Source organism: Telmatherina bonti (assembly GCF_933228915.1).
Source record: "Telmatherina bonti genome assembly, chromosome: 22".
NCBI classification, from domain to species: domain Eukaryota; kingdom Metazoa; phylum Chordata; class Actinopteri; order Atheriniformes; family Telmatherinidae; genus Telmatherina; species Telmatherina bonti.
Window position 1 is genome coordinate 29,596,848 of NC_136631.1, and position 144,179 is coordinate 29,741,026.

General features: G+C 48.9%; 1 protein-coding gene across 7 annotated transcripts; it reads left to right on the forward strand.

Annotated features, from left to right (window-relative positions):
* Positions 1-7,799: 7,799 nt before the first annotated feature.
* ppp2r5eb (protein phosphatase 2, regulatory subunit B', epsilon isoform b) lies at positions 7,800-66,365 on the forward strand. Of its 7 annotated transcripts, none has more exons than XM_079262247.1 (14): positions 7,800-8,298; positions 15,272-15,435; positions 39,287-39,483; positions 54,703-54,804; positions 55,947-56,039; positions 56,141-56,271; positions 56,687-56,746; positions 59,021-59,129; positions 61,528-61,581; positions 61,689-61,739; positions 61,816-61,935; positions 62,012-62,139; positions 63,958-64,059; positions 64,313-66,365. In XM_079262247.1, the coding sequence occupies exons 1-14, from the start codon at positions 8,270-8,272 to the stop codon at positions 64,410-64,412; spliced, it is 1,440 nt and encodes a 479-aa protein (XP_079118373.1). In that variant the 5' UTR covers positions 7,800-8,269; the 3' UTR covers positions 64,413-66,365. The 7 variants fall into 7 exon arrangements, with proteins under 7 accessions (XP_079118373.1, XP_079118374.1, XP_079118376.1 ...); XM_079262248.1 differs by having other exon boundaries at positions 15,275-15,435; XM_079262250.1 differs by having other exon boundaries at positions 7,800-8,119.
* Positions 66,366-144,179: the final 77,814 nt, after the last annotated feature.

A 144,179-nucleotide genomic window follows, 5' to 3' on the forward strand; every position in this document is an offset into this window, starting at 1 on the left:
AAGCTGTAATTGATGCTCAAGGGCACATGACGAGATATTGAGACGTTCAAATTTTTTGTTGTGGTGTAACGACCATTGTTGTTACCTTTTGTGTTGAATGAATTTTTTTGAGATGAGGAAATCAGTAGTGCATCCTTCTACTTAAATGTTTTACTTTTATGATATTATATCGCTGTAGCATGAACATATTGCATTTTCCATAAATTTCACCTGAAAGCCAAATATCCATAACTTTTTGTGAGTAGTGTATGTATGTGCCCTGTTTTTGTTTTGTAAAAACTAAAAGACATCAGATAGATGAGTGAAACTCCGGTAAAACCGAGACAGAAGTCACAGAAACCATCCTTTGGTCAGGAGAATGATGTTTTGGTAGTTTCACTGTAATTGGAAACGTTAGCTTCTTTTTCTGCAAAGCTTGTGTTAAAACTTTGTTTAAACCTGCAGATGTGCTTTTCTGTGTGTCCTCTGCCATATGCACACCTGCAGCTGCAGGGGCCAGAAAGCGGAGGGATACTTTATTTATTCCTTTTTCCACCTATACAAGTTGTTGTTTTTAACTATGTCTGTATTATCAGACTGTTTTCAATCAAAATGAGCTGTTTAACTATTTAGATGAATCTATTTCTTGTCACCAAGTCTATGATAGGTGAATCTACATGAGGGTTACAGACTCATATACATTATGGTCTGCTTTTAATGGATTTTAAACAAATAAATCAGGTTTTGGCAAGATGCTGGTGTCTTAAACAAAGGACACTAAAAGTGTTGCATTCATTGTTTTAAAAATGTTTCACAGAATGACGTATGACTGCATGTTTGCTCATGTTTTCTGGATTTATCACTTCCCACAGGGCTGTGAATGCAAGTGTTTCACAGAGTTACAAACCAGATTCAGGTATTAAAAAGAAATCATTTCAGTAACCATTCTAGCCTCTAATGATATCACAATAATCCATTTTCTGTCCCACTACAAAATAGTTATAGTTGACTCAAACATAACTGAAAAGCAACAAATCCTGGAAAGTCAGAACTGATTAAATGTCTTTCAGCTGGATGCAACTACCTAAAAATACATCTAATACTAATAAATCATTGTCACAGCTTTAGTTCTAAACAGCCGATAAGACAAAACACATGAAGAAAAGGAACTTCACAGACCTTGGATTGCTTTCCATTCTCCTACAGCACCACAGTATTCCAGAAATCCAATCGTTTGGAGTTTCCAGAGGTACAAGGGGTTAAATGTTGAGAAACATGGCGGCTGTAGACAAGGCCGACACTGAGCTGAAATCAGAATCCAGTTGAACATCCAGACTGGGAAGACATGCTCTCCAGAAACTCTATCGGCTGGGAGAATCAGAAAAACAAATGGAAAGCGCTGGATCATAAACTGACAGCACCTAACGCTACAGTAGGTAATGTTGCTCAGAGACCTGTTCCTCTGGGTGAAGTGGTTCCTCATCCTGATAGTAGTCTATACATTCTGTTATCATGAACAATAAGAAATATAGTTAGACCCCTCAGTTTACTATAAATCTGTAAAAACTCTGACCAATCCAAACGTTCCGACCCAAATGGAGTTGTTCATTTCTTATTTCTTATATTTGTAAGCTTCCTCTCCCGGCTCCCCTCCTCCCCCTCCAGCAGCGCATACCTGATAGCCACACCCTGCATATAAACAGCGTGTTAGGATGAAAATACAAAGTAGTGAAGAAGAAACTCTGAAGGCAAACATGGCTGAGAAAATGCAGGAATGATTTCCCGACCCGGCTCGGTTTATTTGCCTCCTCCTGCTAAACAGCCGAGAAAGAGAAAATCGTTGGTGGAAGAAGCTGCAAACTAGAAGAGCGCAAACCTCCGCCTAGGCTTTAAAAAGTTCCTGGATCCAAACAGTGATCCGGATCACCACCTAAATTAAACCTGGTCTTCCTTTTCACGTTTCCAACAACTCCTGAAAATTTAATGAAAATCTGTCCAGAACTTTTGAGTTATCTTGAACACAAGCAGATAAACGCCGGTAAAAACACAACCTTCTTGGAGGAGGTAAGAAAAAAGCCTTGAATCACACAAGGAGGAAAACCAGAGGAGGAGGAGCCAAGACAGGGGGAGGAGCCAAGACAGGGGGAGGGGCCAAGACAGGGCGCCATTTCACATCTGGCTAGCTCCCTAACATCACCTACCCCAGCTTTAAGTCAGGCTGCAGCAGGGTGGAGGGGTAGCGGCACGGCCTTCTATCTTTAGGATGGTAATAGACCTACAGCGTTAAAGAGAACGGTCTCCATGCTGGACTTCGCTCCATTTCCTGCATCTAGCTGCTCCACGGCAGTCAGACCGAGGTCCAAAGACCACCTCCAACTTGTAGAATTTCTGTGTTCTTCTGAAATGTGAAGGTTAGTTTATCTAAGAAGAAATTTAAAACGTCTGGAAGACGTCTATTAATGAGAAACATGGCGGATTGCAACCACCCATAACCCCCCCGGACAGGGCCCCGACCAAGACCCGGCAGGACCAGGCCCAGAGCAAAACCACTGCAGGCTGGCGCCACAATGATACCAGAGCCGGGAACGCCAAGGACAAGGACACACCCGTAGCCCACCCCCCTCCGCTGCATCCCAACCCCCCCTCCCACCATCCCTCCCTCTCCCTCCCCGACTACTTTTACTATTAGTGACATGAAAACATCATGATACTTGTACTATTAGTATCATGTTTCTGTATACGTCCACGTCACTCCAACACAACTTCTCTGACCAGTTCCCACATGGGGAGAACTGTCCTCTGTGTGCAGAGGAAAGAGATATTTAATGTTTTAAAATGTTATAACCTATAAGGAAGCCAATATGCATACACACTAATACTTAACATACTTTGAAAAGTGGATCAAGTCACGACAAGAACTACAGCAGCTTGTATTGTGACAGGAGAGTGTAGGAAGCCATTCCCAAAACAGAGGACATGAAAAAAATCACTCAGAGAATCTATTAAGGATCAAATAAAATGAAAAATACTTTATGAATCCCCAAAGGTAAATTCTATATTGTAGAAGATAATTAACTAGAAAAGGTCTTGTTGAGGCTGCTGGCTGCTGGCAGGAAGGACTTTTTTTTATTTTTATTTTTATTGTCAGACTTCAAAACACGTTTGGGTCAGATCTGGCAGACCCAAACGTGTTGTGAGGGTCTGCTGGGAACGTCTGGCTAAGTCCCCTGTCAGAGCGAGCTTCAACTCCCACCTTCAGCAGAGCTTCAACCATGTCCCGAGTGAGGCGGGGGACATTGAGTCCGAATGGGCTGTGTTCCATGCCTCTATTGCTGAGGCGGCCGGCTGGAGCTGTGGCCGTAAGGTCGTTGGTGCCTGTCGTGGCGGTAATCCCAGGACTCGTTGGTGGACACCAGCAGTGAGGGATGTCGTCAAGCTGAAGAAGGAGTCCTATCGGGCCTTCTTGGCCTGTGGGACTCTGGAGGCAGCTGATGGGTACCGACAGGCTAAGCGGCATGCGGCTTCGGCTGTCGCCAAGGCAAAAACTCGGGCATAGGAGGAGTTTGGCGAGGCCATGGAGAAAGACTTCCGGACGGCTTCGAGGAGATTCTGGTCCACCATCCGGCGGCTCAGGAGGGGGAAGCAGTGCTCCATCAATACTGTGTACAGTGGAGGTGGGGAGCTGCTGACCTCAACTCGAGACGTAGTGGGCTGGTGGAAGGAATACTTCGAAGACCTCCTCAATCCTACCAACATGTCTTCCGATGAGGAGGCAGACCTGGTGGACTCAGGGGTGGACTCTCCTATCTCTGGGGCTGAAGTCGCTGAGGTGGTCAAAAAGCTCCTTGGCGGCAAGGCCCCGGGGGTGGGTGAGATCCACCCGGAGTTCCTTAAGGCTCTGAATGCTATGAGGCTGTCCTGGCTGACACGCCTCTGCAGCATTGCGTGGACATCGGGGGCAGTACTGCTGGACTGGCAGACTGGGGTGGTGGTCTTCTTAAAAAGGGGGACCAGAGGGTGTGTTCCAATTACAGGGGAATCACACTCCTCAGCCTCCCTGGTAAGGTCTATTCAGGGGTCCTGGAGAGGAGGGTCCGCCGGATAGTCGAATCCCGGATTGAGGAGGAGCAGTGTGGTTTTCGTCCTGGTCGCGGAACAGTGGACCAGCTCTACACCCTCTTTGGGGTCCTGGAAGGGGCATGGGAATTTGCCCAACCAGTCTACATGTGTTTTGTGGACCTGGAGAAGGCATTCGACCGTGTCCACCGGGGGCTCCTGTGGGGGGTACTCCGGGACTTTGGGGTACCGGACCCCCTTGTACGAGCTGTCCGGTCCCTGTACGACAGGTGTCAGAGCTTGGTCCGCATTGCCGGTAGTAAGTCGGATTCATTTCCGGTGAGGGTTGGACTCCGCCAAGGCTGCCCTTTATCACCGATTCTGTTCATAACTTATATGGACAGAATTTCTAGGCGCAGCCGAGGTGTTGAGGGGATCCAGCTTGGTGGCCTCAGGATTGGGTCTCTGCTTTTTGCAGATGACGTGGTCCTGTTGGCTTCATCTGGTCGTGATCGCCAGCTCTCGCTTGAGCGATTCGCGGCCGAGTGTAAAGCGGCTGGGATGAGAATCAGCACCTCCAAATCTGAGGCCATGGTCCTCAGCCGGAATAGGGTGGATTGCCCTCTCTGGGTCGGGAGTGAGGTCCTGCCTCAAGTGGAGGAGTTTAAATATCTCGGGGTCTTGGTCAGGATGCCTCCTGGACCTCCCTGGTGAGGTGTTCCAGGCACGTCCCTCTGGGAGGAGACCCCGGGGAAGACCCAGGACACGCTGGAGGGATTACATCTCTCGGCTGGCCTGGGAACGCCTCGGGATCCCCCCCCGCAGAGTTGGCAAATGTGGCTGGGGAGAGGGAAGTCTGGGCTTCCCTGCTTAGGCTGCTGCCCCCGCGACCCGACCCCGGATAAGCGGCAGAAGATGGATGGATGGATGGACTTCAAAACAATCATATTGTTCAGAAAATTAAAGACACACGTCTCACTGCAAAGACCATCAGAGACGGGACAGCAAGCGTCAAACAGACCGTTCCAGCTTCGGTCAACTCAAAAGCATGACTGAAGAGACACAAACAACACATTAAGATGCAAAAGACCGAAAGCAACGTTATCTGGATCTGTGGAATATTCTGACCTGCACATATAATATGTCCCACATGCACACTGTAAAACATGTACACACCTGTTTTTTTTCAGTGGCATCATCCCAGCCTGGAGTTCTGCTTTGCTGGAATCACATAAATCTTTGTCAACCATAATAAACATGACTTTTTACTGGCAGTGCCCAATAATAAGATTACTTTCTAAAGAAATATTACATGGCTGATTTCCTTTCTGAGATCATCTGAAGTGAAACGAATGAAATGAAAAATCTGATCCAGCAAGAGAAAGAAAACCAATCAAATTGTTAAGTAAAATGTTAGATTTTTTTGTCTGTTGATTTTTCTTTCACCACTGCTGACCTATCAATTAGATCAACCTTAAATAAAACAATTTATTGTTGTGAATTTCACAGGACAGTCAAAAAGAAAACATGAGTCACATTTAACTGATTTTCTATATGTACACTTTACCTTCTTACTTTCAGACAGAACCTAAAATGCTAAGAGGCTGTCCTGTTAAAATGTACTTTATTTAATAAAAGCATATCACAATGTACTGATAAAGAAATAAAACCATTCATAATGTCTAATTAAAAGGGACATGTCTTAATTAGATATGAGTCTTGCAGAAATACCATTCTTAAATTACTTGATCATATATTTACTGCTACTTTCCCAAAAAAAGTAATCAAAAAGTGCTTCAATCTGTTATTTTATCTTACATTCTTGTCATTTCTTCATCCTAACAGTTTCACTTCGTTCCTTCTGTCTTGTGTTTACACTGATTACGTCATGCATGCAGACGTCCCAACAGTTACGTCATAAACTGTCTCGCTCTGAGCAGCTGTGGCTAGCTGTTAGCTCGTCAATAACATTTTTCTTGGAAATGTAGATATTACCAACGACAAATGTTGTAACAAATACATTAGAAATCTTATGGTACATGTAACGGTTCCTTCTGCTAAATATATTTGGACATTTCTCTTGTACATTAGCTGGAAAAAGATGTGGTTGGTGAATGATCTTTTTTTTTCCTTTACAATAAAATTAAAGAGGTTTCTTACTAAATTATAGACAAAGTTTATCCAGCAAAAAACACTTTAAGAAGATTTCATATTGAGACGGATTACTCTTGCACCTTTCGCAGCCTGGAAGTAAAAACTATTGATCATTTATTTTTATCACTGTTTGTTTACTAAATTGTTCTGGATTAATGTGCAGTTTTATTCTGAGGAAAACAGAACATTCCATACATCTGCAAGATAAGGACATTTTTCTTTATTTTTAAGATAAAAAAAGTGGAAAAGGATTTGATTCTTTTCGTACAACTTGTTCATAAAAGGAAATGGGCTGAGTCGAGCTTTGTAATGTTTTTACAGGAACCTTTTCAATCCAGCGCCTTCATTACAGATCTTGAAAATCCAAAAGCCTTAAAATCGACAGGTATTTTGGATAAATTCTTCTTTCACTTATATAGTTCTCACTGATAATTTGTCTATAGTGTGTGTATGGACATACACACAGGTGAAGATACTCAATTTTATATGTATTTTCCATGGCCTTCATGTTCTCTTTGTACATCTTTTCATATAATTCTTGAGCCCCTGACTTATCAGTTTATGTTCTGTAATTTTGGTTCAATTGTGTAATGAAAATGAAAAAAAAAAAAAAAAAAAAATAGCTGTTAGCATGTTAGCATGAACTACCAGCAGGTGTTTTCTGCAGAAACTAACGGTCAAGGAGCAGAGCACCAGTGCAGACTTAGCAAAAATCCCTTTATAAATCACACCAAACATAATCAGAAGTTGCCAAACATTAGTTAGAAAATGGGTTTTATATTCTATTATATCCCATCATCCTATTTTAAAAATAGCTCACGAGGACCGGAGTTAAAGACCCCTGATGCGATTCAGCTTTTATTTATGCTTACACCCCATCCCAACATTTTGGTGAATCGAGATTCTACTTAACATTAAACAAATTCCCAATAATCAGTTTTTGTCTTAAAATAGTTCATAAAGTTAACCTTCACATTGTTTTCTAGATAAATTAAGTTCACTGAGTCAAGGATTGTCAGTGTTAAACACGAAGTAGTTTTATGTTAGTATTTAGAATAAATTTAGGTCAGCAGACATGAAGCAACTGGCAACATTGACGTTATGCAACTATCTTTTTTATCTGACTTCAGAATGAAAAGGTCAACAGAGCAACTGCATGTCTGCAGACGAGTCCCTCCCAATAACAGATTCACAGTAAAAACAATAAGAAAACTGCAAATCTGTGTGGATATGAGCAGAGGAAGCGCAGGGTTGGGCCCATGGCCTCGGACCGGTTTAGCTTCATTCCAGCACACACACATACACACACACACACACACACACACACACACACACACACACACACACACACACACACACACACACGCACACACACTCGCACGCACGCACGCACACACGCTTCCTTTCACTCTCGGTCCCTGGTTGTTCTCTTGTCCCTTCTTCTCCACCTAACCAACGGTTTTACTGCCTCGTTTCCCCCGTCAGTGATCGACAGGCATGTTCGCCAATCACAAACATTTATCTCCTCCCAGCAGCCAATCAGCGCTCTACGTCGGCCTGAGGCCGCCGAGCATGCTAAGGTGCGTCTCTGTTATGTGTGCCATGGTCTCGACCCAGCAGTGTTGACAATAGGCAAGAAACAGTCCCGAATAAAAACACGAACATTGAGGGGATTGTGGAAGACCAACAGTTCAGTCCAACAGGAATGTAAAAGCGTGAACCTGCTAGTTTTATAGAGCCCTGTTTTATGGGAGTGTGAGGGTTATTCCGCTGGGTTTGGCTGCTTCAGGCCGAGCTTTCGCTGCTCCGTCGCCGCTGGGAGAGGCTGTTCGCACCGCGCTGGAGGCGGCCAAACTCTCCGCACAGATAGGTAACCAAACGTAGGACAAGTCCTCGCCACCGTCTCCGTCGCGAACCGCAGAGGATCAAGGTAAAGTACGACGACTGGAGAGCTTCCAGGCAGTCTGCAGCTTGTCGGCCTCAGGTCGGGACTTGGGACGGCGTGTGTCTCCCAGCCCATCGCGCTGTCAGTCTAGCTAACAGTAGCAGCATTAGCACGGTCCCTGTATTTACATCTGGGATGATGGGTGACCGCCCGAGCCCGCCCAGGTAATGTTTTCTCATTAGAACACTTTAAATTTTAGATTTGACCAATCAAATGTTGTAGATCAGCTTTTTGTGTATTGTTTTTGCAGGATGAACCGAAAGCTAGCAGCTATGAAGCTAATGCTATGTGTTTAACTGGAGCTAGCCCGCGGTAGCTAACCTCAGCTAGCTTTCTCATTTACTCATTATAAAAACAGGGCTTCGTGAAGATGCATTATCTCTAGACGTGATATTTATTATTTTGTGTAGTGAGTGCAGTCTACTAACTAACGTCATGTGATTCATTGTAATGATTTATTTGAAAGCTAATGTGCTAGTTGCTAACGCTAGTGATGCTATCGCGGTGGTAAGTTTGCTGCTTCCAGGCCCAACATCGCCGGACTGCCGAGATCTCCACACATCTTGGCTTAAAAGATACTTTGTAGAAAAAATACTTAGTAGATACAACACATGCATATCATTTGTTTTAGCTTATTTAAGCTCGTAAGTTAGAGACTGATGATTTAGTGTTGAGCCGATCTGAAGGAGCTTTCTGTCATTTCCAGGCTCTCAGAAGGTAAATGCTGATGTTTAATCCAAATGAAAGGAAATGTGAAACTTTGAATGACTTTTCAGGTAACATAGTGTCTCCTTGTCTGTTTACTAAACCTTTATGTCATACTGGTCTGGCATCTTGCATAGACCAGCATGGTGGATAGTGTGTATACAAGCAGAGACCACCATCACCCCTGTTGATGGTTTATGAGGATAGACTGTTGGGACAGATTGTAAGAGTTTAGTGGAGGGATTTATCTGGATTGGGCTAAATAAATGTCTAATCTAAGATCAGATGTTTATTGTTTGCATCTGGCCTCCCCTCTATTAGTCCTGTAATATGCTAGAGGTCAAGCATCCATAAGGATCCGTACATAGTGGCATAGTTTGCTCAGCCTGTGTATTTATGTTTTGGGAAGCCATGCTGGTTTCGCTGTGGTTGTGCTTGAGGATGTTGAAGGGTTTGGAGTGCTGCACCATGTTTAAGGCAGCTCCAGCATCAGCAGAGATAATCTAACATCCAAAGTCTGCTGCTTTTATGTTGATGCTGGTGTAGTAACTGCCTCATTATCAGCTCTGCGTATATGAGATTGTATGTTCAAAAGTTGCTGAGTTCATTTGAACCTGACAGTGTGAGGATAATTGTCCTACAGCGTTCAGGCGTCCTGTCAGATCACAGCATTCATCAGTTGCAGCAGGATATTTAATGACATTTCCATCCTGGAATGAATATGTGAGAAACTGTATGCCGATAATTGAAATATTAGAAAATGAGAAGTAATTACACTTCATGTGATCATGAAAGATATATTAGCTTGACTTTGGAAAGTCAAACATTTGTGGATTGTGTAAAGTTATGAGTTAATTTAACTAAGAAGATAGAAGATTGTGTAGTTGTACAGTTTTCTTCACAAAGAGCAAATAGTTTCAACAAACTTTATAGTCAGTGATGCACATTTACAAAGTGCGTGTGCACAAAAGGACTTCTTTACTGATAAGGACTGTTGAATAGAGTCATAAATCACAGCTGGTTTCTGTTGGACAATATTCACATCACAAGCTGCGTTTCCATCAACAGAGCAAAACCTATATATTGCAATAAAAAACGCACACATTTAGACAAACCTCTCAAATATCACTAAAAAGTTTTTATGCTCATTAAAGTGGTTCTTCAGATGTTTCGATATAAAAGTTTATTGCAAAAGTGTAATGAAACACTTTTTTTTTTTTGTCACATGACAACCCGACAAAGGTGTCATGTTTATTTCCAGTAAAGATGGCGCTGAGTGGAGTAAATGACAGTAGAATACAGAGTTTTACAATGGAGTATAAAGAGAAATGAAGGGAAAAGACTTTGAGAAGCTGTAGCAAATGCTCTTTAACAAGCAGAAATCTGGCTACTTTGCATAAGCTGCATTTTGTTGAAATTTCACAAGTTTTGCTTTTATTTAGTGAAAAACTGTTATGGAAATACAGCTAGAGAGTTATTAGCAATGAACAGGAATAAAGGCTGGGAGACGGTTTTGGTGGCAGAAGAAACATCAGTCTGCTGAGGCGAGAAGAGAAGCAGCCAGGCCTCATGATGAACGGGACTCTTCCCACTTTGGCTGATCATGTGACACCTTACAGTCTTCTGCTGGGACCACCTGTGCTTTCATTCCCACAGTGAGAGTGAGAGGATTCATTCCCTGCATGCTTTCAGTTAGTGATTACAGCCCAGAGTTCAGCATCTCTGCTGTCTCTGCCTCCCTTTCCTCATGCTACATCGACATGAGCTACGTTTCAGTATAAAACTTGTTCTGAAAGCTTCTCATAGAGCCGGAAGCCCCTCGTAGAAGTAAAACACATCATGTTGCGCTCATAAGTTTTATTTTCTGCTTTGTTTTTTAATCCATTTCAAGATAAATCTGGAATATAACGTAGAGAAATGTCGTCTTTATCTCCGACATGATCGCAGCAAAACACAATGAGAGAAAAAAAAATGAGACAATTTAAGTTTCACAAACTTTGTTTTGTTGTGACAGATGTCAGCTGTAGTTTCAGGATGGTTATTATTTTGACATCCCCGCTGATGTAAAAGCACATAAATGCAGATATTCTGTAAACACTTAGTTATTCAAACATTTTCATCTAACACAGGAAACCAGAATTTAAAGAGGTAAAATAATAATGAAATGATAAAATATGACGTAACGATGATTAAATGATAACAGCTTGATTAACAAATGCACTGAAATTCCTGAAGTGTTGCGATCAGAACGTAGAACTCAAAGCTTCACTAACATTTATTAAAGCGGTTTTTCTACTGAGGAAAATGAATAAAACTCTTGGTTTGGGTTTGTTGTACCATTACCACCTGGGACCATCAAACGATCTGTCCTTTTCTTACACCTCTCATTCCCGTTCAGGGTGGCGATAAGCTGGAGTCTATCCCAGCAGTAGGGAGGTGAGATACACCTGGACAGGTAACCATTCCAACAGGACCAACACAGACCCCTCCCATCAGTGTTTATACGATCACCTGTTATTTCAAGCATTTGTGGAGAACAAACTAGACTGTGCAGATTTCCATGGTTTCATGTTTGCTCTGATTGGAAGTTAATGTGAAGGAAAGTTGAGCTGGACGGATGAAGAACTGAGATCTTGCTAGAACCTTCGAAGCCTTTTCTGGAACAGATCCAGAATAATCCTTCAGATGAAGACGTGTTAAGTGTTGGAAGCTCTGTGATGGACTTAGTTGGTTTTATGGACTCGGTTTTCTGATGTAAAGTTTGACCTGAGTGGCTCTTGCAGCCCCCACCCCACCTGACCCCTCCGGCCCCCCGCTTCCGATATGTTTTCATACATTTTGTTCTTTTCCTTCTCCCGGCTCGCTTCACTCGGCATCGCTGCCTCCATTTGTTGACTTCCTGTCATAGAGCGGCTCCCTCCCTCCTCTTCCTTCTTTTCTTTTGCCCTTACCTTTGGTGGTTGTGCCCCCCCCCCCCCCCCCCCCCACTCCTTTCTCGTTGTTCTTTAATCCCACCCTCCCTGAGCCTGTTTGGATGTCATCTGGTCTCTTATGTAAGAGGCTGTGATGCGCCTGACCGGCCGGTGCGGTCCCTGCTTTGTGCTGGCTCTGGAGTCTAGTTGCTGTTGGTAGAAAGTGAGGTACTGATGGTGGTTCATGGAGGTTCCAGTGTGTCTTTGCACAGGTAAGGCATGCGTCAGGTTTCTGTCCCGTGTAGCTGAAGCTCAGCAGGCGGGAACTGTCTACGGGATGCTTTAGTCAGACTGAATCCTTGTGGACTTTATCCTGCAGAAGCAGATGTCTGGTTTGTTCCGTTGTATCAGGATGTCGTTCCACAAGTCAGATCATTAGTGCAAAACTGATGATTGTTAGCCTGTTTCATCTGTTTTTCTCTTTTCCTGATTCACGGTGTAAAATAAAGCAGTGAATCCTCATGAGATGATGGTGGAAGCGGACTACTAACCTGCTGAGAAGTGAAGTTGTAGAGCGATGAGGGTGAGCAGGACAGGTCTCTTTCTCCGTTTCATTGAATTGTGGATCATTTTATAAGATTAGTTCTCACAGGAAAGGTGTGAAAGAGTAGGTCAGAACTGTTGCAGTGTTAGCATTAGTCCCAGATAATCCTGGTGTGATTTCCAGCAGGTTTGGTCTGGTCTGCATGGTCCTGTAGCTGAAGGTTAACAGACCACAGTTTGATATTTCTTCTTCTATTTTAGTTTTACTGACTTTTGCAGTAGTTAGTTAGGCTTCAGGTTAGGGCTGGGCGATATGACCTTTTAGTAATATCCCGATATTTTTATGCCATGTCACGATATACGATATATATCTCGATGTTTACCTTAGCCTTGAATTAATGCTTTGGTGCAGACAATCACATCAGTAAGATGATTTTGTGTCTCCATTAAAACATAATTGTTCATACTGCATTAAGATATGCTGATTTTAAACATTCATGCCAAAAGGATGAAATTGTAATGAAGCAAACTGATCAAAACCGTATTTATTGAACAGTTAAAGCAGTGGCAGAAACATGTCATTTTAAAACAAAATAAAGTGCCTTTACATGATGTATTAAATGCAACGTATGAAAATAGGGGCTCTAGGGGGGACTTTTCAAATGATGAACTATTATAAGGTTTTGCTTTATGGATACGTTTTTGAGTTGTCGTGTATTTTTTTAATTGCAGCGTTTAGCGTAGAAATCAGTCTTATAATACAGGCAGAATGTCCTCGTATCGTCTCCAATAAACGGCTTCAGCCAGTTTTTAATTCAGGATTTGATTCCCACTCCTTCTGTACTTTCTAGAGCAGAGGTGTCCAGCTCCGGTCCTCGAGGGCCAGAATCCTGCAGGTTTTCTATGTATCCCTGCTCAGACACACCTGATTCAAATTAATTAGTAGTAGAGCTTAATCAGTTGTGCACGTCATTGGCTGTTTGATCCATTTAGTGGAAGCTAGATGTGTTGGAACAGGAATACATGGGAAACCTGCAGGACAGCGGCCCTCGAGGACCGACTTTGGACACCCCTGTTCTAGAGACATGACGAGCTAGATAAATATGCTTGTGTCACACACACAGTGGATGAGGCGAGTAAGTGACAGAGGCTGTGAATGTAACCAAATATAATTAATTATTTTTGCGTGACGTGAAAAACTTTGTAATTTACGTCCCACTCTGTATTCCAGAGCGGGATCAGTGGCGGATTTGGCTGTTCATTGTGACTGTAGGTGGAGTCGTGCAGGTGTCCTCTCTGCTCCTCTGACTGGCTGCAGCTGCAGCCGGAGCGACCGAGTGCTTTAGGACGGGGAGAGACTCTCGCTCGTAACAATAACTTTACAATATGCGCTTTAAAGTCAGTCGACAAAACACCAGGAAAGTCTCCAATAACTCCAGTAAAAGTTGCTAGATTTGTCGCTAGTCGCGTTTCACAAAAAGTCGCCAAATTTAGCGAGAAAGTGGCTACACGCTGCCTCTCATGACGTAGCACGTAGCTCACGTTATGTACGTAACAAGGTGCGCTTGTTTTAACTCTCTGTGCAAAGCGGTGCAGAGTCGAGGAGAAGGGAGGAAACCCCGCCCACAGCTAAAAACACCTGCGTGACAACAGGATACTCGAATATGATGAATATAGACATTTTCTATATTCGCACAGGGGACTAGCAACGATATATCGAGTATATTCGATATATTGCCCAGCCCTAGTTCAGGTAAGAAAAATGAAACTATGAAGGAGAAAAAGGGCGATGCCTCGATGCATCGCCACACATTGCCGTTAACTGATGTTCAGCTTGCAACGTTGGTTTTGACCCAGAACTTCAGAACCAGCACAGTTAAGAGGTTTATAAGGTTTATTTTTTCTGTCATGACATGCGTCTGGAAGGCTTTGGGTTTGTTAGCAGCTGAACTGGCTGCTGCCAGGATGATACAGTGTTGTCCAGGAAGGAGTTTTCTTGATGCCAACATTCACCCAGGCGGATCACTAACAAATAAAAGCAGACAAGGAATGCAGACAGATGAGTGTCAGAGTCAGTATCTGAAGAAGAAGCCATTCGCTCTTCTAAACACACCTTAATATTATGGACTCAGTTTCAATCGTGTCATATAGACGTCAGGATTATTTCTCATTTTCCTCTTTTATACCAGGAATCGCCGTTTTCAATGTCTTATTTAACCCCTTAAAGCCAGAGACCTAGAAGATCCGGAGCAAATGAAGACTTGCTCTACAATAGTCAGCTTCATCTTCATGTTGCTGGTGTCTGAGGACACGTAGGGACCTCAGACACATGTAGTCTGTTACTGTGCCTGAGTAAGTTACAATAAAATATGATAATATGCTAGCAACGATTTAATAAACACATTTTTCATTGATCACTTTTCAGGAACTAAATTGTCTGTAAACACGGATGTCTGAACATTAGGACTGAAACTAAACTAAGAGCAACTAAACTAGAAACATCAGCTGATTATAAAAACCTTTAATTTGGTTATTTTTAGTAATTGTCTCATTTGTCAGCCTTCATGAGGACTGATGGGGTTTTTAGTATTAAAGTCTGGAGCAGAACTTGACGAATGTCTGATCTTTGCTGACAAAGTCACTGGGGTAAATATACACGTATAAAATACAAGTGTCTGTTTACAGTCTATTTTCTGGAATAAAAAGCCAGATATCTGATCACATGAAGGGAAATGTATGACTTTTTTAGCTTTTACAGATTCTCTTCTTTTTTTTTTTTATCTCACCCGCATATTAAATCCAATCAGTGGACTCGTAGCCTGAGATGGAAATGATAGAAAATGATGAAAAGATGGTTGAATAGTATAACAGCAGCTGACATGTTGGACACCATGTTGGTACCATCAGTATCGTTCATCATCCTGCTGGTAACCAGTGTGTCTGTACTAACCCTCACTCCTCCCCATGTGTCTCCCAGCAGGGCTATGTCCTCAGCACCCACTACGTCTCCATCTGTGGACAAAGTGGACGGATTTTCCCGGAAGTCTGTCAGGAAGGCCAAGCAGAAGCGGTCGCAGAGCTCGTCCCAGTTCCGGTCTCAGGGCAAACCCATTGAGCTCACGCCCTTACCGCTGCTCAAGGGTAAGAAACAACGTGTAGATGATGCAGTGTAGAACATGCGCACGGTGGAGAAGAAGACGCAAAACACATGGATGATGGGAGTACAACATGTGGCATGACGTCTCTACTAAATGTGCTCCTGTCTGTAATTTGCAATCTAAGAGTGCATTGGTCGGATCATGGGAGTTTTTATTACTCAGGCGCCCATGAAGGCAGCATAGTGAGTGGTGAACTATTGCTGCCCGTACACATGTTGTTACTAAATGCATCAGGTTCATGTTGATTTAAGTGATAAGTAAGGTTTGTCAATATCTAAAATAAGTGTGAACAGCAAAATAAATGAACATATTTTTGGAGTGAACAGTTATTATCATGATTGTTATGATGAAAACAAACAAACAAACAAAGAAAAAATAAAACAACTCTTCCCTCACCCACCCTCCCCTCCCCTCTGGGCAGGGAGATTTGCTCGGGTTAGGGCTGCAACGATTACTCAGGTAACTCGAGTAATCCAAGTACAAAAATTGAGTTTACCTCGAGGCTCCGTTTAATTAATATCATGTGGTGATATTTTTTAATTTATGCATCATGGCGGCACTGTGCTGTTCAGAGGGACTACATCACTGTTTCAGTAAACATATAAAATATTTAAACATGTATAAAATACCGTATTTTCACGACCATAAGGCGCACCGCACCAAAAGGCGCAGTCTCAGTTATGTGCTCCTTTTCTGTATTTAACACATACACAAGGCGCACCTGACCATTGGGCGCGGGTTTTATGTACCGGTACAATCCACGCCCACACTCCCCCCTTTAACATTTTCAATGCACACAAGCATACAAGTATGCCTTTTTAAAAATAGAGCGGGAGCAAAACTGAGTTTGGTTGTGCTTTATTTAAGTATTGATTACAAAGTTGTTGTTTTTTTTTACCGGTAATCGTCATTAGTCAAACCCATCAAAGTCCTCATCCTCTGTTTCGGAGTTGAACAGCTGCGCTAAATCTCCAGCAAACATGTGAGGTTCACTTTCTTCAATGTCAGAGTCACTTTCCGTGCCGTGCGGCTCCTCGGAAATGATGCCGGCTTTTGCGAAAGCGCGGACAACAGTACCAGCAGACACGTTAGCCCAAGCATCTACAATCCATTCGCATATTGTGGCGTAACTCGCCCGGCGCTGCCTTCCACTCTTAGTGAAACTGTGATCTCCATCGGTCATCCATCGCTCCCACGCCGCTCGCAGCCTTACTTTGAACGGCCGGTTCACACCGATGTCCAGCGGTTGTAGTTCCTTCGTCAGGCCTCCCGGAATGACAGCAAGCTCAGAGTTAATTTGTTTCACTTGTTTTTTCACATCAGCTGTGAGATGGGCACGCATAGAGTCACAGATCAACAGCGATGGTGATGTGTGAAAAAAACCACCTGGTCTCTTTACATACACCTCCCTCAGCCATTCTTTCATCATTTCCTCATCCATCCAGCCCTTTACATTTGCCTTAATGATGACTCCTGCTGGAAACTTCTCTTTAGGCAAAGTCTTTCTCTTGAAAATCACCATTGGCGGCAGTTTCTGTCCATTAGCATGGCAGCCAAGCACAATAGTAAAAGAAGACTTTTCGTGCCCCGTTGTGCGTATCGCTACCGTGCTGGTCCCCTTCTTCTCCACAGTGTGACCAACCGGGATGTCGAAGGTGAGCGGCACCTCGTCCATGTTAGTGATGTGGTTGGGCTGGATGCGTTTGTCGGCAATGTGTTTGCTACAGTAAGAGCGGAAAATGTCCAGCTTTTCATTATAATCCGCTGGAAGTTGCTGCGCTACTGTAGTCCTTGTCCGGATGGAAAAATTGCACCGTTTCATGAAACGAAAGCACCAAGACGGACCTCCTTGGAAATGTTCAATTTTCATTTCCTCTGCTAGTGTCTGCTTTTAGTCGAATGGTGACCGTCGAAACGCTTCTCCCACTTATTCTTTGATCGATGATCCACTGCTCCAGTCTTTCCTCCAACTCGGGCCACCTCGCCTTATGTCCGCGGAAACTCAGCTGCGTCTTCTTCACCTGTCGGAGCTCATTTTCCATTTTCCTCCACTTGCGAACCATCGATTCATTAATATTAAATTCTCTCTCGGCTGCTCGATTTCCATGTTGCTTGGCGTAGTTGATGGCCTTCAGCTTAAATTGTGCTTCATAAGCGTGTCTTTTAGCCATGTTTAGGGTTGTTAGAAAAAGGTGTTCTGCATAACGCACATACCTGTTCTTTTATATGCGATCAACGCCCACACTTCACCCTTTAACGTTCTCATGGTGTTCTCTACTACGTCCGATTACAACAACAAAAACAACAACAACACGCACACAAAGGGCGCACTGCACGATAGGGCGCGCCGCACATTTTGAAGAAAATCTAAGACTTTTATGTGCGCCTTATGGTCGTGAAAATACGGTATATAAAAACAGAACCTGTGGCCTACAGTGTGTCTGTACAGTGTGACTGTTTCACCCGGACTGATGACGGACGTTTCCAACAGCAGCGGCGAGCGGTTTGCTTTCTGTCTGAAGATCCTCCTTGCTTTGGTCTCTAATGGCAGAGAATGAAGAAGAGGGGAAGAAAAGGCAGAAAAAGTCGCAGTGTGGGACCATTTCACACTGAAAAGGGCAGAAAACATAGTGCAGTGTGTGTGCTGTAAAGCAGGTCTCAGTGTTGCAGCACCTGAAAGGAAACCCCCCCCCACTTCACCGCTCCAGGAGGAGATCCAGCTTTCTGATTTATATCAACAGCAGCAGCGGCTGTTAAATGTACACTGTTATAACCTGTGATATTAGTCAGCAGTGACAAGGCATGGCGAGTTGCCTGTTGCTAACGCACGTTAACCGTCTTGTAATCCGTCCATCATCTGTCTCTTCCTGCAGCAAACTTTTATTCTGAATTAAACAGACACGCTTTTAACAGGTGCGTCGTCCACCAAGACATCGGCTGGTTCTTCGATACTTTGGACATGATTACAAGTCAGTCCTTCTTTCGACGTGAATTATTCTGTTAAATCTTATAAAAGGTAGAAATTCGCGATCGGTTGAGAATTGTTTCTCCACACATGCACAAACGTGCACAAACACGTTGGCACATTTTAAAATATGATACTTTTAAAACATTTTCCTCATGCATTAGGTAGTAACAACACATGCAACAGCTTCACAAAAATACATTTATAGATTTACTTTGGTTGAGTTTCTAGTATTTGTTTTACAAATTATAATAATAATAAAAAATCGTTAGAGTACTCGATTACTCGAAGAAATAATCGAGTACCTGATTCCAAAAGTACTCGATAGTTGCAGCTCTAGCTCAGGTTCTCTACCAGAGTCCTGGAAGCTTGAGGGTCCTACGCAGTATCTTAGCTGTTCCTAGGACTGATCTCTTCTGGGTGGAGATGTCTGATGTTTCTCCAGGTATCTGTTGGAGCCACTTCTGGCTCCAATGGCATTCTGATATCCCTGTTGTAGATCCCGGTGGTGTGGATCTACAATGTCTGAGTCAAGGGCTCGCTCCTTCTTAGTGTACAGCTTGATGACATCCATGTGGAAGAGGTGACTGATGGTGGGCCCATTCCTGAGTCGGTATCCATAGCAAGTCTTGTTGATTAATTGGCTGAGGGATGTCAGGTCTATGCAGAACAGCAGTGGGAAAGGGCATCTCCATGGTATATGTCACATTTAAACTAGGAGCACCAATTCCAACCTGCAGTCCAGTTCTGATCTGCAGTCCAGTTCTAATCTGCAGTCCAGTTCTGATCTGCAGTCCAGTTCTGATCTCCAGTCCAGTTCTAATCTGCAGTCCAGTTCTAACCTGCAGTCCAGTTCTAACTTGCAGTCCAGTTCTAACCTGCAGTCCAGTTCTAACCTGCAGTCCAGTTCTAACCTGCAGTCCAGTTCCGATCTCAAGTCCAGTTCTAATCTGCAGTCCAGTTCTGATCTCCAGTCCAGTTCTAATCTGCAGTCCAGTTCTGATCTCAAGTCCAGTTCCAACCTGCAGTCCAGTTCTGATCTCAAGTCCAGTTCCAACCTGCAGTCCAGTTCCGATCTCAAGTCCAGTTCTAACCTGCAGTCCAGTTCTGATCTCCAGTCCAGCTCTAACCTGCAGTCCAGTTCTAACCTGCAGTCCAGTTCTGATCTCCAGTCCAGTTCTAACCTGCAGTCCAGTTCTGATCTCCAGTCCAGTTCTAACCTGCAGTCCAGTTCTGATCTCCAGTCCAGTTCTAACCTGCAGTCCAGTTCTGATCTCCAGTCCAGTTCCGATCTGCAGTCCAGTTCCGATCTGCAGTCCAGTTCCGATCTGCAGTCCAGTTCCGATCTCCAGTCCAGTTCTAACCTGCAGTCCAGTTCTAACCTGCAGTCCAGTTCCAACCTGTAGTCCAGTTCTGATCTCCAGTCCAGTTCTGATCTCCAGTCCAGTTCTGATCTCCAGTCCAGTTCTGATCTCCAGTCCAGTTCCAACCTGCAGTCCAGTTCCAACCTGCAGTCCAGTTCCAACCTGCAGTCCAGTTCTAACCTGCAGTCCAGTTCCAACCTGCAGTCCAGTTCTAACCTGCAGTCCAGTTCTGATCTCCAGTCCAGCTCTAACCTGCAGTCCAGCTCTAACCTGCAGTCCAGTTCTGATCTCCAGTCCAGTTCTAACCTGCAGTCCAGTTCTGATCTCCAGTCCAGTTCTAACCTGCAGTCCAGTTCTGATCTCCAGTCCAGTTCTGATCTCCAGTCCAGTTCTAACCTGCAGTCCAGTTCTGATCTCCAGCCCAGTTCTAACCTGCAGTCCAGTTCTGATCTCCAGTCCAGTTCTAACCTGCAGTCCAGTTCTGATCTCCAGTCCAGTTCTAACCTGCAGTCCAGTTCTGATCTCCAGTCCAGTTCCAATCTCCAGTCCAGTTCCAACCTGCAGTCCAGTTCTAACCTGCAGTCCAGTTCTAACCTGCAGTCCAGTTCCAACCTGCAGTCCAGTTCCAACCTGCAGTCCAGTTCCGATCTCCAGTCCAGTTCCGATCTCCAGTCCAGTTCCGATCTCCAGTCCAGTTCTGATCTCCAGTCCAGTTCCAACCTGCAGTCCAGTTCCGATCTCCAGTCCAGTTCTGATCTCCAGTCCAGTTCCAACCTGCAGTCCAGTTCCAACCTGCAGTCCAGTTCCAACCTGCAGTCCAGTTCTGATCTGCAGTCCAGTTCTAACCTGCAGTCCAGTTCTGATCTGCAGTCCAGTTCTGATCTGCAGTCCAGTTCTAACCTGCAGTCCAGTTCTGATCTGCAGTCCAGTTCTGATCTGCAGTCCAGTTCTAACCTGCAGTCCAGTTCTGATCTGCAGTCCAGTTCTGATCTGCAGTCCAGTTCTGATCTCCAGTCCAGTTCCAACCTGCAGTCCAGTTCCGATCTCCAGTCCAGTTCTGATCTGCAGTCCAGTTCTGATCTGCAGTCCAGTTCTAACCTGCAGTCCAGTTCTAACCTGCAGTCCAGTTCCAACCTGCAGTCCAGTTCTGATCTCCAGTCCAGTTCTGATCTCCAGTCCAGTTCTGATCTCCAGTCCAGTTCTGATCTCCAGTCCAGTTCTGATCTCCAGTCCAGTTCTAACCTGCAGTCCAGTTCTAACCTGCAGTCCAGTTCCAACCTGCAGTCCAGTTCCAACCTGCAGTCCAGTTCCAACCTGTAGTCCAGTTCTGATCTCCAGTCCAGTTCTGATCTCCAGTCCAGTTCCAACCTGTAGTCCAGTTCTGATCTCCAGTCCAGTTCTAACCTGCAGTCCAGTTCCAACCTGCAGTCCAGTTCCAACCTGCAGTCCAGTTCTGATCTCCAGTCCAGTTCTGATCTCCAGTCCAGTTCTGATCTCCAGTCCAGTTCTGATCTCCAGTCCAGTTCTGATCTCCAGTCCAGTTCCAACCTGCAGTCCAGTTCCAACCTGCAGTCCAGTTCTAACCTGCAGTCCAGTTCCAACCTGCAGTCCAGTTCCAACCTGCAGTCCAGTTCTAACCTGCAGTCCAGTTCCAACCTGCAGTCCAGTTCCAATCTGCAGTCCAGTTCCAACCTGCAGTCCAGTTCTGATCTCCAGTCCAGTTCTAACCTGCAGTCCAGTTCTAACCTGCAGTCCAGTTCTAACCTGCAGTCCAGTTCCAACCTGCAGTCCAGTTCCAACCTGCAGTCCAGTTCTAACCTGCAGTCCAGTTCCAACCTGCAGTCCAGTTCCAACCTGCAGTCCAGTTCCAACCTGTAGTCCAGTTCTGATCTCCAGTCCAGTTCTGATCTCCAGTCCAGTTCCAACCTGTAGTCCAGTTCTGATCTCCAGTCCAGTTCTAACCTGCAGTCCAGTTCCAACCTGCAGTCCAGTTCCAACCTGCAGTCCAGTTCCGATCTCCAGTCCAGTTCCAACCTGCAGTCCAGTTCCAACCTGCAGTCCAGTTCCAACCTGCAGTCCAGTTCCAACCTGCAGTCCAGTTCTAACCTGCAGTCCAGTTCCAACCTGCAGTCCAGTTCCAACCTGCAGTCCAGTTCTGATCTCCAGTCCAGTTCTTCTTCGTCCCATTTCTTCTCTGTAATCCAGCTTCATAGTTCCTTTTATAAATCCTCATCTGTTGTCTGGTCAGTATGACATCCTAAAGTTTGATTTTCTTTTGGACATTGTCCTCGCAGTGGCACAGGATCCTTTAGATCTGCATTATTAGTTTAGTAACACTTCGACATGGCCTTTGGGTTAAAAATAGCAGCATAAAGATGCATTCTAATGGCTCTGAAAGCCCTGCACTTTGAAAAGGGGTTATTTAAACCAAATGCTTTGTATTTTTACATCGCTTCAGATCATGTGAGTTTGTTAGATGAAAAATACTTTACACAGTTTGATATGTCGGGGTCAGATATTTAACCCTGGGGTCTGAGGTTAGTCATCCGTTACTTTTATTGTTGGACAAAAATGACAGAAATCAGACATTATTACAGATGATAGGGACATCTTTGGCCAAACAAGAAGTGACATCCTCTGTAAAATCCTTCCAGTCTGTTTGCCAGAAATGGTTTGAAACATAGAGCAAAATAAAACCTCTATTATTAAGGATTCTATTATAACTGATTCGTTTCTGCAACGCATCACTTTTGTGTTGCATCCTCAAGCTCCTTTTTTACTCCACATTGCAGCTGTGCAAGCGGTCTGATAATTATGAACTCCCTTTTTTATTTATATTTATTTTAAAAATCAATCTCAATATCCTGATAGATCAGAAAAATGTAAACAATTATAACATTTTAAGTTTTTAAGCTTTATTGTTTCACTGTTGGAAAAATTAGGAAACATTGGCCATATTTGAACGGAAGTTTTAATTCCTCTTTAATTCCAAATAAAAGTTAATAATAGTTTAAAGTGTTGAAAAGTGACCATATAAACACCTAATTCCAAATGCAAACGTCAATTCAGATATAAGTTAATTCTGAGGTAAGTAGCTGGTTTATTCGCATTTTAAATCTGAACTGATTAATTCCTTTGTCATGTAACCCTTAATTCCACTCTAAGTTAATTCCGATGGTTCTGCGCATGCTCGTTACTTTGTCCCGTCCCGATTCCGCGCATATTCCACACGCTGTTTTGCCTCCTGTCTTTGGGAGTCTCTCTTCTTTCTCCTTCTCAGTTGCAGAACAAAGTGAAGTAGTATGCGTGCGTTGTGCTGGTACCTGAAAATTATGATCCAAATAACAGCGAAACGGGTACTTGTTATGTAGTTTTCCATGTTACAACCTAAAAGACGGGAAGCAGGAAGCAAATTTGGATTTTTCCGGTAGATGTCAACACATCACATCCGCCCTCTGTCCAATCAGAATCCCCACCGATCTAAAGCAGAATTAAGGACGTATTTCCATGTAAACTCGTTTATTCGGAATAATTCAATTCCAAATGATTATTTCTGAATTAAAAAAACATCATGTAACCATACCCATTGTTACTGTACAGTGATATTTTCTTTTCAGAACGAGCTAAGCGGCACAGATTTATCACCGGAAAGCAGTATGTTTGGTCTCTTCTGTCTTTCTGAAGTCAAATGTTTTTCATATTTTCCTTTATGGCCAGAAAACATTTGTCTGTAAATATGCTAGTTGATTTGTAATATGACACAGACAATATTGTTGAGGTAAACACTTGTTTTAATCCCTTTTTCAAACTGTTTGTGCGTGCTAACTGCTAGCTTCCCCATAGTATTCTCCATAGATGTTAGCCTTGAGCTAACTTATCAACTTTTATACATTTTCATGTCTAATTTCACATAATTCCACTGAGACAATGGATGTATTTCCAGTGAGATACAGATGTATTTTCCTCATGTTTTCTTAGTTTCATACTCTTCATCAGTAAAAGTTTCAGAATGGATTCAGCCTGGGATCTTTCTTGGGGAATGATCTGCTGAGCTGTTGCAGAAACTCGAACATGCAATGCACACACATTCGGTGGCAGAATATGGGAAGCAGTGAGTGCCAAATAAGTCGATGGATTTGTCGCCACTTCTGTTTTGAAAACAAGTCGCTATAAGGGTACAGAAATACTCTCATCTACTGGTATTACTACAATTAAGATGAAATTGCACATCCCAACCACTTTTACACGCAGATACATAAAATGCTTCTTATTAAATGTAAATAAACAAGATTCGGGGAAGGTGTGTGTTGTGTTGTATTAATGTCTCTGCTGCAGGACTTCCAGCGCTACACAGCTCTGCTGTATTTTCCATCATTTGTAGACCTTTAGTTCTACGTTTAGACAGATTATTACATCTTGTCATGTTTTGCAGGTGAGTTTTTAAATGATTTTCCGCATTTCTAAGTGAATGATGGTGGGGACAGTTTTCTTTAACTGCGCAATGGATCTTCTCCTGCAGGGTCTTAAAAAAACTTAAAAGTAGTAGTAAGTAGTAAGATGCTGGTCTCAAGAAATATCTCTTGATGCCACCGAATTTGTGTGCATCAAGAGATATTTTTGCTTTTATTTTCTTTGACGAACTAAACATGTTTTCCCTCAACCAATAAAGCTCCTTTCAATTTGAAGATTAATGGATTATCATGGCAACTTATTAACAAAAATCGAATGGAGAGAAAAGCGTTTTGTCCCAGCCATTATGTTGAAGTTAGGAATAGTTTATCATTGACTTTGCAAGGAGACATTATGGGGAACATTTTACCCGATGCACAACAAGCCTTTATATACACATGAAAGAAAGCTTCCAGACTCTGTCAGCAAAATGCAAAAATGCTTTTTAATGCAGCATGGGTGGAAAAATGTCCTTCTCAGCCTGGTGGAAATGGGTGAAGAACCCGTTCCAGGCCTGGTGCACCTTGTGCAAAAAGAACATCAAACTGGGAACGATGGGAACCAAAGCTTTGGAGTTGCGTGAGCAACTAGTGAAGCATATCGTCGCATTAAAATGCAAACTGTATATGTCTTAACTGTCAGGTACGGATACCAGCAGACAGACAAGTTCTGTCTCGGAGTCTTCCTTCGCGTCTCGAGCTCGCGTGGGAGGACTGCTCTGTCTCTGACCTCCATGGCAGCAAGCTTTAAAAAAGACATGAGCAAAAAATAGAAAGGAGATGTACAATGCTGCCCAGCTCACCCATGGTTTCTCTCTGGACTCTTGTTCGGCCAATGAAGCCCTCCGACGTGCTCCTGTCTTCCCTCCCTCCCCCTTCCAGCCTCCCCTCAGGAGAAACCTGATCTGCTAGGTGTCTCTTTACACGTTAGCAGCCTCATTGCTCTAAAGGAGTCTGAAGAGGAGCTGGGCTTTGTTGAAGCACCGTAATCCTAATGTTTGTCTTAGATCAGCTGATGCGCCGACGTTCACGACTGTTTGTTGCTTCCTAACGGTGGGAGGAAATCTGATTCAGTGAGTTACAGCATGAGTCGTGGACATAACTGCTAGCATTAAAGTTAGCCTTTCAGGGCTCGTCTTCTTCCAGCAGGTCCAGCCTGTCTGCCGGGGCACTGGACTGGAAATGTATTTTTACTGGTGGAGATGGGAATAGAAAGCTCTCGCTCTGACTGAAGCTAGACGGTGGTGCTCGCTTGTCCCGCAGTTTACTCTGTCATGGTTTTACTGATGGGAGTTGTCTCCTGATCTTTAACATGCAGAATAAAAAAACCAAACTGATTTCATTTTTATTGGAATCAATCATTAACCTTTAACATGTAGAAGGGTATTTTCTTTCTTTTTTTTTTTTTTTTTTTTTTTTTTTTTTACTAGAATCACAGTAGTTTTATTATATCCCAGTAGCTTCAGCCTGTTGGACCATTCAGTAGACCACCAGCTGGTTTTATTTGGAACCTGGAACAAGTGGGAACTCTTTTTCATGTTTAAAGACAGAAACCGCCATCAGGGAACAGATCGCATACATGGTTTTCATGTGACAGATGGCATCCAGGTTTTTAGCAACAACTTGGTTCAGCATACAAGCACAGATGTGTTCAGTGACCCAACACACACACACACACACACACACACACACAAGGCTGCTGCAGAGGCAGGTGTGGTTTAAGTGATGGACACATAGCTTCTGTGGAATTCCTGCAGCATTAGTCTCAGACTGGACCAGTCCATTACCACACTTTTTTTTGTCAGCTTGTCCTGTCCAGCATCACATCAGTAGAACGGTGGTCTGGCTGCTGGGTTGTGCCAAACAAATCTGCTTTCCCAACAGCAGCTTTATGGATACAAGCCCCTCTTGTTACTTCGTATTACTCTTTCTTCTTTCCTTATATAAAATAAAGGAGAAAAAAAGAGAAAGTGAGGAAAAGGGGGAGAGAGAGAGAGAGATACACCAGATAGACATCAACCGTTTGAGCTGGGCATTGTAAAGAGAGAGAGAGAGACAGAGAGATGCTACACCTGTAAGGTAACGGACCACCACCTGCAGCCCCTCCAAGAAAACAAAACCAACAATTATCACAACAACTTACAGGACAGACAAGCTGAGGGAAAAGAAAGTTCATCCTGACGACAAACATAAAGAACAAACAACATAAAGATAACTGGAGTTGATGATTAAACCCACTGGACGTTACAGCGGCTGGAGCAGCATGCTGGGTAGTAAATGTGATTAGTGACCCCTCCCCCAGAGATCAGAGGTTGACCAGGGGATCTACGGGGCCCTGGAGTCCAGTCATCACCTGAGGGCATGAATCCCAGCCAACCCACCACAGGGGCGACCACGCATCCCCCCCAGAGAGAGACCACAGCCAGGGCACTCCCCAGCCATGAGCTGTAGGAGGCTGGCGAGGCGGGGTAGAAGAACCTCCTGGACTAGGACGGCACACGGCTCCTAGTGGGAGTAAATTCTCTGGTCTGCAGTGCAGGATGCAGGATCAGTGGACAAGACGAGAGCAGAAAGGAATCGTGTTGTGAAACGGTGTGACAGTGATGTGCAGGTTTTTGTCCCGTCAACAGCGGCGTGAAACGGCCTGCTGCCGTGTGCGTGTTGCTGGACACCGTTGCAGAGAGCAAAGTTTACCAGGAGCGCGGCATGTGTTAATGATTGACAGCAGCCTGGCGCCGTGCAGCAGCGCCTGGACGAGACCTGAGAACATGCAGGGTGGAACATGTATAGGCTCATAATATGTATTTATATGGTTTAGGTTTTTTCCATCCCACGCTACCTGCTCCCAGTTTGTGCAGCCAGAAGGCAGCAGACAACAAGCATCAGTTTGACTGCAGTTTCAGCCTGGAGAGCATCAGGATGTGTCTGCACATGCTGGGTGTCACCGAGTTTTAAAGTTCTGCCTCCGCTGAAAGAAAAATGTCCTCTTGTCCAGTGAACATGGCGGCGTTTCATATTGATCAGTTTTGCAGCTGCAGCCAGACTCTGGCTAACGGTGGCAAAGGTGACAGAGATATTTCTGTTTTGGTTTGTGAAACCAACCTTGTGTGTGTGTTTGGTGAACGTTACTCAGCTTTAGCTTGACATGTAACGTGTAGCGACTCCTCTCCCATAACGTCAGAGGTGAAAACACGCTGATGGATCACATGCCCATGTCATGCAGTAAGATTTACCATTTCATGACATTTTCTTTCTTTTGTTTTATTGGAATTATTTTAATCATTGAACCAGATCCTTTTATGATGTGTGTTTTTAAAGGTGCGCCCCTCGGTCTGCCTGACCCGTTTGTTTTGGTCTAATCTTAGACGGCTGATAAAGGAATGGAATTTCTCCACTGTGAGATTAATAAAGTTTTCTGACCAAATCAGATGTTTTAAACAGATAAATAATCTGTTTGTTGCATCATCAACCTATTTATTCAGAAAATATTTTCAAAAAATTATAATAATTCAGAAGTTCATATTTATTATTTTAATTTATTTTTAATTGTTTTAGTAAAAAAGATCTTGTTTATTTTTTTTTTTATTCTGCTTTTTTGATCAATTATTGTGGAATTAAAAAACAAAAAACTGACACATTTAGTGAATTTGTCTAATTCAGAAGGGTGGCAGCGGCTCAGGTGGTAGAGCCCGCTCGTCTTGTGACCTGATGGTCGGCGGTTTGAGTCCTGCTCCCCTATGGACCGGTTCTAAGCCCAGGTAAATGCAGTGGGTTTCGTCAGGAAGGACATCTGGCGTAAAACGTGTCAGTTTACTGGTGCGATGATTAGCGGTAGCGAGCCCTTCAGAGAGACGAACCGAAAGGGACACGTTAGCATTTAGCTAATTCTGTGTAAATCAGGATTTATTAATCTGGCTAGATGTATTCTGAAAGTTTCTTGCTGTAGAGGACGATCAGTTCGACCGTCTTACAGGTGAAGTAGACATGCTGATAATAGAAAGTATGGTGTTTACATGCGAGTACGATGGTGGTAGTAGTGATAACAGGTGATGGCAGCCATGCTGCTGGTTGTGTGGTGAGCAGAGGGAGCAGATGTTCCCGCCACCGGTGTTTAGCCTGTTCAGTAATCCTTTATGTAACTTGTTACTTTGACTGCAGGAGGTGGAGTACAGTCCGTTTCAGTCAAGCTTACATGTGCACCAGTGTTTAGCTGCTCACAGTCATCAGACAGTCAGCGTAGCATCCAGTATGACCAGTATGAGTTTATGTCTGATGTTTCTCCACTGTGAACGACCCTCTTCCAGCAGCGGTCTCACCTGCATCAGTACGGTTCTGTTTCTAGCTGCGTGACGATGGCGTACATACAGAACATAATATCTCCATTCCCTCTGCTCCAATCACCTGCTGCGTCCATCTGTCCGAGCCACTCGCTCTCACGCTGTAACTCAAGCTCGCTTGCCCTTCACACATCTTCACCACTTTTAGAGATGTGGGGCTTTCCCTTTCACACACGCTGTGTGTGTCTGTGTGTGTGCGTGCGTGCGTGTGCGTGCGTGCGCACTACTCAGCTTACACCTTCCCAGACTTGTGTTTCCACTAAAGTCTGCTGTATCATCTGAGAACAGTGAAGCACAGTGCGCTGGTTTCCATCAAACCGTTTTCATTTCCAGTCTGGTTCCAGTTTGGTCCGCTGGCAGACTGGTCGCTTATCCTGAATAATGTCACACATTTAGGGACGAGACTTTAGTTCATCGCAATTAGTCACAGAAAAACAATCATAATTTAATCTTATGATTGCTGCGTTTACATGGGAGTTTTAATTTCTGTTTAACTCAGAATAAAAGTTAATTCTGCTGTAAACTGATGAAAAACGACCATGTAAACACTTAATTCCTGATGCAGATTTTTATTCAGAATTAAACTTAATTCCGATGTAAGTGTCTGGATTATTCGTATTTTAATTCTGAACTACATAATTCCTCCGCCATGTAAACCTTCATTCTGCTCTAAGTTAACGCCGGTCGTTCTGAGCATGCTCGTTACCTTGTCCTGTCCCGATGACGCGCGTTGTTTTACCTCCCGTGTTCGGTGGTCTATCTTTCTTCTCCTTCTCAGTTGCTGCAGAAAGTGAAGTAGTATGCTGGTGTTGAGCTGCTACTTCACATTTATAATAAAAATAGCGGCGAAACTGGTTCTTATTATGTAGTTTTTATAAGTTACGACTGAAAAGACGAGAAGCAGGGAGCCAGCTTTGTTTATTTCCGGTATACGTCATACGTCACGTTCACCCTCTGTCCAATCAGAACCCTTCCCAACCCGCCGCTCTAAAGAGGAATTAAGTGTTTCATGTAAACCTCCATTCAGAATGATTATTTTCATGGAAACTCGTAGGAGAATATGTTAAGTCCGAATGATTTAATTCTGAATTATTAATTCCGAATTAAAAAACATCATGTAACCGCAGCCAATGTTTGACAGTTTCATGGTACAGCGATTAAAGAAATGCATATGTAAGATCTCCTCTAAATTTTATGCATATTTGTCTCTATATTGGGATTTTTTAGAATATTTGAGGATAAAGCAACTCTTAACAACACGTATAGCAACTTTTTCTTGTAATTTTGGAGTAGGGTTATTAAGATACTAAACAGTTTAAACTCAGTACGGATACGAGGGATGGTGCTCAATTCTTGATTGATATTTTACACAAAATAATGCAACGAGTTTTACTATGTTGGAAAGATCTTAATTATTCTGACCTGACCAGCGTCAGAACTAGGCACAGTTAACTTTTGCCAACATCTGAAATTCTATATTCTGTTTGAAGAGAAATTTGCTCACGTTCTGATACTCTGCGTCTAATCCAGAATGAGAGTTTGGTCCACTTTTCACTGGCTCTAAACAACAATCTTACATTTCAGTCTTTCTACCAGCACAAGCTGCTTTTGGCCACAATTTGGATTTAATTGTTTTAAACCCAAATTGTTTAAAATAAATGTAATGAATTTTTGTAGACATTACAGCTGAGTTTACAATGTTAATGTCTGACTATTATTTAATTTAGTAACTCACTAAAATCCATTAAAAAAAATAAAATGTTGCTTTTGGTGGAAAGTATTTTTATATGCATATAATGCAATTTAATAAAGATTAATTATTTACAAAGCTTGAAATTACAACATTTTAAATCAACATGAAGATTTTCTATCCTGACTGACGGACAGGGTCGTGATGTGCAGATTGATCCGTAACCCGTCGATCTATTTAATCGCGGTGGGTAAATAATGCAACGAGTGTATCCTCTGTTCTTGTGTCGAATAGGTGACAAGCAAAGTTTGGCAAGATTATTTTACATAGGTCATGACTTGTGAGTTGAGAAACACCCAGTGGGGCTCTGGGAAGTACCGTGTGATTGGTTGGACTTATGAGTTGGGCGTGGTTATTGAAGTGGCGAGAAAGGACCAACATTTTTACAACATGTGGCATTAAAACACACGGACCCAGCCGCATGTGCATGACCCGCCCAGCCGCGTGTGCACGACCCGCCCAGCCGCGTGTGCACGACCCGCCCTGCCGCGTGTGCACGACCCGCCCTGCCGCGTGTGCACGACCCGCCCTGCCGCGTGTGCACGACCCGCCCAGCCGCGTGTGCACGACCCGCCCTGCCGCGGACGAAGTTTCCCGTTAAGTATGAAACAACCATGTTGACTGCACACAAAGCAGACATGGCAGCACGCAGTGATTCCTCCCCGCTGCAGACGAAGCTTCTCGTGGAGAATTAATGGATCAGACGAAAAAGAATTTTTCTCTTGTTGCGACGTTGAACAATGTTCCTGCTTCTTGTGGAGGATGTAACAAGCTCTAGACTAGATCCAGACTGGAGGAACTGAAGCTTTCAGGTCGTGTAGAACTGTGAGCGTCATCACACAGCAGATAACGGAGGAGCAAGTGTCTCCCTGTACGATCTCTGGACAAGCTGTTGAGACATTAGCATCCTGGTTTGGGTGCTAATGACGGTAGACTGAGATGTTTACTGTAAAGTTTAACTTCCATCAGCAGTTCTGCATGAAACATAGATTATCCTTCTGCCAATGAAATGATCTGAGCACGTGATGGAAGTGGGCTCATCTCCCGCCAGTGTGTTGATTCAGACTGCTGTTTTCATCCGCATGCAGAGCGCTGCTCTGAACCAGGCCATCGTAGGCCTGATGTAGACCTAAACCTTCTATGTTTGATGACTGACAGTCTGAGGCGGCTGCCGTGGGACTAACAGGGATTGAAGAGCAGGTCTTCTAGTAGATCTAATCTATTCTTATACATGGACTTGTACACATGAAGGCTGGTTGTGTAATCAGCCTGACTTCTGGGGCCTCATTTATAAAGCTGTTGCACGCATAAAATCCGCCATACGCCAATTATAGCTAACTGTTGGGGTTTATAAAAACATGACTTGGCGGTAAAATGGCCCTACCTTCACGTCAACTCTTTCCTGCCGTACGGACAGCATCTGGATGAGCGGGAAACACCAACTGCAGAAAGTAACCAAAGTTTGTGAAATTTAAGACAAAATGAACATTCACACAAAATGCTGTAAATAAAAATTATTTCCAAAATGAAAAAAATGCATATTTAATGTTGACTCACTGCAAAAATAAATCTGGATTTACAACAGAAATGTTAATAAAAACGTCAACCTCTAATATTTGTTCTGAAACGAAGTAGTTCCACATGTTATGAAAGCCAGATCACACAGTGAGTCGTACAGTAGCTGCTATACTAATAAAGTTTTTAATGAATAATTAAAGCTAAAACGACATGGTTGCTGTGCAGAATTGACCATAATTAATCAGAACTGATGGTTGGATGTAAAATGCACCCCAATACATAAAGATGCACGGTGGCTTATCGGTCCCGGCTGGAGGACATGGCGCTTTATAGGCTCCAGGCCAGCTTCTTATCTGTGAGAGTGGGCAGCCGCCCTCCGTTCACTTTCTCCTCCATTTTAATGTCTGACCACTTTATTTTTACTTTCTGGATAAGTCCGGTGGTCTGATGAGGCGTTGGCAGCGTCTGTCCCCTGCTGACGCTCCTCAGCAGGGGCGATGTCCATCCCGTGTCCACCAAATAAAATATTTTTACATTTTATAACCTTATCTATTAAAATTTCTTCCTCAAATTCCAGAAATTTTTTTTCCCCCTGTTAAGCCTCATGGAAATGAGATTGATTGTTTATCAGGTTGTTCACCTGACCGTTTATAGCCAACATGTGACAAGATGTTTCCTCACATGTGCCAAATGTAATGTTGAATCTGATTTATAGAAAGAAACAGGCGTGGGACGTGCGTGCCGCATCTCCTGTAGCCACCTGTAGTCATCTTTGCTACGCGTAGTTTTATAAATCTCCTGGACCAGACATCCAACTGCTTTCTCTCTCTGTCTGTCTCTCTCTCTCTCTCGCTCTCTCGCTCTGTGTCTGGTTTGGCTTTTTTCCATTATTAATTAAGCTGCAGCGACTTGTCTTTGTTGCTCTGCCAAGCGGCCCAGATGAGTTTCTGCAGAACCAGAACAGGCGGACAGCGAGGAGAAAATAAAGCTGAAGCGTCAGTGTTTCCACCAGCCTGCTCATAAAGTATCTCAGAATAACCAGGATGCTGTAGAACTCATTGGCTTAAGAATCTGTGATGTTTCTGTAGAAAAGAGTTCCATGACTTTTGAAAGTTTTTGTTTAGTCAGCTGATGAGTGTGTGTCCTTCTGGCTTTCACTCCACATCTGCTTCAGCGAGGGTTCAGATGGACTCACCTCCGCTCTGTTACAGATGTCATCTCAGTCCTACATTTCTCCAGCTGGATGACTTCCAGCAGCTTTTTCAGCCGCTCCATGTGAAAGCTAATCCCCCGCATCATGAGTGGGTTTTTACAGACTGCTGGATTAAGAAAAGATGACATTATTACCAGCTAAATGCACCGGGGGGATGAAGATAAATGCCCTCACTGATGTGGATCCTGAGGTCCATGTAAGTCTCATGACAAACCGGACTCTGCATGGACATGATGTTCCAGGTAGCCGAGACAGTGAGAGGTTCTGGTCTTCTGGTTATTATGAAGAGGAAGAAATATTGATCTACATGTGGCAAATGATAGTGAAATGTTTACCTGTGATCAGATCTACTTTTTACTGCCGTAACCAGATGTCAGCTTCAGAAAGAAGGCGTGAACCTGTTTCTGATCGTTTTGGAGTGAAGTAACTCAGTGACTGGAGAGCGATGTGAGGGTTACTACATCCAGAGGATTGTAACAGTTTGCTTTGGACTGGATGACGGATTTGTGTTGATCATTTACAGAAGTTCTGCTTCTGTCTTGGTGTTGCTTTGCAGCTGAGAAGTGATTTTATTCATTCATGCCCTCCCTCACCCTGCTGCAGCCCGTTAGCTGTCTCTGCAGAGAGATTACTGCGTCCTGTGTGATTATCTGTCTAATAATAGCTTCCTTAAAGGCTGTTCACATGCTCTGATGGCGGCAGGATCCTGAAGCTCTACAACCCCAGTCAGCCCTGAACTGCAGAGACGGCATACTGTCCACTTCTTCTGACTGAAACGCCAATACAGCCACTACTGATACAAGGTTGTTGATGAAGCATCCACATGTACACTAAAACTGGCAGGGCAAGGGGTCCTGAGGACTAAGACTGAGAAACCCTGGCCTTTACGATACGACCAGATACTCTGCTCTCTACTAGAGGGTGGATTTTCACTCCTGTCTCATTCCACTCCCACAGAAACAACTTGTCCTGTGCCAATGCAAAATAAAAAGACCTGTTCCGACCCAATCCAGATAAAAATTCTTCCCAATCACATCCCACTCCCACTAGAATGATTCCTACTCCTGTTTTTTTTTATTTATTTAGTCTTACCTAATCAGCATTACATGTAACGTTGCAATGTGCATCATTTTTTGCCATATTGATTTCTCCGCAGGTGTTTTCTAAGTCTTATTTAGAGTTATTTTAATTCAGAGGGAGAAGCAGTGTTGGCTTCTGGGTAGTGTAGTTCTTTTTTTTTTTTTTTTAAACTTGGTTACAGTGTAGGATGATTCAGTGACAACTACGACGTGGCAACGCTCGTGGTTTTTTCTTTTCTTTTGCTGGTTGTTAATCGCTTGGTTCCCGTTCCGGTCTGCTCCCCTTACCTGTTTATCCTATACCGTCCCAATTACGTGATTACTTGTAAAATGGACTCTCTTCCTGTGGGAATCCCGCAGGAATCCCATGATCCATCTCAACGCTAGGAATCCCATGATCCATCTCAACGCTAGGAATCCCATGATCCACCTCAACGCTAGGAATCCCATGATCCACCTCAACGCTAGGAATCCCATGATCCACCTCAACGCTAGAAATCCCATGATCCATCTCAACGCTAGAAATCCCATGATCCATCTCAACGCTAGGAATCCCATGATCCATCTCAACGCTAGGAATCCCATGATCCACCTCAATGCTAGGAATCCCATGATCCACCTCAACGCTAGGAATCCCATGATCCACCTCAACGCTAGAAATCCCATGATCCACCTCAACGCTAGGAATCCCATGATCCACCTCAACGCTAGGAATCCCATGATCCACCTCAACGCTAGGAATCCCATGATCCACCTCAACGCTAGGAATCCCATGATCCACCTCAACGCTAGGAATCCCATGATCCACCTCAACGCTAGGAATCCCATGATCCACCTCAACGCTAGGAATCCCATGATCCACCTCAATGCTAGGAATCCCATGATCCACCTCAACGCTAGGAATCCCATGATTCACCTCAACGCTAGGAATCCCATGATCCACCTCAATGCTAGGAATCCCATGATCCACCTCAACGCTAGGAATCCCATGATCCACCTCAACGCTAGGAATCCCATGATCCATCTCAACGCTAGGAATCCCATGATCCATCTCAACGCTAGGAATCCCATGATCCATCTCAACGCTAGGAATCCCATGATCCACCTCAACGCTAGGAATCCCATGATCCACCTCAACGCTAGGAATCCCATGATCCACCTCAATGCTAGGAATCCCATGATCCACCTCAACGCTAGAAATCCCATGATCCATCTCAACGCTAGGAATCCCATGATCCATCTCAACGCTAGGAATCCCATGATCCACCTCAATGCTAGGAATCCCATGATCCACCTCAATGCTAGGAATCCCATGATCCACCTCAACGCTAGGAATCCCATGATCCACCTCAACGCTAGGAATCCCATGATCCACCTCAACGCTAGGAATCCCATGATCCACCTCAACGCTAGGAATCCCATGATCCACCTCAACGCTAGGAATCCCATGATCCACCTCAACGCTAGGAATCCCATGATCCACCTCAACGCTAGGAATCCCATGATCCACCTCAACGCTAGGAATCCCATGATCCACCTCAATGCTAGGAATCCCATGATCCACCTCAACGCTAGGAATCCCATGATCCACCTCAACGCTAGGAATCCCATGATTCACCTCAACGCTAGGAATCCCATGGATCATGGGATTCCTGAAAAATGTCAGCCTCCGTCCAGTCAAACGCCTGTCCATCCACATGTTCTGTAGGGACAAAGAGAAGACGTTTCCTCAGGTCGATGTCCTACCACAACTCTGTATTTGTGCTGGTTATTATGTGAATTCACTGTCACATGGAATTTCTGTTTCTATAATTAGATCATCTGGATTTCTTAACTGAAGGAAATCACTAATGTCCAGTTTAAGACCTTCAGTCTGTCCCCAGTGGATCCTGTGGGACTTATGGTTGGGTTGTGGTCTATTCAGACATCAGTCTTCCTGTAGATGCATAGATTAATGCAAGTCTGCATCTTGTCATCTGTCGTGCTCCTCTGGGGACAGTTGTGTCAGTAAAATGGTGTCATGTCTGGGTAGGCAGCTGGAATTGGAGAGGCATGGACGTGGTGTACAGCAGTGTTTAGGTGGAGGCTCACAGTAACGGCAATATGTATTTCAGGATAGAAGCTTGTAAAGAAACAATGGCTGTCAGTGAGTGATGCAAACTTTCAGGGCTTCTGTTACTGGAACACAGTGCTGGTTGCATGCTGGAACTCTGTTGTCTTTTTAATGTTTTTAGGGGGTTAGGGTTAACCCAAGCCTGCCGAGCAGCACAGAGCCCAAAGTCATTATGTTTTAGTGTTTAATGTGACACAAAATCAGTTATGTTACATTTCCAGATTCTCTGGATGATGCCTCACCTTTCTCTGAAACATTTTTCTGTGTCTAAGTAGCAAAATCCGAAACTTATTTCCATTAACTTGTCCAAGGTCGTGGACTTGGGTCAGTGTGAAGTTTTGGCTCAACAAACTACAGTCTGACACTTTGCAGTTTTTACGCGATTACAAACACATGTATTGTGTAAAAAGTTGCAAAATTTTAAATTTTAACTTCAGAAAGACAAAAGAAAATGACATATTTATGAATCGAATGCATATCACAAAGCTAGACACCTCTGCACACTATAAAATTTTTTTAAATCTGGCGGCTCCATTATGAGTCTACAGAGAAGTCATGCACTCCACTTTATCAGAAGTATGCAAATAAGCTCAACTTGGCCATCTTTTTTTTTTTTTTTTTTTTTTTTACCAGATCACTCAATTGTCACCAAACTTTTCTAAAGTGTAACAAGTTTGGCCATGATAGGCTGAGGTTTCAGACAACAGTTCTTTTTTTTTTTTTTTTTTTTTTTTTTTTAACAAAAATGTATCCAAAACAACCCAGTAACCAGACCATTATTCTGCTGCTATAGTGCTGAAGAAAAGTGAAAAGATCAATAAAAACAATAAAATGACAATATTTTTTATAATGGATTATATGTGTCTGTAAAATTGTGAAGCAAAAATCCCGATATTTGATTTTTTCGATTCGATTTCCCACCCTGAACACTTAATAGTTTTAAAGATTTTTAAATAGCTCCATATCTATCTAAGGAGAACAAAAAAAAAATCCCAGCGCTCTATGAACAGTCCCTAATAGCTGTTAATATGTAAATTAATTTTGGACAAAGCTAGCATTTTTTTATGAATATTTAAAAATTTCAACTTTTAACTCAAAAATCAAAAAATATTTTTAATTTCTTAAATGTCAGTCAGAGGAAGTCAAACATACTACCTAACATGCCGGAGTGTGCCGTGGTCATCCCAGATTTTTCCAGATTTTTCGAAGTGACCGCTCAGGAGTTCAGTTCAGATTTTATTTTTATTTTTGAAGAATTCACACACAGTGGAAGACATAAACATGGGCCTGCCGCAATAAGTCATTTAATCGCATGATATGAAAAAATACGCACACTGAGTTTGCTGGATGGAATAATTTTAATTTGCGTTTTTCTCTCTCTCACTCACTGTCTCACCCAAAGTGCCTCATTTGTTTTCAGACAATTTTAATTAAACACAGAAATACAACAAGCTTCCATCTGCACTTAAAACACAATATTCAAGTGCAGTTTTCCCACCTGGGAAAAAGAGACCTTAACAAACAGGCTAGCTCCATCTTCCTGACAGTCCACGATCACTGGGGACTTTCACCTGGAAATTATGTTAAAGATACTTCCTGTTGGTCATTGGATCAGTGCGGTGTCTGCAGTAATGCGGACTCTGCGCCGGTCTGTTGTGGTGAAGAAGGAGCTGAGCCAGAAGGCGAAGCTCTCGATTTACCAGTCCATCTACGTTCCTACCCTCACCTATGGTCATGAGCTGTGGGTCGTGACCAAAAGAACCAGATCTCGTATACAGGCGGCTGAAATGAGTTTCCTCCACAGGGTGGCCGGGCTCTCCCTATAGGAGGAGCTCGGTCATTCAAGAGGGCATCAGAGGTAGAGCCTCTGCTTCTCCGCATGAAGAGGAACCAGTTGAGGTGGCTCGGGCATCTGGTCAGGATGCCTCCTGGACCTCCCTGGTGAGGTGTTCCAGGCACGTCCCTCTGGGAGGAGACCCCGGGGAAGACCCAGGACACGCTGGAGGGATTATATCTCTCGGCTGGCCTGGGAACGCCTCGGGATCCCCCCCGCAGAGTTGGGAAATGTGGCTGGGGAGAGGGAAGTCTGGGCTTCCCTGCTTCGGCTGCTGCCCCCGTGACCTGACCGGAAAAAAGGATGGATGATGTGGACGAACTACCTGTCAACATCCAACATCTTATCTTTATCTTTATCCTTATCTGTCTCTAGTTTATTATTGCCACTCAGTTATTCATGTTTGCACAAAATATGTACTTTTTGTCCATTTTGTTAAAATCATCAATATCTGTGTTGTCCATTGCTCTTGTCTTTCTTCATACACCACGTTTTAAGGTTCAGAGGTCAGAGAAATTGTTAAATGCAGTATTATTCGATTAACCAACAGCTTGTATCTTCAGTAACAATTTTTCTTTTACATTTATTTCTTAATTTTTCTCAGTAATGTTTACAGAATACATGTTGGCATTGTACTCCACAGAAATACCAGAGTAGGGATTGCTGTAAATGTTCAGACTTTCTTTTTGTTTTTCCATTTCCCGTAAGTGAAGTTGTGTGTATAGGTATATAAGTGTATGCATGCTGGGTGTTTTTGTGTCATTGGTATAATTAATTTCCTTTTTATTCTCTGATTTAATTGTTGGATATTTGGTAATGTGCAACATGTATATCTGGATCTTTTCCAAATGAAAATGTTCCAAACAAAAATGATCCATTTGTGGAAGTACAGGTCCAGGTCTGGGTTGTATTGATGTGGGAGAATTGTTGCAGGATCAGGATGAAAACATCCACTGACTGATGGCTGGTTCCTTACGTCACCTTTATCCGTTCTATGAAGCAGTTGTTTCCAGACAGGAAGAATAAAAGATGAGCCAATGAAAAGCAGGAGGCTGACTCCTCCACCTGAGGCTTGTAGCGAGAGCTAGTTACATCCTAACCTCATGGACATATCTGGAGAAATAAGCTGTGATTCAGTGTGCAGCTGTGTTCTTCTCCAGATAATCTGATGTGCTGCATCTTTCTCTCCCCTCTGTTTGTTTCGTCCATCCAGACGTGCCGGCACCGGAGCAGCCGGAGCTGTTCCTGAAGAAGCTGCAGCAGTGCTGTACTGTCTTCGACTTCATGGACACGCTGTCAGACCTCAAGATGAAGGAGTACAAGCGCTCCACGCTTAATGAGCTGGTGGACTATGTGACTGTCAGCCGGGGTTACCTGACGGAACAAGCCTACCCCGAGGTCGTCAAAATGGTAAGGAAGGGTCACAGGTCTAACACAATCCAGTTGTTACGGATTTCAAAATTGTTTTCCCAGTCAGGAAACGCAGCACCTCCATGAACCACGTCACAGTTCCACATCTGGACTCTTTCATCCATTCATTCGAGTGCAACATGAGACCATTCTCTCTCTCATCCAGTCGTCATGATAAACAAGCTTGTTTCCTTTCATCCATTCATCCCTGTGTAACATGAGCCCATTAACCCTTTCATCCATTCATCACTGTGACATGAGCCCATTAACCCATTCATCCATTCATCACTGTGACATGAGCCCATTAACCCATTCATCCATTCATCACTGTGACATCAGCCCATTAACCCATTCATCCATTCATCACTGTGACATCAGCCCATTAACCCATTCATCCCTGTGACATGAGCCTATTAAACCTTTCATTCATTCATCCCTGTGACATGAGCCCATTAACCCTTTCATCCATTCATCACTGTGACATGAGCCCATTAACCCATTCATCCCTGTGTGACATGAGCCCATTAACCCATTCATCCCTGTGACATGAGCCTATTAAACCTTTCATTCATTCATCCCTGTGACATGAGCCCATTAACCCTTTCATCCATTCATCCCTGTGACATGAGCCCATTAACCCTTTCATCCATTCATCACTGTGACATGAGCCCATTAACCCATTCATCCCTGTGTGACATGAGCCCATTAACCCATTCATCCCTGTGACATGAGCCCATTAAACCTTTCATCCATTCATCCCAGTGACATGAGCCCATTAACCCTTTCATCCATTCATCACTGTGACATGAGCCCATTAAACCATGAACAGTGCTTTGTCCGCTGGTTCTGGGAACATATTTCAGCAAACACGTTGGGTCAGTTATGCCTGCAGCAGACAGATGTTGGGTTTGTCAGATCTGCAGCAGACAGACGTTGGGTCAGTTACGCTTGCAGCAGACAGATGTTGGGTCAGTTACGCTTGCAGCAGACAGACGTTGAGTCAGTTACGCTTGCAGCACACAGACGTTGGGTCAGTTACGCTTGCAGCAGACAGACGTTGGGTCAGTTACGCCTGCAGCAGACAGATGTTGGGTTTGTCAGATCTGCAGCAGACAGACGTTGGGTCAGTTATGCCTGCAGCAGACAGACGTTGGGTCAGTTACGCCTGCAGCAGACAGACGTTGGGTCAGTTACGCCTGCAGCAGACAGACGTTGGGTCAGTTACGCCTGCAGCAGACAGACGTTGGGTCAGTTACGCCTGCAGCCGACAGACGTTGGGTCAGGTACGCCTGCAGCAGACAGATGTTGGGTTTGTCAGATCTGCAGCAGACAGACGTTGGGTCAGTTACGCTTGCAGCAGACAGACGTTGGGTCAGTTACGCTTGCAGCAGACAGACGTTGGGTCAGTTACGCTTGCAGCACACAGACGTTGGGTCAGTTACGCTTGCAGCAGACAGACGTTGGGTCAGTTACGCTTGCAGCAGACAGACGTTGAGTCAGTTACGCCTGCAGCAGACAGATGTTGGGTTTGTCAGATCTGCAGCAGACAGACGTTGGGTCAGTTACGCCTGCAGCAGACAGACGTTGGGTCAGTTACGCTTGCAGTCGACAGACGTTGGGTCAGTTACGCCTGCAGCAGACAGATGTTGGGTTTCTCAGATCTGCAGCAGACAGACGTTGGGTCAGTTGCGCCTGCAGCAGACAGACGTTGGGTCAGGTACGCCTGCAGCAGACAGATGTTGGGTTTGTCAGATCTGCAGCAGACAGACGTTGGGTCAGTTACGCCTGCAGCAGACACACGTTGGGTCAGTTACGCCTGCAGCAGACAGATGTTGGGTTTGTCAGATCTGCAGCAGACAGACGTTGGGTCAGTTACGCTTGCAGCAGACAGATGTTGGGTTTGTCAGATCTGCAGCAGACAGACGTTGGGTCAGTTACGCTTGCAGCACACAGACGTTGGGTCAGTTACGCTTGCAGCACACAGACGTTGGGTCAGTTACGCTTGCAGCAGACAGACGTTGGGTCAGTTACGCTTGCAGTCGACAGACGTTGGGTCAGTTACGCCTGCAGCAGACAGATGTTGGGTTTGTCACATCTGCAGCAGACAGACGTTGGGTCAGTTATGCCTGCAGCAGACAGACGTTGGGTCAGTTATGCCTGCAGCAGACAGACGTTGGGTCAGTTATGCCTGCAGCAGACAGACGTTGGGTCAGTTATGCCTGCAGCAGACAGACGTTGGGTCAGTTACGCTTGCAGTCGACAGACGTTGGGTCAGTTACGCCTGCAGCAGACAGATGTTGGGTTTGTCAGATCTGCAGCAGACAGACGTTGGGTCAGTTACGCTTGCAGCAGACAGACGTTGGGTCAGTTACGCTTGCAGCAGACAGACGTTGGGTCAGTTACGCCTGCAGCAGACAGATGTTGGGTCAGTTACGCTTGCAGCCGACAGACGTTGGGTCAGGTACGCTTGCAGCAGACAGATGTTGGGTCAGTTACGCTTGCAGCAGACAGATGTTGGGTTTGTCAGATCTGCAGCAGACAGACGTTGGGTCAGTTACGCTTGCAGCACACAGACGTTGGGTCAGTTACGCTTGCAGCACACAGACGTTGGGTCAGTTACGCTTGCAGCAGACAGACGTTGGGTCAGTTACGCTTGCAGTCGACAGACGTTGGGTCAGTTACGCCTGCAGCAGACAGATGTTGGGTTTGTCACATCTGCAGCAGACAGACGTTGGGTCAGTTATGCCTGCAGCAGACAGACGTTGGGTCAGTTATGCCTGCAGCAGACAGACGTTGGGTCAGTTATGCCTGCAGCAGACAGACGTTGGGTCAGTTATGCCTGCAGCAGACAGACGTTGGGTCAGTTACGCTTGCAGTCGACAGACGTTGGGTCAGTTACGCCTGCAGCAGACAGATGTTGGGTTTGTCAGATCTGCAGCAGACAGACGTTGGGTCAGTTACGCTTGCAGCAGACAGACGTTGGGTCAGTTACGCTTGCAGCAGACAGACGTTGGGTCAGTTACGCTTGCAGCAGACAGACGTTGGGTCAGTTACGCCTGCAGCAGACAGATGTTGGGTCAGTTACGCTTGCAGCCGACAGACGTTGGGTCAGGTACGCTTGCAGCAGACAGATGTTGGGTTTGTCAGATCTGCAGCAGACAGACGTTGGGTCAGGTACGCCTGCAGCCGACAGACGTTGGGTCAGTTATGCCTGCAGCAGACAGACGTTGGGTCAGTTACGCTTGCAGCAGACAGATGTTGGGTCAGTTACGCTTGCAGCAGACAGACGTTGGGTCAGGTACGCCTGCAGTAGACAGATGTTGGGTTTGTCAGATCTGCAGCAGACAGACGTTGGGTCAGTTACGCTTGCAGCAGACAGACGTTGGGTCAGTTGCGCCTGCAGCAGACAGACGTTGGGTCAGTTGCGCCTGCAGCAGACAGACGTTGGGTCAGTTACGCTTGCAGCAGACAGACGTTCGGTCAGTTACGCCTGCAGCAGACAGACGTTGGGTCAGTTACGCCTGCAGCAGACAGATGTTGGGTTTGTCAGATCTGCAGCAGACAGACGTTGGGTCAGTTACGCCTGCAGCAGACAGATGTTGGGTTTGTCAGATCTGCAGCAGACAGACGTTGGGTCAGTTACGCCTGCAGCAGACAGATGTTGGGTTTGTCAGATCTGCAGCAGACAGACGTTGGGTCAGTTACGCCTGCAGCAGACAGATGTTGGGTTTGTCAGATCTGCAGCAGACAGACGTTGGGTCAGTTACGCTTGCAGCAGACAGATGTTGGGTCAGTTACGCTTGCAGCAGACAGACGTTGGGTCAGGTGCGCCTGCAGCAGACAGATGTTGGGTCAGGTACGCCTGCAGCAGACAGATGTTGGGTTTGTCAGATCTGCAGCAGACAGACGTTGGGTCAGGTACGCCTGCAGCCGACAGACGTTGGGTCAGTTACGCCTGCAGCAGACAGATGTTGGGTCAGGTACGCCTGCAGCCGACAGACGTTGGGTCAGGTACGCCTGCAGCAGACAGATGTTGGGTTTGTCAGATCTGCAGCAGACAGACGTTGGGTCAGTTACGCTTGCAGCAGAAAGATGTTGGGTCAGTTACGCTTGCAGCAGACAGACGTTGGGTCAGGTACGCCTGCAGCAGACAGATGTTGGGTTTGTCAGATCTGCAGCAGACAGACGTTGGGTCAGTTACGCTTGCAGCAGACAGACGTTGGGTCAGTTACGCTTGCAGCAGACAGACGTTGGGTCAGTTACGCTTGCAGCAGACAGACGTTGGGTCAGTTGCGCCTGCAGCAGACAGACGTTGGGTCAGTTGCGCCTGCAGCAGACAGACGTTGGGTCAGTTACGCCTGCAGCAGACAGACGTTGGGTCAGTTACGCTTGCAGCAGACAGACGTTGGGTTTGTCAGATCTGCAGCAGACAGACGTTGGGTCAGTTACGCTTGCAGCAGACAGATGTTGGGTCAGTTACGCTTGCAGCAGACAGACGTTGGGTCAGGTACGCCTGCACCAGACAGATGTTGGGTCAGGTACGCCTGCAGCAGACAGATGTTGGGTTTGTCAGATCTGCAGCAGACAGACGTTGGGTCAGGTACGCCTGCAGCCGACAGACGTTGGGTCAGGTACGCCTGCAGCCGACAGACGTTGGGTCAGGTACGCCTGCAGCAGACAGATGTTGGGTTTGTCAGATCTGCAGCAGACAGACGTTGGGTCAGTTACGCTTGCAGCAGACAGATGTTGGGTCAGTTACGCTTGCAGCAGACAGACGTTGGGTCAGGTACGCCTGCAGCAGACAGATGTTGGGTTTGTCAGATCTGCAGCAGACAGACGTTGGGTCAGGTCCGCCTGCAGCAGACAGACGTTGGGTCAGGTACGCCTGCAGCAGACAGACGTTGGGTCAGGTACGCCTGCAGCAGACAGACGTTGGGTCAGTTACGCTTGCAGCAGACAGACGTTGGGTCAGTTATGCCTGCAGCAGACAGACGTTGGGTCAGGTACGCCTGCAGCAGACAGACGTTGGGTCAGTTATGCCTGCAGCAGACAGACGTTGGGTCAGGTACGCCTGCAGCAGACAGACGTTGGGTCAGTTATGCCTGCAGCAGACAGACGTTGGGTCAGGTACGCCTGCAGCAGACAGACGTTGGGTCAGTTACGCCTGCAGCAGACAGACGTTGGGTCAGTCACGCCTGCAGCAGACAGATGTTGGGTTTGTCAGATCTGCAGCAGACAGACGTTGGGTCAGTTACGCTTGCAGCAGACAGACGTTGGGTCAGTTATGCCTGCAGCAGACAGACGTTGGGTCAGTTATGCCTGCAGCAGACAGACGTTGGGTCAGTTATGCCTGCAGCAGACAGACGTTGGGTCAGTTATGCCTGCAGCAGACAGACGTTGGGTCAGTTACGCTTGCAGCAGACAGATGTTGGGTCAGTTACGCTTGCAGCAGACAGACGTTGGGTCAGGTACGCCTGCAGCAGACAGATGTTGGGTTTATCAGATCTGCAGCAGACAGACGTTGGGTCAGTTACGCTTGCAGCACACAGATGTTGGGTCAGTTACGCTTGCAGCCGACAGACGTTGGGTCAGGTACGCCTGCAGCAGACAGATGTTGGGTTTGTCAGATCTGCAGCAGACAGACGTTGGGTCAGTTACGCTTCCAGCAGACAGATGTTGGGTCAGTTACGCTTGCAGCAGACAGACGTTGGGTCAGGTACGCCTGCAGCAGACAGATGTTGGGTTTGTCAGATCTGCAGCAGACAGACGTTGGGTCAGTTACGCTTGCAGCAGACAGACGTTGGGTCAGTTACGCTTGCAGCACACAGACGTTGGGTCAGTTACGCTTGCAGCAGACAGACGTTGGGTCAGTTGCGCTTGCAGCAGACAGATGTTGGGTTTGTCAGATCTGCAGCAGACAGACGTTGGGTCAGTTATGCCTGCAGCGACAGACGTTGGGTCAGTTATGCCTGCAGCAGACAGACGTTGGGTCAGTTACGCCTGCAGCCGACAGACGTTGGGTCAGGTACGCCTGCAGCCGACAGACGTTGGGTCAGGTACGCCTGCAGCCGACAGACGTTGGGTCAGTTACGCTTGCAGCAGACAGATGTTGGGTCAGTTACGCTTGCAGCAGACAGACGTTGGGTCAGGTACGCCTGCAGCAGACAGATGTTGGGTTTGTCAGATCTGCAGCAGACAGACGTTGGGTCAGTTACGCTTGCAGCAGACAGACGTTGGGTCAGTTACGCTTGCAGCACACAGACGTTGGGTCAGTTACGCTTGCAGCAGACAGACGTTGGGTCAGTTGCGCCTGCAGCAGACAGACGTTGGGTCAGTTGCGCCTGCAGCAGACAGATGTTGGGTCAGTTACGCTTGCAGCAGACAGACATTGGGTCAGTTACATCTTGCAGCAGACAGACGTTGGGTCAGGTACGCCTGCAGCAGACAGACGTTGGGTCAGGTACGCCTGCAGCAGACAGACGTTGGGTCAGGTACGCCTGCAGCAGACAGACGTTGGGTCAGTTACGCTTGCAGCAGACAGATGTTGGGTCAGTTACCCCTTCAGCAGACAAATGTTGGGTCAGGTACGCTTGCAGCCGACAGACATTGGGTCAGGTACGCCTGCAGCAGACAGACAGGTGTTGGGTTTGTCAGATCTGCAGCAGACAGACGTTGGGTCAGTTATGCCTGCAGCAGACAGACGTTGGGTCAGGTACGCCTGCAGCAGACAGACGTTGGGTCAGTTACGCTTGCAGCAGACAGACGTTGGGTCAGTTACGCCTGCAGCAGACGGACGTTGGGTCAGTTACGCCTGCAGCAGACAGATGTTGGGTTTGTCAGATCTGCAGCAGACAGACGTTGGGTCAGTTATGCCTGCAGCAGACAGACGTTGGGTCAGTTATGCCTGCAGCAGACAGACGTTGGGTCAGTTATGCCTGCAGCAGACAGACGTTGGGTCAGTTACGCTTGCAGTCGACAGACGTTGGGTCAGTTACGCCTGCAGCAGACAGACGTTGGGTCAGTTACGCCTGCAGCAGACAGACGTTGGGTCAGTTACGCCTGCAGCAGACAGATGTTGGGTTTGTCAGATCTGCAGCAGACAGACGTTGGGTCAGTTACGCTTGCAGCAGACAGATGTTGGGTCAGTTACGCTTGCAGCAGACAGACGTTGGGTCAGGTACGCCTGCAGCAGACAGATGTTGGGTTTGTCAGATCTGCAGCAGACAGACGTTGGGTCAGTTACGCTTGCAGCAGACAGACGTTGGGTCAGTTACGCTTGCAGCACACAGACGTTTGGTCAGTTACGCTTGCAGCAGACAGACGTTGGGTCAGTTGCGCCTGCAGCAGACAGACGTTGGGTCAGTTGCGCCTGCAGCAGACAGACGTTGGGTCAGTTACGCCTGCAGCAGACAGACGTTGGGTCAGTTACGCTTGCAGCAGACAGACGTTGGGTTTGTCAGATCTGCAGCAGACAGACGTTGGGTCAGTTACGCTTGCAGCAGACAGATGTTGGGTCAGTTACGCTTGCAGCAGACAGACGTTGGGTCAGGTACGCCTGCACCAGACAGATGTTGGGTCAGGTACGCCTGCAGCAGACAGATGTTGGGTTTGTCAGATCTGCAGCAGACAGACGTTGGGTCAGGTACGCCTGCAGCCGACAGACGTTGGGTCAGGTACGCCTGCAGCCGACAGACGTTGGGTCAGGTACGCCTGCAGCAGACAGATGTTGGGTTTGTCAGATCTGCAGCAGACAGACGTTGGGTCAGTTACGCTTGCAGCAGACAGATGTTGGGTCAGTTACGCTTGCAGCAGACAGACGTTGGGTCAGGTACGCCTGCAGCAGACAGATGTTGGGTTTGTCAGATCTGCAGCAGACAGACGTTGGGTCAGTTACGCTTGCAGCACACAGACGTTGGGTCAGTTACGCTTGCAGCAGACAGACGTTGGGTCAGTTACGCTTGCAGCACACAGACGTTGGGTCAGTTACGCTTGCAGCAGACAGACGTTGGGTCAGTTGCGCTTGCAGCAGACAGACGTTGGGTCAGTTGCGCCTGCAGCAGACAGATGTTGGGTCAGTTGCGCCTGCAGCCGACAGACGTTGGGTCAGGTACGCCTGCAGCAGACAGATGTTGGGTCAGTTACGCTTGCAGCAGACAGACATTGGGTCAGTTACGCTTGCAGCAGACAGACGTTGGGTCAGGTCCGCCTGCAGCAGACAGACGTTGGGTCAGGTACGCCTGCAGCAGACAGACGTTGGGTCAGGTACGCCTGCAGCAGACAGACGTTGGGTCAGTTACGCTTGCAGCAGACAGACGTTGGGTCAGTTATGCCTGCAGCAGACAGACGTTGGGTCAGGTACGCCTGCAGCAGACAGACGTTGGGTCAGTTATGCCTGCAGCAGACAGACGTTGGGTCAGGTACGCCTGCAGCAGACAGACGTTGGGTCAGTTATGCCTGCAGCAGACAGACGTTGGGTCAGGTACGCCTGCAGCAGACAGACGTTGGGTCAGTTACGCCTGCAGCAGACAGACGTTGGGTCAGTCACGCCTGCAGCAGACAGATGTTGGGTTTGTCAGATCTGCAGCAGACAGACGTTGGGTCAGTTACGCTTGCAGCAGACAGACGTTGGGTCAGTTATGCCTGCAGCAGACAGACGTTGGGTCAGTTATGCCTGCAGCAGACAGACGTTGGGTCAGTTATGCCTGCAGCAGACAGACGTTGGGTCAGTTACGCTTGCAGCAGACAGATGTTGGGTCAGTTACGCTTGCAGCAGACAGACGTTGGGTCAGGTACGCCTGCAGCAGACAGATGTTGGGTTTATCAGATCTGCAGCAGACAGACGTTGGGTCAGTTACGCTTGCAGCACACAGATGTTGGGTCAGTTACGCTTGCAGCCGACAGACGTTGGGTCAGGTACGCCTGCAGCAGACAGATGTTGGGTTTGTCAGATCTGCAGCAGACAGACGTTGGGTCAGTTACGCTTGCAGCAGACAGATGTTGGGTCAGTTACGCTTGCAGCAGACAGACGTTGGGTCAGGTACGCCTGCAGCAGACAGATGTTGGGTTTGTCAGATCTGCAGCAGACAGACGTTGGGTCAGTTACGCTTGCAGCAGACAGACGTTGGGTCAGTTACGCTTGCAGCACACAGACGTTGGGTCAGTTGCGCTTGCAGCAGACAGATGTTGGGTTTGTCAGATCTGCAGCAGACAGACGTTGGGTCAGTTATGCCTGCAGCGACAGACGTTGGGTCAGTTATGCCTGCAGCAGACAGACGTTGGGTCAGTTACGCCTGCAGCCGACAGACGTTGGGTCAGGTACGCCTGCAGCCGACAGACGTTGGGTCAGGTACGCCTGCAGCCGACAGACGTTGGGTCAGGTACGCTTGCAGCAGACAGATGTTGGGTTTGTCAGATCTGCAGCAGACAGACGTTGGGTCAGTTACGCTTGCAGCAGACAGATGTTGGGTCAGTTACGCTTGCAGCAGACAGACGTTGGGTCAGGTACGCCTGCAGCAGACAGATGTTGGGTTTGTCAGATCTGCAGCAGACAGACGTTGGGTCAGTTACGCTTGCAGCAGACAGACGTTGGGTCAGTTACGCTTGCAGCACACAGACGTTGGGTCAGTTACGCTTGCAGCAGACAGACGTTGGGTCAGTTGCGCCTGCAGCAGACAGACGTTGGGTCAGTTGCGCCTGCAGCAGACAGATGTTGGGTCAGTTACGCTTGCAGCAGACAGACATTGGGTCAGTTACATCTTGCAGCAGACAGACGTTGGGTCAGGTACGCCTGCAGCAGACAGACGTTGGGTCAGGTACGCCTGCAGCAGACAGACGTTGGGTCAGGTACGACTGCAGCAGACAGACGTTGGGTCAGTTACGCTTGCAGCAGACAGATGTTGGGTCAGTTACCCCTTCAGCAGACAAATGTTGGGTCAGGTACGCTTGCAGCCGACAGACATTGGGTCAGGTACGCCTGCAGCAGACAGACAGGTGTTGGGTTTGTCAGATCTGCAGCAGACAGACGTTGGGTCAGTTATGCCTGCAGCAGACAGACGTTGGGTCAGGTACGCCTGCAGCAGACAGACGTTGGGTCAGTTACGCTTGCAGCAGACAGACGTTGGGTCAGTTACGCCTGCAGCAGACAGACGTTGGGTCAGTTACGCCTGCAGCAGACAGATGTTGGGTTTGTCAGATCTGCAGCAGACAGACGTTGGGTCAGTTATGCCTGCAGCAGACAGACGTTGGGTCAGTTATGCCTGCAGCAGACAGACGTTGGGTCAGTTATGCCTGCAGCAGACAGACGTTGGGTCAGTTACGCTTGCAGTCGACAGACGTTGGGTCAGTTACGCCTGCAGCAGACAGACGTTGGGTCAGTTACGCCTGCAGCAGACAGACGTTGGGTCAGTTACGCCTGCAGCAGACAGATGTTGGGTTTGTCAGATCTGCAGCAGACAGACGTTGGGTCAGTTACGCTTGCAGCAGACAGATGTTGGGTCAGTTACGCTTGCAGCAGACAGACGTTGGGTCAGGTACGCCTGCAGCAGACAGATGTTGGGTTTATCAGATCTGCAGCAGACAGACGTTGGGTCAGTTATGCCTGCAGCAGACAGACGTTGAGTCAGTTACGCTTGCAGTCGACAGACGTTGGGTCAGTTACGCCTGCAGCAGACAGATGTTGGGTTTGTCAGATCTGCAGCAGACAGACGTTGGGTCAGTTACGCTTGCAGTCGACAGACGTTGGGTCAGTTACGCCTGCAGCAGACAGATGTTGGGTTTGTCAGATCTGCAGCAGACAGACATTGGGTCAGTTACGCTTGCAGCAGACAGATGTTGGGTCAGTTACGCTTGCAGCAGACAGACGTTGGGTCAGTTAGCCTGCAGCAGACAGATGTTGGGTCAGTTACGCTTGCAGCCGACAGACGTTGGGTCAGGTACGCCTGCAGCAGACAGATGTTGGGTTTGTCAGATCTGCAGCAGACAGACGTTGGGTCAGGTACGCCTGCAGCAGACAGACGTTGGGTCAGTTACCCTTGCAGCAGACAGACGTTGGGTCAGGTACGCCTGCAGCAGACAGACGTTGGGTCAGTTGCGCCTGCAGCAGACAGACGTTGGGTCAGTTACGCTTGCAGCAGACAGACGTTGGGTCAGTTACGCTTGCAGCAGACAGATGTTGGGTCAGGTACGCCTGCAGCAGACAGACGTTGGGTCAGGTATGCCTGCAGCAGACAGACGTTGGGTCAGTTACGCTTGCAGCAGACAGACGTTGGGTCAGTTACGCTTGCAGCAGACAGATGTTGGGTCAGTTACGCTTGCAGTCGACAGACGTTGGGTCAGTTACGCCTGCAGCAGACAGATGTTGGGTTTGTCAGATCTGCAGCAGACAGACGTTGGGTCAGTTATGCCTGCAGCAGACAGACGTTGGGTCAGGTATGCCTGCAGCAGACAGATGTTGGGTCAGTTACGCCTGCAGCAGACAGACGTTGGGTCAGTTAGCCTGCAGCAGACAGATGTTGGGTCAGTTACGCTTGCAGCCGACAGACGTTGGGTCAGGTACGCCTGCAGCAGACAGATGTTGGGTTTGTCAGATCTGCAGCAGACAGACGTTGGGTCAGGTACGCCTGCAGCAGACAGACGTTGGGTCAGTTACCCTTGCAGCAGACAGACGTTGGGTCAGGTACGCCTGCAGCAGACAGACGTTGGGTCAGTTGCGCCTGCAGCAGACAGACGTTGGGTCAGTTACGCTTGCAGCAGACAGACGTTGGGTCAGTTACGCTTGCAGCAGACAGATGTTGGGTCAGGTACGCCTGCAGCAGACAGACGTTGGGTCAGGTATGCCTGCAGCAGACAGACGTTGGGTCAGTTACGCTTGCAGCAGACAGACGTTGGGTCAGTTACGCTTGCAGCAGACAGATGTTGGGTCAGTTACGCTTGCAGTCGACAGACGTTGGGTCAGTTACGCCTGCAGCAGACAGATGTTGGGTTTGTCAGATCTGCAGCAGACAGACGTTGGGTCAGTTATGCCTGCAGCAGACAGACGTTGGGTCAGGTATGCCTGCAGCAGACAGATGTTGGGTCAGGTACGCCTGCAGCAGACAGATGTTGGGTCAGGTGCGCCTGCAGCAGACAGACGTTGGGTCAGTTACACCTGCAGCAGACAGACGTTGGGTCAGTTATGCCTGCAGCAGACAGACGTTGGGTCAGTTATGCCTGCAGCAGACAGACGTTGGGTCAGTTATGCCTGCAGCGACAGACGTTGGGTCAGTTATGCTTGCAGCAGACAGACGTTGGGTCAGTTACGCTTGCAGTCGACAGACGTTGGGTCAGTTACGCCTGCAGCAGACAGATGTTGGGTTTGTCAGATCTGCAGCAGACAGACGTTGGGTCAGTTACGCTTGCAGCAGACAGATGTTGGGTCAGTTACGCCTGCAGCAGACAGATGTTGGGTTTGTCAGATCTGCAGCAGACAGACGTTGGGTCAGTTACGCTTGCAGCAGACAGATGTTGGGTCAGTTACGCCTGCAGCAGACAGATGTTGGGTCAGGTACGCCTGCAGCAGACAGATGTTGGGTTTGTCAGATCTGCAGCCGACAGACGTTGGGTCAGGTACGCCTGCAGCAGACAGACGTTGGGTCAGGTACGCCTGCAGCCGACAGACGTTGGGTCAGGTACGCCTGCAGCCGACAGACGGGTCAGGTACGCCTGCAGCCGACAGATGTTGGGTCAGTTATGCCTGCAGCAGACAGACGTTGGGTCAGTTACGCTTGCAGCAGACAGATGTTGGGTCAGTTACGCTTGCAGCAGACAGAAATTGGGTCAGTTACGCTTGCAGCAGACAGACGTTGGGTCAGTTACGCTTGCAGCAGACAGGCGTTGGGTCAGTTACGCTTGCAGCAGACAGACGTTGGGTCAGTTACGCTTGCAGCAGACAGATGTTGGGTCAGTTACGCTTGCAGCAGACAGACGTTGGGTCAGTTACGCTTGCAGCAGACAGATGTTGGGTCAGTAACGCCTGCAGCAGACAGACGTTGGGTCAGTTACGCTTGCAGCAGACAGGCGTTGGGTCAGTTACGCTTGCAGCAGACAGAATTTGGGTCAGTTACGCTTGCAGCAGACAGACGTTGGGTCAGGTACGCCTGCAGCAGACAGACGTTGGGTCAGTTACGCTTGCAGCAGACAGGCGTTGGGTCAGTTACGCTTGCAGCAGACAGATGTTGGGTCAGTTACGCTTGCAGCAGACAGATGTTGGGTCAGTTACGCTTGCAGCAGACAGATGTTGGGTCAGTTAAGCTTGCAGCAGACAGACGTTGGGTCAGTTACGCCTGCAGCAGACAGACGTTGGGTCAGTTACGCCTGCAGCAGACAGACATTGGGTCAGGTACGCTTGCAGCAGACAGACATTGGGTCAGGTACGCCTGCAGCAGACAGACGTTGGGTCAGTTACGCCTGCAGCAGACAGACGTTGGGTCAGTTACGCTTGCAGCAGACAGATGTTGGGTCAGTTACGCCTGCAGCAGACAGACGTTGGGTCAGTTACGCTTGCAGCAGACAGACGTTGGGTCAGTTACGCTTGCAGCAGACAGATGTTGGGTCAGTTACGCTTGCAGCAGACAGACGTTGGGTCAGGTACGCCTGCAGCAGACAGACGTTGGGTCAGTTACGCTTGCAGCAGACAGACGTTGGGTCAGTTACGCTTGCAGCAGACAGACGTTGGGTCAGTTACGCTTGCAGCAGACAGATGTTGGGTCAGTTACGCCTGCAGCCGACAGACATTGGGTCAGGTACGCCTGCAGCAGACAGACAGGTGTTGGGTTTGTCAGATCTGCAGCAGACAGACGTTGGGTCAGGTACGCCTGCAACAGACAGATGTTGGGTCAGGTATGCCTGCAGCAGACAGATGTTGGGTCAGGTATGCCTGCAGCAGACAGATTTTGGGTCAGGTGCGCCTGCAGCAGACAGACGTTGGGTCAGTTACGCCTGCAGCAGACAGACGTTGGGTCAGTTGCGCCTGCAGCAGACAAACGTTGGGTCAGTTACGCTTACAGCAGACAGACGTTGGGTCAGTTACGCTTGCAGCAGACAGATGTTGGGTCAGTTACGCCTGCAGCAGACAAATGTTGGGTCAGGTACGCTTGCAGCCGACAGACATTGGGTCAGGTACGCCTGCAGCAGACAGACAGGTGTTGGGTTTGTCAGATCTGCAGCAGACAGACGTTGGGTCAGGTACGCCTGCAACAGACAGATGTTGGGTCAGGTATGCCTGCAGCAGACAGATTTTGGGTCAGGTGCGCCTGCAGCAGACAGACGTTGGGTCAGTTACGCCTGCAGCAGACAGACGTTGGGTCAGTTGCGCCTGCAGCAGACAAACGTTGGGTCAGTTACGCTTACAGCACACAGACGTTGGGTCAGTTACGCCTGCAGCAGACAGACGTTGGATCAGTTACGCTTGCAGCAGACAGATGTTGGGTCAGTTACGCTTGCAGCAGACAGACGTTGGGTCAGTTACGCCTGCAGCAGACAGACGTTGGGTCAGTTGCGCCTGCAGCAGACAGACGTTGGGTCAGTTTCGCCTGCAGCAGACAGACGTTGGGTCAGTTACGCCTGCAGCAGACAGATGTTGGGTCAGTTACGCCTGCAGCAGACAGACGTTGGGTCAGTTACGCTTGCAGCCGACAGACGTTGGGTCAGTTACGCCTGCAGCAGACAGACGTTGGGTCAGTTGCGCCTGCAGCAGACAGACGTTGGGTCAGTTTCGCCTGCAGCAGACAGATGTTGGGTCAGTTACGCCTGCAGCAGACAGATGTTGGGTCAGTTACGCCTGCAGCAGACAGATGTTGGGTCAGTTACGCCTGCAGCAGACAGACGTTGGGTCAGTTACGCCTGCAGCAGACAGACGTTGGGTCAGTTACACTTGCAGCAGACAGACGTTGGGTCAGTTACGCCTGCAGCAGACAGACGTTGGGTCAGTTGCGCCTGCAGCAGACAGACGTTGGGTCAGTTACGCTTGCAGCAGACAGACGTTGGGTCAGTTTCGCCTGCAGCAGACAGATGTTGGGTCAGTTACGCCTGCAGCAGACAGATGTTGGGTCAGTTACGCCTGCAGCAGACAGACGTTGGGTCAGTTACGCCTGCAGCAGACAGATGTTGGGTCAGTTACGGCTGCAGCCGCAGATGTTTTTCCAACCCACAGCGGTAACTTTAAGCGTCATCTTTCTTTTCCAGGTGTCTCACAACATTTTCCGGACCCTTCCGCCCAGCGACAGCAACGAGTTTGACCCTGAAGAGGATGAGCCGACACTCGAAGCCTCCTGGCCACACCTACAGGTGGGTTGTGTGTTTCTCTCTTAGTTACGTATGATCCACACCGTGTGGGGTGAACAGATCCGTGGGTTTCCATTCAGTCTCTGGTTGCTCTCAGCTCTCTCATGATAATAAATCATCTGTTGGTCTTGATCGTCTGTGAAAGAGGCTGTGTATCCCTGCATGGTCACCTGCTGACCAAGCCGTACGAAGCTTCCAATATTATTAACTTGTTAATTCAACCGGGGTTGATAATACCAAACCCCCCAGATGGGGATGTGTCCGCTGCCGGTGCCGTGGTTATTTACCTTCATGAAGCCACAAGGGGAAAGATCTTTGAATCTGTTGTTGAATGCTTAAAACTGAAATGACTCCTGAAGTTCAGTAGCTTTAATAGTTACTGACTTGCACTGACTTTTAACTTTTGTTAAAAGCAGCTTCTCTTTGGCTTTGTTGTCATGCTTTCGCTGCACACACAGCCAGAAACATCCAGGGTTTTCTGTCTCTTTGTTTTCTTTTTTAATATGCAGCAGCCTCTCATATTAGCAGATTAGTCAACCTCCTCTTTGCTTTTTACTGATCCACCTCAGGACACCTTCAGCTGCAGATCAAACGGAGTATCAGCCAGTATATTCTTCATCTGATGCTGATGCAGCTCATTCAGGAGCTACAAATGTTGGATGTTTTCTTCTTTTTCTTTTCTTTATAACCAAGCAGAACTCCTGTGCAGGTGGTGTTGCATAGACAGGAAGCAGCAGCAACTCATCCAGCTTTTCTGCTTCATGTTGCGTAGACATGGTGAAAAACTCTTAAATGAATGAAGATTCTAGAAAACATTTACATATGATCAAATTCCACCATATTGCACATTTTACTGCTAATTCCAGTGTCTGGCATTCTCGCCTGTGTCGTTCTGCACTGAACTGCAGGTCTAAGGTTTGCCGTTTCCAAACCACAAACTGATACAGCGCACAGCAGATCGGACAGCCCACCCTTCTCTGGACTTATTAGCACGCTGTCAGCTCCGTAAAGAGGAAACTCACAATAATAGATGCAGATTGGCATTCAGAGAGAGAAGTCCTTCACTCTGGGCTGGGAATTGTCAGGCACACCAGTTCCACACTTTAAGCTTATATGCTCCTTTTCTTTTTCCCTCCTCTCTCCAGTTGGTATACGAGTTCTTCATCCGGTTCTTGGAGAGTCAGGAATTCCAGCCAAGCATTGCCAAAAAGTACATAGACCAGAAGTTTGTCCTACAGGTGAGTAGTCCTCTGATCCTCTGTAAGGTCCCAGTCCCTCCGTCTCTCCCCTTCTGTGTAAAAATTCCCTCTTTCTTCCATCTCTGTCTCGCTGTGTGCAGCTCTTAGAGTTGTTCGACAGCGAGGATCCTCGGGAGAGAGACTATCTGAAGACAGTCTTGCATAGAATCTACGGCAAATTCCTGGGACTGAGGGCTTTTATACGAAAACAGATCAATAATATTTTTCTACGGTGAGTAAAACATGGAAACAGTTAGTTTATCAGACCTGCCTCCGTCAGACGAGCAGGTTTCAGCAAGTTAAACGGTCAGGAGACGCAATCGTGGCGCTCTGCGGCCTTCAACACAGCTGGATGACAACAGACTGGACTCCTGTTTGTTATCCACTGCTGTGAATACATGTTTAAAACATCAGTTCCTCCAGTGCTGCCCCAACAACCTGATGAACACAAAAACACAGTTTTACATTTTTCCTGTCATAATATTTAATCATGTTTTATGTATATTTTGAGTGAGTCTTGTGAATGTGTGACTTCAGTTACGCTGCTAGCTGTTTCTGACAGACACACCCGATCGAGTAGTCTTTTGATTTATTGTCTTCTGCTTCTGTTTTCTGGTCTTCCCTGTCCTCCTCTGTCGGCTCTGCAGTTTTGTTTATGAGACGGAGCATTTCAATGGGGTGGCGGAGTTGCTGGAGATCTTGGGGAGGTATGTGAAAGCCTAAAAGGCCTCAGACCTTCTGCACAATCACAGCTGGACAGTCCAGAGAGTATGGAAGTGATTCTGTAGCATAACAGAAAGGCTTTTTTCCATTTTTAGAACATACCTGCTTTTTTCTTTACTAAAAAAAAAAAAAAAAACGATGAATAAATAATCTAAACTGCAGTTTCTTTTTCTTTGAGACTGCTCGTAGCTTCATTAAAATGATGAAAAAAGGACATTTAAGATTAAATTTTCAAAGCATTCCCAGCAAACGTGCCAAAATTCAATTTGAAATGTAAAACATGGTGATGCCGAGATCCTCCGCTGCTGCTAACGCTTTAGGATAACAAAGGTTTCTGCTGCATTGAAAATGATTAATACACGTCGCTGCATCTCTCAGAGTGATTATAATACATGCGACCAGGTTCAGCATGTTGGTGGCCACATTGAAGTAGGAGGATTCAAGTCGCGGTCTCTGTCGGGCCGGTCTCTGACGGGCACATGGCACAGTGGTTAGTACTGTGGCCTCACAGCAAGAAGGTCGCTGGTTCGATCCTTGGCTGGTGGCCAGTCAGTGGCCTTTCTGTGTGGAGTTTGCATGTTCTCCCCGTGTATGCGTGGGTTCTCTCCGGGTTCTCCGGCTTCCTCCCACCATCCAAAGACATGCATGATAGGTTAATTGGTCACTCTAAATTGCCCCTAGGAATGAGTGTGAGCGTGAGTAGTTGTGTGTCTCTCTCTGTGTGGCCCTGTGATGGACTGGCGAGCTGTCCAGGGTGTACGCTGCCTGTCGCCCAAAGCCAGCCGGGATAGGCTCCAGCTTCCCCGCGACCCTGAATTGGATTAAGCAGTTCAGAAATGAAGGAATGTTCTACAGATGCTACAATGCTAAAACCATTCTGTTTTAGTTTGTAGCGTTTGTTTATTTGAGTCAAATAATGCAGCTTTCACAATGAAATGAAAAAAGCATTTCTGCTAATGGATATTTATTTTCACTTTGACCTTTTTAATTGAATTTTTGTGCATGTTTTGAAATATGAATATTAAAATTACTGTCTTTATTATTTCAATTAAATTACAAAATGAGCAGTCATGAAGAAAAAAAGAAAATGCGCTTTGGATTCTTTACTATTGATTTTATTTATGAGTAAAGAAAATGCAGCTATATTTTGAAAATTAAAAGCATTTCTGTTCATCCATTTTAATGTGAATTATGGTACAGAATCGCTTCAATAAGAGAACTCAACTAAATGCTCACTTTCAGGCTTTTTGCCATTTTAGACTCTTATAGACAGTAAACAAAAAACACTGATACTTGTTCACAGAACAGCCTTACTTCTGTCTTCTTACATAATGAGGAAACTGAAATATTAACAGTTTTCTTCTCATTGCAACTTGAAACATCAGCAACTGAGGCAACAAAACACCTGAGAGGACAAAGCAGTCAAAAAGAGTCAAAGTACTTCAGATAAAACTTTACAACAATTGCAGCTGTACAGCGTGGTGCAGAGGAAGCATTACCATGGAAACACTTCATGATACAACAAATCTTATAAAACAAAAGAAGTCCATCTGGGTAAAATAGCTACGTTCTGCAGATTACGTTTGGGATAAATAAAGTAGTTTACATTTCATTAATTCAGTCTGGTCCTCTAGAGTTCACCATAAATCTGTTTTACCTCTCATTTATTCTGCTCCACGTCCAAATGATGTGAACACATTTACTTTTATAGCAGGTAACTTCCCAGATAGCAGAAAACGTCTCGTATAGCACTGCTCTAAATGGTGGAACAGATCATCTGTTTATTCACAGCCTTAGTCCTCACTTCAGATCAAAGACACCTTATCTTGTAAACAACAACAATAATCAGTCTATAGCAGAAAAGTTGAATATTCCAAACAGCCCCTTGGCTAACAAGAGGAAGGTCAGCATCCTAGCTTCTTAGCAGAGTTCAAGACAGAAGTTAGGAAACAAATGTTGAACAAGCCCAACAAACATACAGCAGGTGCCAACGTATCTTTATTTACTGCAGGATTGATCTGACTCATAAAAGTCATCGAGTAAATCATAAAGAATGAGACGGAGATAGTTTTATCTGTACATGTGCAGCCTGGAAGCTCCATCTTGTTTCTTTGCTTCATGTCGCCTCAAGGCTGCATCAGCCAATGAATAGTCTCCTTTTTGTCACTGATCTTCCACGTCTTTGATGTACGCTCACAGCGAAGCTCTTTCATGTTCTGTCGTTTTAATTTATTATTTTGTCTCTTCTTTCTTCTCAGTATAATCAATGGTTTTGCTCTGCCTCTGAAAGCAGAGCATAAACAGTTTCTGGTCAAAGTATTGATTCCCCTCCATACTGTCAGGAGTCTGTCCCTCTTCCATGCACAGGTATGCCGACCGTCTCATTACACCATTTTATCTCATGTCTCTTCATATTAAAGTTTAGAGCTGAAATAACGAGTTATTTACACGTGCTTTGTCGTATTTTATACACCTGTGTTCAAAAATATTTCTGTGTTTTGATGTTTTTGCAGAGAAAGTAACAAAAACAAACAGCTGTAGAGTTTTAGTATTTGCCCAAACCAGGAAATTTAACCTCTTCATTCGGGAAGCACACAAACCACACATACAAAGTGTCAGTCTCATCAGAGTGGAAACCTCCGGAGGTTAAAAGTGAAGGCTATGCAAAAGTACATAAAGCTGCAGTTCCGCCTTCATCCACTAGGGGCTCCATAACAGAGCAAATCCCCATAGACTCCCATGTTAAAAAGACCAACTTCACAGCAGGAATAAACATGTTTACAGCAGGAATAAACATGTTTACAGCAGGAATAAACATGTTTACAGCAGGAATAAACATGTTTACAGCCGGAATAAACATGTTTACAGCCGGAATAAACATGTTTACAGCAGAAATAAATATGTTTACAGCAGGAATAAACATGTTTACAGCAGAAATAAACACGTTTACAGCCTGGTTCAAAAATCAATTTTAGGTTTAATAGGTCAGGTTTACGTTCATGACAACTGTGGGGGGAGTTAATTTTTTTTAAAATTTTGCCTGTTTAAACAGGTTTGACAGGTACCCGATCTCCCCCTTTTACCGTGGTTTTTAGCCGGTTAAAACCGTGACTTAGCTTTAGCCCGCTTACCTCCATTAGCTGGTTAGCTCCTGTTATCTCCAGGTTAGCTTTTAGCTACAGGCAGCTCGGAGTTCGCTCGATGTCAATCATCCACCATGACGCTCACAGCCCCCCTCTCAGCTCCACCTCTTTGCCCATATTTGTATTTTCCGGGCGAGATGACACGCATGTCCCTGCCAAGATGGTGACGGTAGGAACCGCCCACCGAGCTTCAATTCAGCTCTTCAGAAACCTACGGGTGACGTCACGGAGGCTCCGCCCATCTTTACTATATACAGACTATGGGTGACTCCCACTGGAGGGGAAAAACGACAAGTTGCGTTGCGGACAGACAGACTGGGTCACAGAAAAAAAACCCCTGTAATTTCTGTGCTTTAAAGCAGCTGCTTTTGCCACCCGACATAAGTAGGCTGTTTAATATTCAGCGGCGGATTCGGCGAATCCTAAGCAGGCCATCGACGTGCCTGCTGCACGCTCCTTTAATGTGTGGCTTCCTTTCAGGTGCGTTCAACATCCCCGAAGTTACGGTGGAGACGTCGGCTGCAGAAAAGCCTGCATGCCAACGAGATATGCGTCTGAATGCGGTTTGGGAATATTTTAGGTTCAAACGGAAAAATAAAGTTGAGTTGCAGCGATGCAAATGGAAGCAACGTGTGAAACTTCTCCTAACATTTAAAGGACAAACACGCGGATTGTTCTGTGACTTCAGGACCGACAGGTGATCCTGTAGTTCACCTGTTCACTGCGCTGTAATGTGGAAGGAAACGGCACATAGCCTTCACCTGCCTAGTAGTAAACCTACAGTAACCTGCACACACACAGACATAAAACATGGTCGATAAATGCATTTTAAAAAGATAAAATACGTTGTTAGAATATTTTAATAATTAAATGGCCTTCAGAAATTAACTGTTTTATTAAAGTCACACAAGCATGATTTTATACAGAGGCATCACGCCACTACTCATTTAATCTAAAAACATTGGAAAAGGAAATGAAACCATTCTATCATCCTACAATATTTTAATTTATTTAGACAGATGAGATCCAGTTTCTTTTTCTAGCTATGGACATACAATGTTTCATGTATAGTTTCCAAACACAAACCTGTTCAACAACGAGACTGAGTCAAATAAATCAACATTCAAAATAAAATAACCTTGTTAAATAAAATACTGAACCTTCTGGACTCTTGTTTTCTAGCTGAGGAAGCTACAAAGGTAAAACGGTGATACAACCAGCCAGCCGAGTTTCAGCAGCTAGTTTTATTTAACATGGTGCTTTTAATTTGAAAGTCATTGCTTTGTTTTACTGTTCTAAAAGACAGAAAGTTTCAGTCCCATGCCAGTTATTTATTTAGATTATTTATGTTATTATTCCCAAAGACTGTTTTAAAATGAAGGAAATATTGACATTAGTGTGTTTTTACTATAATACAAAAGGTACCAAAAGATATTGAAATGAAAAATAGTCACGGTATCTAAACAGAAACTTGGTATTGTGACAACTGTAGTAGAAATCCATCATATTACCATCAGAGTTATACCCAACTTTTTTTGTTTTGTTGAACAAATCTAATCTTTCAAAGTGAATGAAATGGTTGAAACACGACATTTTTAACTGTCTCTGTCGTCTTCCTGCAGCTGGCTTATTGCATCGTACAGTTCTTAGAGAAAGACCCAACATTAACAGAACCAGTGAGTATGACTTCATGACCAGTTTCTCCCCATGTTTACGTTCACAACAACCTTTAAAGTGTTTTCAGCAACGATGTAAATAAAGCGACGCGTCTCCTCATCCTCAGGTTATCAGAGGCTTACTGAAGTTCTGGCCGAAAACCTGCAGTCAGAAAGAGGTGATGCTCGCTGCTTGTTCCCCTTCCAGCTGTGTGTCGCATCTTCCCTAACCTCTGCCCTTATGCCCGGCTTCAGGTGATGTTCCTAGGAGAGCTAGAGGAGATCCTGGACGTCATCGAACCCACGCAGTTCGTCAAGATCCAGGAGCCACTTTTCAAACAGATTTCCAGATGTGTGTCCAGCCCACATTTCCAGGTCAGTGGCGGTATGATTGGCGTGGAGGTGTGTCAGTTTTACCGTTTGGTGTTAACGTCTGACTGTCTGGTCTTAGGTTGCAGAACGAGCTCTGTACTACTGGAACAACGAATACATCATGAGTCTGATTGAAGAGAACTCGAGCGTCATCCTGCCCATCATGTTCGCCAGCCTCTACAGGATCTCTAAAGAGCACTGGAACCCGTAAGTAGACCTGGACGCCAAGTCTGCAGCGTCTTTCAAACACGCCACACTCAGCTGCCATCGCAGGAAAACAGGAACATTATTTAACTTTCACTCCTTAAAACTGCCTGAGAAGAAGAAAAGGAGAAGAAGAGTCAACATGAGACTGTCTGTGGTTGTCTGGAGACATCTGGCAGGACAGCGAGGATGTAGATCTACGGCGAGGATGTAGATCTACGGCGAGGATGTAGATCTACAGCGAGGATTAGGATCTACGGCCAGGATGTAGATCTACGGCCAGGATGTAGATCTACGGCCAGGATGTAGATCTACGGCCAGGATGTAGATCTACAGCGAGGATTAGGATCTACAGCGAGGATTAGGATCTACAGCGAGGATTAGGATCTACAGCGAGGATTAGGATCTACGGCCAGGATGTAGATCTACGGCGAGGATTAGGATCTACGGCCAGGATTAGGATCTACGGCCAGGATGTAGATCTACACCGAGGATTAGGATCTACGGCCAGGATGTAGATCTACGGCGAGGATTAGGATCTACGGCGAGGATTAGGATCTACGGCCAGGATGTAGATCTACGGCCAGGATGTAGATCTACGGCCAGGATGTAGATCTACAGCGAGGATTAGGATCTACGGCCAGGATGTAGATCTACAGCGAGGATTAGGATCTACGGCCAGGATGTAGATCTACAGCGAGGATTAGGATCTATGGCCAGGATGTAGATCTACAGCGAGGATTAGGATCTACGGCCAGGATGTAGATCTACAGCGAGGATTAGGATCTACGGCCAGGATGTAGATCTACAGCGAGGATTAGGATCTACGGCCAGGATGTAGATCTACAGCGAGGATTAGGCTCTACGGCCAGGATGTAGATCTACAGCGAGGATTAGGATCTATGGCCAGGATGTAGATCTACAGCGAGGATTAGGATCTACGGCCAGGATGTAGATCTACAGCGAGGATTAGGATCTACGGCCAGGATGTAGATCTACAGCGAGGATTAGGATCTACGGCCAGGATGTAGATCTACAGCGAGGATTAGGATCTACGGCCAGGATGTAGATCTACAGCGAGGATTAGGATCTACGGCCAGGATGTAGATCTACAGCGAGGATTAGGATCTATGGCCAGGATGTAGATCTACAGCGAGGATTAGGATCTACGGCCAGGATGTAGATCTACAGCGAGGATTAGGATCTACGGCCAGGATGTAGATCTACGGCGAGGATTAGGATCTACAGCGAGGATTAGGATCTACGGCCAGGATGTAGATCTACAGCGAGGATTAGGATCTACGGCCAGGATGTAGATCTACAGCGAGGATTAGGATCTATGGCCAGGATGTAGATCTACAGCGAGGATTAGGATCTATGGCCAGGATGTAGATCTACAGCGAGGATTAGGATCTACGGCCAGGATGTAGATCTACAGCGAGGATTAGGATCTACGGCCAGGATGTAGATCTACAGCGAGGATTAGGATCTACGGCCAGGATGTAGATCTACAGCGAGGATTAGGATCTACGGCCAGGATGTAGATCTACAGCGAGGATTAGGATCTACGGCCAGGATGTAAATCTACGGGGAGGATTAGGATCTACAGCGAGGATGAAGATCTAGGGCCAGGATGTAGATCTACAAGCAGGGCGGACTCCTAGAGGTGGGATGTCGGACTAGTCCCCGTTCTAGACCAGGATCTGGAGGAAGTGTGCAGCAGCTGATCGTCTCGTCCTGTTCCGGACATTTGAGTCGTTTCCAGCGGACAGGATGGGTTTGGGTTGTACGTCTGACCTGGTTCTGTCCTCCTCCTCTCAGGGCCATCGTGGCGCTGGTCTACAATGTCCTGAAGGCCTTCATGGAGATGAACAGTACCTTATTCGATGAACTCACAGCCACCTACAAGTCGGACCGCCAACGGTAAGAAACCTCTTTCTGGATGTTTGTCAGCAGGAGTTTCCTTCACCCAGTCCAGAAACCCTGCAGGTGATTAGAAACACCAGACAGGGTTAAGAGCTAACGCTGGGTGGGAGCGTGTTGGAACAGATGTGTGTGTGTGTGTGTGTGTGTGTGTGTGTGTGTGTGTGTGTGTGTATATGTGTGTGTGTGTGTGTGTGTGTGTGTGTATATGTGTGTGTGTGTTTTCATTCACACCTTCATCTGGTTGTTTCAGTGAAAAGAAGAAGGAGAAGGAGCGAGAGGAGCTGTGGAAGAAGCTGGAGGACCTGGAGCTGAAGCGGGGCCTTAGGAGCGACGGGATCATCCCGACTTAACGAAGACAGCACTGCGCTCCCCCTCCCTCCTCTCCACCCGACTCCCCCCCCCCCCCCCTCCTCCACATCAGAGCTCCAGACTCAGGCCGTGGTCTCTGGATGGACACGGAGCGCCGCCGGTTCTTCTTCATTGTTTTTGTTTCTTATTGTTTCTCCTGTGTTTGTGCGACTTACTTTACAGTAGATTCATCACGTCCGTTTTCATTATTTCAACAGCACTGTAAATAATTATTTTTCTTTTTTTTTTTTCCCTTAAGCTGATATTATTGCAGACAGAAAAACAAAACAATAATAATAATAATAATAAAAAAATAAAAAAAAATAGAAAAAAATAGAAAATGAGAAAATGACTTGTATGGGAGGGGGATGTACCAACAAAAAAAGTCAAAACTTTTTGGACTGTGTGACATGAACTCCTGAAAAAGAAGAAAAACCAGACAAAGAGAAGATGGGTTGAATTTGAGCTTCATCCTCCTCCTCCTCTTCACTACAGTCCCACGTTGCTTTTCTTTTCCTGGTTTTCCTCTGTGTGTTCTTCTTGTTGCCTTCATCTTTCCGTTCTCCTGCCCTCCTGTTTGTCACATCTGCCTAGACCGAGACCGACTAGATGTAACGCAGAGGACGCCTCTCCTCTCCACATCCTTTTCTAAACAGGCAATAAACCAAACATACAGGGACTTCTTCAGTATTCACAAACATCCACTCAGTATTTACAAGTTCTGCTCCATCCCCGCAGAAGATGCTGAAACGTGTTTGTTATGTAAATTAGCCACGTCTGACAGAGTGCAAGTTGTACATGATTCAACGTTTAGGTCTTAATGGGTGGAGTCCAGGTTTTAGGGGAGAGGAAGACCCTCAGGAGTCCGGGCTTTAGGGGAGAGGAAGACCCTCGGGAGTCCAGGTTTTAGGGGAGAGGAAGACCCTCAGGAGTCCGGGCTTTAGGGGAGAGGAAGACCCTTGTTCACACATTATTCATCCAGTCTGATGACGATGATGATGATGATGATGTTAGTTGGAGCTCAGCAGGCAAACAGCCGTGATCTGGTCAGATGTCTCATCCATGCTGCTCCAACGGCAGCAGAACCGAACAAGTCTAAATCCTGCTTCATAAAAACCTGAAACTATGATGATGACCCCCCCGACGCCCCCCCACCACCTTACCATCCTTGCTGGATGTTTTAATCCTCCTGACGACCCAAACAAACCAGAAAAACCCGACTTTAAACCCAAATGCATGTAAACACACTCCGTTCATCTTGGCCCACCCCGTCCCCTCTCCATCTCTCCTTGTCTGACCTTTGACCCCCCCCCCCTTCCCCAAACCTACCAGATATGGTTGGTGACAGTCTGGAACTGGTACCATCCTGCGATCACTGAGACTTCCAGCGTTTCTCAGAGGAGCACCATCCTGTCCCCCGCCCCCCCATCCAGAGGGAGGGGGGGAGATTGATGTTCCAGTATTACAGCGGTGAGGAAGGACGAGTGTGTACATTGTAACTGAATGCAGTACTCTACTGTTTATCGTAGTATTTTAGCCTTGTTTTGCTTGGAGACGGTGGAGAGGAGTATCCAGTATATAAGAGGTATTATGGAACAAGACTACCTGCTATTTATGATAGTGTCTCCCCCCCCCCCTTTTAAGTCTGTTTTCTCTCTGTCTCACTTCCCCCGCTTGCTTTTTATCTTATTTTGGATATTTTGATGAAATTTCTTTTGACCATTGGAAATAGTTTTTTTAGTTGGGGAGGGAATGGGGTAGTAAAGGCAGGGGAATGTGGAGGGAAGGCATGGAGCAGACCACTTTGTCCTGTTTGGGACTACCTTTGACAGTGACCCCCCCTCGCCAGAATTACTGTGTGCTTTAGAACGGCCCAAATATAACATGATTTAAAGCTGAAAAAGGGTTGGAGAAATACAGATGTTTAATTATTTTAAAAAAATAAAGAGATATTAAATTAAACCTGTTTTGTGATAAAGTCCAGATGCTGATTTTCTTTATTTCCAGGCTGAGGAGCGTGAACACTCATTTCCTCTGGTTGCTAAATCTAAAGAAACAAGTAAAAAATCAGATTCTGACTGACGTCCAGATGGTGGCGAGCATTGTTGGGGTCAAAATGGAGGATGACCACATCTAAAAACAGTATATAAACCTCATCAGGTCATATTTAATCCCAGTAGAAGATAAAACCAGATGATGAAACACATTTTATCCACTGATGGAAAATCTACGTCGATTGTGAATCTGATGGTAGAAACACGTCTGTTAAAAGTTCCAGGTGGTGATTAACACTTTGTCCCAGGCATAGAGATTTCTTCTACAATGTAGATGAAGGATCTGAGGAGAATTTTCTGAATGTTTGGATCCAGTTTGTCTCAGGTTAAAAAGGTTTAGTCCGTCTTTCCATGTGAGGGGGTCTGAAATGCTCCTTTTACACCCAATCACCCTTACCCTGTTCCAGTTAAACCAGTCTGTTACTGGCCTGTCCCCGGTTAAACCAGTCACGTTAACTGGCCTGTCCCCAGTTAAACCAGTCATGTTACTGGCCTGTCCCCGGTTAAACCAGTCATGTTACTGGCCTGTCCCCAGTTAAACCAGTCATGTTACTGGCCTGTCCCCGGTTAAACCAGTCAGGTTACTGGCCTGTACCCGGTTAAACCAGTCATGTTACTGGCCTGTCCCCGGTTAAACCAGTCGCGTTACTGGCCTGTACCGGTTAAACCAGTCAGGTTACTGGCCTGTACCCGGTTAAACCAGTAGCGTTACTGGCCTGTCCCCGGGTAAACCAGTCTGTTACTCTCCTGTACCCAGCTAAACCAGTCATGTTACTGGCCTTTACCCGGTTAAACCAGTCATGTTACTGGCCTGTCCCCGGTTAAACCAGTCTGTTACTGGCATGTCCCCGGTTAAACCAGTCTGTTACTGGCATGTCCCCGGTAAAACCAGTCACGTTACTGGCATGTCCCCGGTTAAACCAGTCACGTTACTGGCCTGTCCCCGGTTAAACCAGTCACGTTACTGGCCTGTACCCGGTTAAACCAGTCACGTTAACTGGCCTGTCCCCAGTTAAACCAGTCACGTTATTGGCCTGTCCCCGGTTAAACCAGTCATGTTACTGGCCTGTCCCCAGTTAAACCAGTCATGTTACTGGCCTGTCCCCGGTTAAACCAGTCGCGTTACTGGCCTGTACCCAGTTGAACCAGTCTGTTACTATCCTGTCCCCGGTTAAACCAGTCATGTTACTGGCCTGTACCCGGTTAAACCAGTCTGTTACTGGCCTGTCCCCGGTTAAACCAGTCTGTTACTGGCATGTCCCCGGTTAAACCAGTCTGTTACTGGCCTGTCTCCGGTTAAACCAGTCACGTTCCTGGCCTGTACCCGGTTAAACCAGTCACGTTACTGGCCTGTACCCGGTTAAACCAGTCACTGGCATGTCCCTGGTTAAACCAGTCACGTTACTGTCCTGTACCCGGTTAAACCAGTCACGTTAACTGGCCTGTACCCGGTCAAACCAGTCGCATTACTGGCCTTTTCCCGTTAAACGAGTCATGTCACTGACCTTTCCACGGTTAAACCAGTCTGTTACTGGCCTGTACCGGTTAAACCAGTCAGGTTACTGGCCTGTACCCGGTTAAACCAGTCTGTTACGGGCCTGTCTCCGGTTAAACCAGTCAGGTTACTGGCCTGTACCCGGTTAAACCAGTCACGTTAACTGGCCTGTACCCGGTTAAACCAGTCACGTTAACTGGCCTGTCCCCGGTTAAACCAGTCGCATTACTGGCCTTTTCCCGTTAAACCAGTCATGTCACTGACCTTTCCACGGTTAAACCAGTCTGTTACTGGCCTGTACCCAGTTGAACCAGTCATGTTACTGGCCTGTACCGGTTAAACCAGTCACGTTAACTGGCCTGTACCCGGTTAAACCAGTAACGCTAACTGGCCTGTCCCCGGTTAAACCAGTCATGTTACTGGCCTGTCCCCGGTTAAACCAGTCGCGTTACTGGCCTGTACCGGTTAAACCAGTCAGGTTACTGGCCTGTACCCGGTTAAACCAGTAGCGTTACTGGCCTGTCCCCGGGTAAACCAGTCTGTTACTCTCCTGTACCCAGCTAAACCAGTCATGTTACTGGCCTTTACCCGGTTAAACCAGTCATGTTACTGGCCTGTCCCCGGTTAAACCAGTCTGTTACTGGCATGTCCCCGGTTAAACCAGTCTGTTACTGGCATGTCCCCGGTTAAACCAGTCACGTTACTGGCATGTCCCCGGTTAAACCAGTCACGTTACTGGCCTGTCCCCGGTTAAACCAGTCACGTTACTGGCCTGTACCCGGTTAAACCAGTCACGTTAACTGGCCTGTCCCCAGTTAAACCAGTCACGTTATTGGCCTGTCCCCGGTTAAACCAGTCATGTTACTGGCCTGTCCCCAGTTAAACCAGTCATGTTACTGGCCTGTCCCCGGTTAAACCAGTCGCGTTACTGGCCTGTACCCAGTTGAACCAGTCTGTTACTATCCTGTCCCCGGTTAAACCAGTCATGTTACTGGCCTGTACCCGGTTAAACCAGTCAGGTTACTGGCCTGTACCCGGTTAAACCAGTCGCATTACTGGCCTGTCCCCGGGTAAACCAGTCTGTTACTCTCCTGTACCCAGCTAAACCAGTCATGTTACTGGCCTGTCCCCGGTTAAACCAGTCATGTTACTGGCCTGTCCCCGGTTAAACCAGTCATGTTACTGGCCTGTCTCCGGTTAAACCAGTCATGTCACTGACCTGTACCTGATTAAACCAGTCACGTTATTGGCCTGTACCCGGTTAAACCAGTCTGTTACTGGCCTGTCCCCGGTTAAACCAGTCTGTTACTGGCATGTCCCCGGTTAAACCAGTCTGTTACTGGCCTGTCTCCGGTTAAACCAGTCACGTTCCTGGCCTGTACCCGGTTAAACCAGTCACGTTACTGGCCTGTACCCGGTTAAACCAGTCACTGGCATGTCCCTGGTTAAACCAGTCACGTTACTGTCCTGTACCCGGTTAAACCAGTCACGTTAACTGGCCTGTACCCGGTCAAACCAGTCGCATTACTGGCCTTTTCCCGTTAAACGAGTCATGTCACTGACCTTTCCACGGTTAAACCAGTCTGTTACTGGCCTGTACCGGTTAAACCAGTCAGGTTACTGGCCTGTACCGGTTAAACCAGTCAGGTTACTGGCCTGTACCCGGTTAAACCAGTCTGTTACGGGCCTGTCTCCGGTTAAACCAGTCAGGTTACTGGCCTGTACCCGGTTAAACCAGTCACGTTAACTGGCCTGTACCCGGTTAAACCAGTCACGTTAACTGGCCTGTCCCCGGTTAAACCAGTCGCATTACTGGCCTTTTCCCGTTAAACCAGTCATGTCACTGACCTTTCCACGGTTAAACCAGTCTGTTACTGGCCTGTACCCAGTTGAACCAGTCATGTTACTGGCCTGTACCGGTTAAACCAGTCACGTTAACTGGCCTGTACCCGGTTAAACCAGTAACGCTAACTGGCCTGTCCCCGGTTAAACCAGTCATGTTACTGGCCTGTCCCCGGTTAAACCAGTCATGTTACTGGCCTGTACCGGTTAAACCAGTCATGTTACTGGCCTGTACCGGTTAAACCAGTCTGTTACTGGCCTGTCTCCGATTAAACCAGTCAGGTTACTGGCCTGTACCCAGTTAAACCAGTCATGTCACTGGCCTGTCCCCGGTTAAACCAGTCGCGTTACTGGCCTGTACCCAGTTGAACCAGTCTGTTACTATCCTGTCCCCGGTTAAACCAGTGTGTTACTGACCTGTACCTGATTAAACCAGTCACGTTATTGGCCTGTACCCGGTTAAACCAGTGTGTTACTGGCCTGTACCGGTTAAACCAGTCACGTTACTGGCCTGTACCCGGTTAAACCAGTCATGTTAACTGGCCTGTACCCGGTTAAACCAGTCATGTTACTGGCCTGTACCCAGTTAAACCAGTCAGGTTACTGGCCTGTACCCGGTTAAACCAGTCAGGTTACTGGCCTGTACCCGGTTAAACCAGTCGCGTTACTGGCCTGTACCCAGTTGAACCAGTCTGTTACTATCCTGTCCCCGGTTAAACCAGTGTGTTACTGGCCTGTACCTGTTAAACCAGTCACATTACTGGCCTGTACCCGGTTAAACCAGTCACGTTAACTGGCCTGTACCCGGTTAAACCAGTCACGTTAACTGGCCTGTACCCGGCTAAACCAGTCACGTTAACTGGCCTGTCCCCAGTTAAACCAGTCATGTTACTGGCCTGTACCCGGTTAAACCAGTCAGGTTACTGGCCTGTACCCGGTTAAACCAGTGTGTTACTGGCCTGTACCGGTTAAACCAGTCACATTACTGGCCTGTACCCGGTTAAACCAGTCACGTTAATTGGCCTGTACCCGGTTAAACCAGTCACGTTAACTGGCCTGTCCCCAGTTTAACCAGTCAGGTTACTGGCCTGTACCCGGTTAAACCAGTCACGTTACTGGCCTGTACCCGGTTAAACCAGTCTGTTACTGGCATGTCCCTGGTTAAACCAGTCGCGTTACTGGACTGTCTCCGGTTAAACCAGTCACGTTACTGTCCTGTACCCGGTTAAACCAGTCACGTAAACTGGCCTATACCCGGTCAAACCAGTCGCATTACTGGCCTTTTCCCGTTAAACGAGTCATGTCACTGACCTTTCCACGGTTAAACCAGTCTGTTACTGGCCTGTACCGGTTAAACCAGTCAGGTTACTGGCCTGTACCCGGTTAAACCAGTCTGTTACGGGCCTGTCTCCGGTTAAACCAGTCATGTTACTGGCCTGTACCGGTTAAACCAGTCTGTTACTGGCCTGTCTCCGGTTAAACCAGTCAGGTTACTGGCCTGTACCCGGTTAAACCAGTCATGTCACTGGCCTGTCCCCGGTTAAACCAGTTGCGTTACTGGCCTGTACCCAGTTCAACCAGTCTGTTACTATCCTGTCCCCGGTTAAACCAGTCACGTTAACTGGCCTGTACCCGGTTAAACCAGTCACGTTAACTGGCCTGTCCCCAGTTAAACCAGTCATGTTACTGGCCTGTACCCGGTTAAACCAGTCAGGTTACTGGCCTGTACCCGATTAAACCAGTCGCTTTACTGGCCTGTCCCCGGTTAAACCAGTCGCGTTACTGGCCTGTACCCAGTTGAACCAGTCACGTTAACTGGCCTGTACCCGGTTAAACCAGTCGCGTTACTGGCCTGTACCCAGTTGAACCAGTCTGTTACTATCCTGTCCCCGGTTAAACCAGTGTGTTACTGGCCTGTACCGGTTAAACCAGTCATGTTACTGGCCTGTACCCAGTTAAACCAGTCACGTTAACTGGCCTGTCCCCAGTTAAACCAGTCATGTTACTGGCCTGTACCCGGTTAAACCAGTCAGGTTACTGGCCTGTACCCGGTTAAACCAGTCGCTTTACTGGCCTGTCCCCGGTTAAACCAGTTGCGTTACTGGCCTGTACCCAGTTCAACCAGTCTGTTACTATCCTGTCCCCGGTTAAACCAGTCACGTTAACTGGCCTGTACCCGGTTAAACCAGTCACGTTAACTGGCCTGTCCCCAGTTAAACCAGTCATGTTACTGGCCTGTACCCGGTTAAACCAGTCAGGTTACTGGCCTGTACCCGGTTAAACCAGTCGCTTTACTGGCCTGTCCCCGGTTAAACCAGTCGCGTTACTGGCCTTTACCCAGTTGAACCAGTCACGTTAACTGGCCTGTACCCGGTTAAACCAGTCGCGTTACTGGCCTGTACCCAGTTGAACCAGTCTGTTACTATCCTTTCCCCGGTTAAACCAGTGTGTTACTGGCCTGTACCGGTTAAACCAGTCATGTTACTGGCCTGTACCCGGTTAAACCAGTCGCGTTAACTGGCCTGTACCCAGTTGAACCAGTCTGTTACTATCCTGTCCCCGGTTAAACCAGTGTGTTACTGGCCTGTACCGGTTAAACCAGTCATGTTACTGGCCTGTACCCAGTTAAACCAGTCACGTTAACTGGCCTGTCCCCAGTTAAACCAGTCATGTTACTGGCCTGTACCCGGTTAAACCAGTCATGTTACTGGCCTGTACCCGGTTAAACCAGTCAGGTTACTGGCCTGTACCCGGTTAAACCAGTCGCTTTACTGGCCTGTACCCGGTTAAACCAGTCGCGTTTCTGGCCTGTCCCCAGTTAAACCAGTCTGTTACTGGCCTGTCTCCGGTTAAGCCAGTCAGGTTACTGGCCTGTACCCGGTTAAACCAGTCATGTCACTGGCCTGTCCCCGGTTAAACCAGTCGCGTTACTGGCCTGTACCCAGTTGAACCAGTCTGTTACTATCCTGTCCCCGGTTAAACCAGTCTGTTACTGGCCTGTCCCCGGTTAAACCAGTCAGGTTACTGGCCTGTACCCAGTTAAACCAGTAGCGTTACTGGCCTGTCCCGTGGTCAACCAGTCTGTTACTCTCCTGTACCCAGCTAAACCAGTCATGTTACTGGCCTTTACCCGGTTAAACCAGTCATGTTACTGGCCTGTACCCAGTTGAACCAGTCTGTTACTATCCTGTCCCCGGTTAAACCAGTGTGTTACTGGCCTGTACCTGTTAAACCAGTCACATTACTGGCCTGTACCCGGTTAAACCAGTCACGTTAACTGGCCTGTACCCGGCTAAACCAGTCACGTTAACTGGCCTGTCCCCAGTTAAACCAGTCATGTTACTGGCCTGTACCCGGTTAAACCAGTCAGGTTACTGGCCTGTACCCGGTTAAACCAGTGTGTTACTGGCCTGTACCGGTTAAACCAGTCACATTACTGGCCTGTACCCGGTTAAACCAGTCACGTTAATTGGCCTGTACCCGGTTAAACCAGTCACGTTAACTGGCCTGTCCCCAGTTTAACCAGTCAGGTTACTGGCCTGTACCCGGTTAAACCAGTCACGTTACTGGCCTGTACCCGGTTAAACCAGTCTGTTACTGGCATGTCCCTGGTTAAACCAGTCGCGTTACTGGACTGTCTCCGGTTAAACCAGTCACGTTACTGTCCTGTACCCGGTTAAACCAGTCACGTTACTGTCCTGTACCCGGTTAAACCAGTCACGTAAACTGGCCTATACCCGGTCAAACCAGTCGCATTACTGGCCTTTTCCCGTTAAACGAGTCATGTCACTGACCTTTCCACGGTTAAACCAGTCTGTTACTGGCCTGTACCGGTTAAACCAGTCAGGTTACTGGCCTGTACCCGGTTAAACCAGTCTGTTACGGGCCTGTCTCCGGTTAAACCAGTCAGGTTACTGGCCTGTACCCGGTTAAACCAGTCACGTTAACTGGCCTGTCCCCGGTTAAACCAGTCGCATTACTGGCCTTTTCCCGTTAAACCAGTCATATCACTGACCTTTCCACGGTTAAACCAGTCTGTTACTGGCCTGTACCCAGTTGAACCAGTCTGTTACTGGCCTGTACCGGTTAAACCAGTCACGTTAACTGGCCTGTACCCGGTTAAACCAGTAACGCTAACTGGCCTGTCCCCGGTTAAACCAGTCATGTTACTGGCCTGTCCCCGGTTAAACCAGTCATGTTACTGGCCTGTACCGGTTAAACCAGTCTGTTACTGGCCTGTCCCCGGTTAAACCAGTCATGTTACTGGCCTGTACCGGTTAAACCAGTCTGTTACTGGCCTGTCTCCGGTTAAACCAGTCAGGTTACTGGCCTGTACCCGGTTTAACCAGTCATGTCACTGGCCTGTCCCCGGTTAAACCAGTTGCGTTACTGGCCTGTACCCAGTTCAACCAGTCTGTTACTATCCTGTCCCCGGTTAAACCAGTCACGTTAACTGGCCTGTACCCGGTTAAACCAGTCACGTTAACTGGCCTGTCCCCAGTTAAACCAGTCATGTTACTGGCCTGTACCCGGTTAAACCAGTCAGGTTACTGGCCTGTACCCGGTTAAACCAGTCGCTTTACTGGCCTGTCCCCGGTTAAACCAGTCGCGTTACTGGCCTGTACCCAGTTGAACCAGTCACGTTAACTGGCCTGTACCCGGTTAAACCAGTCGCGTTACTGGCCTGTACCCAGTTGAACCAGTCGCGTTACTATCCTGTCCCCGGTTAAACCAGTGTGTTACTGGCCTGTACCGGTTAAACCAGTCATGTTACTGGCCTGTACCCAGTTAAACCAGTCACGTTAACTGGCCTGTCCCCAGTTAAACCAGTCATGTTACTGGCCTGTACCCGGTTAAACCAGTCAGGTTACTGGCCTGTACCCGGTTAAACCAGTCGCTTTACTGGCCTGTACCCGGTTAAACCAGTCGCGTTTCTGGCCTGTCCCCGGTTAAACCAGTCATGTTACTGGCCTGTCCCCGGTTAAACCAGTCATGTTACTGGCCTGTACCGGTTAAACCAGTCATGTTACTGGCCTGTACCGGTTAAACCAGTCTGTTACTGGCCTGTCTCCGGTTAAGCCAGTCAGGTTACTGGCCTGTACCCGGTTAAACCAGTCATGTCACTGGCCTGTCCCCGGTTAAACCAGTCGCGTTACTGGCCTGTACCCAGTTGAACCAGTCTGTTACTATCCTGTCCCCGGTTAAACCAGTCTGTTACTGGCCTGTCCCCGGTTAAACCAGTCAGGTTACTGGCCTGTACCCAGTTAAACCAGTAGCGTTACTGGCCTGTCCCGTGGTAAACCAGTCTGTTACTCTCCTGTACCCAGCTAAACCAGTCATGTTACTGGCCTTTACCCGGTTAAACCAGTCATGTTACTGGCCTGTACCCAGTTGAACCAGTCTGTTACTATCCTGTCCCCGGTTAAACCAGTGTGTTACTGGCCTGTACCGGTTAAACCAGTCACGTTACTGGCCTGTACCCCGTTAAACCAGTCACGTTAACTGGCCTGTCCCCAGTTAAACCAGTCACGTTATTGGCCTGTCCCCGGTTAAACCAGTCATGTTACTGGCCTGTCCCCAGTTAAACCAGTCATGTTACTGGCCTGTCCCCGGTTAAACCAGTCGCATTACTGGCCTGTACCCAGTTGAACCAGTCTGTTACTATCCTGTCCCCGGTTAAACCAGTCATGTTACTGGCCTGTACCCGGTTAAACCAGTCAGGTTACTGGCCTGTACCCGGTTAAACCAGTCGCATTACTGGCCTGTCCCCGGGTAAACCAGTCTGTTACTCTCCTGTACCCAGCTAAACCAGTCATGTTACTGGCCTGTCCCCGGTTAAACCAGTCATGTTACTGGCCTGTCTCCGGTTAAACCAGTCTGTTACTGGCCTGTCTCCGGTTAAACCAGTCACGTTCCTGGCCTGTACCCGGTTAAACCAGTCACGTTACTGGCCTGTACCCGGTTAAACCAGTCACTGGCATGTCCCTGGTTAAACCAGTCGCGTTACTGGCCTGTCTCCGGTTAAACCAGTCACGTTACTGTCCTGTACCCGGTTAAACCAGTCACGTTAACTGGCCTGTACCCGGTCAAACCAGTCGCATTACTGGCCTTTTCCCGTTAAACGAGTCATGTCACTGACCTTTCCACGGTTAAACCAGTCTGTTACTGGCCTGTACCGGTTAAACCAGTCAGGTTACTGGCCTGTACCCGGTTAAACCAGTCTGTTACGGGCCTGTCTCCGGTTAAACCAGTCAGGTTACTGGCCTGTACCCGGTTAAACCAGTCACGTTAACTGGCCTGTACCCGGTTAAACCAGTCACGTTAACTGGCCTGTCCCCGGTTAAACCAGTCGCATTACTGGCCTTTTCCCGTTAAACCAGTCATGTCACTGACCTTTCCACGGTTAAACCAGTCTGTTACTGGCCTGTACCCAGTTGAACCAGTCAAGTTACTGGCCTGTACCGGTTGAACCAGTCACGTTAACTGGCCTGTACCCGGTTAAACCAGTAACGCTAACTGGCCTGTCCCCGGTTAAACCAGTCATGTTACTGGCCTGTCCCCGGTTAAACCAGTCATGTTACTGGCCTGTACCGGTTAAACCAGTCATGTTACTGGCCTGTACCGGTTAAACCAGTCATGTTACTGGCCTGTCTCCGGTTAAACCAGTCAGGTTACTGGCCTGTACCCAGTTAAACCAGTCATGTCACTGGCCTGTCCCCGATTAAACCAGTCGCGTTACTGGCCTGTACCCAGTTGAACCAGTCTGTTACTATCCTGTCCCCGGTTGAACCAGTGTGTTACTGACCTGTACCTGATTAAACCAGTCACGTTATTGGCCTGTACCCGGTTAAACCAGTCACGTTAACTGGCCTGTCCCCAGTTAAACCAGTCATGTTACTGGCCTGTCCCCGGTTAAACCAGTCATGTTACTGGCCTGTCCCCGGTTAAACCAGTCGCGTTACTGGCCTGTACCCAGTTGAACCAGTCTGTTACTCTCCTGTCCCCGGTTAAACCAGTGTGTTACTGGCCTGTACCGGTTAAACCAGTCACGTTAACTGGCCTGTACCCGGTTAAACCAGTCACGTTAACTGGCCTGTCCCCAGTTAAACCAGTCATGTTACTGGCCTGTACCCGGTTAAACCAGTCAGGTTACTGGCCTGTACCCGGTTAAACCAGTCATGTTACTGGCCTGTCCCCGGTTAAACCAGTCGCGTTACTGGCCTTTACCCAGTTGAACCAGTCTGTTACTATCCTGTCCCCGGTTAAACCAGTGTGTTACTGGCCTGTACCTGTTAAACCAGTCACATTACTGGCCTGTACCCGGTTAAACCAGTCACGTTAACTGGCCTGTACCCGGCTAAACCAGTCACGTTAACTGGCCTGTCCCCAGTTAAACCAGTCATGTTACTGGCCTGTACCCGGTTAAACCAGTCAGGTTACTGGCCTGTACCCGGTTAAACCAGTCATGTTACTGGCCTGTCCCCGGTTAAACCAGTCGCGTTACTGGCCTGTACCCAGTTGAACCAGTCTGTTACTATCCTGTCCCCGGTTAAACCAGTGTGTTACTGGCCTGTACCGGTTAAACCAGTCACATTACTGGCCTGTACCCGGTTAAACCAGTCACGTTAACTGGCCTGTACCCGGTTAAACCAGTCACGTTAACTGGCCTTTCCCCAGTTAAACCAGTCACGTTCCTGGCCTGTACCCGGTTAAACCAGTCACGTTACTGGCCTGTACCCGGTTAAACCAGTCTGTTACTGGCATGTCCCTGGTTAAACCAGTCGCGTTACTGGCCTGTCTCCGGTTAAACCAGTCACGTTACTGTCCTGTACCCGGTTAAACCAGTCACGTTAACTGGCCTGTACCCGGTCAAACCAGTCGCATTACTGGCCTTTTCCCGTTAAACGAGTCACGTCACTGACCTTTCCACGTTTAAACCAGTCTGTTACTGGCCTGTACCGGTTAAACCAGTCAGGTTACTGGCCTGTACCCGGTTAAACCAGTCTGTTACGGGCCTGTCTCCGGTTAAACCAGGCAGGTTACTGGCCTGTACCCGGTTAAACCAGTCACGTTAACTGGCCTGTCCCCGGTTAAACCAGTCGCATTACTGGCCTTTTCCCGCTAAACCAGTCATATCACTGGCCTTTCCCCGGTTAAACCAGTCATGTTACTGGCCTGTCCCCGGTTAAACCAGTCATGTCACTGACCTGTCCCCGGTTAAACCAGTCTGTTACTGGCCTGTCCCCGGTTAAACCAGTCACGTTACTGGCCTGTCCCCAGTTAAACCAGTCACGTTACTGGCCTGTCCCCGGTTAAACCAGTCGCGTTACTGGCCTGTACCCAGTTGAACCAGTCTGTTACTGGCCTGTCCCCGGTTAAACCAGTCACGTTACTGGCCTGTACCCGGTTAAACCAGTCTCGTTAGCTGGCCTGTACCGGGTTAAACCAGTCACGTTAACTGGCCTGTCCCCAGTTAAACCAGTCACGTTATTGGCCTGTCCCCGGTTAAACCAGTCATGTTACTGGCCTGTCCCCAGTTAAACCAGTCATGTTACTGGCCTGTCCCCGGTTAAACCAGTCGCGTTACTGGCCTGTACCCAGTTGAACCAGTCTGTTACTATCCTGTCCCCGGTTAAACCAGTCATGTTACTGGCCTGTACCCGGTTAAACCAGTCAGGTTACTGGCCTGTACCCGGTTAAACCAGTCGCATTACTGGCCTGTCCCCGGGTAAACCCGTCTGTTACTCTCCTGTACCCGGTTAAACCAGTCACGTTAACTGGCCTGTCCCCAGTTAAACCAGTCAGGTTACTGGCCTGTACCCGGTTAAACCAGTCACGTTACTGGCCTGTACCCGGTTAAACCAGTCTGTTACTGGCATGTCCCTGGTTAAACCAGTCGCGTTACTGGAATGTCTCCGGTTAAACCAGTCACGTTACTGTCCTGTACCCGGTTAAACCAGTCACGTAAACTGGCCTATACCCGGTCAAACCAGTCGCATTACTGGCCTTTTCCCGTTAAACGAGTCATGTCACTGACCTTTCCACAGTTAAACCAGTCTGTTACTGGCATGTACCGGTTAAACCAGTCTGTTACTGGCCTGTACCCAGTTGAACCAGTCTGTTACTGGCCTGTACTGGTTAAACCAGTCACGTTAACTGGCCTGTACCCGGTTAAACCAGTAACGCTAACTGGCCTGTCCCCGGTTAAACCAGTCATGTTACTGGCCTGTCCCCGGTTAAACCAGTCATGTTACTGGCCTGTACCGGTTAAACCAGTCATGTTACTGGCCTGTACCGGTTAAACCAGTCTGTTACTGGCCTGTACCCGGTTAAACCAGTCTGTTACGGGCCTGTCTCCGGTTAAACCAGTCAGGTTACTGGCCTGTACCCGGTTAAACCAGTCAGGTTACTGGCCTGTACCCGGTTAAACCAGTCGCTTTACTGGCCTGTACCCGGTTAAACCAGTCGCGTTTCTGGCCTGTCCCCGGTTAAACCAGTCATGTTACTGGCCTGTCCCCGGTTAAACCAGTCATGTTACTGGCCTGTACCGGTTAAACCAGTCATGTTACTGGCCTGTACCGGTTAAACCAGTCTGTTACTGGCCTGTCTCCGGTTAAGCCAGTCAGGTTACTGGCCTGTACCCGGTTAAACCAGTCATGTCACTGGCCTGTCCCCGGTTAAACCAGTCGCGTTACTGGCCTGTACCCAGTTGAACCAGTCTGTTACTATCCTGTCCCCGGTTAAACCAGTCTGTTACTGGCCTGTCCCCGGTTAAACCAGTCAGGTTACTGGCCTGTACCCAGTTAAACCAGTAGCGTTACTGGCCTGTCCCGTGGTAAACCAGTCTGTTACTCTCCTGTACCCAGCTAAACCAGTCATGTTACTGGCCTTTACCCGGTTAAACCAGTCATGTTACTGGCCTGTACCCAGTTGAACCAGTCTGTTACTATCCTGTCCCCGGTTAAACCAGTGTGTTACTGGCCTGTACCGGTTAAACCAGTCACGTTACTGGCCTGTACCCCGTTAAACCAGTCACGTTAACTGGCCTGTCCCCAGTTAAACCAGTCACGTTATTGGCCTGTCCCCGGTTAAACCAGTCATGTTACTGGCCTGTCCCCAGTTAAACCAGTCATGTTACTGGCCTGTCCCCGGTTAAACCAGTCGCATTACTGGCCTGTACCCAGTTGAACCAGTCTGTTACTATCCTGTCCCCGGTTAAACCAGTCATGTTACTGGCCTGTACCCGGTTAAACCAGTCAGGTTACTGGCCTGTACCCGGTTAAACCAGTCGCATTACTGGCCTGTCCCCGGGTAAACCAGTCTGTTACTCTCCTGTACCCAGCTAAACCAGTCATGTTACTGGCCTGTCCCCGGTTAAACCAGTCATGTTACTGGCCTGTCTCCGGTTAAACCAGTCTGTTACTGGCCTGTCTCCGGTTAAACCAGTCACGTTCCTGGCCTGTACCCGGTTAAACCAGTCACGTTACTGGCCTGTACCCGGTTAAACCAGTCACTGGCATGTCCCTGGTTAAACCAGTCGCGTTACTGGCCTGTCTCCGGTTAAACCAGTCACGTTACTGTCCTGTACCCGGTTAAACCAGTCACGTTAACTGGCCTGTACCCGGTCAAACCAGTCGCATTACTGGCCTTTTCCCGTTAAACGAGTCATGTCACTGACCTTTCCACGGTTAAACCAGTCTGTTACTGGCCTGTACCGGTTAAACCAGTCAGGTTACTGGCCTGTACCCGGTTAAACCAGTCTGTTACGGGCCTGTCTCCGGTTAAACCAGTCAGGTTACTGGCCTGTACCCGGTTAAACCAGTCACGTTAACTGGCCTGTACCCGGTTAAACCAGTCGCATTACTGGCCTTTTCCCGTTAAACCAGTCATGTCACTGACCTTTCCACGGTTAAACCAGTCTGTTACTGGCCTGTACCCAGTTGAACCAGTCAAGTTACTGGCCTGTACCGGTTGAACCAGTCACGTTAACTGGCCTGTACCCGGTTAAACCAGTAACGCTAACTGGCCTGTCCCCGGTTAAACCAGTCATGTTACTGGCCTGTCCCCGGTTAAACCAGTCATGTTACTGGCCTGTACCGGTTAAACCAGTCATGTTACTGGCCTGTACCGGTTAAACCAGTCATGTTACTGGCCTGTCTCCGGTTAAACCAGTCAGGTTACTGGCCTGTACCCAGTTAAACCAGTCATGTCACTGGCCTGTCCCCGATTAAACCAGTCGCGTTACTGGCCTGTACCCAGTTGAACCAGTCTGTTACTATCCTGTCCCCGGTTGAACCAGTGTGTTACTGACCTGTACCTGATTAAACCAGTCACGTTATTGGCCTGTACCCGGTTAAACCAGTCACGTTAACTGGCCTGTCCCCAGTTAAACCAGTCATGTTACTGGCCTGTCCCCGGTTAAACCAGTCATGTTACTGGCCTGTCCCCGGTTAAACCAGTCGCGTTACTGGCCTGTACCCAGTTGAACCAGTCTGTTACTCTCCTGTCCCCGGTTAAACCAGTGTGTTACTGGCCTGTACCGGTTAAACCAGTCACGTTACTGGCCTGTACCCGGTTAAACCAGTCACGTTAACTGGCCTGTACCCGGTTAAACCAGTCACGTTAACTGGCCTGTCCCCAGTTAAACCAGTCATGTTACTGGCCTGTACCCGGTTAAACCAGTCAGGTTACTGGCCTGTACCCGGTTAAACCAGTCATGTTACTGGCCTGTCCCCGGTTAAACCAGTCGCGTTACTGGCCTTTACCCAGTTGAACCAGTCTGTTACTATCCTGTCCCCGGTTAAACCAGTGTGTTACTGGCCTGTACCTGTTAAACCAGTCACATTACTGGCCTGTACCCGGTTAAACCAGTCACGTTAACTGGCCTGTACCCGGCTAAACCAGTCACGTTAACTGGCCTGTCCCCAGTTAAACCAGTCATGTTACTGGCCTGTACCCGGTTAAACCAGTCAGGTTACTGGCCTGTACCCGGTTAAACCAGTCATGTTACTGGCCTGTCCCCGGTTAAACCAGTCGCGTTACTGGCCTGTACCCAGTTGAACCAGTCTGTTACTATCCTGTCCCCGGTTAAACCAGTGTGTTACTGGCCTGTACCGGTTAAACCAGTCACATTACTGGCCTGTACCCGGTTAAACCAGTCACGTTAACTGGCCTGTACCCGGTTAAACCAGTCACGTTAACTGGCCTTTCCCCAGTTAAACCAGTCACGTTCCTGGCCTGTACCCGGTTAAACCAGTCACGTTACTGGCCTGTACCCGGTTAAACCAGTCTGTTACTGGCATGTCCCTGGTTAAACCAGTCGCGTTACTGGCCTGTCTCCGGTTAAACCAGTCACGTTACTGTCCTGTACCCGGTTAAACCAGTCACGTTAACTGGCCTGTACCCGGTCAAACCAGTCGCATTACTGGCCTTTTCCCGTTAAACGAGTCACGTCACTGACCTTTCCACGTTTAAACCAGTCTGTTACTGGCCTGTACCGGTTAAACCAGTCAGGTTACTGGCCTGTACCCGGTTAAACCAGTCTGTTACGGGCCTGTCTCCGGTTAAACCAGGCAGGTTACTGGCCTGTACCCGGTTAAACCAGTCACGTTAACTGGCCTGTCCCCGGTTAAACCAGTCGCATTACTGGCCTTTTCCCGCTAAACCAGTCATATCACTGGCCTTTCCCCGGTTAAACCAGTCATGTTACTGGCCTGTCCCCGGTTAAACCAGTCATGTCACTGACCTGTCCCCGGTTAAACCAGTCTGTTACTGGCCTGTCCCCGGTTAAACCAGTCACGTTACTGGCCTGTCCCCAGTTAAACCAGTCATGTTACTGGCCTGTCCCCGGTTAAACCAGTCGCGTTACTGGCCTGTACCCAGTTGAACCAGTCTGTTACTGGCCTGTCCCCGGTTAAACCAGTCACGTTACTGGCCTGTACCCGGTTAAACCAGTCTCGTTAGCTGGCCTGTACCGGGTTAAACCAGTCACGTTAACTGGCCTGTCCCCAGTTAAACCAGTCACGTTATTGGCCTGTCCCCGGTTAAACCAGTCATGTTACTGGCCTGTCCCCAGTTAAACCAGTCATGTTACTGGCCTGTCCCCGGTTAAACCAGTCGCGTTACTGGCCTGTACCCAGTTGAACCAGTCTGTTACTATCCTGTCCCCGGTTAAACCAGTCATGTTACTGGCCTGTACCCGGTTAAACCAGTCGCGTTACTGGCCTGTACCCGGTTAAACCAGTCGCATTACTGGCCTGTCCCCGGGTAAACCCGTCTGTTACTCTCCTGTACCCGGTTAAACCAGTCACGTTAACTGGCCTGTCCCCAGTTAAACCAGTCAGGTTACTGGCCTGTACCCGGTTAAACCAGTCACGTTACTGGCCTGTACCCGGTTAAACCAGTCTGTTACTGGCATGTCCCTGGTTAAACCAGTCGCGTTACTGGAATGTCTCCGGTTAAACCAGTCACGTTACTGTCCTGTACCCGGTTAAACCAGTCACGTAAACTGGCCTATACCCGGTCAAACCAGTCGCATTACTGGCCTTTTCCCGTTAAACGAGTCATGTCACTGACCTTTCCACAGTTAAACCAGTCTGTTACTGGCATGTACCGGTTAAACCAGTCTGTTACTGGCCTGTACCCAGTTGAACCAGTCTGTTACTGGCCTGTACTGGTTAAACCAGTCACGTTAACTGGCCTGTACCCGGTTAAACCAGTAACGCTAACTGGCCTGTCCCCGGTTAAACCAGTCATGTTACTGGCCTGTCCCCGGTTAAACCAGTCATGTTACTGGCCTGTACCGGTTAAACCAGTCATGTTACTGGCCTGTACCGGTTAAACCAGTCTGTTACTGGCCTGTACCCGGTTAAACCAGTCTGTTACGGGCCTGTCTCCGGTTAAACCAGTCAGGTTACTGGCCTGTACCCGGTTAAACCAGTCACGTTAACTGGCCTGTCCCCGGTTAAACCAGTCGCATTACTGGCCTTTTCCCGTTAAACCAGTCATATCACTGACCTTTCCACGGTTAAACCAGTCTGTTACTGGCCTGTACCCAGTTGAACCAGTCTGTTACTGGCCTGTACCGGTTAAACCAGTCACGTTAACTGGCCTGTACCCGGTTAAACCAGTAACGCTAACTGGCCTGTCCCCGGTTAAACCAGTCATGTTACTGGCCTGTCCCCGGTTAAACCAGTCATGTTACTGGCCTGTACCGGTTAAACCAGTCATGTTACTGGCCTGTACCGGTTAAACCAGTCTGTTACTGGCCTGTCTCCGGTTAAACCAGTCAGGTTACTGGCCTGTACCCGGTTAAACCAGTCATGTCACTGGCCTGTCCCCGGTTAAACCAGTTGCGTTACTGGCCTGTACCCAGTTGAACCAGTCTGTTACTATCCTGTCCCCGGTTAAACCAGTCACGTTAACTGGCCTGTCCCCAGTTAAACCAGTCATGTTACTGGCCTGTACCCGGTTAAACCAGTCACGTTAACTGGCCTGTACCCGGTTAAACCAGTCAGGTTACTGGCCTGTACCCGGTTAAACCAGTCGCTTTACTGGCCTGTCCCCGGTTAAACCAGTCGCGTTACTGGCCTGTACCCAGTTGAACCAGTCACGTTAACTGGCCTGTACCCGGTTAAACCAGTCGCGTTACTGGCCTGTACCCAGTTGAACCAGTCTGTTACTATCCTGTCCCCGGTTAAACCAGTGTGTTACTGGCCTGTACCGGTTAAACCAGTCATGTTACTGGCCTGTACCCAGTTAAACCAGTCACGTTAACTGGCCTGTCCCCAGTTAAACCAGTCATGTTACTGGCCTGTACCCGGTTAAACCAGTCAGGTTACTGGCCTGTACCCGGTTAAACCAGTCGCTTTACTGGCCTGTACCCGGTTAAACCAGTCGCTTTACTGGCCTGTACCCGGTTAAACCAGTCGCGTTTCTGGCCTGTCCCCGGTTAAACCAGTCATGTTACTGGCCTGTCCCCGGTTAAACCAGTCATGTTACTGGCCTGTACCGGTTAAACCAGTCATGTTTCTGGCCTGTACCGGTTAAACCAGTCTGTTACTGGCCTGTCTCCGGTTAAGCCAGTCAGGTTACTGGCCTGTACCCGGTTAAACCAGTCATGTCACTGGCCTGTACCCGGTTAAACCAGTCGCGTTACTGGCCTGTACCCGGTTAAACCAGTCGCGTTACTGGCCTGTACCCAGTTGAACCAGTCTGTTACTATCCTGTCCCCGGTTAAACCAGTCTGTTACTGGCCTGTCCCCGGTTAAACCAGTCAGGTTACTGGCCTGTACCCAGTTAAACCAGTAGCGTTACTGGCCTGTCCCCGGGTAAACCAGTCATGTTACTGGCCTCTACCCAGTTGAACCAGTCTGTTACTATCCTGTCCCCGGTTAAACCAGTGTGTTACTGGCCTGTACCGGTTAAACCAGTCACGTTACTGGCCTGTACCCGGTTAAACCAGTCACGTTAACTGGCCTGTCCCCAGTTAAACCAGTCACGTTTTTGGCCTGTCCCCGGTTAAACCAGTCATGTTACTGGCCTGTCCCCAGTTAAACCAGTCATGTTACTGGCCTGTCCCCGGTTAAACCAGTCGCGTTACTGGCCTGTACCCAGTTGAACCAGTCTGTTACTATCCTGTCCCCGGTTAAACCAGTCATGTTACTGGCCTGTACCCGGTTAAACCAGTCACGTTAACTGGCCTGTCCCCAGTTAAACCAGTCATGTTACTGGCCTGTACCCGGTTAAACCAGTCAGGTTACTGGCCTGTACCCGGTTAAACCAGTCATGTTACTGGCCTGTCCCCGGTTAAACCAGTCGCGTTACTGGCCTTTACCCAGTTGAACCAGTCTGTTACTATCCTGTCCCCGGTTAAACCAGTGTGTTACTGGCCTGTACCTGTTAAACCAGTCACATTACTGGCCTGTACCCGGTTAAACCAGTCACGTTAACTGGCCTGTACCCGGCTAAACCAGTCACGTTAACTGGCCTGTCCCCAGTTAAACCAGTCATGTTACTGGCCTGTACCCGGTTAAACCAGTCAGGTTACTGGCCTGTACCCGGTTAAACCAGTCATGTTACTGGCCTGTCCCCGGTTAAACCAGTCGCGTTACTGGCCTGTACCCAGTTGAACCAGTCTGTTACTATCCTGTCCCCGGTTAAACCAGTGTGTTACTGGCCTGTACCGGTTAAACCAGTCACATTACTGGCCTGTACCCGGTTAAACCAGTCACGTTAACTGGCCTGTACCCGGTTAAACCAGTCACGTTAACTGGCCTTTCCCCAGTTAAACCAGTCACGTTCCTGGCCTGTACCCGGTTAAACCAGTCACGTTACTGGCCTGTACCCGGTTAAACCAGTCTGTTACTGGCATGTCCCTGGTTAAACCAGTCGCGTTACTGGCCTGTCTCCGGTTAAACCAGTCACGTTACTGTCCTGTACCCGGTTAAACCAGTCACGTTAACTGGCCTGTACCCGGTCAAACCAGTCGCATTACTGGCCTTTTCCCGTTAAACGAGTCACGTCACTGACCTTTCCACGTTTAAACCAGTCTGTTACTGGCCTGTACCGGTTAAACCAGTCAGGTTACTGGCCTGTACCCGGTTAAACCAGTCTGTTACGGGCCTGTCTCCGGTTAAACCAGGCAGGTTACTGGCCTGTACCCGGTTAAACCAGTCACGTTAACTGGCCTGTCCCCGGTTAAACCAGTCGCATTACTGGCCTTTTCCCGCTAAACCAGTCATATCACTGGCCTTTCCCCGGTTAAACCAGTCATGTTACTGGCCTGTCCCCGGTTAAACCAGTCATGTCACTGACCTGTCCCCGGTTAAACCAGTCTGTTACTGGCCTGTCCCCGGTTAAACCAGTCACGTTACTGGCCTGTCCCCAGTTAAACCAGTCATGTTACTGGCCTGTCCCCGGTTAAACCAGTCGCGTTACTGGCCTGTACCCAGTTGAACCAGTCTGTTACTGGCCTGTCCCCGGTTAAACCAGTCACGTTACTGGCCTGTACCCGGTTAAACCAGTCTCGTTAGCTGGCCTGTACCGGGTTAAACCAGTCACGTTAACTGGCCTGTCCCCAGTTAAACCAGTCACGTTATTGGCCTGTCCCCGGTTAAACCAGTCATGTTACTGGCCTGTCCCCAGTTAAACCAGTCATGTTACTGGCCTGTCCCCGGTTAAACCAGTCGCGTTACTGGCCTGTACCCAGTTGAACCAGTCTGTTACTATCCTGTCCCCGGTTAAACCAGTCATGTTACTGGCCTGTACCCGGTTAAACCAGTCGCGTTACTGGCCTGTACCCGGTTAAACCAGTCGCATTACTGGCCTGTCCCCGGGTAAACCCGTCTGTTACTCTCCTGTACCCGGTTAAACCAGTCACGTTAACTGGCCTGTCCCCAGTTAAACCAGTCAGGTTACTGGCCTGTACCCGGTTAAACCAGTCACGTTACTGGCCTGTACCCGGTTAAACCAGTCTGTTACTGGCATGTCCCTGGTTAAACCAGTCGCGTTACTGGAATGTCTCCGGTTAAACCAGTCACGTTACTGTCCTGTACCCGGTTAAACCAGTCACGTAAACTGGCCTATACCCGGTCAAACCAGTCGCATTACTGGCCTTTTCCCGTTAAACGAGTCATGTCACTGACCTTTCCACAGTTAAACCAGTCTGTTACTGGCATGTACCGGTTAAACCAGTCTGTTACTGGCCTGTACCCAGTTGAACCAGTCTGTTACTGGCCTGTACTGGTTAAACCAGTCACGTTAACTGGCCTGTACCCGGTTAAACCAGTAACGCTAACTGGCCTGTCCCCGGTTAAACCAGTCATGTTACTGGCCTGTCCCCGGTTAAACCAGTCATGTTACTGGCCTGTACCGGTTAAACCAGTCATGTTACTGGCCTGTACCGGTTAAACCAGTCTGTTACTGGCCTGTACCCGGTTAAACCAGTCTGTTACGGGCCTGTCTCCGGTTAAACCAGTCAGGTTACTGGCCTGTACCCGGTTAAACCAGTCACGTTAACTGGCCTGTCCCCGGTTAAACCAGTCGCATTACTGGCCTTTTCCCGTTAAACCAGTCATATCACTGACCTTTCCACGGTTAAACCAGTCTGTTACTGGCCTGTACCCAGTTGAACCAGTCTGTTACTGGCCTGTACCGGTTAAACCAGTCACGTTAACTGGCCTGTACCCGGTTAAACCAGTAACGCTAACTGGCCTGTCCCCGGTTAAACCAGTCATGTTACTGGCCTGTCCCCGGTTAAACCAGTCATGTTACTGGCCTGTACCGGTTAAACCAGTCATGTTACTGGCCTGTACCGGTTAAACCAGTCTGTTACTGGCCTGTCTCCGGTTAAACCAGTCAGGTTACTGGCCTGTACCCGGTTAAACCAGTCATGTCACTGGCCTGTCCCCGGTTAAACCAGTTGCGTTACTGGCCTGTACCCAGTTGAACCAGTCTGTTACTATCCTGTCCCCGGTTAAACCAGTCACGTTAACTGGCCTGTCCCCAGTTAAACCAGTCATGTTACTGGCCTGTACCCGGTTAAACCAGTCACGTTAACTGGCCTGTACCCGGTTAAACCAGTCAGGTTACTGGCCTGTACCCGGTTAAACCAGTCGCTTTACTGGCCTGTCCCCGGTTAAACCAGTCGCGTTACTGGCCTGTACCCAGTTGAACCAGTCACGTTAACTGGCCTGTACCCGGTTAAACCAGTCGCGTTACTGGCCTGTACCCAGTTGAACCAGTCTGTTACTATCCTGTCCCCGGTTAAACCAGTGTGTTACTGGCCTGTACCGGTTAAACCAGTCATGTTACTGGCCTGTACCCAGTTAAACCAGTCACGTTAACTGGCCTGTCCCCAGTTAAACCAGTCATGTTACTGGCCTGTACCCGGTTAAACCAGTCAGGTTACTGGCCTGTACCCGGTTAAACCAGTCGCTTTACTGGCCTGTACCCGGTTAAACCAGTCGCTTTACTGGCCTGTACCCGGTTAAACCAGTCGCGTTTCTGGCCTGTCCCCGGTTAAACCAGTCATGTTACTGGCCTGTCCCCGGTTAAACCAGTCATGTTACTGGCCTGTACCGGTTAAACCAGTCATGTTTCTGGCCTGTACCGGTTAAACCAGTCTGTTACTGGCCTGTCTCCGGTTAAGCCAGTCAGGTTACTGGCCTGTACCCGGTTAAACCAGTCATGTCACTGGCCTGTACCCGGTTAAACCAGTCGCGTTACTGGCCTGTACCCGGTTAAACCAGTCGCGTTACTGGCCTGTACCCAGTTGAACCAGTCTGTTACTATCCTGTCCCCGGTTAAACCAGTCTGTTACTGGCCTGTCCCCGGTTAAACCAGTCAGGTTACTGGCCTGTACCCAGTTAAACCAGTAGCGTTACTGGCCTGTCCCCGGGTAAACCAGTCATGTTACTGGCCTCTACCCAGTTGAACCAGTCTGTTACTATCCTGTCCCCGGTTAAACCAGTGTGTTACTGGCCTGTACCGGTTAAACCAGTCACGTTACTGGCCTGTACCCGGTTAAACCAGTCACGTTAACTGGCCTGTCCCCAGTTAAACCAGTCACGTTTTTGGCCTGTCCCCGGTTAAACCAGTCATGTTACTGGCCTGTCCCCAGTTAAACCAGTCATGTTACTGGCCTGTCCCCGGTTAAACCAGTCGCGTTACTGGCCTGTACCCAGTTGAACCAGTCTGTTACTATCCTGTCCCCGGTTAAACCAGTCATGTTACTGGCCTGTACCCGGTTAAACCAGTCAGGTTACTGGCCTGTACCCGGTTAAACCAGTCGCATTACTGGCCTGTCCCCGGGTAAACCAGTCTGTTACTCTCCTGTACCCAGCTAAACCAGTCATGTTACTGGCCTGTCCCCGGTTAAACCAGTCATGTTACTGGCCTGTCTCCGGTTAAACCAGTCATGTCACTGACCTGTACCTGATTAAACCAGTCACGTTATTGGCCTGTACCCGGTTAAACCAGTCTGTTACTGGCCTGTCCCCGGTTAAACCAGTCTGTTACTGGCATGTCCCCGGTTAAACCAGTCTGTTACTGGCCTGTCTCCGGTTAAACCAGTCATGTTCCTGGCCTGTACCCGGTTAAACCAGTCACGTTACTGGCCTGTACCCGGTTAAACCAGTCACTGGCATGTCCCTGGTTAAACCAGTCGCGTTACTGGCCTGTCTCCGGTTAAACCAGTCACGTCACTGTCCTGTACCCGGTTAAACCAGTCACGTTAACTGGCCTGTACCCGGTCAAACCAGTCGCATTACTGGCCTTTTCCCGTTAAACGAGTCATGTCACTGACCTTTCCACGGTTAAACCAGTCTGTTACTGGCCTGTACCGGTTAAACCAGTCAGGTTACTGGCCTGTACCCGGTTAAACCAGTCTGTTACGGGCCTGTCTCCGGTTAAACCAGTCAGGTTACTGGCCTGTACCCGGTTAAACCAGTCACGTTAACTGGCCTGTACCCGGTTAAACCAGTCACGTTAACTGGCCTGTCCCCGGTTAAACCAGTCGCATTACTGGCCTTTTCCCGTTAAACCAGTCATGTCACTGACCTTTCCACGGTTAAACCAGTCTGTTACTGGCCTGTACCCAGTTGAACCAGTCAAGTTACTGGCCTGTACCGGTTAAACCAGTCACGTTAACTGGCCTGTACCCGGTTAAACCAGTAACGCTAACTGGCCTGTCCCCGGTTAAACCAGTCATGTTACTGGCCTGTCCCCGGTTAAACCAGTCATGTTACTGGCCTGTACCGGTTAAACCAGTCATGTTACTGGCCTGTACCGGTTAAACCAGTCATGTTACTGGCCTGTCTCCGGTTAAACCAGTCAGGTTACTGGCCTGTACCCAGTTAAACCAGTCATGTCACTGGCCATTCCCCGGTTAAACCAGTCGCGTTACTGGCCTGTACCCAGTTGAACCAGTCTGTTACTATCCTGTCCCCGGTTAAACCAGTGTGTTACTGACCTGTACCTGATTAAACCAGTCACGTTATTGGCCTGTACCCGGTTAAACCAGTCACGTTAACTGGCCTGTCCCCAGTTAAACCAGTCATGTTACTGGCCTGTCCCCGGTTAAACCAGTCATGTTACTGGCCTGTCCCCGGTTAAACCAGTCGCGTTACTGGCCTGTACCCAGTTGAACCAGTCTGTTACTATCCTGTCCCCGGTTAAACCAGTGTGTTACTGGCCTGTACCGGTTAAACCAGTCACGTTACTGGCCTGTACCCGGTTAAACCAGTCACGTTAACTGGCCTGTACCCGGTTAAACCAGTCACGTTAACTGGCCTGTCCCCAGTTAAACCAGTCATGTTACTGGCCTGTACCCGGTTAAACCAGTCAGGTTACTGGCCTGTACCCGGTTAAACCAGTCATGTTACTGGCCTGTCCCCGGTTAAACCAGTCGCGTTACTGGCCTGTACCCAGTTGAACCAGTCTGTTACTATCCTGTCCCCGGTTAAACCAGTGTGTTACTGGCCTGTACCTGTTAAACCAGTCACATTACTGGCCTGTACCCGGTTAAACCAGTCATGTTAACTGGCCTGTACCCGGCTAAACCAGTCACGTTAACTGGCCTGTCCCCAGTTAAACCAGTCATGTTACTGGCCTGTACCCGGTTAAACCAGTCAGGTTACTGGCCTGTACCCGGTTAAACCAGTCATGTTACTGGCCTGTCCCCGGTTAAACCAGTCGCGTTACTGGCCTGTACCCAGTTGAACCAGTCTGTTACTATCCTGTCCCCGGTTAAACCAGTGTGTTACTGGCCTGTACCGGTTAAACCAGTCACATTACTGGCCTGTACCCGGTTTAACCAGTCACGTTAACTGGCCTGTACCCGGTTAAACCAGTCACGTTAACTGGCCTGTCCCCAGTTAAACCAGTCACGTTCCTGGCCTGTACCCGGTTAAACCAGTCACGTTACTGGCCTGTACCCGGTTAAACCAGTCTGTTACTGGCATGTCCCTGGTTAAACCAGTCGCGTTACTGGCCTGTCTCCGGTTAAACCAGTCACGTTACTGTCCTGTACCCAGTTAAACCAGTCACGTTAACTGGCCTGTACCCGGTCAAACCAGTCGCATTACTGGCCTTTTCCCGTTAAACGAGTCATGTCACTGACCTTTCCACGGTTAAACCAGTCTGTTACTGGCCTGTACCGGTTAAACCAGTCACGTTACTGGCCTGTACCCGGTTAAACCAGTCTGTTACGGGCCTGTCTCCGGTTAAACCAGTCAGGTTACTGGCCTGTCCCCGGTTAAACCAGTCGCATTACTGGCCTTTTCCCGTTAAACCAGTCATATCACTGGCCTTTCCCCGGTTAAACCAGTCATGTTACTGGCCTGTCCCCGGTTAAACCAGTCATGTCACTGACCTGTCCCCGGTTAAACCAGTCTGTTACTGGCCTGTCCCCGGTTAAACCAGTCACGTTACTGGCCTGTACCCGGTTAAACCAGTCACCTTAACTGGCCTTTACCGGGTTAAACCAGTCACGTTAACTGGCCTGTCCCCAGTTAAACCAGTCACGTTATTGGCCTGTCCCCGGTTAAACCAGTCATGTTACTGGCCTGTCCCCAGTTAAACCAGTCATGTTACTGGCCTGTCCCCGGTTAAACCAGTCGCGTTACTGGCCTGTACCCAGTTGAACCAGTCTGTTACTGGCCTGTCCCCGGTTAAACCAGTCACGTTACTGGCCTGTACCCGGTTAAACCAGTCTCGTTAACTGGCCTGTACCGGGTTAAACCAGTCACGTTAACTGGCCTGTCCCCAGTTAAACCAGTCACGTTATTGGCCTGTCCCCGGTTAAACCAGTCATGTTACTGGCCTGTCCCCAGTTAAACCAGTCATGTTACTGGCCTTTCTCCGGTTAAACCAGTCGCGTTACTGGCCTGTACCCAGTTGAACCAGTCTGTTACTATCCTGTCCCCGGTTAAACCAGTCATGTTACTGGCCTGTACCCGGTTAAACCAGTCAGGTTACTGGCCTGTACCCGGTTAAACCAGTCGCATTACTAGCCTGTCCCCGGGTAAACCCGTCTGTTACTCTCCTGTACCCAGCTAAACCAGTCATATTACTGGCCTGTCCCCGGTTAAACCAGTCATGTTACTGGCCTGTCTCCGGTTAAACCAGTCATGTCACTGACCTGTACCTGATTAAACCAGTCACGTTATTGGCCTGTACCCGGTTAAACCAGTCTGTTACTGGCCTGTCCCCGGTTGAACCAGTCTGTTACTGGCATGTCCCCGGTTAAACCAGTCTGTTACTGGCCTGTCTCCGGTTAAACCAGTCACGTTACTGGCCTGCACCCGGTTAAGCCAGTCACGTTACTGGCCTGCACCCGGTTAAGCCAGTCACGTTACTGGCCTGTCCCTGGTTAAACCAGTCGCGTTACTGGCATGTCCCTGGTTAAACCAGTCGCGTTACTGGCCTGTCTCCGGTTAAACCAGTCACGTTACTGGCCTGTACCCGGTTAAACCAGTCTGTTACTGGCATGTCCCATGTTAAACCAGTCTGTTACTGGCCTGTACCGGTTAAACCAGTCACGTAACTGGCCTGTACCCGGTTAAACCAGTCACGTTAACTGGCCTGTCCCCGGGTAAACCCGTCTGTTACTCTCCTGTACCCAGCTAAACCAGTCATGTTACTGGCCTGTCCCCGGTTAAACCAGTCATGTTACTGGCCTGTCTCCGGTTAAACCAGTCATGTCACTGACCTGTACCTGATTAAACCAGTCACGTTATTGGCCTGTACCCGGTTAAACCAGTCTGTTACTGGCCTGTCCCCGGTTGAACCAGTCTGTTACTGGCATGTCCCCGGTTAAACCAGTCTGTTACTGGCCTGTCTCCGGTTAAACCAGTCACGTTACTGGCCTGTACCCGGTTAAACCAGTCTGTTACTGGCATGTCCCATGTTAAACCAGTCTGTTACTGGCCTGTACCGGTTAAACCAGTCACGTAACTGGCCTGTACCCGGTTAAACCAGTCACGTTAACTGGCCTGTACCCGGTTAAACCAGTCACGTTAACTGGCCTGTACCCGGTTAAACCAGTCACGTTAACTGGCCTGTCCCCGGTTAAACCAGTCGCATTACTGGCCTTTTCCCGTTAAACCAGTCATGTCACTGACCTTTCCACGGTTAAACCAGTCTGTTACTGGCCTGTACCCAGTTGAACCAGTCTGTTACTGGCCTGTACCGGTTAAACCAGTCACGTTAACTGGCCTGTACCCGGTTAAACTAGTAACGCTAACTGGCCTGTCCCCGGTTAAACCAGTCATGTTACTGGCCTGTCCCCGGTTAAACCAGTCATGTTACTGGCCTGTACCGGTTAAACCAGTCATGTTACTGGCCTGTACCGGTTAAACCAGTCACGTTACTGGCCTGTACCCGGTTAAACCAGTCACGTTAACTGGCCTGTACCCGGTCAAACCAGTCGCATTACTGGCCTTTTCCCGTTAAACGAGTCATGTCACTGACCTTTCCACGGTTAAACCAGTCTGTTACTGGCCTGTACCGGTTAAACCAGTCAGGTTACTGGCCTGTACCCGGTTAAACCAGTCACGTTACGGGCCTGTCTCCGGTTAAACCAGTCATGTTACTGGCCTGTACCCGCTTAAACCAGTTATGTCACTGGCCTGTCCCCGGTTAAACCAGTCATGTCACTGGCCTGTCCCCAGTTAAACCAGTCGCGTTACTGGCCTGTACCCAGTTGAACCAGTCTGTTACTATCCTGTCCCCGGTTAAACCAGTGTGTTACTGACCTGTACCTGATTAAACCAGTCACGTTATTGTCCTGTACCCGGTTAAACCAGTCACGTTAACTGGCCTGTACCCGGTCAAACCAGTCGCATTACTGGCCTTTTCCCGTCAAAGGAGTCATGTCACTGACCTTTCCACGGTTAAACCAGTCTGTTACTGGCCTGTACCGGTTAAACCAGTCAGGTTACTGGCCTGTACCCGGTTAAACCAGTCTGTTACGGGCCTGTCTCCGGTTAAACCAGTCAGGTTACTGGCCTTTACCCGGTTAAACCAGTCATGTCACTGGCCTGTCCCCGGTTAAACCAGTCATGTCACTGGCCTGTCCCCGGTTAAACCAGTCGCGTTACTGGCCTGTACACAGTTGTACCAGTCTGTTACTATCCTTTCCCCGGTTAAACCAGTGTGTTACTGACCTGTACCGGGTTAAACCAGTCACGTTATTGGCCTGTACCCGGTTAAACCAGTCACGTTAACTGGCCTGTCCCCAGTTAAACCAGTCATGTTACTGGCCTGTCCCCGTTTAAACCAGTCATGTTACTGGCCTGTCCCCGGTTAAACCAGTCGCGTTACTGGCCTGTACCCAGTTGAACCAGTCTGTTACTATCCTGTCCCCGGTTAAACCAGTGTGTTACTGGCCTGTACCGGTTAAACCAGTCACGTTACTGGCCTGTACCCGGTTAAACCAGTCACGTTAACTGGCCTGTACCCGGTTAAACCAGTCACGTTAACTGGCCTGTCCCCAGTTAAACCAGTCATGTTACTGGCCTGTACCCGGTTAAACCAGTCAGGTTACTGGCCTGTACCCGGTTAAACCAGTCAGGTTACTGGCCTGTACCCGGTTAAACCAGTCGCATTACTGGCCTGTCCCCGGGTAAACCAGTCTGTTACTCTCCTGTACCCAGCTAAACCAGTCATGTTACTGGCCTGTCCCCGGTTAAACCAGTCATGTTACTGGCCTGTCTCCGGTTAAACCAGTCATGTCACTGACCTGTACCTGATTAAACCAGTCACGTTATTGGCCTGTACCCGGTTAAACCAGTCTGTTACTGGCCTGTCCCCGGTTAAACCAGTCTGTTACTGGCATGTCCCCGGTTAAACCAGTCTGTTACTGGCCTGTCTCCGGTTAAACCAGTCATGTTCCTGGCCTGTACCCGGTTAAACCAGTCACGTTACTGGCCTGTACCCGGTTAAACCAGTCACTGGCATGTCCCTGGTTAAACCAGTCGCGTTACTGGCCTGTCTCCGGTTAAACCAGTCACGTCACTGTCCTGTACCCGGTTAAACCAGTCACGTTAACTGGCCTGTACCCGGTCAAACCAGTCGCATTACTGGCCTTTTCCCGTTAAACGAGTCATGTCACTGACCTTTCCACGGTTAAACCAGTCTGTTACTGGCCTGTACCGGTTAAACCAGTCAGGTTACTGGCCTGTACCCGGTTAAACCAGTCTGTTACGGGCCTGTCTCCGGTTAAACCAGTCAGGTTACTGGCCTGTACCCGGTTAAACCAGTCACGTTAACTGGCCTGTACCCGGTTAAACCAGTCACGTTAACTGGCCTGTCCCCGGTTAAACCAGTCGCATTACTGGCCTTTTCCCGTTAAACCAGTCATGTCACTGACCTTTCCACGGTTAAACCAGTCTGTTACTGGCCTGTACCCAGTTGAACCAGTCAAGTTACTGGCCTGTACCGGTTAAACCAGTCACGTTAACTGGCCTGTACCCGGTTAAACCAGTAACGCTAACTGGCCTGTCCCCGGTTAAACCAGTCATGTTACTGGCCTGTCCCCGGTTAAACCAGTCATGTTACTGGCCTGTACCGGTTAAACCAGTCATGTTACTGGCCTGTACCGGTTAAACCAGTCATGTTACTGGCCTGTCTCCGGTTAAACCAGTCAGGTTACTGGCCTGTACCCAGTTAAACCAGTCATGTCACTGGCCATTCCCCGGTTAAACCAGTCGCGTTACTGGCCTGTACCCAGTTGAACCAGTCTGTTACTATCCTGTCCCCGGTTAAACCAGTGTGTTACTGACCTGTACCTGATTAAACCAGTCACGTTATTGGCCTGTACCCGGTTAAACCAGTCACGTTAACTGGCCTGTCCCCAGTTAAACCAGTCATGTTACTGGCCTGTCCCCGGTTAAACCAGTCATGTTACTGGCCTGTCCCCGGTTAAACCAGTCGCGTTACTGGCCTGTACCCAGTTGAACCAGTCTGTTACTATCCTGTCCCCGGTTAAACCAGTGTGTTACTGGCCTGTACCGGTTAAACCAGTCACGTTACTGGCCTGTACCCGGTTAAACCAGTCACGTTAACTGGCCTGTACCCGGTTAAACCAGTCACGTTAACTGGCCTGTCCCCAGTTAAACCAGTCATGTTACTGGCCTGTACCCGGTTAAACCAGTCAGGTTACTGGCCTGTACCCGGTTAAACCAGTCATGTTACTGGCCTGTCCCCGGTTAAACCAGTCGCGTTACTGGCCTGTACCCAGTTGAACCAGTCTGTTACTATCCTGTCCCCGGTTAAACCAGTGTGTTACTGGCCTGTACCTGTTAAACCAGTCACATTACTGGCCTGTACCCGGTTAAACCAGTCATGTTAACTGGCCTGTACCCGGCTAAACCAGTCACGTTAACTGGCCTGTCCCCAGTTAAACCAGTCATGTTACTGGCCTGTACCCGGTTAAACCAGTCAGGTTACTGGCCTGTACCCGGTTAAACCAGTCATGTTACTGGCCTGTCCCCGGTTAAACCAGTCGCGTTACTGGCCTGTACCCAGTTGAACCAGTCTGTTACTATCCTGTCCCCGGTTAAACCAGTGTGTTACTGGCCTGTACCGGTTAAACCAGTCACATTACTGGCCTGTACCCGGTTTAACCAGTCACGTTAACTGGCCTGTACCCGGTTAAACCAGTCACGTTAACTGGCCTGTCCCCAGTTAAACCAGTCACGTTCCTGGCCTGTACCCGGTTAAACCAGTCACGTTACTGGCCTGTACCCGGTTAAACCAGTCTGTTACTGGCATGTCCCTGGTTAAACCAGTCGCGTTACTGGCCTGTCTCCGGTTAAACCAGTCACGTTACTGTCCTGTACCCAGTTAAACCAGTCACGTTAACTGGCCTGTACCCGGTCAAACCAGTCGCATTACTGGCCTTTTCCCGTTAAACGAGTCATGTCACTGACCTTTCCACGGTTAAACCAGTCTGTTACTGGCCTGTACCGGTTAAACCAGTCACGTTACTGGCCTGTACCCGGTTAAACCAGTCTGTTACGGGCCTGTCTCCGGTTAAACCAGTCAGGTTACTGGCCTGTCCCCGGTTAAACCAGTCGCATTACTGGCCTTTTCCCGTTAAACCAGTCATATCACTGGCCTTTCCCCGGTTAAACCAGTCATGTTACTGGCCTGTCCCCGGTTAAACCAGTCATGTCACTGACCTGTCCCCGGTTAAACCAGTCTGTTACTGGCCTGTCCCCGGTTAAACCAGTCACGTTACTGGCCTGTACCCGGTTAAACCAGTCACCTTAACTGGCCTTTACCGGGTTAAACCAGTCACGTTAACTGGCCTGTCCCCAGTTAAACCAGTCACGTTATTGGCCTGTCCCCGGTTAAACCAGTCATGTTACTGGCCTGTCCCCAGTTAAACCAGTCATGTTACTGGCCTGTCCCCGGTTAAACCAGTCGCGTTACTGGCCTGTACCCAGTTGAACCAGTCTGTTACTGGCCTGTCCCCGGTTAAACCAGTCACGTTACTGGCCTGTACCCGGTTAAACCAGTCTCGTTAACTGGCCTGTACCGGGTTAAACCAGTCACGTTAACTGGCCTGTCCCCAGTTAAACCAGTCACGTTATTGGCCTGTCCCCGGTTAAACCAGTCATGTTACTGGCCTGTCCCCAGTTAAACCAGTCATGTTACTGGCCTTTCTCCGGTTAAACCAGTCGCGTTACTGGCCTGTACCCAGTTGAACCAGTCTGTTACTATCCTGTCCCCGGTTAAACCAGTCATGTTACTGGCCTGTACCCGGTTAAACCAGTCAGGTTACTGGCCTGTACCCGGTTAAACCAGTCGCATTACTAGCCTGTCCCCGGGTAAACCCGTCTGTTACTCTCCTGTACCCAGCTAAACCAGTCATATTACTGGCCTGTCCCCGGTTAAACCAGTCATGTTACTGGCCTGTCTCCGGTTAAACCAGTCATGTCACTGACCTGTACCTGATTAAACCAGTCACGTTATTGGCCTGTACCCGGTTAAACCAGTCTGTTACTGGCCTGTCCCCGGTTGAACCAGTCTGTTACTGGCATGTCCCCGGTTAAACCAGTCTGTTACTGGCCTGTCTCCGGTTAAACCAGTCACGTTACTGGCCTGCACCCGGTTAAGCCAGTCACGTTACTGGCCTGCACCCGGTTAAGCCAGTCACGTTACTGGCCTGTCCCTGGTTAAACCAGTCGCGTTACTGGCATGTCCCTGGTTAAACCAGTCGCGTTACTGGCCTGTCTCCGGTTAAACCAGTCACGTTACTGGCCTGTACCCGGTTAAACCAGTCTGTTACTGGCATGTCCCATGTTAAACCAGTCTGTTACTGGCCTGTACCGGTTAAACCAGTCACGTAACTGGCCTGTACCCGGTTAAACCAGTCACGTTAACTGGCCTGTCCCCGGGTAAACCCGTCTGTTACTCTCCTGTACCCAGCTAAACCAGTCATGTTACTGGCCTGTCCCCGGTTAAACCAGTCATGTTACTGGCCTGTCTCCGGTTAAACCAGTCATGTCACTGACCTGTACCTGATTAAACCAGTCACGTTATTGGCCTGTACCCGGTTAAACCAGTCTGTTACTGGCCTGTCCCCGGTTGAACCAGTCTGTTACTGGCATGTCCCCGGTTAAACCAGTCTGTTACTGGCCTGTCTCCGGTTAAACCAGTCACGTTACTGGCCTGTACCCGGTTAAACCAGTCTGTTACTGGCATGTCCCATGTTAAACCAGTCTGTTACTGGCCTGTACCGGTTAAACCAGTCACGTAACTGGCCTGTACCCGGTTAAACCAGTCACGTTAACTGGCCTGTACCCGGTTAAACCAGTCACGTTAACTGGCCTGTACCCGGTTAAACCAGTCACGTTAACTGGCCTGTCCCCGGTTAAACCAGTCGCATTACTGGCCTTTTCCCGTTAAACCAGTCATGTCACTGACCTTTCCACGGTTAAACCAGTCTGTTACTGGCCTGTACCCAGTTGAACCAGTCTGTTACTGGCCTGTACCGGTTAAACCAGTCACGTTAACTGGCCTGTACCCGGTTAAACTAGTAACGCTAACTGGCCTGTCCCCGGTTAAACCAGTCATGTTACTGGCCTGTCCCCGGTTAAACCAGTCATGTTACTGGCCTGTACCGGTTAAACCAGTCATGTTACTGGCCTGTACCGGTTAAACCAGTCACGTTACTGGCCTGTACCCGGTTAAACCAGTCACGTTAACTGGCCTGTACCCGGTCAAACCAGTCGCATTACTGGCCTTTTCCCGTTAAACGAGTCATGTCACTGACCTTTCCACGGTTAAACCAGTCTGTTACTGGCCTGTACCGGTTAAACCAGTCAGGTTACTGGCCTGTACCCGGTTAAACCAGTCACGTTACGGGCCTGTCTCCGGTTAAACCAGTCATGTTACTGGCCTGTACCCGCTTAAACCAGTTATGTCACTGGCCTGTCCCCGGTTAAACCAGTCATGTCACTGGCCTGTCCCCAGTTAAACCAGTCGCGTTACTGGCCTGTACCCAGTTGAACCAGTCTGTTACTATCCTGTCCCCGGTTAAACCAGTGTGTTACTGACCTGTACCTGATTAAACCAGTCACGTTATTGTCCTGTACCCGGTTAAACCAGTCACGTTAACTGGCCTGTACCCGGTCAAACCAGTCGCATTACTGGCCTTTTCCCGTCAAAGGAGTCATGTCACTGACCTTTCCACGGTTAAACCAGTCTGTTACTGGCCTGTACCGGTTAAACCAGTCAGGTTACTGGCCTGTACCCGGTTAAACCAGTCTGTTACGGGCCTGTCTCCGGTTAAACCAGTCAGGTTACTGGCCTTTACCCGGTTAAACCAGTCATGTCACTGGCCTGTCCCCGGTTAAACCAGTCATGTCACTGGCCTGTCCCCGGTTAAACCAGTCGCGTTACTGGCCTGTACACAGTTGTACCAGTCTGTTACTATCCTTTCCCCGGTTAAACCAGTGTGTTACTGACCTGTACCGGGTTAAACCAGTCACGTTATTGGCCTGTACCCGGTTAAACCAGTCACGTTAACTGGCCTGTCCCCAGTTAAACCAGTCATGTTACTGGCCTGTCCCCGTTTAAACCAGTCATGTTACTGGCCTGTCCCCGGTTAAACCAGTCGCGTTACTGGCCTGTACCCAGTTGAACCAGTCTGTTACTATCCTGTCCCCGGTTAAACCAGTGTGTTACTGGCCTGTACCGGTTAAACCAGTCACGTTACTGGCCTGTACCCGGTTAAACCAGTCACGTTAACTGGCCTGTACCCGGTTAAACCAGTCACGTTAACTGGCCTGTCCCCAGTTAAACCAGTCATGTTACTGGCCTGTACCCGGTTAAACCAGTCAGGTTACTGGCCTGTACCCGGTTAAACCAGTCATGTTACTGGCCTGTCCCCGGTTAAACCAGTCAGGTTACTGACCTGTACCCGGTTAAACCAGTCGCTTTACTGGCCTGTCCCCGGGTAAACCAGTCTGTTACTGGCCTGTACCCAGCTAAACCAGTCATGTTACTGGCCTGTACCGGTTAAACCAGTCATGTTACTGGCCTGTACCCGGTTAAACCAGTCACGCTAACTGGGCTGTACCCGGTTAAACCAGTCAGGTTACTGGCCTGTACCCGGTTAAACCAGTCATGTTACTGACCTGTACCTGATTAAACCAGTCACGTTATTGGCCTGTACCCGGTTAAACCAATCTGTTACTGGCCTGTACCCGGTTAAACCAATCTGTTACTGGCCTGTCCCCGGGTAAACCAGTCTGTTACTGGCATGTCCCCGGTTAAACCAGTCTGTTACTGGCCTTACTCCGGTTAAACCAGTCATGTTACGCGCCTGTTTCCGGTTAGACCAGTCAGGTTACTGGCCCTTACCCAGCTACACCAGTCATGTTACTTGCCTGTCCCCGGTTAAGCCAGTCACGTTACTGGCCTGTACCCGGTTAAACCAGTCTGTTACTGGCATGTCCCTCGTTAAACCAGTCGCGTTACTGGCCTGTCTCCGGTTGAACCAGTCACGTTACTGGCCTGTACCCGGTTAAACCAGTCTGTTACTGGCATGTCCCCTGTTAAACCAGTCTGTTACTGGCCGGTACCGGTTAAACCAGTCACGTAACTGGCCTGTACCCGGTAAAACCAGTCACGTTAACTGGCCTGTATCCGGTTAAACCAGTCACGTTAACTGGCCTGTACCCGGTTAAACCAGTCACGTTAACTGGCCTGTCCCCGGTTAAACCAGTCGCATTACTGGCCTTTTCCCGTTAAACCAGTCATGTCACTGACCTGTCCACAGTTAAACCAGTCTGTCACTGACCTTTCCACGGTTAAACCAGTCTGTTACTGGCCTGTACCGGTTAAACCTGTCACGTTAACTGGCCTGTACCCGGTTAAACCAGTAACGCTAACTGGCCTGTACCCGGTTAAACCAGTCATGTTACTGGCATGTCCCCGGTTAAACCAGTCATGTTACTGGCCTGTACCGGTTAAACCAGTCATGTTACTGGCCTGTACCGGTTAAACCAGTCATGTTACTGGCCTGTACCGGTTAAACCAGTCAGGTTACTGGCCTGTCTCCGGTTAAACCAGTCAGGTTACTGGCCTGTACCCGGTTAAACCAGTCATGTCACTGACCTGTACCTGATTAAACCAGTCACGTTATTGGCCTGTACCCGGTTAAACCAATCTGTTACTGGCCTGTCCCCGGTTAAACCAGTCACGTTACTGGCATGTCCCCGGTTAAACCAGTCTGTTACTGGCCTTTCTCCGGTTAAACCAGTCACGTTATTGGCCTGTACCCGGTTAAACCAATCTGTTACTGGCCTGTCCCCGGTTAAACCAGTCTGTTACTGGCATGTCCCCGGTTAAACCAGTCTGTTACTGGCCTGTCTCCGGTTAAACCAGTCAGGTTCCTGGCCTGTACCGGTTAAACCAGTCACGTTACTGGCCTGTACCCGGTTAAACCAGTCACGTTAACTGGCCTGTACCCGGTTAAACCAGTCACGTTAACTGTCCTGTCCCCAGTTAAACCAGTCGCATTACTGGCCTTTTCCCGTTAAACCAGTCATGTCACTGACCTTTCCACGGTTAAACCAGTCTTTTACTGGCCTGTACCCAGTTGAACCAGTCTGTTACTGGCCTGTACCGGTTAAACCAGTCACGTTAACTGGCCTGTACCCGGTTAAACCAGTCACGTTAACTGGCCTGTACCCGGTTAAACCAGTCACGCTAACTGGCCTGTACCCGGTTAAACCAGTCATGTTACTGGCCTGTCCCCGGTTAAACCAGTCATGTTACTGGCCTGTACCGGTTAAACCAGTCTGTTACTGGCCTGTCTCCGGTTAAACCAGTCATGTCACTGACCTGTACCTGATTAAACCAGTCACGTTATTGGCCTGTACCCGGTTAAACCAGTCTGTTACTGGCATGTCCCCGGTTAAACCAGTCTGTTACTGGCCTGTCTCTGGTTAAACCAGTCACGTTACTGGCCTGTACCCGGTTAAACCAGTCTGTTACTGGCATGTCCCCGGATAAACCAGTCTGTTACTGGCCTGTACCCCGGTTAAACCAGTCACGTTACTGGCCTGCACCGGTTAAACCAGTCACGTAACTGGCCTGTACCCGGTTAAACCAGTCACGTTAACTGGCCTGTACCCGGTTAAACCAGTCACGTTAACTGGCCTGTCCCCGGTTAAACCAGTCACGTTAACTGTCCTGTCCCCGGTTAAACCAGTCGCATTACTGGCCTTTTCCCGTTAAACCAGTCATGTCACTGACCTTTCCACGGTTAAACCAGTCTGTTACTGGCCTGTACCCAGTTGAACCAGTCTGTTACTGGCCTGTACCGGTTAAACCAGTCACGTTAACTGGCCTGTACCCGGTTAAACCAGTCACGTTAACTGGCCTGTACCCGGTTAAACCAGTCACGCTAACTGGCCTGTACCCGGTTAAACCAGTCATGTTACTGGCCTGTCCCCGGTTAAACCAGTCATGTTACTGGCCTGTCCCCGGTTAAACCAGTCATGTCACTGGCCTGTACCGGTTAAACCAGTCATATTACTGGCCTGTACCGGTTAAACCAGTCTTTTACTGGCCTGTCTCCGGTTAAACCAGTCAGGTTACTGGCCTGTACCCGGTTAAACCAGTCATGTCACTGACCTGTGCCTGATTAACCCAGTCACGTTATTGGCCTGTCCCCGGTTAAACCAATCTGTTACTGGCCTGTCCCCGGTTAAACCAGTCACGTTACTGGCATGTCCCCGGTTAAACCAGTCAGTTACTGGCCTGTCTCCGGTTAAACCAGTCACGTTACTGGCCTGTACCCAGTTAAACCAGTCACGTAACTGGCCTGTACCCGGTTAAACCAGTCACGTTAACTGGCCTGTACCCGGTTAAACCAGTCACGTTAACTGGCCTGTACCCGGTTAAACCAGTCACGTTAACTGGCCTGTACCCGGTTAAACCAGTCGCATTACTGGCCTTTTCCCGTTAAACCAGTCATGTCACTGACCTTTCCACGGTTAAACCAGTCTGTTACTGGCCTGTACCGGTTAAACCAGTCACGTTAACTGGCCTGTACCCGGTTAAACCAGTCACGCTAACTGGCCTGTACCGGTTAAACCAGGCATGTTACTGGCCTGTACCCGGTTAAACCAGTCAGGTTACTGGCCTGTACCCCGTTAAACCAGTCTGTTACTGGCATTTCCCCGGTTAAACCAGTCTGTTACTGGCCTGTACCGGTTAAACCAGTCATGTTACTGGCCTGTACCAGTTAAACCAGTCTGTTACTGGCCTGTCTCCGGTTAAAGCAGTCAGGTTACTGGCCTGTACCCGGTTAAACCAGTCATGTCACTGACCTGTACCTGATTAAACCAGTCACGTTATTGGCCTGTACCCGGTCAAACCAATCTGTTACTGGCCTGTCCCCGGTTAAACCAGTCACGTTACTGGCATGTCCCCGGTTAAACCAGTCTGTTACTGGCCTTTCTCCGGTTAAACCAGTCATGTTACTGGCCTGTCCCCAGTTAAACCAGTCATGTTACTGGCCTTTCTCCGGTTAAACCAGTCGCGTTACTGGCCTGTACCCAGTTGAACCAGTCTGTTACTATCCTGTCCCCGGTTAAACCAGTCATGTTACTGGCCTGTACCCGGTTAAACCAGTCAGGTTACTGGCCTGTACCCGGTTAAACCAGTCGCATTACTAGCCTGTCCCCGGGTAAACCCGTCTGTTACTCTCCTGTACCCAGCTAAACCAGTCATATTACTGGCCTGTCCCCGGTTAAACCAGTCATGTTACTGGCCTGTCTCCGGTTAAACCAGTCATGTCACTGACCTGTACCTGATTAAACCAGTCACGTTATTGGCCTGTACCCGGTTAAACCAGTCTGTTACTGGCCTGTCCCCGGTTGAACCAGTCTGTTACTGGCATGTCCCCGGTTAAACCAGTCTGTTACTGGCCTGTCTCCGGTTAAACCAGTCACGTTACTGGCCTGCACCCGGTTAAGCCAGTCACGTTACTGGCCTGTCCCTGGTTAAACCAGTCGCGTTACTGGCATGTCCCTGGTTAAACCAGTCGCGTTACTGGCCTGTCTCCGGTTAAACCAGTCACGTTACTGGCCTGTACCCGGTTAAACCAGTCTGTTACTGGCATGTCCCATGTTAAACCAGTCTGTTACTGGCCTGTACCGGTTAAACCAGTCACGTAACTGGCCTGTACCCGGTTAAACCAGTCACGTTAACTGGCCTGTCCCCGGGTAAACCCGTCTGTTACTCTCCTGTACCCAGCTAAACCAGTCATGTTACTGGCCTGTCCCCGGTTAAACCAGTCATGTTACTGGCCTGTCTCCGGTTAAACCAGTCATGTCACTGACCTGTACCTGATTAAACCAGTCACGTTATTGGCCTGTACCCGGTTAAACCAGTCTGTTACTGGCCTGTCCCCGGTTGAACCAGTCTGTTACTGGCATGTCCCCGGTTAAACCAGTCTGTTACTGGCCTGTCTCCGGTTAAACCAGTCACGTTACTGGCCTGTACCCGGTTAAACCAGTCTGTTACTGGCATGTCCCATGTTAAACCAGTCTGTTACTGGCCTGTACCGGTTAAACCAGTCACGTAACTGGCCTGTACCCGGTTAAACCAGTCACGTTAACTGGCCTGTACCCGGTTAAACCAGTCACGTTAACTGGCCTGTACCCGGTTAAACCAGTCACGTTAACTGGCCTGTCCCCGGTTAAACCAGTCGCATTACTGGCCTTTTCCCGTTAAACCAGTCATGTCACTGACCTTTCCACGGTTAAACCAGTCTGTTACTGGCCTGTACCCAGTTGAACCAGTCTGTTACTGGCCTGTACCGGTTAAACCAGTCACGTTAACTGGCCTGTACCCGGTTAAACTAGTAACGCTAACTGGCCTGTCCCCGGTTAAACCAGTCATGTTACTGGCCTGTCCCCGGTTAAACCAGTCATGTTACTGGCCTGTACCGGTTAAACCAGTCATGTTACTGGCCTGTACCGGTTAAACCAGTCACGTTACTGGCCTGTACCCGGTTAAACCAGTCACGTTAACTGGCCTGTACCCGGTCAAACCAGTCGCATTACTGGCCTTTTCCCGTTAAACGAGTCATGTCACTGACCTTTCCACGGTTAAACCAGTCTGTTACTGGCCTGTACCGGTTAAACCAGTCAGGTTACTGGCCTGTACCCGGTTAAACCAGTCACGTTACGGGCCTGTCTCCGGTTAAACCAGTCATGTTACTGGCCTGTACCCGGTTAAACCAGTTATGTCACTGGCCTGTCCCCGGTTAAACCAGTCATGTCACTGGCCTGTCCCCAGTTAAACCAGTCGCGTTACTGGCCTGTACCCAGTTGAACCAGTCTGTTACTATCCTGTCCCCGGTTAAACCAGTGTGTTACTGACCTGTACCTGATTAAACCAGTCACGTTATTGTCCTGTACCCGGTTAAACCAGTCACGTTAACTGGCCTGTACCCGGTCAAACCAGTCGCATTACTGGCCTTTTCCCGTCAAAGGAGTCATGTCACTGACCTTTCCACGGTTAAACCAGTCTGTTACTGGCCTGTACCGGTTAAACCAGTCAGGTTACTGGCCTGTACCCGGTTAAACCAGTCTGTTACGGGCCTGTCTCCGGTTAAACCAGTCAGGTTACTGGCCTTTACCCGGTTAAACCAGTCATGTCACTGGCCTGTCCCCGGTTAAACCAGTCATGTCACTGGCCTGTCCCCGGTTAAACCAGTCGCGTTACTGGCCTGTACACAGTTGTACCAGTCTGTTACTATCCTTTCCCCGGTTAAACCAGTGTGTTACTGACCTGTACCGGGTTAAACCAGTCACGTTATTGGCCTGTACCCGGTTAAACCAGTCACGTTAACTGGCCTGTCCCCAGTTAAACCAGTCATGTTACTGGCCTGTCCCCGTTTAAACCAGTCATGTTACTGGCCTGTCCCCGGTTAAACCAGTCGCGTTACTGGCCTGTACCCAGTTGAACCAGTCTGTTACTATCCTGTCCCCGGTTAAACCAGTGTGTTACTGGCCTGTACCGGTTAAACCAGTCACGTTACTGGCCTGTACCCGGTTAAACCAGTCACGTTAACTGGCCTGTACCCGGTTAAACCAGTCACGTTAACTGGCCTGTCCCCAGTTAAACCAGTCATGTTACTGGCCTGTACCCGGTTAAACCAGTCAGGTTACTGGCCTGTACCCGGTTAAACCAGTCATGTTACTGGCCTGTCCCCGGTTAAACCAGTCAGGTTACTGACCTGTACCCGGTTAAACCAGTCGCTTTACTGGCCTGTCCCCGGGTAAACCAGTCTGTTACTGGCCTGTACCCAGCTAAACCAGTCATGTTACTGGCCTGTACCGGTTAAACCAGTCATGTTACTGGCCTGTACCCGGTTAAACCAGTCACGCTAACTGGGCTGTACCCGGTTAAACCAGTCAGGTTACTGGCCTGTACCCGGTTAAACCAGTCATGTTACTGACCTGTACCTGATTAAACCAGTCACGTTATTGGCCTGTACCCGGTTAAACCAATCTGTTACTGGCCTGTACCCGGTTAAACCAATCTGTTACTGGCCTGTCCCCGGGTAAACCAGTCTGTTACTGGCATGTCCCCGGTTAAACCAGTCTGTTACTGGCCTTACTCCGGTTAAACCAGTCATGTTACGCGCCTGTTTCCGGTTAGACCAGTCAGGTTACTGGCCCTTACCCAGCTACACCAGTCATGTTACTTGCCTGTCCCCGGTTAAGCCAGTCACGTTACTGGCCTGTACCCGGTTAAACCAGTCTGTTACTGGCATGTCCCTCGTTAAACCAGTCGCGTTACTGGCCTGTCTCCGGTTGAACCAGTCACGTTACTGGCCTGTACCCGGTTAAACCAGTCTGTTACTGGCATGTCCCCTGTTAAACCAGTCTGTTACTGGCCGGTACCGGTTAAACCAGTCACGTAACTGGCCTGTACCCGGTAAAACCAGTCACGTTAACTGGCCTGTATCCGGTTAAACCAGTCACGTTAACTGGCCTGTACCCGGTTAAACCAGTCACGTTAACTGGCCTGTCCCCGGTTAAACCAGTCGCATTACTGGCCTTTTCCCGTTAAACCAGTCATGTCACTGACCTGTCCACAGTTAAACCAGTCTGTCACTGACCTTTCCACGGTTAAACCAGTCTGTTACTGGCCTGTACCGGTTAAACCTGTCACGTTAACTGGCCTGTACCCGGTTAAACCAGTAACGCTAACTGGCCTGTACCCGGTTAAACCAGTCATGTTACTGGCATGTCCCCGGTTAAACCAGTCATGTTACTGGCCTGTACCGGTTAAACCAGTCATTTTACTGGCCTGTACCGGTTAAACCAGTCAGGTTACTGGCCTGTCTCCGGTTAAACCAGTCAGGTTACTGGCCTGTACCCGGTTAAACCAGTCATGTCACTGACCTGTACCTGATTAAACCAGTCACGTTATTGGCCTGTACCCGGTTAAACCAATCTGTTACTGGCCTGTCCCCGGTTAAACCAGTCACGTTACTGGCATGTCCCCGGTTAAACCAGTCTGTTACTGGCCTTTCTCCGGTTAAACCAGTCACGTTATTGGCCTGTACCCGGTTAAACCAATCTGTTACTGGCCTGTCCCCGGTTAAACCAGTCTGTTACTGGCATGTCCCCGGTTAAACCAGTCTGTTACTGGCCTGTCTCCGGTTAAACCAGTCAGGTTCCTGGCCTGTACCGGTTAAACCAGTCACGTTACTGGCCTGTACCCGGTTAAACCAGTCACGTTAACTGGCCTGTACCCGGTTAAACCAGTCACGTTAACTGTCCTGTCCCCAGTTAAACCAGTCGCATTACTGGCCTTTTCCCGTTAAACCAGTCATGTCACTGACCTTTCCACGGTTAAACCAGTCTTTTACTGGCCTGTACCCAGTTGAACCAGTCTGTTACTGGCCTGTACCGGTTAAACCAGTCACGTTAACTGGCCTGTACCCGGTTAAACCAGTCACGTTAACTGGCCTGTACCCGGTTAAACCAGTCACGCTAACTGGCCTGTACCCGGTTAAACCAGTCATGTTACTGGCCTGTCCCCGGTTAAACCAGTCATGTTACTGGCCTGTACCGGTTAAACCAGTCTGTTACTGGCCTGTCTCCGGTTAAACCAGTCATGTCACTGACCTGTACCTGATTAAACCAGTCACGTTATTGGCCTGTACCCGGTTAAACCAGTCTGTTACTGGCATGTCCCCGGTTAAACCAGTCTGTTACTGGCCTGTCTCTGGTTAAACCAGTCACGTTACTGGCCTGTACCCGGTTAAACCAGTCTGTTACTGGCATGTCCCCGGATAAACCAGTCTGTTACTGGCCTGTACCCCGGTTAAACCAGTCACGTTACTGGCCTGCACCGGTTAAACCAGTCACGTAACTGGCCTGTACCCGGTTAAACCAGTCACGTTAACTGGCCTGTACCCGGTTAAACCAGTCACGTTAACTGGCCTGTCCCCGGTTAAACCAGTCACGTTAACTGTCCTGTCCCCGGTTAAACCAGTCGCATTACTGGCCTTTTCCCGTTAAACCAGTCATGTCACTGACCTTTCCACGGTTAAACCAGTCTGTTACTGGCCTGTACCCAGTTGAACCAGTCTGTTACTGGCCTGTACCGGTTAAACCAGTCACGTTAACTGGCCTGTACCCGGTTAAACCAGTCACGTTAACTGGCCTGTACCCGGTTAAACCAGTCACGCTAACTGGCCTGTACCCGGTTAAACCAGTCATGTTACTGGCCTGTCCCCGGTTAAACCAGTCATGTTACTGGCCTGTCCCCGGTTAAACCAGTCATGTCACTGGCCTGTACCGGTTAAACCAGTCATATTACTGGCCTGTACCGGTTAAACCAGTCTTTTACTGGCCTGTCTCCGGTTAAACCAGTCAGGTTACTGGCCTGTACCCGGTTAAACCAGTCATGTCACTGACCTGTGCCTGATTAACCCAGTCACGTTATTGGCCTGTCCCCGGTTAAACCAATCTGTTACTGGCCTGTCCCCGGTTAAACCAGTCACGTTACTGGCATGTCCCCGGTTAAACCAGTCAGTTACTGGCCTGTCTCCGGTTAAACCAGTCACGTTACTGGCCTGTACCCAGTTAAACCAGTCACGTAACTGGCCTGTACCCGGTTAAACCAGTCACGTTAACTGGCCTGTACCCGGTTAAACCAGTCACGTTAACTGGCCTGTACCCGGTTAAACCAGTCACGTTAACTGGCCTGTACCCGGTTAAACCAGTCGCATTACTGGCCTTTTCCCGTTAAACCAGTCATGTCACTGACCTTTCCACGGTTAAACCAGTCTGTTACTGGCCTGTACCGGTTAAACCAGTCACGTTAACTGGCCTGTACCCGGTTAAACCAGTCACGCTAACTGGCCTGTACCGGTTAAACCAGGCATGTTACTGGCCTGTACCCGGTTAAACCAGTCAGGTTACTGGCCTGTACCCCGTTAAACCAGTCGCGTTACTGGCCTGTCCCCGGGTAAACCAGTCATGTTACTGGCCTGTACCCAGCTAAACCAGTCATGTTACTGGCCTGTCCCCGGGTAAACCTGTCACGTTATTGGCCTGTACCCCGTTAAACCAGTCGCGTTACTGGCCTGTCCCCGGGTAAACCAGTCTGTTACTGGCATTTCCCCGGTTAAACCAGTCTGTTACTGGCCTGTACCGGTTAAACCAGTCATGTTACTGGCCTGTACCAGTTAAACCAGTCTGTTACTGGCCTGTCTCCGGTTAAAGCAGTCAGGTTACTGGCCTGTACCCGGTTAAACCAGTCATGTCACTGACCTGTACCTGATTAAACCAGTCACGTTATTGGCCTGTACCCGGTCAAACCAATCTGTTACTGGCCTGTCCCCGGTTAAACCAGTCACGTTACTGGCATGTCCCCGGTTAAACCAGTCTGTTACTGGCCTTTCTCCGGTTAAACCAGGCATGTTACTGGCCTGTACCCGGTTAAACGAGTCAGGTTACTGGCCTGTACCCCGTTAAACCAGTCGCGTTACTGGCCTGTCCCCGGTTAAACCAGTCATGTTACTGGCCTGTACCGGTTAAACCAGTCTGTTACTGGCCTGTCTCCGGTTAAACCAGTCATGTCACTGACCTGTACCTGATTAAACCAGTCACGTTATTGGCCTGTACCCGGTTAAACCAGTCTGTTACTGGCATGTCCCCGGTTAAACCAGTCTGTTACTGGCCTGTCTCTGGTTAAACCAGTCACGTTACTGGCCTGTACCCGGTTAAACCAGTCTGTTACTGGCATGTCCCCGGATAAACCAGTCTGTTACTGGCCTGTACCCCGGTTAAACCAGTCACGTTACTGGCCTGCACCGGTTAAACCAGTCACGTAACTGGCCTGTACCCGGTTAAACCAGTCACGTTAACTGGCCTGTACCCGGTTAAACCAGTCACGTTAACTGGCCTGTCCCCGGTTAAACCAGTCACGTTAACTGTCCTGTCCCCGGTTAAACCAGTCGCATTACTGGCCTTTTCCCGTTAAACCAGTCATGTCACTGACCTTTCCACGGTTAAACCAGTCTGTTACTGGCCTGTACCCAGTTGAACCAGTCTGTTACTGGCCTGTACCGGTTAAACCAGTCACGTTAACTGGCCTGTACCCGGTTAAACCAGTCACGTTAACTGGCCTGTACCCGGTTAAACCAGTCACGCTAACTGGCCTGTACCCGGTTAAACCAGTCATGTTACTGGCCTGTCCCCGGTTAAACCAGTCATGTTACTGGCCTGTCCCCGGTTAAACCAGTCATGTCACTGGGCTGTACCGGTTAAACCAGTCATATTACTGGCCTGTACCGGTTAAACCAGTCTTTTACTGGCCTGTCTCCGGTTAAACCAGTCAGGTTACTGGCCTGTACCCGGTTAAACCAGTCATGTCACTGACCTGTGCCTGATTAACCCAGTCACGTTATTGGCCTGTCCCCGGTTAAACCAATCTGTTACTGGCCTGTCCCCGGTTAAACCAGTCACGTTACTGGCATGTCCCCGGTTAAACCAGTCAGTTACTGGCCTGTCTCCGGTTAAACCAGTCACGTTACTGGCCTGTACCCAGTTAAACCAGTCACGTAACTGGCCTGTACCCGGTTAAACCAGTCACGTTAACTGGCCTGTACCCGGTTAAACCAGTCACGTTAACTGGCCTGTACCCGGTTAAACCAGTCGCATTACTGGCCTTTTCCCGTTAAACCAGTCATGTCACTGACCTTTCCACGGTTAAACCAGTCTGTTACTGGCCTGTACCGGTTAAACCAGTCACGTTAACTGGCCTGTACCCGGTTAAACCAGTCACGCTAACTGGCCTGTACCGGTTAAACCAGGCATGTTACTGGCCTGTACCCGGTTAAACCAGTCAGGTTACTGGCCTGTACCCCGTTAAACCAGTCGCGTTACTGGCCTGTCCCCGGGTAAACCAGTCATGTTACTGGCCTGTACCCAGCTAAACCAGTCATGTTACTGGCCTGTCCCCGGGTAAACCTGTCACGTTATTGGCCTGTACCCCGTTAAACCAGTCGCGTTACTGGCCTGTCCCCGGGTAAACCAGTCTGTTACTGGCCTTTCTCCGGTTAAACCAGTCAGGTTACTGGCCTGTACCCGGTTAAACCAGTCATGTCACTGACCTGTACCTGATTAAACCAGTCACGTTATTGGCCTGTACCCGGTTAAACCAATCTGTTACTGCCCTGTCCCTGGTTAAACCAGTCACGTTACTGGCACGTCCCCGATTAAACCAGTCTGTTACTGGCCTGTCTCCGGTTAAACCAGTCACGTTACTGGCCTGTACCCAGTTAAACCAGTCACGTAACTGGCCTGTACCCGGTTAAACCAGTCACGTTAACTGGCCTGTACCCGGTTAAACCAGTCACGTTAACTGGCCTGTCCCCGGTTAAACCAGTCGCATTACTGGCCTTTTCCCGTTAAACCAGTCATGTCACTGACCTTTCCACGGTTAAACCAGTCACGTTTCTGGCCTGTACCCAGTTAAACCAATCTGTTACTGGCCTGTACCGGTTAAACCAGTCAGTTACTGGCATTTCCCCGGTTAAACCAGTCTGTTACTGGCCTGTACCGGTTAAACCAGTCATGTTACTGGCCTGTACCAGTTAAACCAGTCTGTTACTGGCCTGTCTCCGGTTAAAGCAGTCAGGTTACTGGCCTGTACCCGGTTAAACCAGTCATGTCACTGACCTGTACCTGATTAAACCAGTCACGTTATTGGCCTGTACCCGGTCAAACCAATCTGTTACTGGCCTGTCCCCGGTTAAACCAGTCACGTTACTGGCATGTCCCCGGTTAAACCAGTCTGTTACTGGCCTTTCTCCGGTTAAACCAGGCATGTTACTGGCCTGTACCCGGTTAAACGAGTCAGGTTACTGGCCTGTACCCCGTTAAACCAGTCGCGTTACTGGCCTGTACCCGGTTAAACCAGTCTGTTACTGGCATGTCCCCGGTTAAACCAGTCTGTCACTGGCCTGTCTCCGGTTAAACCAGTCACGTTACTGGCCTGTACCGGTTAAACCAGTCACGTTACTGGCCTGTACCGGTTAAACCAGTCACGTAACTGGCCTGTACCCGGTTAAACCAGTCACGTTAACTGGCCTGTACCCGGTTAAACCAGTCACGTTAACTGTCCTGTCCCCGGTTAAACCAGTCGCTTTACTGGCCTTTTCCCGTTAAACCAGTCATGTCACTGACCTTTCCACGGTTAAACCAGTCTGTTACTGGCCTGTACCCGGTTAAACCAGTCATGTTACTGGCCTGTACCAGTTAAACCAGTCATGTTACTGGCCTGTACCGGTTAAACCAGTCACGTTACTGGCCTGTCTCCGGTTAAACCAGTCAGGTTACTGGCCTGTACCCGGTTGAACCAGTCATGTCACTGACCTGTACCTGATTAAACCAGTCACGTTAGTGGCCTGTACCCGGTTAAACCAATCTGTTACTGGCCTGTTCCCGGATAAACCAGTCACGTTACTGGCATGTCCCCGGTTAAACCAGTCTGTTACTGGCCTGTCTCCGGTTAAACCAGTCACGTTACTGGCCTGTACCCGGTTAAACCAATCTGTTACTGGCCTGTCCCCGATTAAACCAGTCACGTTACTGGCATGTCCCCGGTTAAACCAGTCTGTTACTGGCCTGTCTCCGGTTAAACCAGTCACGTTACTGGCCTGTACCCGGTTAAACCAGTCTGTTACTGGCCTGTCACCGGTTACACCAGTCTGTTACTTGCCTGTACCGGTTAAACCAGTCATGTTACTGGCCTGTACCCGGTTAAACCGGTCACGTTAACTGGCCTGTACCCGGTTGAACCTGTCACGTTAACTGGCCTGTACCCGGTCAAACCAGTCGCATTACTGGCCTTTGCCCGTTAAACCAGTAATGTCACTGACCTTTCCACGGTTAAACCAGTCTATTACTGGCCTGTACCGGTTAAACCAGTCAGGTAACTGGCCTTTACCCGGTCAAACCAGTCTGTTACTGGCCTGTACCCAGTTGAACCAGTCATGTCACTGACCTGTACCTGATTAAACCAGTCACGTTATTGGCCTGTACCCGGTTAAACCAGTCTGTTACTGGCCTGTCCCCGGTGAAACCAGTCACGTTACTGGCATGTCCCCGGTTAAACCAGTCACGTTAACTGGCCTGTACCCGGTTAAACCAGTCACGTTATTGGCCTGTACCCGGTTAAACCAATCTGTTACTGGCCTGTCCCCGGTTAAACCAGTCACGTTACTGGCATGTCCCCGGTTAAACCAGTCTGTTTCTGGCCTGTCTCCGGTTAAACCAGTCAGGTTACTGGCCTGTACCCAGTTAAACCAGTCAGTTACTGGCCTGTCTCCGTTACTGGCCTGTACCCAGTTAAACCAGTCACGTTAACTGGACTGTACCAGGTTAAACCAGTCACCTTAACTGGACTGTACCCGGTTAAACCAATCTGTTACTGGCCTGTCCCCGGTTAAACCAGTCACGTTACTGGCATGTCCCCGGTTAAACCAGTCTGTTACTGGCCTGTCTCCGGTTAAACCAGTCAGGTTACTGGCTTGTCTCCGGTTAAACCAGTCACGTTAACTGGCCTGTCCCCGGTTAAACCAGTCGCATTACTGGCCTTTTCACGTTAAACCAGTCATGTCATTGACCTTTCCACGGTTAAACCAGTCTGTTACTGGCCTGTACCCAGTTGAACCAGTTTGTTACTGGCCTGTACCGGTTAAACCAGTCACGCTAACTGGCCTGTACCCGGTTAAACCAGTCATGTTACTGGCCTGTACCGGTTAAACCAGTCTGTTACTTGCCTGTCTCCGGTTAAACCAGTCAGGTTACTGGCCTGTCCCCGGTTAAACCAGTCACGTTACTGGCATGTCCCCGGTTAAACCAGTCACGTTACTGGCCTTTCTCTGGTTAAACCAGGCATGTTACTGGCCTGTACCCGGTTAAACCAGTCAGGTTACTGGCCTGTACCCGGTTAAACCAGTCGTGTTACTGGCCTGTCCCCGGGTAAACCAGTCTGTTATTGGCCTGTACCCAGCTAAACCAGTCACGTTATTGGCCTGTACCCGGTTAAACCAGTCTGTTACTGGCATGTCCCCGGTTAAACCAGTCTGTTACTGGCCTGTCTCCGGTTGAACCAGTCACGTTACTGGCCTGTACCGGTTAAACCAGTCACGTTAACTGGCCTGTCCCCGGTTAAACCAGTCACGTTACTGGCATGTCCCCGGTTAAACCAGTCTGTTACTGGCCTTTCTCCGGTTAAACCAGTCACGTTATTGCCTGTACCCGGTTAAACCAATCTGTTACTGGCCTGTCCCCGGTTAAACCAGTCTGTTACTGGCATGTCCCCGGTTAAACCAGTCTGTTACTGGCCTGTCTCCGGTTAAACCAGTCACGTTCCTGGCCTGTACCGGTTAAACCAGTCACGTTACTGGCATGTCCCCGGTTAAACCAGTCTGTTACTGGCCTGTCTCCGGTTAAACCAGTCACGTTCCTGGCCTGTACCGGTTAAACCAGTCACGTTACTGGCCTGTACCCGGTTAAACCAGTCACGTTAACTGGCCTGTACCCGGTTAAACCAGTCACGTTTACTGTCCTGTCCCCAGTTAAACCAGTCGCATTACTGGCCTTTTCCCGTTAAACCAGTCATGTCACTGACCTTTCCACGGTTAAACCAGTCTTTTACTGGCCTGTACCCAGTTGAACCAGTCTGTTACTGGCCTGTACCGGTTAAACCAGTCACGTTAACTGGCCTGTACCCGGTTAAACCAGTCACATTAACTGGCCTGTACCCGGTTAAACCAGTCACGCTAACTGGCCTGTACCCGGTTAAACCAGTCATGTTACTGGCCTGTCCCCGGTTAAACCAGTCATGTTACTGGCCTGTACCGGTTAAACCAGTCTGTTACTGGCCTGTCTCCGGTTAAACCAGTCAGGTTACTGGCCTGTACCTGGTTAAACCAGTCATGTCACTGACCTGTACCTGATTAAACCAGTCACGTTATTGGCCTGTACCCGGTTAAACCAGTCTGTTACTGGCATGTCCCCGGTTAAACCAGTCAGTTACTGGCCTGTCTCTGGTTAAACCAGTCACGTTACTGGCCTGTACCCGGTTAAACCAGTCTGTTACTGGCATGTCCCCGGATAAACCAGTCTGTTACTGGCCTGTACCCGGTTAAACCAGTCACGTTACTGGCCTGCACCGGTTAAACCAGTCACGTAACTGGCCTGTACCCGGTTAAACCAGTCACGTTAACTGGCCTGTACCCGGTTAAACCAGTCACGTTAACTGGCCTGTCCCCGGTTAAACCAGTCACGTTAACTGTCCTGTCCCCGGTTAAACCAGTCGCATTACTGGCCTTTTCCCGTTAAACCAGTCATGTCACTGACCTTTCCACGGTTAAACCAGTCTGTTACTGGCCTGTACCCAGTTGAACCAGTCTGTTACTGGCCTGTACTGGTTAAACCAGTCATGTTAACTGGCCTGTACCCGGTTAAACCAGTCACGTTAACTGGCCTGTACCCGGTTAAACCAGTCACGCTAACTGGCCTGTACCCGGTTAAACCAGTCATGTTACTGGCCTGTCCCCGGTTAAACCAGTCATGTTACTGGCCTGTCCCCGGTTAAACCAGTCATGTTACTGGCCTGTACCGGTTAAACCAGTCATATTACTGGCCTGTACCGGTTAAACCAGTCTGTTACTGGCCTGTCTCCGGTTAAACCAGTCAGGTTACTGGCCTGTACCCGGTTAAACCAGTCATGTCACTGACCTGTGCCTGATTAACCCAGTCACGTTATTGGCCTGTCCCCGGTTAAACCAATCTGTTACTGGCCTGTCCCCGGTTAAACCAGTGACGTTACTGGCATGTCCCCGGTTAAACCAGTCAGTGACTGGCCTGTCTCTGGTTAAACCAGTCACGTTACTGGCCTGTACCCAGTTAAACCAGTCACGTAACTGGCCTGTACCCGGTTAAACCAGTCACGTTAACTGGCCTGTACCCGGTTAAACCAGTCACGTTAACTGGCCTGTACCCGGTCAAACCAGTCGCATTACTGGCCTTTTCCCGTTAAACCAGTCATGTCACTGACCTTTCCACGGTTAAACCAGTCTGATACTGGCCTGTACCGGTTAAACCAGTCACGTTAACTGGCCTGTACCCGGTTAAACCAGTCACGCTAACTGGCCTGTACCGGTTAAACCAGTCATGTTACTGGCCTGTACCGGTTAAAGCAGTCTGTTACTGGCCTGTCTCCGGTTAAACCAGTCAGGTTAGTGGCCTGTCTCCGGTTAAACCAGTCACGTTACTGGCCTGTACCCAGTTAAACCAGTCACGTAACTGGCCTGTACCCGGTTAAACCAGTCACGTTAACTGGCCTGTACCCGGTTAAACCAGTCACGTTAACTGGCCTGTCCCCGGTTAAACCAGTCGCATTACTGGCCTGTACCCAGTAGAACCAGTCTGTTACTGGCCTGTACCGGTTAAACCAGTCACGTTAACTGGCCTGTACCCGGTTAAACCAGTCACGCTAACTGGCCTGTACCTGGTTAAACCAGTCATGTTACTGGCCTGTCCCCAGTTAAACCAGTCATGTTACTGGCCTGTACCGTTTAAACCAGTCATGTTACTGGCCTGTACCGGTTAAACCAGTCTGTTACTGGCCTGTCTCCGGTTAAACCAGTCAGGTTACTGGCCTGTACCCGGTTAAACCAGTTATGTCACTGACCTGTACCTGATTAAACCAGTCACGTTATTGGCCTGTACCCGGTTAAACCAATCTGTTACTGGCCTGTCCCCGGTTAAACCAGTCACGTTACTGGCATGTCCCCGGTTAAACCAGTCTGTTACTGGCCTTTCTCCGGTTAAACCAGGCATGTTACTGGCCTGTACCCGGTTAAACCAGTCAGGTTACTGGCCTGTACCCCGTTAAACCAGTCGCGTTACTGGCCTGTCCCCGGGTAAACCAGTCATGTTACTGGCCTGTACCCAGATAAACCAGTCATGTTACTGGCCTGTCCCCGGGTAAACCTGTCACGTTATTGGCCTGTACCCCGTTAAACCAGTCGCGTTACTGGCCTGTCCCCGGGTAAACCAGTCTGTTACTGGCCTTTCTCCGGTTAAACCAGTCAGGTTACTGGCCTGTACCCGGTTAAACCAGTCATGTCACTGACCTGTACCTGATTAAACCAGTCACGTTATTGGCCTGTACCCGGTTAAACCAATCTGTTACTGCCCTGTCCCTGGTTAAACCAGTCACGTTACTGGCATGTCCCCGATTAAACCAGTCTGTTACTGGCCTGTCTCCGGTTAAACCAGTCACGTTACTGGCCTGTACCCAGTTAAACCAGTCACGTAACTGGCCTGTACCCGGTTAAACCAGTCACGTTAACTGGCCTGTACCCGGTTAAACCAGTCACGTTAACTGGCCTGTCCCCGGTTAAACCAGTCGCATTACTGGCCTTTTCCCGTTAAACCAGTCATGTCACTGACCTTTCCACGGTTAAACCAGTCACGTTTCTGGCCTGTACCCAGTTAAACCAATCTGTTACTGGCCTGTACCCGGTTAAACCAGTCTGTTACTGGCATTTCCCCGGTTAAACCAGTCTGTTACTGGCCTGTACCGGTTAAACCAGTCATGTTACTGGCCTGTACCGGTTAAACCAGTCTGTTACTGGCCTGTCTCCGGTTAAAGCAGTCAGGTTACTGGCCTGTACCCGGTTAAACCAGTCATGTCACTGACCTGTACCTGATTAAACCAGTCACGTTATTGGCCTGTACCCGGTCAAACCAATCTGTTACTGGCCTGTCCCCGGTTAAACCAGTCACGTTACTGGCATGTCCCCGGTTAAACCAGTCTGTTACTGGCCTTTCTCCGGTTAAACCAGGCATGTTACTGGCCTGTACCCGGTTAAACGAGTCAGGTTACTGGCCTGTACCCCGTTAAACCAGTCGCGTTACTGGCCTGTACCCGGTTAAACCAGTCTGTTACTGGCATGTCCCCGGTTAAACCAGTCTGTTACTGGCCTGTCTCCGGTTAAACCAGTCACGTTACTGGCCTGTACCGGTTAAACCAGTCACGTAACTGGCCTGTACCCGGTTAAACCAGTCACGTTAACTGGCCTGTACCCGGTTAAACCAGTCACGTTAACTGTCCTGTCCCCGGTTAAACCAGTCGCATTACTGGCCTTTTCCCGTTAAACCAGTCATGTCACTGACCTTTCCACGGTTAAACCAGTCTGTTACTGGCCTGTACCCGGTTAAACCAGTCATGTTACTGGCCTGTACCAGTTAAACCAGTCATGTTACTGGCCTGTACCGGTTAAACCAGTCACGTTACTGGCCTGTCTCCGGTTAAACCAGTCAGGTTACTGGCCTGTACCCGGTTGAACCAGTCATGTCACTGACCTGTACCTGATTAAACCAGTCACGTTATTGGCCTGTACCCGGTTAAACCAATCTGTTACTGGCCTGTTCCCGGATAAACCAGTCACGTTACTGGCATGTCCCCGGTTAAACCAGTCTGTTACTGGCCTGTCTCCGGTTAAACCAGTCACGTTACTGGCCTGTACCCGGTTAAACCAATCTGTTACTGGCCTGTCCCCGATTAAACCAGTCACGTTACTGGCATGTCCCCGGTTAAACCAGTCTTTTACTGGCCTGTCTCCGGTTAAACCAGTCACGTTACTGGCCTGTACCCGGTTAAACCAGTCTGTTACTGGCCTGTCACCGGTTACACCAGTCTGTTACTTGCCTGTACCGGTTAAACCAGTCATGTTACTGGCCTGTACCCGGTTAAACCAGTCACGTTAACTGGCCTGTACCCGGTTGAACCTGTCACGTTAACTGGCCTGTACCCGGTCAAACCAGTCGCATTACTGGCCTTTGCCCGTTAAACCAGTCATGTCACTGACCTTTCCACGGTTAAACCAGTCTATTACTGGCCTGTACCGGTTAAACCAGTCAGGTAACTGGCCTTTACCCGGTCAAACCAGTCTGTTACTGGCCTGTACCCAGTTGAACCAGTCATGTCACTGACCTGTACCTGATTAAACCAGTCACGTTATTGGCCTGTACCCGGTTAAACCAGTCTGTTACTGGCCTGTCTCCGGTTAAACCAGTTAGGTTACTGGCCTGTACCCAGTTAAACCAGTCAGTTACTGGCCTGTCTCCGTTACTGGCCTGTACCCGGTTAAACCAGTCACGTTAACTGGACTGTACCCGGTTAAACCAGTCACCTTAACTGGACTGTACCCGGTTAAACCAATCTGTTACTGGCCTGTCCCCGGTTAAACCAGTCACGTTACTGGCATGTCCCCGGTTAAACCAGTCTGTTACTGGCCTGTCTCCGGTTAAACCAGTCAGGTTACTGGCCTGTACCCGGTTAAACCAGTCACGTTAACTGGCCTGTCCCCGGTTAAACCAGTCGCATTACTGGCCTTTTCACGTTAAACCAGTCATGTCATTGACCTTTCCACGGTTAAACCAGTCTGTTACTGGCCTGTACCCAGTTGAACCAGTTTGTTACTGGCCTGTACCGGTTAAACCAGTCACGCTAACTGGCCTGTACCCGGTTAAACCAGTCATGTTACTGGCCTGTACCGGTTAAACCAGTCTGTTACTTGCCTGTCTCCGGTTAAACCAGTCAGGTTACTGGCCTGTCCCCGGTTAAACCAGTCACGTTACTGGCATGTCGCCGGTTAAACCAGTCACGTTACTGGCCTTTCTCTGGTTAAACCAGGCATGTTACTGGCCTGTACCCGGTTAAACCAGTCAGGTTACTGGCCTGTACCCGGTTAAACCAGTCGTGTTACTGGCCTGTCCCCGGGTAAACCAGTCTGTTATTGGCCTGTACCCAGCTAAACCAGTCACGTTATTGGCCTGTACCCGGTTAAACCAGTCTGTTACTGGCATGTCCCCGGTTAAACCAGTCAGGTTACTGGCCTGTCTCCGGTTGAACCAGTCACGTTACTGGCCTGTACCGGTTAAACCAGTCACGTTAACTGGCCTGTACCCGGTTAAACCAGTCACGTTAACTGGCTTGTACCCGGTTAAACCAGTCACATTAACTGGCCTGTCCCCGGTTAAACCAGTCGCATTACTGGCCTGTCCCCGGTTAAACCAGTCATGTCACTGACCTGTACCTGATTAAACCAGTCACGTTATTGGCCTGTACCCGGTTAAACCAGTCTGTTACTTGCATGTCTCCTGTTAAACCAGTCACGTTACTGGCCTGTACCGGTTAAACCATTCACGTTACTGGCCTGTACCCGGTTAAACCGGTCATGTTAACTGGCCTGTACCCGGTTAAACCAGTCATGTTACTGGCCTTTCCCCGGTTAAACCAGTCATGTTACTGGCCTGTACCGGTTAAACCAGTCATGTTACTGGCCTGTACCCGGTTAAACCAGTCACGTTAACTGGCCTGTCCCCGGTTAAACCAGTCGCATTACTGGCCTTTTCCCGTTAAACCAGTCATGTCATTGACCTTTCCACGGTCAAACCAGTCTGTTACTGGCCTGTACCCAGTTGAACCAGTCTGTTACTGGCCTGTACCGGTTAAACCAGTCACGCTAACTGGCCTGTACCCGGTTAAACCAGTCATGTTACTGGCCTGTACCCGGTTAAACCAGTCATGTTACTGGCCTGTACCGGTTAAACCAGTCAGGTTACTGGCCTGTACCCGGTTAAACCAGTCACGTTACTGGCATGTCCCCGGTTAAACCAGTCACGTTACTGGCCTTTCTCTGGTTAAACCAGGCATGTTACTGGCCTGTACCCGGTTAAACCAGTCAGGTTACTGGCCTGTACCCGGTTAAACCAGTCGTGTTACTGGCCTGTCCCCGGGTAAACCAGTCTGTTATTGGCCTGTACCCAGCTAAACCAGTCACGTTATTGGCCTGTACCCGGTTAAACCAGTCTGTTACTGGCATGTCCCCGGTTAAACCAGTCTGTTACTGGCCTGTCTCCGGTTGAACCAGTCACGTTACTGGCCTGTACCGGTTAAACCAGTCACGTAACTGGCCTGTACCCGGTTAAACCAGTCACGTTAACTGGCTTGTACCCGGTTAAACCAGTCACATTAACTGGCCTGTCCCCGGTTAAACCAGTCGCATTACTGGCCTGTCCCCGGTTAAACCAGTCATGTCACTGACCTGTACCTGTTTAAACCAGTCACATTATTGGCCTGTACCCGGTTAAACCAGTCTGTTACTGGCATGTCTCCGGTTAAACCAGTCACGTTACTGGCCTGTACCGGTTAAACCAGTCACGTAACTGGCCTGTACCCGGTTAAACCGGTCACGTTAACTGGCCTGTACCCGGTTAAACCAGTCATGTTACTGGCCTTTCCCCGGTTAAACCAGTCATGTTACTGGCCTGTACCGGTTAAACCAGTCATGTTACTGGACTGTACGGGTTAAACCAGTCACGTTACTGGCCTGTCTCCGGTTAAACCAGTCAGGTTACTGGCCTGTACCCGGTTGAACCAGTCATGTCACTGACCTGTACCTGATTAAACCAGTCTGTTACTGGCATGTCCCCTGTTAAACCAGTCTGTCACTGGCCTGTCTCCGGTTAAACCAGTCACGTTTCTGGCCTGTACCCGGTTAAACCAATCTGTTACTGGCCTGTCCCCGGTTAAACCAGTCACGTTACTGGCATGTGCCCGGTTAAACCAGTCTGTTACTGGCCTGTCTCCGGTTAAACCAGTCACGTTACTGGCCTGTACCCGGTTAAACCAGTATGTTACTGGCCTGTCCCCGGTTACACCAGTCTGTTACTTGCCTGTACCGGTTAAACCAGTCATGTTACTGGCCTGTACCCGGTTAAACCAGTCACGTTAACTGGCCTGTACCCGGTTGAACCTGTCACGTTAACTGGCCTGTACCCGGTCAAACCAGTCACATTACTGGCCTTTGCCCGTTAAACCAGTCATGTCACTGACCTTTCCACGGTTAAACCAGTCTGTTACTGGCCTGTACCCGGTTACACCAATCTGTTACTGGCCTGTCCCTGGTTAAACCAGTCACGTTACTGGCATGTGCCCGGTTAAACCAGTCTGTTACTGGCCTGTCTCCGGTTAAACCAGTCACGTTACTGGCCTGTACCCGGTTAAACCAGTCTGTTACTGGCCTGTCCCCGGTTACACCAGTCTGTTACTTGCCTGTACCGGTTAAACCAGTCATGTTACTGGCCTGTACCCGGTTAAACCAGTCACGTTAACTGGCCTGTACCCGGTTGAACCTGTCACGTTAACTGGCCTGTACCCGGTCAAACCAGTCACATTACTGGCCTTTGCCCGTTAAACCAGTCATGTCACTGACCTTTCCACGGTTAAACCAGTCTGTTACTGGCCTGTACCCGGTTAAACCAATCTGTTACTGGCCTGTCCCCGGTTAAACCAGTCACGTTACTGGCATGTGCCCGGTTAAACCAGTCTGTTACTGGCCTTTCTCCGGTTAAACCAGTCACGTTACTGGCCTGTACCCGGTTAAACCAGTCTGTTACTGGCCTGTCCCCGGTTACACCAGTCTGTTACTTGCCTGTACCGGTTAAACCAGTCATGTTACTGGCCTGTACCCGGTTAAACCAGTCACGTTAACTGGCCTGTACCCGGTTGAACCTGTCACGTTAACTGGCCTGTACCCGGTCAAACCAGTCACATTACTGGCCTTTGCCCGTTAAACCAGTCATGTCACTGACCTTTCCACGGTTAAACCAGTCTGTTACTGGCCTGTACCGGTTAAACCAGTCAGGTTACTGGCCTTTACCCGGTTAAACCAGTCTGTTACTGGCCTGTCTCCGGTTAAACCAGTCAGGTTACTGGCCTGTACCCGGTTAAACCAGTCATGTCACTGACCTGTACCTGATTAAACCAGTCACGTTATTGGCATGTCCCCTGTTAAACCAGTCTGTTACTGGCCTGTACCGGTTAAACCAGTCATGTTTCTGGCTTTTACCCGGTTAAACCAGTCAAAAAAAAAAAACCAGTCAGGTTACTGGCCTGTACCCGGTTAAACCAGTCACGTTAACTGGCCTGTCCCCGGTTAAACTAGTCGCATTACTGGCCTTTTCCCGTTAAACCAGTCATGTCACTGACCTTTCCACGGTTAAACCAGTCTGTTACTGGCCTGTACCGGTTAAACCAGTCACGTTATTGGCCTGTACCCGGTTAAACCAATCTGTTACTGGCCTGTCCCCGGTTAAACCAGTCAGGTTACTGGCCTTTACCCGGTTAAACCAGTCTGTTACTGGCCTGTCTCCGGTTAAACCAGTCAGGTTACTGGCCTGTACCCGGTTGAACCAGTCATGTCACTGACCTGTACCTGATTAAACCAGTCACGTTATTGGCCTGTACCCGGTTAAACCAGTCTGTTACTGGCCTATCCCCGGTTAAACCAGTCACGTTGCTGGCATGTCCCCGGTTAAACCAGTCTGTTACTGGCCTGTACCGGTTAAACCAGTCATGTTACTGGCTTTTACCCGGTTAAACCAGTCAAAAAAAAAAAAACAGTCAGGTTACTGGCCTGTCTCCGGTTAAACCAGTCGCATTACTGGCCTTTTCCCGTTAAACCAGTCATGTCACTGACCTTTCCACGGTTAAACCAATCTGTTACTGGCCTGTACCCGGTTGAACCAGTCTGTTACTGGCCTGGACCGGTTAAACCAGTCACGTTAACTGGCCTGTACCCGGTTAAACCAGTCACGCTAACTGGCCTGTACCCGGTTAAACCAGTCATGTTACTGGCCTGTCCCCGGTTAAACCAGTCATGTTACTTGCCTGTACCGGTTAAACCAGTCGCGTTACTGGCCTGTACCCGGTTAAACCAGTCTGTTACTGGCATTTCCCCGGTTAAACCAGTCTGTTACTGGCCTGTACCGGTTAAACCAGTCATGTTACTGGCCTGTACCGGTTAAACCAGTCTGTTACTGGCCTGTCTCCGGTTAAAGCAGTCAGGTTACTGGCCTGTACCCGGTTAAACCAGTCATGTCACTGACCTGTACCTGATTAAACCAGTCACGTTATTGGCCTGTACACGGTCAAACCAATCTGTTACTGGCCTGTCCCTGGTTAAACCAGTCACGTTACTGGCATGTCCCCGGTTAAACCAGTCTGTTACTGGCCTTTCTCCGGTTAAACCAGGCATGTTACTGGCCTGTACCCGGTTAAACGAGTCAGGTTACTGGCCTGTACCCCGTTAAACCAGTCGCGTTACTGGCCTGTACCCGGTTAAACCAGTCTGTTACTGGCATGTCCCCGGTTAAACCAGTCTGTTACTGGCCTGTCTCCGGTTAAACCAGTCACGTTACTGGCCTGTACCGGTTAAACCAGTCACGTTACTGGCCTGTACCGGTTAAACCAGTCACGTAACTGGCCTGTACCCGGTTAAACCAGTCACGTAACTGGCCTGTACCCGGTTAAACCAGTCACGTTAACTGGCCTGTACCCGGTTAAACCAGTCACGTTAACTGTCCTGTCCCCGGTTAAACCAGTCGCATTACCGGCCTTTTCCCGTTAAACCAGTCATGTCACTGACCTTTCCACGGTTAAACCAGTCTGTTACTGGCCTGTACCCGGTTAAACCAGTCACGTTAACTGGCCTGTACCCGGTTAAACCAGTCACGCTAACTGGCCTGTACCCGGTTAAACCAGTCATGTTACTGGCCTGTACCGGTTAAACCAGTCATGTTACTGGCCTGTACCGGTTAAACCAGTCTGTTACTGGCCTGTCTCCGGTTACACCAGTCACGTTAACTGGCCTGTACCCGGTTAAACCAGTCTCGCTAACTGGCCTGTACCCGGTTAAACCAGTCATGTTACTGGCCTGTCCCTGGTTAAACCAGTCATGTTACTGGCCTGTACCGGTTAAACCAGTCACGTTACTGGCCTGTACCGGTTAAACTAGTCTATTACTGGCGTGTCTCCGGTTAAACCAATCAGGTTACTGGCCTGTACCCGTTTAAACCAGTCATGTCACTGACCTGTACCTGATTAAACCAGTCACGTTATTGGCCTGTACCCGGTTAAACCAATCTGTTACTGGCCTGTCCCCGGTTAAACCAGTCAGTTACTGGCCTGTCTCCGGTTAAACCAGTCACGTTACTGGCCTGTACCCAGTTAAACCAGTCACGTAACTGGCCTGTACCCGGTTAAACCAGTCACGTTAACTGGCCTGTACCCGGTCAAACCAGTCACGTTAACTGGCCTGTACCCGGTTAAACCAGTCACATTACTGGCCTTTTCCCGTTAAACCAGTCATGTCACTGACCTTTCCACGGTTAAACCAGTCTGTTACTGGCCTGTACCCAGTTGAACCAGTCTGTTACTGGCCTGTACCGGTTAAACCAGTCACGTTAACTGGCCTGTACCCGGTTAAACCAGTCACGCTAACTGGCCTGTACCCGGTTAAACCAGTCATGTTACTGGCCTGTCCCCGGTTAAACCAGTCATGTTACTGGCCTGTACCGGTTAAACCAGTCATGTTACTGGCCTGTACCGGTTAAACCAGTCTGTTACTGGCCTGTCTCCGGTTAAACCAGTCAGGTTACTGGCCTGTACCCGGTTAAACCAGTCATGTCACTGACCTGTACCTGATTAAACCAGTCACGTTATTGGCCTGTACCCGGTTAAACCAATCTGTTACTGGCCTGTCCCCGGTTAAACCAGTCACGTTACTGGCATGTCCCCGGTTAAACCAGTCAGTTACTGGCCTGTCTCCGGTTAAACCAGTCACGTTACTGGCCTGTACCCAGTTAAACCAGTCACGTAACTCTCCTGTACCCGGTTAAACCAGTCACGTTAACTGGCCTGTACCCGGTTAAACCATTCACGTTAACTGGCCTGTACCCGGTTGAACCAGTCGCATTACTGGCCTTTTCCCGTTAAACCAGTCATGTCACTGACCTTTCCACGGTTAAACCAGTCTGTTACTGGCCCGTACACAGTTGAACCAGTCAATTACTGGCCTGTACCGGTTAAACCAGTCACGTTAACTGGCCTGTACCCGGTTAAACCAGTCACGCTAACTGGCCTGTACCCGGTTAAACCAGTCATGTTACTGGCCTGTCCCCGGTTAAACCAGTCATGTTACTGGCCTGTACCGGTTAAACCAATCAGGTTACTGGCCTGTACCCGGTTAAACCAGTCATGTCACTGACCTGTACCTGATTAAACCAGTCACGTTATTGGCCTGTACCCGGTTAAACCAATCTGTTACTGGCCTGTCTCCGGTTAAACCAGTCACGTTAACTGGCCTGTACCCGGTTAAACCAGTCACGCTAACTGGCCTGTACCCGGTTAAACCAGTCATGTTACTGACCTTTCCACGGTTAAACCAGTCTGTTACTGGCCTGTACCCAGTTGAACCAGTCTGTTACTGGCCTGTACCGGTTAAACCAGTCACGTTAACTGGCCTGTACCGGTTAAACCAGTCACGTTACTGGCCTTTCTCCGGTTAAACCAGTCAGGTTACTGGCCTGTACCCGGTTGAACCAGTCATGTCACTGACCTGTTACGTATTAAACCAGTCACGTTATTGGCCTGTACCCGGTTAAACCAATCTGTTACTGGCCTGTTCCCGGATAAACCAGTCAGTTACTGGCATGTCCCCGGTTAAACCAGTCTGTTACTGGCCTGTCTCAGGTTAAACCAGTCACGTTACTGGCCTGTACCCGGTTAAACCAATCTGTTACTGGCCTGTCCCCGATTAAACCAGTCACGTTACTGGCATGTCCCCGGTTAAACCAGTCTGTTACTGGCCTGTACCCGGTTAAACCAGTCTGTTACTGGCCTGTCCACGGTTAAACCAGTCACGTTACTGTCATGTCCCCGGTTAAACCAGTCTGTTACTGGCCTGTCTCCGGTTAAACCAGTCACGTTACTGGCCTGTACCCAGTTAAACCAGTCAGTTACTGGCCTGTCTCCGTTACTGGCCTGTACCCGGTTAAACCAGTCACGTTAACTGGCCTGTCCCCGGTTAAACCAGTCACGTTACTGGCATGTCCCCGGTTAAACCAGTCTGTTACTGGCCTGTCTCCGGTTAAACCAGTCAGGTTACTGGCCTGTACCCGGTTAAACCAGTCACGTTAACTGGCCTGTCCCCGGTTAAACCAGTCGCATTACTGGCCTTTTCCCGTTAAACCAGTCATGTCATTGACCTTTCCACGGTTAAACCAGTCTGTTACTGGCCTGTACCCAGTTGAACCAGTCTGTTACTGGCCTGTACCGGTTAAACCAGTCACGTTACTGGCCTTTCTCTGGTTAAACCAGGCATGTTACTGGCCTGTACCCGGTTAAACCAGTCATGTTACTGGCCTGTACCCGGTTAAACCAGTCGTGTTACTGGCCTGTCCCCGGGTAAACCAGTCTGTTATTGGCCTGTACCCAGCTAAACCAGTCACGTTATTGGCCTGTTCCCCGTTAAACCAGTCTGTTACTGGCATGTCCCCGGTTAAACCAGTCTGTAACTGGCCTGTCTCCGGTTGAACCAGTCACGTTACTGGCCTGTACCGGTTAAACCAGTCACGTAACTGGCCTGTACCCGGTTAAACCAGTCACGTTAACTGGCTTGTACCCGGTTAAACCAGTCTCATTAACTGGCCTGTCCCCGGTTAAACCAGTCGCATTACTGGCCTGTCCCCGGTTAAACCAGTCATGTCACTGACCTGTACCTGATTAAACCAGTCACGTTATTGGCCTGTACCCGGTTAAACCAGTCTGTTACTGGCATGTCTCCGGTTAAACCAGTCACGTTACTGGCCTGTACCGGTTAAACCAGTCATGTAACTGGCCCGTACCCGGTTAAACCAGTCACGTTAACTGGCCTGTACCCGGTTAAACCAGTCATGTTACTGGCCTTTCCCCGGTTAAACCAGTCATGTTACTGGCCTGTACCGGTTAAACCAGTCATGTTACTGGCCTGTACGGGTTAAACCAGTCACGTTACTGGCCTGTCTCCGGTTAAACCAGTCAGGTTACTGGCCTGTACCCGGTTGAACCAGTCATGTCACTGACCTGTACCTGATTAAACCAGTCACGTTATTGGCCTGTACCCGGTTAAACCAATCTGTTACTGGCCTGTTCCCGGATAAACCAGTCACGTTACTGGCATGTCCCCGGTTAAACCAGTCTGTTACTGGCCTGTCTCCGGTTAAACCAGTCACGTTACTGGCCTGTACCCGGTTAAACCAATCTGTTACTGGCCTTTCCCCGATTAAACCAGTCACGTTACTGGCATGTCCCCGGTTAAACCAGTCTGTTACTGGCCTGTCTCCGGTTAAACCAGTCACGTTACTGGCCTGTACCCGGTTAAACCAGTCGTTTACTGGCCTGTCACCGGTTACACCAGTCTGTTACTTGCCTGTACCGGTTAAACCAGTCATGTTACTGGCCTGTACCCGGTTAAACCAGTCACGTTAACTGGCCTGTACCCGGTTGAACCTGTCACGTTAACTGGCCTGTACCCGGTCAAACCAGTCGCATTACTGGCCTTTGCCCGTTAAACCAGTCATGTCACTGACCTTTCCACGGTTAAACCAGTCTGTTACTGGCCTGTACCGGTTAAACCAGTCAGGTAACTGGCCTTTACCCGGTCAAACCAGTCTGTTACTGGCCTGTACCTGATTAAACCAGTCACGTTATTGGCCTGTACCCGGTTAAACCAGTCTGTTACTTGCCTATCCCCGGTTAAACCAGTCACGTTACTGGCATGTCCCCGGTTAAACCAGTCACGTTAACTGGCCTGTACCCGGTTAAACCAGTCACATTAACTGGCCTGTACCCGTTCAAACCAGTCGCATTACTGGCCTTTTCCCGTTAAACCAATCATGTTACTGGCCTGTACCGGTTAAACCAGTCAGGTTACTGGCCTGTACCCGGTTAAACCAGTCTGTTACTGGCCTTTCTCCCAGTTAAACCAGTCACGTTATTGGCCTGTACCCGGTTAAACCAATCTGTTACTGGCCTGTCCCCGGTTAAACCAGTCACGTTACTGTCATGTACCCGGTTAAACCAGTCTGTTACTGGCCTGTCTCCGGTTAAACCAGTCACGTTACTGGCCTGTACCCAGTTAAACCAGTCAGTTACTGGCTTGTCTCCGTTACTGGCCTGTACCCGGTTAAACCAGTCACGTTAACTGGACTGTACCCGGTTAAACCAGTCACCTTAACTGGACTGTACCCGGTTAAACCAATCTGTTACTGGCCCGTCCCCGGTTAAACCAGTCACGTTACTGGCATGTCCCCGGTTAAACCAGTCTGTTACTGGCCTGTCTCCGGTTAAACCAGTCACGTTTCTGGCCTGTACCCGGTTAAACCAGTCACGTTAACTGGCCTGTCCCCGGTTAAACCAGTCGCATTACTGGCCTTTTCCCGTTAAACCAGTCATGTCATTGACCTTTCCACGGTTAAACCAGTCTGTTACTGGCCTGTACCCAGTTGAACCAGTCTTTTACTGGCCTGTACCGGTTAAACCAGTCACGCTAACTGGCCTGTACCCGATTAAACCAGTCATGTTACTTGCCTGTCTCCGGTTAAACCAGTCAGGTTACTGGCCTGTACCCGGTTAAACCAATCTGTTACTGGCCTGTCCCCGGTTAAACCAGTCACGTTACTGGCATGTGCCCGGTTAAACCAGTCTGTTACTGGCCTGTACCGGTTAAACCAGTCTGTTACTTGCCTGTCTCCGGTTAAACCAGTCAGGTTACTGGCCTGTCCCCGGTTAAACCAGTCACGTTACTGGCATGTCCCCGGTTAAACCAGTCACGTTACTGGCCTTTCTCTGGTTAAACCAGGCATGTTACTGGCCTGTACCCGGTTAAACCAGTCAGGTTACTGGCCTGTACCCGGTTAAACCAGTCGTGTTACTGGCCTGTCCCCGGGTAAACCAGTCTGTTATTGGCCTGTACCCAGCTAAACCAGTCACGTTATTGGCCTGTACCCGGTTAAACCAGTCTGTTACTGGCATGTCCCCGGTTAAACCAGTCTGTTACTGGCCTGTCTCCGGTTGAACCAGTCACGTTACTGGCCTGTACCGGTTAAACCAGTCACGTAACTGGCCTGTACCCGGTTAAACCAGTCACGTTAACTGGCTTGTACCCGGTTAAACCAGTCACATTAACTGGCCTGTCCCCGGTTAAACCAGTCATGTTACTGGCCTGTACCGGTTAAACCAGTCATGTTACTGGCCTGTACGGGTTAAACCAGTCACGTTACTGTCCTGTCTCCGGTTAAACCAGTCAGGTTACTGGCCTGTAACCGGTTGAACCAGTCATGTCACTGACCTGTACCTGATTAAACCAGTAACGTTATTGACCTGTACCCGGTTAAACCAGTCTGTTACTGGCGTGTCCCCGGTTAAACCAGTCACGTTACTGGCATGTCCCCGGTTAAACCAGTCTGTTACTGGCCTGTCTCCGGTTAAACCAGTCACGTTTCTGGCCTGTACCCGGTTAAACCAATCTGTTACTGGCCTGTCCCCGGTTAAACCAGTCACGTTACTGGCATGTGCCCGGTTAAACCAGTCTGTTACTGGCCTGTCTCCGGTTAAACCAGTCACGTTACTGGCCTGTACCCGGTTAAACCAGTCTGTTACTGGCCTGTCCCCGGTTACACCAGTCTGTTACTTGCCTGTACCGGTTAAACCAGTCATGTTACTGGCCTGTACCCGGTTAAACCAGTCACGTTAACTGGCCTGTACCCGGTTGAACCTGTCACGTTAACTGGCCTGTACCCGGTCAAACCTGTCACATTACTGGCCTTTGCCCGTTAAACCAGTCATGTCACTGACCTTTCCACGGTTAAACCAGTCTGTTACTGGCCTGTACCGGTAAAACCAGTCAGGTTACTGGCCTTTACCCGGTTAAACCAGTCTGTTACTGGCCTGTCTCCGGTTAAACCAGTCAGGTTACTGGCCTGTACCCGGTTGAACCAGTCATGTCACTGACCTGTTTCCGGTTAAACCAGTCACGTTTCTGGCCTGTACCCGGTTAAACCAATCTGTTACTGGCCTGTCCCCGGTCAAACCAGTCACGTTACTGGCATGTGCACGGTTAAACCAGTCTGTTACTGGCCTGTCTCCGGTTAAACCAGTCACGTTAACTGGCCTGTACCCGGTTGAACCTGTCACGTTAACTGGCCTGTACCCGGTCAAACCAGTCACATTACTGGCCTTTGCCCGTTAAACCAGTCATGTCACTGACCTTTCCACGGTTAAACCAGTCTGTTACTGGCCTGTACCCGGTTAAACCAATCTGTTACTGGCCTGTCCCCGGTTAAACCAGTCACGTTACTGGCATGTGCCCGGTTAAACCAGTCTGTTACTGGCCTGTCTCCGGTTAAACCAGTCACTTTACTGGCCTGTACCCGGTTAAACCAGTCTGTTACTGGCCTGTCCCCGGTTACACCAGTCTGTTACTTGCCTGTACCGGTTAAACCAGTCATGTTACTGGCCTGTACCCGGTTAAACCAGTCACGTTAACTGGCCTGTACCCGGTTGAACCTGTCACGTTAACTGGCCTGTACCCGGTCAAACCAGTCACATTACTGGCCTTTGCCCGTTAAACCAGTCATGTCACTGACCTTTCCACGGTTAAACCAGTCTGTTACTGGCCTGTACCGGTTAAACCAGTCAGGTTACTGGCCTTTACCCGGTTAAACCAGTCTGTTTCTGGCCTGTCTCCGGTTAAACCAGTCAGGTTACTGGCCTGTACCCGGTTAAACCAGTCATGTCACTGACCTGTACCTGATTAAACCAGTCACGTTATTGGCATGTCCCCGGTTAAACCAGTCTGTTACTGGCCTGTACCGGTTAAACCAGTCGTGTTACTGGCTTTTACCCGGTTAAACCAGTCAAAAAAAAAAAAACAGTCAGGTTACTGGCCTGTACCCGGTTAAACCAGTCTTGTCACTGACCTGTACCCGGTTAAACCAGTCACGTTAACTGGCCTGTCCCCGGTTAAACTAGTCGCATTACTGGCCTTTTCCCGTTAAACCAGTCATGTCACTGACCTTTCCACTGTTAAACCAGTCTGTTACTGGCCTGTACCCGGTTGAACCAGTCTGTTACTGGCCTGTACCGGTTAAACCAGTCACGTTATTGGCCTGTACCCGGTTAAACCAATCTGTTACTGGCCTGTCCTCGGTTAAACCAGTCAGGTTACTGGCCTTTACCCGGTTAAACCAGTCTGTTACTGGCCTGTCTCCGGTTAAACCAGTCAGGTTACTGGCCTGTACCCGGTTGAACCAGTCATGTCACTGACCTGTACCTGATTAAACCAGTCACGTTATTGGCCTGTACCCGGTTAAACCAGTCTGTTACTGGCCTATCCCCGGTTAAACCAGTCACGTTGCTGGCATGTCCCCGGTTAAACCAGTCTGTTACTGGCCTGTACCGGTTAAACCAGTCATGTTACTGGCTTTTACCCGGTTAAACCAGTCAAAAAAAAAAAAAACAGTCAGGTTACTGGCCTGTACCCGGTTAAACCAGTCTTGTCACTGACCTGTCTCCGGTTAAACCAGTCGCATTACTGGCCTTTTCCCGTTAAACCAGTCATGTCACTGACCTTTCCACGGTTAAACCAATCTGTTACTGGCCTGTACCCGGTTGAACCAGTCTGTTACTGGCCTGGACCGGTTAAACCAGTCACGTTAACTGGCCTGTACCCGGTTAAACCAGTCACGCTAACTGGCCTGTACCCGGTTAAACCAGTCATTTTACTGGCCTGTCCCCGGTTAAACCAGTCATGTTACTTGCCTGTACCGGTTAAACCAGTCACGTTATTGGCCTGTACCCGGTTAAACCAGTCTGTTACTGGTATGTCCCCGGTTAAACCAGTCTGTTACTGGCCTGTCTCCGGTTAAACCAGTCACGTTACTGGCCTGTACCGGTTAAACCAGTCACGTAACTGGCCTGTACCCGGTTAAACCAGTCACGTTAACTGGCCTGTTCCCGGTTAAACCAGTCACGTAAATTGGCCTGTCCCCGGTTAAACCAGTCGCATTACTGGCCTTTTCCCGTTAAACCAGTCATGTCACTGACCTTTCCACGGTTAAACCAGTCTGTTACTGGCCTGTACCCAGTTGAACCAGTCTGTTACTGGCCTGTACCGGTTAAACCAGTCACGTTAACTGGCCTGTACCCGGTTAAACCAGTCACGCTAACTGGCCTGTACCCGGTTAAACCAGTCACGCTAACTGGCCTGTACCCAGTTAAACCAGTCATGCTACTGGCCTGTCCCCGGTTAAACCAGTCATGTTACTGGCCTGTACCGGTTAAACCAGTCATGTTACTGGCCTGTACCGGTTAAACTAGTCTATTACTGGCGTGTATCCGGTTAAACCAATCAGGTTACTGGCCTGTACCCGTTAAACCAGTCATGTCACTGACCTTTCCACGGTTAAACCAGTCTGTTACTGGCCTGTACCCAGTTGAACCAGTCTGTTACTGGCCTGTACCGGTTAAACCAGTCACGTTAACTGGCCTGTACCCGGTTAAACCAGTCACGCTAACTGGCCTGTACCCGGTTAAACCAGTCATGTTACTGGCCTGTCCCAGGTTAAACCAGTCATGTTACTGGCCTGTACCCAGTTAAACCAGTCACGTAACTCTCCTGTACCCGGTTAAACCAGTCACGTTAACTGGCCTGTACCCGGTTAAACCATTCACGTTAACTGGCCTGTACCCGGTTAAACCAGTCGCATTACTGGCCTTTTCCCGTTAAACCAGTCATGTCACTGACCTTTCCACGGTTAAACCAGTCTGTTTCTGGCCCGTACCCAGTTGAACCAGTCTGTTTCTGGCCTGTACCGGTTAAACCAGTCACGTTAACTGGCCTGTACCCGGTTAAACCAGTCACGCTAACTGGCCTGTACCCGGTTAAACCAGTCATGTTACTGGCCTGTCCCCGGTTAAACCAGTCATGTTACTGGCCTGTCCCGGTTAAACCAATCAGGTTACTGGCCTGTACCCGGTTAAACCAGTCTGTTACTGGCCTGTCCCCGGTTACACCAGTCTGTTACTTGCCTGTACCGGTTAAACCAGTCATGTTACTGGCCTGTACCCGGTTAAACCAGTCACGTTAACTGGCCTGTACCCGGTTGAACCTGTCACGTTAACTGGCCTGTACCCGGTCAAACCTGTCACATTACTGGCCTTTGCCCGTTAAACCAGTCATGTCACTGACCTTTCCACGGTTAAACCAGTCTGTTACTGGCCTGTACCGGTAAAACCAGTCAGGTTACTGGCCTTTACCCGGTTAAACCAGTCTGTTACTGGCCTGTCTCCGGTTAAACCAGTCAGGTTACTGGCCTGTACCCGGTTGAACCAGTCATGTCACTGACCTGTTTCCGGTTAAACCAGTCACGTTTCTGGCCTGTACCCGGTTAAACCAATCTGTTACTGGCCTGTCCCCGGTTAAACCAGTCACGTTACTGGCATGTGCACGGTTAAACCAGTCTGTTACTGGCCTGTCTCCGGTTAAACCAGTCACGTTAACTGGCCTGTACCCGGTTGAACCTGTCACGTTAACTGGCCTGTACCCGGTCAAACCAGTCACATTACTGGCCTTTGCCCGTTAAACCAGTCATGTCACTGACCTTTCCACGGTTAAACCAGTCTGTTACTGGCCTGTACCCGGTTAAACCAATCTGTTACTGGCCTGTCCCCGGTTAAACCAGTCACGTTACTGGCATGTGCCCGGTTAAACCAGTCTGTTACTGGCCTGTCTCCGGTTAAACCAGTCACTTTACTGGCCTGTACCCGGTTAAACCAGTCTGTTACTGGCCTGTCCCCGGTTACACCAGTCTGTTACTTGCCTGTACCGGTTAAACCAGTCATGTTACTGGCCTGTACCCGGTTAAACCAGTCACGTTAACTGGCCTGTACCCGGTTGAACCTGTCACGTTAACTGGCCTGTACCCGGTCAAACCAGTCACATTACTGGCCTTTGCCCGTTAAACCAGTCATGTCACTGACCTTTCCACGGTTAAACCAGTCTGTTACTGGCCTGTACCGGTTAAACCAGTCAGGTTACTGGCCTTTACCCGGTTAAACCAGTCTGTTTCTGGCCTGTCTCCGGTTAAACCAGTCAGGTTACTGGCCTGTACCCGGTTAAACCAGTCATGTCACTGACCTGTACCTGATTAAACCAGTCACGTTATTGGCATGTCCCCGGTTAAACCAGTCTGTTACTGGCCTGTACCGGTTAAACCAGTCGTGTTATTGGCTTTTACCCGGTTAAACCAGTCAAAAAAAAAAAAACAGTCAGGTTACTGGCCTGTACCCGGTTAAACCAGTCTTGTCACTGACCTGTACCCGGTTAAACCAGTCACGTTAACTGGCCTGTCCCCGGTTAAACTAGTCGCATTACTGGCCTTTTCCCGTTAAACCAGTCATGTCACTGACCTTTCCACTGTTAAACCAGTCTGTTACTGGCCTGTACCCGGTTGAACCAGTCTGTTACTGGCCTGTACCGGTTAAACCAGTCACGTTATTGGCCTGTACCCGGTTAAACCAATCTGTTACTGGCCTGTCCTCGGTTAAACCAGTCAGGTTTCTGGCCTTTACCCGGTTAAACCAGTCTGTTACTGGCCTGTCTCCGGTTAAACCAGTCAGGTTACTGGCCTGTACCCGGTTGAACCAGTCATGTCACTGACCTGTACCTGATTAAACCAGTCACGTTATTGGCCTGTACCCGGTTAAACCAGTCTGTTACTGGCCTATCCCCGGTTAAACCAGTCACGTTGCTGGCATGTCCCCGGTTAAACCAGTCTGTTACTGGCCTGTACCGGTTAAACCAGTCATGTTACTGGCTTTTACCCGGTTAAACCAGCCAAAAAAAAAAAAAACAGTCAGGTTACTGGCCTGTACCCGGTTAAACCAGTCTTGTCACTGACCTGTCTCCGGTTAAACCAGTCGCATTACTGGCCTTTTCCCGTTAAACCAGTCATGTCACTGACCTTTCCACGGTTAAACCAATCTGTTACTGGCCTGTACCCGGTTGAACCAGTCTGTTACTGGCCTGGACCGGTTAAACCAGTCACGTTAACTGGCCTGTACCCGGTTAAACCAGTCACGCTAACTGGCCTGTACCCGGTTAAACCAGTCATTTTACTGGCCTGTCCCCGGTTAAACCAGTCATGTTACTTGCCTGTACCGGTTAAACCAGTCACGTTATTGGCCTGTACCCGGTTAAACCAGTCTGTTACTGGTATGTCCCCGGTTAAACCAGTCTGTTACTGGCCTGTCTCCGGTTAAACCAGTCACGTTACTGGCCTGTACCGGTTAAACCAGTCACGTAACTGGCCTGTACCCGGTTAAACCAGTCACGTTAACTGGCCTGTTCCCGGTTAAACCAGTCACGTTAATTGGCCTGTCCCCGGTTAAACCAGTCGCATTACTGGCCTTTTCCCGTTAAACCAGTCATGTCACTGACCTTTCCACGGTTAAACCAGTCTGTTACTGGCCTGTACCGGTTAAACCAGTCAGGTTACTGGCCTTTACCCGGTTAAACCAGTCTGTTTCTGGCCTGTCTCCGGTTAAACCAGTCAGGTTACTGGCCTGTACCCGGTTAAACCAGTCATGTCACTGACCTGTACCTGATTAAACCAGTCACGTTATTGGCATGTCCCCGGTTAAACCAGTCTGTTACTGGCCTGTACCGGTTAAACCAGTCGTGTTATTGGCTTTTACCCAGTTAAACCAGTCAAAAAAAAAAAAACAGTCAGGTTACTGGCCTGTACCCGGTTAAACCAGTCTTGTCACTGACCTGTACCCGGTTAAACCAGTCACGTTAACTGGCCTGTCCCCGGTTAAACTAGTCGGATTACTGGCCTTTTCCCGTTAAACCAGTCATGTCACTGACCTTTCCACTGTTAAACCAGTCTGTTACTGGCCTGTACCCGGTTGAACCAGTCTGTTACTGGCCTGTACCGGTTAAACCAGTCACGTTATTGGCCTGTACCCGGTTAAACCAATCTGTTACTGGCCTGTCCTCGGTTAAACCAGTCAGGTTACTGGCCTTTACCCGGTTAAACCAGTCTGTTACTGGCCTGTCTCCGGTTAAACCAGTCAGGTTACTGGCCTGTACCCGGTTGAACCAGTCATGTCACTGACCTGTACCTGATTAAACCAGTCACGTTATTGGCCTGTACCCGGTTAAACCAGTCTGTTACTGGCCTATCCCCGGTTAAACCAGTCACGTTGCTGGCATGTCCCCGGTTAAACCAGTCTGTTACTGGCCTGTACCGGTTAAACCAGTCATGTTACTGGCTTTTACCCGGTTAAACCAGCCAAAAAAAAAAAAAACAGTCAGGTTACTGGCCTGTACCCGGTTAAACCAGTCTTGTCACTGACCTGTCTCCGGTTAAACCAGTCGCATTACTGGCCTTTTCCCGTTAAACCAGTCATGTCACTGACCTTTCCACGCTTAAACCAGTCTGTTTCTGGCCCGTACCCAGTTGAACCAGTCTGTTTCTGGCCTGTACCGGTTAAACCAGTCACGTTAACTGGCCTGTACCCGGTTAAACCAGTCACGCTAACTGGCCTGTACCCGGTTAAACCAGTCATGTTACTGGCCTGTCCCCGGTTAAACCAGTCATGTTACTGGCCTGTCCCGGTTAAACCAATCAGGTTACTGGCCTGTACCCGGTTAAACCAGTCTGTTACTGGCCTGTCCCCGGTTACACCAGTCTGTTACTTGCCTGTACCGGTTAAACCAGTCATGTTACTGGCCTGTACCCGGTTAAACCAGTCACGTTAACTGGCCTGTACCCGGTTGAACCTGTCACGTTAACTGGCCTGTACCCGGTCAAACCTGTCACATTACTGGCCTTTGCCCGTTAAACCAGTCATGTCACTGACCTTTCCACGGTTAAACCAGTCTGTTACTGGCCTGTACCGGTAAAACCAGTCAGGTTACTGGCCTTTACCCGGTTAAACCAGTCTGTTACTGGCCTGTCTCCGGTTAAACCAGTCAGGTTACTGGCCTGTACCCGGTTGAACCAGTCATGTCACTGACCTGTTTCCGGTTAAACCAGTCACGTTTCTGGCCTGTACCCGGTTAAACCAATCTGTTACTGGCCTGTCCCCGGTTAAACCAGTCACGTTACTGGCATGTGCACGGTTAAACCAGTCTGTTACTGGCCTGTCTCCGGTTAAACCAGTCACGTTAACTGGCCTGTACCCGGTTGAACCTGTCACGTTAACTGGCCTGTACCCGGTCAAACCAGTCACATTACTGGCCTTTGCCCGTTAAACCAGTCATGTCACTGACCTTTCCACGGTTAAACCAGTCTGTTACTGGCCTGTACCCGGTTAAACCAATCTGTTACTGGCCTGTCCCCGGTTAAACCAGTCACGTTACTGGCATGTGCCCGGTTAAACCAGTCTGTTACTGGCCTGTCTCCGGTTAAACCAGTCACTTTACTGGCCTGTACCCGGTTAAACCAGTCTGTTACTGGCCTGTCCCCGGTTACACCAGTCTGTTACTTGCCTGTACCGGTTAAACCAGTCATGTTACTGGCCTGTACCCGGTTAAACCAGTCACGTTAACTGGCCTGTACCCGGTTGAACCTGTCACGTTAACTGGCCTGTACCCGGTCAAACCAGTCACATTACTGGCCTTTGCCCGTTAAACCAGTCATGTCACTGACCTTTCCACGGTTAAACCAGTCTGTTACTGGCCTGTACCGGTTAAACCAGTCAGGTTACTGGCCTTTACCCGGTTAAACCAGTCTGTTTCTGGCCTGTCTCCGGTTAAACCAGTCAGGTTACTGGCCTGTACCCGGTTAAACCAGTCATGTCACTGACCTGTACCTGATTAAACCAGTCACGTTATTGGCATGTCCCCGGTTAAACCAGTCTGTTACTGGCCTGTACCGGTTAAACCAGTCGTGTTATTGGCTTTTACCCGGTTAAACCAGTCAAAAAAAAAAAAACAGTCAGGTTACTGGCCTGTACCCGGTTAAACCAGTCTTGTCACTGACCTGTACCCGGTTAAACCAGTCACGTTAACTGGCCTGTCCCCGGTTAAACTAGTCGCATTACTGGCCTTTTCCCGTTAAACCAGTCATGTCACTGACCTTTCCACTGTTAAACCAGTCTGTTACTGGCCTGTACCCGGTTGAACCAGTCTGTTACTGGCCTGTACCGGTTAAACCAGTCACGTTATTGGCCTGTACCCGGTTAAACCAATCTGTTACTGGCCTGTCCTCGGTTAAACCAGTCAGGTTTCTGGCCTTTACCCGGTTAAACCAGTCTGTTACTGGCCTGTCTCCGGTTAAACCAGTCAGGTTACTGGCCTGTACCCGGTTGAACCAGTCATGTCACTGACCTGTACCTGATTAAACCAGTCACGTTATTGGCCTGTACCCGGTTAAACCAGTCTGTTACTGGCCTATCCCCGGTTAAACCAGTCACGTTGCTGGCATGTCCCCGGTTAAACCAGTCTGTTACTGGCCTGTACCGGTTAAACCAGTCATGTTACTGGCTTTTACCCGGTTAAACCAGCCAAAAAAAAAAAAAACAGTCAGGTTACTGGCCTGTACCCGGTTAAACCAGTCTTGTCACTGACCTGTCTCCGGTTAAACCAGTCGCATTACTGGCCTTTTCCCGTTAAACCAGTCATGTCACTGACCTTTCCACGGTTAAACCAATCTGTTACTGGCCTGTACCCGGTTGAACCAGTCTGTTACTGGCCTGGACCGGTTAAACCAGTCACGTTAACTGGCCTGTACCCGGTTAAACCAGTCACGCTAACTGGCCTGTACCCGGTTAAACCAGTCATTTTACTGGCCTGTCCCCGGTTAAACCAGTCATGTTACTTGCCTGTACCGGTTAAACCAGTCACGTTATTGGCCTGTACCCGGTTAAACCAGTCTGTTACTGGTATGTCCCCGGTTAAACCAGTCTGTTACTGGCCTGTCTCCGGTTAAACCAGTCACGTTACTGGCCTGTACCGGTTAAACCAGTCACGTAACTGGCCTGTACCCGGTTAAACCAGTCACGTTAACTGGCCTGTTCCCGGTTAAACCAGTCACGTTAATTGGCCTGTCCCCGGTTAAACCAGTCGCATTACTGGCCTTTTCCCGTTAAACCAGTCATGTCACTGACCTTTCCACGGTTAAACCAGTCTGTTACTGGCCTGTACCGGTTAAACCAGTCAGGTTACTGGCCTTTACCCGGTTAAACCAGTCTGTTTCTGGCCTGTCTCCGGTTAAACCAGTCAGGTTACTGGCCTGTACCCGGTTAAACCAGTCATGTCACTGACCTGTACCTGATTAAACCAGTCACGTTATTGGCATGTCCCCGGTTAAACCAGTCTGTTACTGGCCTGTACCGGTTAAACCAGTCGTGTTATTGGCTTTTACCCGGTTAAACCAGTCAAAAAAAAAAAAACAGTCAGGTTACTGGCCTGTACCCGGTTAAACCAGTCTTGTCACTGACCTGTACCCGGTTAAACCAGTCACGTTAACTGGCCTGTCCCCGGTTAAACTAGTCGCATTACTGGCCTTTTCCCGTTAAACCAGTCATGTCACTGACCTTTCCACTGTTAAACCAGTCTGTTACTGGCCTGTACCCGGTTGAACCAGTCTGTTACTGGCCTGTACCGGTTAAACCAGTCACGTTATTGGCCTGTACCCGGTTAAACCAATCTGTTACTGGCCTGTCCTCGGTTAAACCAGTCAGGTTACTGGCCTTTACCCGGTTAAACCAGTCTGTTACTGGCCTGTCTCCGGTTAAACCAGTCAGGTTACTGGCCTGTACCCGGTTGAACCAGTCATGTCACTGACCTGTACCTGATTAAACCAGTCACGTTATTGGCCTGTACCCGGTTAAACCAGTCTGTTACTGGCCTATCCCCGGTTAAACCAGTCACGTTGCTGGCATGTCCCCGGTTAAACCAGTCTGTTACTGGCCTGTACCGGTTAAACCAGTCATGTTACTGGCTTTTACCCGGTTAAACCAGCCAAAAAAAAAAAAAACAGTCAGGTTACTGGCCTGTACCCGGTTAAACCAGTCTTGTCACTGACCTGTCTCCGGTTAAACCAGTCGCATTACTGGCCTTTTCCCGTTAAACCAGTCATGTCACTGACCTTTCCACGGTTAAACCAATCTGTTACTGGCCTGTACCCGGTTGAACCAGTCTGTTACTGGCCTGGACCGGTTAAACCAGTCACGTTAACTGGCCTGTACCCGGTTAAACCAGTCACGCTAACTGGCCTGTACCCGGTTAAACCAGTCATTTTACTGGCCTGTCCCCGGTTAAACCAGTCATGTTACTTGCCTGTACCGGTTAAACCAGTCACGTTATTGGCCTGTACCCGGTTAAACCAGTCTGTTACTGGTATGTCCCCGGTTAAACCAGTCTGTTACTGGCCTGTCTCCGGTTAAACCAGTCACGTTACTGGCCTGTACCGGTTAAACCAGTCACGTAACTGGCCTGTACCCGGTTAAACCAGTCACGTTAACTGGCCTGTTCCCGGTTAAACCAGTCACGTTAATTGGCCTGTCCCCGGTTAAACCAGTCGCATTACTGGCCTTTTCCCGTTAAACCAGTCATGTCACTGACCTTTCCACGGTTAAACCAGTCTGTTACTGGCCTGTACCCAGTTGAACCAGTCTGTTACTGGCCTGTACCGGTTAAACCAGTCACGTTAACTGGCCTGTACCCGGTTAAACCAGTCACGCTAACTGGCCTGTACCCGGTTAAACCAGTCACGCTAACTGGCCTGTACCCAGTTAAACCAGTCATGCTACTGGCCTGTCCCCGGTTAAACCAGTCATGTTACTGGCCTGTACCGGTTAAACCAGTCATGTTACTGGCCTGTACCGGTTAAACTAGTCTATTACTGGCGTGTATCCGGTTAAACCAATCAGGTTACTGGCCTGTACCCGTTAAACCAGTCATGTCACTGACCTTTCCACGGTTAAACCAGTCTGTTACTGGCCTGTACCCAGTTGAACCAGTCTGTTACTGGCCTGTACCGGTTAAACCAGTCACGTTAACTGGCCTGTACCCGGTTAAACCAGTCACGCTAACTGGCCTGTACCCGGTTAAACCAGTCATGTTACTGGCCTGTCCCAGGTTAAACCAGTCATGTTACTGGCCTGTACCCAGTTAAACCAGTCACGTAACTCTCCTGTACCCGGTTAAACCAGTCACGTTAACTGGCCTGTACCCGGTTAAACCATTCACGTTAACTGGCCTGTACCCGGTTAAACCAGTCGCATTACTGGCCTTTTCCCGTTAAACCAGTCATGTCACTGACCTTTCCACGGTTAAACCAGTCTGTTTCTGGCCCGTACCCAGTTGAACCAGTCTGTTTCTGGCCTGTACCGGTTAA

Coding starts and splice junctions, on each gene's coding strand:
- ppp2r5eb (XM_079262245.1), top strand. CDS start 11,986: ATGGTGGTTCATGGAGGTTCCAGTGTGTCTTTGCACAG. Junction 54,805..55,946: donor CCTCCTGGCCACACCTACAG/GTGGGTTGTGTG, acceptor TCCTCTCTCCAG/TTGGTATACGAGTTCTTCAT. Junction 61,582..61,688: donor ACCCAACATTAACAGAACCA/GTGAGTATGACT, acceptor CCTCATCCTCAG/GTTATCAGAGGCTTACTGAA.